Raw genomic sequence first — 102,946 nt, 5'->3', positions numbered from 1 at the left:
TAAAAAATTTAACACCCCCCTCCCTCTAACCCCATCACCATTTCCACCCCAACCCTATTCCTACCTTCATCCCTAACCCCATTCCCACCCAACTCTCATCTTTATTTCCCATGTCCTCTTTTAAATATTTTTTCTCAGACCAAAATATCATCCCAATTCTTCCCTATGAGATTGTGCTTGGCTTAGACTGTTGTAGTTTGTTTTCATCATAGATACTCACAATTATTTTTTTTTTAATAAAGTTTAAAATTAACTTTTAAGAAAGCAGTTATAATACAAGTGATCCATCTGATGTCAGACACTCAACTTCTCAGAAAATATCAATATTTTGAATACAATTTTCTTCCTATACCTTTAGGTACAAATTTTTGCTATCATCGCTTAAACGTAAGAGAAGTATAGACTTGGGGAAGTATGGAATTGAAACATATATTTTGAATTCCATGTATATGTAGACAAAAAATGTTAATAATAGTTTGAATTTTAGCTTCGATGCAGAGCGGTGAAGGTATTGGTTTTACTCTGATGTGGGCTTTTTCGTTTATCTGTATACTGGACCAATTACAAACATGGTGTACCAGATGTGAGAAACGAACAGACGCTAATAACTGTCGGTTGGTAACATCGATCTGTGTTAGGTTAGGTTAGGACCCAACGGTCAGTATCATAATATTGAGTTTACTAGTAGGGAAGTTGTAAACGAGTTGGTTCGGATGACCATTGAGTTTAAAGTGAAACATTGCATAGTAGATTATGGCAGTTTAGTGAACTGTTTTGGCTTTTAAGTCTGGACAATTACTTAGATTAGTGCAAACGCGACTATTTATGTATTATAAAAATAAAAATAATAATAATCCAACTTATTAAAAGACTACGGCTCTTTTAAATTATATTATAAACTTCAAAGTTTAATCAAATTCTATTTTACTAAAAAACAAACAAATAGATTCACTTAAATTGTTTTTTTTTTATTATTATTCTAGAAAATCGTCAATAAAAAGTCGGGTTAGCTATGAATTTCTTAAGACTTTGAATTTTTCGATTCGTATACTTCAATTTATGTAAACAGTGGAAATGGAAACGCACATCGAACAACCCAAGTGTTTTTCTATAGTAAAAAAATTGTGTTTTCGAGTTAATGCTTAGGCGAGAATTCGATAAATAATATTTTCATAGAAAATCTTACATATAAATCTTTATTTACTTTTGAACTCCGCGTAACTTTGCGAAACACATGCGCCAACGTGCGAAATTATACAAAAGCCTCACTCTCTATCAATTATTAAAATAATTTATACACCGATGTGATTGCTTTAACATTAATGACTTATTGGTTCGTATTGGCCTAAAACAGAACCCCTAATTTGTTGAAAATTGTCCACCATCTTTTATGGTCTCTGCCGCATATTTTCTTGTGGGAATATATTAATAATCTAAAAAGAAATACAAAATTGCCACATTTCTCATTACGGCTTATGAAATATTTAAAATAGTAAACTGGCACAACAAACAGATTTGGCAGTTTGGTTTGTTAAAACCTGCTGCTAATGCCATAACCTCAAATTGTGGTGTGTGGCTGAGATTTAACTAAGTAGCTTGAAATTAAAATAACAAGCACCGGGTAACAAAAATATAATTGAAAAGTATTAAAATTAAAGCTTTCAAAGTTAAAATTAACCATTTGAGAGCACGTTTAATCTTTATGTTGTATTTCCTCAGAACTTGAGTTGTGGCAGGCTTGCTCCAAGGGTGCGACATGATTCCTACTAATTATATGCATTAGTTATAGGTTAATTTTAAGTGCATTGTCTTTGCAGTGCTTTTATCAATACCTATTTATATTTTAAGTATATATAAAATGAACTATCGGCGGTAATATCACATTAACAATTTTATGCATTTTTCCCAAAGTGATTTTATCCCGTACCTAACCTAACCTCCCGTTTTTCCAGAAACCTACAGAAAATAATTACAGTGATAAATATCCAGTTATTGTCTGATAAATATGAATATAATTTTTAGACCTGTTCAAAAAATTTGTTTTGTTTTGCCTGCACAAGAAAAGGTGTGACTCTCGGTGAAACAAGTATTTTTTGGCTAGTCGCAATTGTATACTTCATTATCTATTTAAATAACACTACAAGATGGACTATTTTTTTAAAACTAAGCATCACTTAGTACATTTTTAAGACACGTGGTTCTAACTACTGGCAATTAGAAGCATATGAAAATACTTTCGAGATTATAGCTATAGTCAAGTTTTGACTAATTAAAAAAAAAGTTGTCTTTCCTTAGAATTTATGGGGGAATTTAGTTTTTATGGTTGTATGTTTGTACATTGCAATGAGTAAGGGTCAACAGCTGGTATCTGAAAAATATTTGCATTATGATGTAGGTTTTTTTTTGTGTCTGTATATGCATTGTAACTTTCTTAATACTGGATACATTCCTTCAATTAGCAACTCTATAAATCGCAAATGTTATAATGTTGGCAACTTTATGGGAGTAAAAATTGAAAAAGTTAACTTCTTCACGATCGAAATTTAAAAAAACAACTGGCCATAATTTCGATAAAAAAGTCTGATCGAGTTGAATTTATAAGGAATATTTATTTGGTATGCCCGCACACGTCAGTTGTATCAAATTTAAATTAAACCCATTTCCCACCTCCCTAGAGGAGGTACAATTTTTTTGGTATTTTAACCGTAATTTTAGGACCTTTAAATTGAAAATTTATCAGTAGTTAGAACTCATATGTATTCATAACGTATTAAACGGAAAACAAATTCGGCACTACAGTTTTTTTTTAATTTCCGGAAAACTGTGTTTTCGCAGATTGCGTATGTTTTAACAAAAACACCTAAAATCTTAAAAAAAAATTTAACAAATCATTAAAATAATTTTATGTAGATCAATGCAGAATGATACTATTAAGTTTTGGGCTCAAGTACCACTTTGGACTTTAAGTTTACACAAACTCAATTTTTTTTTTTTTACTTAAGTTTTTTCTGGCTGATTAAAATTGAGAACTGATATTAAATTCGTCATCCGACCCCAAAAACATATAATTTGACCACTTTTGATGTCTTTTACACAAAAATCCAGAATCTTACAAACGCGGTGTACCAGATGTGATAAATGAAAAAAATAGTGTTAATTTTTATTCAATTGGCATCATCTTGTGTACGAACGCCATATTGTTGCGCGCTCTTATCTGCAGTGAGTTTATTCACTTTTATTTATAACAATTCCTGTAGAGTGTAGACCTGTGACCTCTCCGTCACCTCGTTGCTTTGATTCCATTATGCTTGTATTCTACTGTACTAGGCCTCTCGGATTAAATCATTTTGAAATTACGCTTTGACACTTCTGTTTTGTAATTTTATCGGTCATTTCAAAAAGTGACAAATTTGAAATTTTACACTACCCACAAGACATTTCATAAATCGTTTTTGTAGTGGTTCTAATTTCTTGTACTCAACATTTGTAGTAAATATGAGTCTGACAAATTTAGTTTTCACACAGAATACGTAACTAAGTATATAATTATCTGACAAAAAGACATTTTTGAAAAATCAGTGACCTAAGTCGTTTTTGAAATGACCGATTCAATTTAATACATTCTAATGTTGCTGGCCCACACTGTGCTTGGTTTAGACTGGACTGGCTTGAAAATACTAATTACCGATTTGCATTGAAGCGTTTTTTCGAAAGTGATTTTATCACTTTCACATTTAAAAATTCCTGTAAACCTGTGACCTCCCCGTTCCCACTATGCCCCGCCCAACTATACTGTTTTTTTATTTTCCATTTATCTCTACGTTTGCCATGGCATTGTAAAGATTTGAATTTGAGAGCAATATTCGTTTGGTTTTTGCAATAGTAGCAAAACCGTTTCCTACTTAATAATAAAATTGACCCCCGCCGTCGATACTGTCACAGTTACTGTGATTGAATGGGTATACGTTGTGTCTGGTTATTGGTGTTTTCACTTATCGAGCAATGCAAATAAGAAGTCATAGCAAACGAACAGATAGTTGAAATTTAAAAACCAAAACGCTAAAATTGTTTATACATTTTTTGCTACATATTAATGGTATAAAAAATATATATTCCCATTTAAAAAAAAAAAAACGAGATCCGTCCTTGTTTTTCGAATAATGGATGAAGGTAAAAATGTTCAACGTATTAAAAATATAGTGAAATGTATAACTATATTTTGAGAAACTGAGTGTCTTACATAATATGGATCACCCCATGTATACTACATTTTAATTTAGACCATTTTTACACGCTTTTTTAAAACTTTTGAATATTTTCAAAACTATTATGCATAAAAAACCAGTTTTCGTTAATTGTTTAAAAATTTGATTTTTAAAATAAACATTTAGCTCATACAGAGAAACAATGGTTAATCGATATTTAGGCAATTTCCTTAAAATGAACTGAAAAAGTTGCATGTGAAAAAGTGTAACCCTAATTACACGCCAACTATATTTCAGTTGAAAAATAAAATTAATATAAAAAAGGTGTTAATTTTATGTTTAATACTTTGTTTTTAAGAGGGAGGAGTGTGAGCGCCAGAATAAGGTAATCTATATTTATAATTTTGTATTTAACAGTTGTAAAAGTAGCGCAACTCATGTAATAATATATTTTTATGAAAAAAAAATAAATTAATTAAAAAAATAATATGTTAAAAATTAAGTCGGATTTAAAACAAGTGTTAATTTTGTGTTTAATGTATTGCTTTTTAGGGAAATACTATTGTGTGCATCCAAATGGTAATCCATATTTAGTATTTTATCGCAAATATATGTTAAAGTAGAGCAACTCGCATAAAACTGTATTGTTATTACCCAGGGATGCAAATCGATGCATATTTTTGGCTTTTGGTTATGGTACTTGAAACAGTTTTTTAATAGGTTTTGTTTTATTAACCAATTTTAAAAACCTCTTTTAATTTTAGGCAAACTGTGAAGGTTATTTAACCACTAACTTATTACCAAACCTAAGCTTGCCTTTAACGTTACTAATAATGGGAGGGTCGAAAATTTAATGAACATTTTACAAACATTATATTAATAATAGCTTATTGCCCAAACTATAGCTGTAGACTTAATTGGAATCTCAAATTATGGTTAAACATAAAAAGATGACCTAATAAACACAGCTTAATACAATTTTAAACAATTGTCAATAAAATAAATTTTAAAAAAAAATGTTTTAATAATTTAAATTTTAAATAAATAAATATTAAATCCAATGGTTATTTTAAATAATAAACAATTGTGTTTCATAAAATAGTTTCTGTAATAAGTAATAAACAATTTATTATTTTAAACAAATTTATATAAATCAAAAATGTGTGTAATGAGGTTAGCCAATATGTGTTTTAAACCTTCCGGACTAGACTTATTTAGTGTAGGCAATACATTTTAGTCATCATTTTTATATATTGAGCAATAAAAACTAGCACATTGGCTGTAGATAAATAACTATATACATAATTAGTTGGCATAAAAGTAATTACTTGTATTATAATGTAATAGTGTACAATTTTTGAATCTTATAACTCTACTGATGGTGTATTAAAATAAGGCACAACAAAAATGATACTTTTAAATACTTATACATTTTTAATAATAATTTTAGGCAGGAGACAATATAGCGAAGTTGATCCGAGTTGACAAACGCGAAAAAGGTATGTAACCAATGACTGATGTCCATGTTAAGTAACAAGTTGAGACAATAATTTCGAAAAAATAATATTTTCTTTATTAATATTGATTTATTGTGGGACCTAAAACAATTAAAAACATCAAAAGAAAAAACCGCATTTACTCAACGAACGATACATGATTTTGTTGTATTCATTAAATCTGTTTAGCTGTATTTCGGCACTAATATTCAAACATTTTACAGGTATTCCGATAGACGGAGATAATCCAAAGTTAATGGCAGCAGATGATGCGTACGTGAAAAAGGTAATTCATATTTAGTATTTTATCTTAAACAGATGTAAAAGTAGCACAACTCACAAAACTATGTGTTGTATTAACTCAGGGATGCAATTTGATAAACATTTTTGGCTTTTAGTTATAATTCTTGAAACAGATTTTGAAATATTTTCTTTTTTAGTCACCTACTGTAAAGAACTTTTATTAATTAGGGCCTGACAGTAAAGGATACTTAAGCTGGTTTCCTACAAAACAAAACAGTAACACTAACTTTTTACTAAACCTAAACTTACCTATAACCTAACTAATATTTGGATGCTCGAATTATTGTTATAAATAAAAATGGACTGAAATTTGATCTGATAAAATAAATCCATTGTTAAATAAATGTAATATTTAATTAAACAAATAACAACAAATATTGTTTTTAGCTCGCTGACCAAGTATCGAGGTTAATGCCCGACAACATAATAGTAGTACCAACGAAAACGTTACAGGTTATTTGAAATAATACAAACCATTATTTTAATTTTTTTTTTTTTTTTTCTTTATTTGAGATAAACAATCTATACCTTAGGGGCACAATATGTTTATATGGTTAGAGTAATTTACAACATGATACGCTTGACGTGAGAAGTCATCCACTAATGACACTCAATATTGATTTTTTTTTTTTTTTATTATAAAATTGTTAAGCAGCTGATGCTCTGACTTGAATTAGTTGATGGGAGGGGGTTGAACAAGTAGGTCACGACACCATTTTCGTTTTAAGCGTCTGGGTGGGTTTCCAGGATTAGAAATGACTGCAAGATTTCGTATTAGCGGGTTGTTATTAGAGGAAAGACGATTGTGGAAGCGTTGGTAATGAGCTATAGCTTCTTCGTGTACCAATTTCATTTTTAGATTAGTGTGGATTGTGTGGTTTGAGACGTAAGGAGGAGCATTTAAAAGTTTCCTGAGTGCTAAATTTTGAAATGTTTGTATTTTATTTAAATTTGATTTTTTTACATTACCCCATAACTGTATGCCATAAGTCCAGACTTATGTTGATGGGAGGGGGTTGAACAAGTAGGTCACGACACCATTTCTTATTTTAATTTAATATAATAGTATAATATATAATTATTGTTTAATATATATTTTAAACAATTATTACTAATTTATAAAAATTAAATGCTGCTTTAATGTACAAAGTTTATTGTGTAAAAAATAAATGGATATATGTTAATAGTGTTAATTTTATGTTTGATACTTTGTTTTTAACATGGAGAGAACTAAACACCTGGAAATGGTAATCCATATTTAAAAATACACTTAATTTGAAACAATTTTTTTAAATTAAAAAAAAAAATGTATATGCTTAAAATTAGAATGGATTTAAAACATATGTTTGTTTTATGTTTCACACATATTATTTTTAAGGATGATGAAGACATGTACGTTATAAAGGTAATTCATAAACAGTATTTTATCTTAAGCATATTGCCCTAGGATTAAATAATAAGGGTTTTTCGTTTAAGTTCTTGAAACAGATTATTTGAAAAATTTTTCGTTTTCATAACTAACTCTAAAGGCTTCTTATTAATTTATGGCTGACAATAACGGCCATTAAGACCATTCTGCCAAATAACCAATCCTCCAAGTCGTTCTGTTAGCTGATTTTGTTTTCCAATCTGGACCACCATTCAGTGATTCTACTTCCCCATTAACCACGTCTTCCCATCTTAAACGGGATCATCCAAGAGGTCTTTTCCCTTCTGGATTCTCAGCTAATACCATGTGCAATAAAGGGTCCTGACTACGCCAGGTTAGGTTAGGTTGTAGTGGCCAGCCCTCTGTAATCTCTCAATCTTTATAAATTTTTCAGACTCGACCTTTATTTAGGAAGGCAATATATTTTAGACAAGATAATTTTTTAATTATGAGCGATAAAAACTGGCAACGCTGGCTGTAGATTAATAACTATATACACTATTAGTTTGCTTTTAAGTCATTGACTAGTATTATTATCTAATAGGGTAAAATTCTTGAAACTAATGTAGGTCTAAATTATGTCATGAGAAAAAAAAAATATTTTTTTTTATACTTCTTAATATTAATTTAATAACATTTTAGAAAGATGAAAATGTTAAGAGTGACGATCTAATCCACGAACCCGTAACAAATAATCCCCCACAGGCTGATCTCCTAAGTAAGTAATAAAATACGATAAACGTGAATTTTGAAAGAATTGTTTTTTATACCATATTTATATTGATTTGTGATAATTAATAAAATTGAAAACATCAAAACGAAAAACCGCACATGTATGCAACGGTTGGTACACGATTTTGTTGTATTCATTAAAATTGTTTAACTGTATTTCGAAACTAATATTGAAACATTTTACAGGTGCTGAGATAGAGGGAGATACTGCAAAGTTAGTTTCAGCAGATGATAATGCAAAGATAAATAATTCCGAAGACGATGCGAACCAGAATGAGGTAATTCAACTTTAGTATTTTATAAGAACTATATGTATAGGTAGCGCAAATAACATAATTTTTGTAGGCAATAATACTTATAGTACATCATTTTTAAATAATAAGCGATAGTAACTGGCAACGCTGGCTGTAGATTGATAACTGTAAACACTATTAGTTGGCTTTAAATTCATTGACTAGTATTGTAATCGAATAGGGTAAAATACTTGAATTTTGAAACGTTACTGGTATAGGTATAAATTATGTCTTAAGAGAAATATATTTTTTTAAACAATATATTTTAATATAATTTTAGAATGACGAAAATGATAAGAGTGACGACCGAATCCACTTTACCATAACAGATGATAATGCGAAGGTTAACATTTCCGAAAACGATGCGAGCCAGAATGAGGTAATTTAACTTGTAAAAGTAGCCCAACTCACATAATAATATATTGCTTTAACCTAGGGATGTAAATCGATGCATAATTTTGGCTTTATTTGGGTGGTTACTGGGCGATACATTTTAGGGCTGATAATTTTTATTAAAAAAATAATTTTCTAGCCTGTTGCCGCAAGGAATGATCAACTCAATGCACCAGAGAAAAAGCGAAAACAAAAGTATCTTTCAAAACTATTGCGTTTCTGCAATAAGGCCCACAATAAGAAATGATCGGATACAAACATACACATAATAATTTTTTTATTTAATAAATATTTACCTATATGATAACCGGTTTAAGCTTGTATGAAAAGCTAATCGTAAATTAAAAAATGTGAAAATTGTATAATATTCAAATTTTTTTTTTTTTTTCTTTATTTGAGATAAACAATCTATACCTTAGGGGCACAATAGGTTTATATGGTTAGAGTAATTTACAACATGATACGCTTGACGTGAGAAGTCATCCACTAATGACACTCAATATTGATTTTTTTTTTTTTTTTTTATTATAAAATTGTTAAGCAGCTGATGCTCTGACTTGAATTAGTTGATGGGAGGGGGTTGAACAAGTAGGTCACGACACCATTTTCGTTTTAAGCGTCTGGGTGGGTTTCCAGGAATAGAAAGGACTGCAAGATTTCGTATTAGCGGGTTGTTATTAGAGGAAAGACGATTGTGGAAGCGTTGGTAATGAGCTATAGCTTCTTCGTGTACCAATTTCATTTTTAGATCAGTGTGGATTGTGTGGTTTGAGACGTAAGGAGGAGCATTTAAGAGTTTCCTGAGTGCTAAATTTTGAAATGTTTGTATTTTATTTAAATTTGATTTTTTTGCATTACCCCATAACTGTATGCCATAAGTCCAGACTGGTTTGGTTAAAGATTTATATATGAGCAGTTTTGTGTTGATATTAGTGTATTTGTTATTGTTAATAAATGTTTTAAGAAGGCGTAATCGAGAGTTTAAGTTTACTCGCTTAGACTTTATATGGTGGGCCCAGGTTAATCTACGATCTAGAGTTAGTCCAAGATATTTAACTGTTTGATGGTTTGGAATAGAGATACCATGAATGGAGACAGCTGGGCAGAGAGTAGGTCTAAGGGTAAAAGTGCAATGCACGGATTTTGACTGGTTTATTTTCAACCGCCAGTTGGTGTACCATTCTTCCATGAGGGAGAGGTGATTTTGAAGATGGCGGGAAGCAATAACCGGGTCATTATTTACTGAGATTATAGCTTTGTCGTCGGCATAGTCGGCGACTAGCGTATTCGGGGAGGTTGGTTGATCAGAGGCGTAGATGTTGTAGAGCACAGGCGAAAGAATTCCACCTTGCGGAACACCTGCCGAGATTTTAGCTATACTGGAGAGGGTTTCACCGAAACGAGTACTGAAATATCTGTCAGAGAGATATGATTTAATGATCAGGAAGTATACTGGATGTAAACATTTTTTCAATTTGAAAAGGAGCCCGTGGTGCCAGACCCTATCAAATGCTTGAGAAATATCTAGAAAAACGCAAGTGCAATATAATTTTTTTTCTAATGCATAAGAAATTGCATCTACAACTCTATGAACTTGATGGATTGTTGAGTGAGTAGATCGAAATCCAAACTGGGAGTTGGGAAGAATGGAATTTATAGTTAGGCATGGTAGAATTCGTTTAAGTAAAAGTCTTTCGAGGATTTTGGCGAAAAAAGGTAACAGACTAATGGGTCGGTAAGAGGAGATGGAGTCAGGAGGTTTATTGGGCTTTGGAACAAGAATAATAATCGAGAATTTCCAGAGGGTAGGAAAATATGAGAGCCTGAGAACAGAGTTAAATAAATGCGTGAGGTGGATGATCGCTTTTTTTGGCAGGCATCTGGCAACTTCAGCAGTAATATGATCAAACCCGGGAGATTTTTTGAGAGGGTATTTATCAATAGCATATTTAACTTCATTCGGAGTGAAGTGTTTGACAGGGTGAGCTACTGGTAGTGGGGAGTTTAGAAACTCTTCCACAGAATTGATGTTATTAGGAGAGGCAATATCAGGGTGAGGCTGAAAAATTTCAGATAGATGGAGTTTGAACAGTTCGGCTTTATCTGTATCAGATATAGCAAAGCTACCATCGTTTTTTTTTATTGGGACGTTTGGGGTTTTAGTTTTGCACGCATTTTTTGTTGCTTTCCAAAGACTACCATCATTTGAGAGATTAGTTAGAAAGCTTTCAAGAGATTTTGTTTTGAATTTAGCTAACAATTTTTTTAGATGGTTGGCAAGTTTATTGTATTTTTGCTTGTGTGAAGGCAGACGGGTTCGTTGGTAAAGAGCCCTTGACCTACGTTTTTCAACAATGATTTCGCGAATGTGGACTGGTATAGCAGGAGTCTTAGAAGGGTTGAGAGAGGTGACTGTAGATGACCAAGCTGCAGTTTGAATGAGGTTTGTGAGATTGTTAACAGCTAGATCCAGGTCGTCATAGGATTTTAATTTAATGTTTAATTTAATTTGTTGGTCGACAATGTCATGAAATTTGATTTTATTAGTGGTATGATTAAATAATTTCGGGGATTCCTGTCGAAGAGGAGGAGAGACATTAAGAGTTAGCAGTACTGAGGAATGGTCAGAATTTAAGTCGAGTATATTCTCCGTAGTGCAGTGAATGTTGTTTGGGATTTTTGTAATGAAAATATCTAGAATATCTGGGTTTTTACGAGCTGAGGTCGGCCAATAAGTTGGACCTGGTGGAGCAAGAACTTTTAGATTTCCTCTAGTTACAAAATTGTGAAGAACCTGACCACGCGGGTTGTTTGCACGGCAATCCCAGGAATGGTGTTTTGCATTGAAGTCACCACCTATAATGCAATTGTTATGAATTGAGTTAAAGTAATTAGTATAATTTTGAATTGTTATCTTATGTTTTGGAGGATAATATTCAAATGATTAATAAAGTTATGGTTATTAAACAATGATTAAAATGTAATAGAATTAAAAAAAAGAAATTATTTTCTTTAAAAGCAATATTTTTATTGTTTCATATATTTAATTTCCTTAATATTATTGTTATTATAATTATTTAAATATTATATATTACTTCTTTGCATATTCATCTTTTATGTCTACATTTGGGTTTTGTACATTGTACATTTATTACAATTTGTACATTTGAGTTAAATTATGTAAAAATTCACAAAAATTAAATAACAAAAGTATTCCAAAAAATGTTTTTGTTTCCTAAATATGACAACTGTAATCCTTTTTTAACAAATGACAAATCTTTAGAGCCAATATCAGATACAGAATATTATGAAAGTCTCTTTAATGAGTAGGAGGACTTAGAACACGTTTGTTATATATACTCGATTATAAAATAAATAAGTTGTTTAATGTGTACCAGTGTTTTTTTCAAAATTATTTATTTAGGAAAATTACACACTAAAAATTAAAATTAAATTATTAAATTTGGACATAGTGACATAAGTGATGACATAAAAACTTTAACTGAGAATTATACGGAAAAAGCACAAATTGTAACACATCAAATGTTCATAATTTTCAAATGAATATAACTTTTTTACGTATGAACAAAAATACAATTTGCTTACACTAATTATTTATTAAAAACTATACTAAATAATATGGCTTCTTCTTCTTTAAAAAAAACAAGGTTAACAAAAAAAATGACTTAAAAAGTAAAGCAAGTAATTTTAAAAGAAATCTTAAAAATATTCACTAAAACAAAAGTTATTTCATTAGTCAAATCATTATGAGCCACTCAGTATATTGTAGTATGTATCTGTGGTACCGAAAGCAACCATATACTGATATTGTTTAGATAGACAAAGGTTGTTTGCTTATGCAAAAATGATTTTGCATTAATATAAATACCGAACATTACAAACTGCTGGAAAAGCAGTTTACTGATGAGAGCCAACATTTTCCTTAAACAGTTAACAGTTTTGACATTAAAACATCGCAAAAACGGTTATCAGCAATCGGTATGCCTTCGTTACCTTTGTAAAAATACGCTCATTGTATTGTCACTGATAAGACACTCTTATCAGTACATTCGTTATCACTACCACCGAAAGTTATCACTGAAAAACCTTCCTTATCAATACTATAAGGTTAGCAGTAATAAACATATAATATTAATCGTTTTTTGAATAAAAACCAATAGTGTACATATTATAAACACAACGGATTTCATACAAGTTATTTTAATATTAAAGTTAGAAACAATTCTACATTATTTAAGGAAAATACTAAATTATTATAATCAAATCGATAAAAAATGTTTACTAAATTATTTCCACTTGGCTTAAAGATTTTTAATTTGAACATTTAATTGTGGTACTATACCGGGCACCCTTTTTTCGATTTTTATTTTTTTAAATCGATAGTATGGGTGAAACGAAATTTCACCACCTTAATAATTGACTTGGTTGGGATTTTGCTATAGCGAACAATGAACACTTTTTGGCTCGCCTGATACACATTGTTGAGACTTGAGGATGACTTAGTAGTACATATTAATGTTTTATCGCGCCCCACTAATATTATAAAGTATTACGGGCCAATACATGTTAATAATTTTTTATAATTTGGATATACATTTATATTTTATGATTCTACCTAATACATATTGATACAAAATAAATATATAATGCTGTTTTTCTACAAACTCTGATGAAAATTGTGAGGGACACACACACATACATTCATTTATATATATATATATATAGGTAATAAAAATAGAAATAACTAATCAGATAAAAAATCCAATTTATATAGGTGGCTTATGGGATATGGCATAAGCTAAATGGGTCGAAAATATACACATTCGCCAATTACCTAAAAATATACTTTTTTTTGGACTTTTATATCGGTATTTATCTAACTCTAACCCTCTGCTTCTGAGTTTTTAATAATTAGTTCTAAGTCAATAAAAAGTAAAAACCTTTATCAAATACTTTTTAGTTTTATATATAATTTATACATAGATCTTTCATTCCGATACTCATGAAAATGCATACTAATTAAACAATGTTTAATAACTTCGTGTTTTTTATATATAAAATATATTTGTAATTTAATTGGAATACATGAAAGCAAGTTATATTATTAAATTATGGTTAAACATAAAAATATGACGTAATAAATACAGCTTAATACATTTTTAAACAAATGTCAATAAAATAAATTTAAAAAAAAAATGTTTTAAAAAGTAAATCAATTAAGTGAAATAACAAACTTGATGATTATAGCGCAAATGAATATGAATCAATTTAAAAAAAAAATCTTAAAAATATTCACTAAAACTAAAGTTATTTAATTTGTCAAATCATTGTGGGCCACTCAGTATATTGTAATATATATCTGTGGTTTCAAAGGCAAACATTTTAACTGATATGTACTCATACTTTAGATTGATAAAGATTGTTTGTTTACCGCAAAACAGATTTTACATAAATATAAGTATCAAACATTACAAAATGCTGGAGCCTGGAAATGTAGTTTACTGATGAGAGCAAACATTTTATTAAACAGTTAACAGTTTTAACATTAAAACATCGCCAAAACAGTTATCAGCAAACGGTATGCTTTCGTTACCTTCGTGAAAATACGCTCATTGTATTGTCAGTACATTCGTTATCACTATCACCGAAGGTTATCACTAATAAACTTTCCTCATCAATACCACAGGTAAGCCTCTCTTATCAATAAATTCTTATCAGTACTGCCACACGTATAACTGATAATCTGTGGACAAAACACCCTACTAATAATCTAAGATGAAAATGTTGTTAACGCAAAACATTTGTGTGATTAAAAAATGGAAAGAATACTTGAAATAAAGTAATAATAAAAAGTATTATTAATTTTTATGTGGGAAATTCTTGTAGGATTCATTTTGTTTTTGAGTCAATATTTTATTATAGTTTTTTGTAAACGTTACTCGATTGCCCTAACCAAATATTTTTTAAAACTTTAGATATTTTAAATTTTATACACAACATACACATTTTACAACTACATCATGTTTAACTGTGACCTTATTTTAATATTTGTACTAATTTAATAAGAAACATTACAATACAAACCTTTCGGTATCCATGAAGTAAATACAGAATCTAAAATATATGCTTTAAGACAACAAAAACAAAATGTTTTTACCTAACCCAACCGTTTTGTTATTAACATTTTATACGTTATTTTATTTCGAACACTTTTAAAATTGGTGTTATAAAGTCAGTCTTTGTATACTATATTTAAATGAAATAATTTTTAAGACATTTTAAAAACTTTTTAATAAATTAAAAATGATAACAATGCATGCAAAACGAGTTTTTGTGTTATATTTAGTAATTTGTTTTTTAAAACTAACAGTTTCTAAAATTAAGCCAAAGTACAATAAGGTAATCTTATATATACTTATAATTACTTATTTAAGTAATTTTTTAAAATTTACTAAAAGACGTGTATTAAAAACCAGTACAGTGGGGTCGGGGCATAGTGGGGACGGAGCATAGTTGGGTCGGGGCATATTGGGGACGGGGAGGTCACAGGTTTACAGGAATTTTTAAATCTGAAAGTGATAAAATCACTTTCGAAAAAAAGCTTCGATGCAAGTCGGTAGTTAGTATTTTCAAGCCAGTACAGTCCAAACCAAGCACAGTATAAACCAGCAAAGTTAGAAAGTTTTAAATGAAGGTTCTGTATTTACAAATGAGCATCAAAGCGTTTATTTAAAAGCGATTTTATCCGAGAGGACTAGTACAGTAGAGTATTGGCATAATGTAATCAAAGCAATGAGGAAACGGAGTGGTCACAGGTCTACAAGAATAATTATAAATAAAAGTGATAAAATTGAATAAAATCGCTTTCAAATAAACGCTTTGATGCTCATTTGTAAATACAGAACCTTCATTTAAAACTTTCTAACTTTGCTGGTTTATACTGTGCTTGGTTTGGACTGTACTGGCTTGAAAATACTAACTACCGATTTGCATCGAAGCGTTTTTTCGAAAGTGATTTTATCACTTTCAGATTTAAAAATTCCTGTAAACCTGTGACCTCCCCGTCCCCAATATGCCCCGACCCAACTATGCTCCGTCCCCACTATGCCCCGACCCCACTGTACTGGTTTTTTTTTTTTTGCAAAAACTTAGTGGACCAAATAACACATATACAATGTCTTGTTATATATTGTTGGAATGGTCGACGATTCATGTTTCAATCGTTTGTACTCCATAGTTTAAATTATAATCGCTTATTCTCAATAAATTAATATTTATGTATTATATACTTCCATTAAAGCAATCTCAAACCAACTATTTATACTTCACAGATTATATTATTTCAAAGCTATATTATACTTCTATTTTACTAGATTGACAATGTACAAAATAAAATGCAACTAAAAAACCTTTTCATAGATCCTTAAAATGTAAAGGGTGGGATAGTGAAACGGGTTTTTACCATTTCATAAAATTAGAAAATCGCCGTTTTACTGCCTCATCCTGTATATTAATATCTTGTTATTTTCTAAAGAAAAATCGATTTTCTTACATTTAAATTAAAATAAATCGTATACTGGTACTGTGATGGAGAAAACAATAAATTTTACCTACATTTATTACTTATTAGTTAAATATTACTAACATGTATAGCCACTAGCGGTCGGCTGTTGCCAGTTATTTAACAATAACCTATTATGGAGTTTTTAAAAATTGTGTTTTTTTAATAATAGCATAGGAGCAGTATCATGATGTTAAATGTTCACGAGATTTGATCTAGTCACAAAATAAAGTATTATCTTGATAAACTAAAAAAATAAAATTAGCACGAAGCAGATTATCTAATATTAGACAATTTAAACAATCAAGCGTGAATCTCTTTAAATGAATAACAGTATAACAATATACAAAACATAAGTTTTCCTTTAAAAAAATTGTGTAATAAAAAAAACATTTTGAGGCGGTATACTGCATAAAAACCAACACTTAATCTGAATCCAAAAAACAACAGTCCTCTTCATTATTTGCAGGTAGTTGGACATTAAATACTCATAGTTAACCTTCGGTAAGGTTATATAACGCAGGCTATAAAATAACGAGATAACGACAGTGGTTTTGTCGTATCAGAATCATTAAATGTCTTAATAAGTACACGGATAGGTTTTTTTCCCAATAAATCGAGTGTCTACTATAATCAGTTACACGATTTAGTCGCCTATGATATCATGTAATAAACACAATATTATGATACCGATCATGGACCCTAACCTAATCTAACACGGATAGACGTTACCAACTGGTAGTTTTTAGTGTCTGTTCGTTTCTCACATCTGGTACACTGGGTTTTTAGTTAAAAAAAAAAAAAAAAAAAGTTGAATTTGTGTAAACTTTAAGTCAAGAGTGGTACTTGAGCACAAAACCTAATAGTATCATTCTGCATAGATATAAATAAAATTGTTTTAATGATTTGATCAATTTTTTTTAAAGATTTTAAGTGTTTTTGTTAAAATATACATAATCTGCGAAAACACAGTTTCCCGGCAATTAAAAAAAAACTGTAGTGCCGAATTTTTTTCCCGTTTAATATGTTATGGGTACATATGAGTTCCGACTACTGGCAAATTTTCAACCCAAAAGTTTTAAAATTACGGCTAAAAACCCCGAAAAACAAAAAAACTTGTACCCCCCCTAGGGGGGCGGGAAATGGGTATATTTTGAATTTGACAAAACTGACGTGCGCGGGCTTACCAAATAAATATTTTTTAAACATTTCAACTCGATCCGACTCTTTTTCTTGATACTATAGCCAGTAAAAGTTCTAACTTAAAAACTCGTACGGTTTTTTTTTTTGTTTTTTCAACTTTCGTCCGTGAAGACTTAAATTTTTTCAACTTTTACCCCCCCAAAGTACAAACTAGACAAAATTTGTGATTTATAGAGTTGCTATTCGAAGGAATTGGTCTAGTATTAAAAAAGTTACAGTGTATACAGCGAAAAAAAAAGCCCACATCAGAGTAAAACCAATACCTTCTCGCTTTACATCGAAGCTAAAAGTGTAACAGTAAAAAAATACTTAACACATTTTAGTTGTAGTAGTATATATGTTTAATAATTTAAAAAAAAATGTATATGGCTTTAAAATGTACTACGCTTAATACTTTCTTTTTAAGGAAACGTTTTTCAAAGATTTCGCGGAAGAGGTAAATCATACTTACTAGTAGAATATATGTTTAATAATTTTAAAAAAATGTACATGATACGTTAAATACTTTTTTTTAAAGGTAGCTTTAGGAAAAGTACTCGCGGAAGTGGTAATTCATACTTTGTATTTTTTCTTAATCAAATGTAAAAGTAGTGCAACTTTTATGATAGTGTATTGTTTTAACACAAAAATACAAATTGATGCACATTTTTAGCCTTTAATTATGGTTTTTGAAAGAGAATTTAAATTTTATTTCTGTTTAATTAAACAACTTTAAGTATTTTTCATTAATTAAGGGCTGGCAGAAATTGTTATTTAATTGGTGCACGAATTTTTAAACAGTTATTACAAATTTATCAAAATTAAAATGTGTTTAATGCTTAATAATTTTGAAATAAACAATAAATTAATAACTATATGATATTGGATTTTGTAAGATATTTTGGGTTAAGAAACTTAAAATGTTGTATATGGACTATTATGTACAAATTAAAAATAAAAGCAATCCATTTTTTAAAATAAATTTATAATATTGTAAGCATTTAAATAAAATTTCTATTTAAATGAGTGTTTTATTTTTTAAGTACATGTATCCCTTTGTTGTTTTCAAAAAACATTGTAATTTGCGTCATACTTTAATAAGGCTGATTCTACACAGCCTAAATAACACTTGCTAAATTGCGTACCTATACTTACGTGATCGGTTATTTTTGCTTTAGTCATAAGTTAAATAAAAGATAAAAAAAACAGTACAGTGGGGCCGGGGCATAGAGGGGACAAAGCATAGTTGGGTCGGGGAATAGTGGAGACGGGGAGGTTACAGGTTTACAGGAATTTCTAAATCTGAAAGTGATAAAACCACATTCGAAAAAACGCTTAGATGCAAATCAGTAGTTAGTATTTTCAAGCCAGTACAGTCCAAACCAAGCAAGTCTAAACCAGCAAAGATAGAAAGTTTTAACTGAGGTTCTGTATTTACAAATAAGCATCAAAGCGTTTATTTGAAAGTTAATTTATTTAATTTTATCACTTATGCATAGGCATAATGAGAAATATAGTAAAATATAGATTCAACTGTACTAGGCCTCTCGGATAAAATCAATTTCAAATTAAAAATACCGTTGGATTGCCTTTACATGATCAGCAAGTCCGTCAATCTATAATAAATGTGTCTGGTTGTTGATATTTTCTGTTTTTATTCAATAAGGGTTATTTGTAACCCTGGCAGTAATAGCTATTGAATTGATGCTCGAATTTTTAAACAGTATTTACAAATTTATAAAAGTTAAAGTTTGTTTAATGCTTAATAATTTTGAAATAATAAGCAATAAATGAATAAAACTATTTTTCAGCCGAGTCTGCCACTATGAAAGAGCTTTTTCATGTCTCGTTGAAGTGCCGAATAAATATAGAGTAGTAGTGGAGTTATAGTTATTAAATAGTATATAAACAAGTAGTAACAAGCTAGTATCTAAGGTGGCTAATAAACATATCAAGTTTCTTGATAATATTTTAGTTTTTACATAATATCTGGCCTAAAATAATTCATAGGGAATGAATATGAACTGTAATATTATTTAATTTATTTTTCAGTTATAGTTTGACCGTTGTAAATACAACACATAATTTAAAAAATTTAACATCCCCACCACTAACCACATCCCCATTCCTACCCCCAACCCTATCTCCATCCACATTTTTAATGCCAACCCTATTTCCTTACACATTTTATAAAATTTTGAATAGTTTCAAAACTATTATGCATAAAAAAACAGTTTTCGTTTAATTTTTAAAAGTTTGGTTTTTAAAACAAACGTTTTGCCTACACTGAGAAGCAATGGTTAATCGATATTTAAGTAATTTTCTTAAAATGTACTGAAATAATTGCATGTGAAAAAGTGTAACCCTAATTACATGCCTACTATATTTCAGTTGAATAAATTATTAATAATTAAAATATATATATATATATTTACTAATATGTTAAAAAATAAAATGGTTATAAAAAAAAGTATTCATTTTATGTTTAATACTTTGTTTTTAAGAGGAAGGAGTGTGAGCACCGGAATAAGGTAATCTATATTTATAATTTTGTATTTAACAGTTGTAAAAGTAGCGCAACTCACGTAATAATATATTTTTTTATTAAAAAATTTTTTTAATAAATTAGGATAAAATTAAAATAGATTTAACAAGTGTTAATTTTGTGTTTTAAACATTGTTTTTTAGGGCAATTGTGGTGTGTGCACAGAAAAGGTAAACCATGTTTAGTATTTTATCGCAAACATATGTTAAAAGACCTTTTATAATTTGCGGCTAACTGTAACGGTTATTTAAGCCGGATTCCTACAAAACAAAACAAAAAATTGAACCACTAATTTTTTACCAAACCTAAGCTTCCCTATAACGTTACTAATACTTAAATGCTCGAAAATTTAATAAACACTTTAAAAACGTTATATTAACTTATGGCTTATACCCAAACTAATCAAAAATGAATGTAATGTTTTTTTTGGGTAGGCAATACATTTTAGACATCATTTTTATATATTGAGCAATAACAACTGGCAACACTGGCTGTAGATAAATATCTATATACACAATTAGTTAGCATAAAAGTAATTAGGTACTTGTATCATAATGTAATAGTGCACAATATTTAAAACTTAAAACTCTACTGATGATGTATTACATTTTTTAATTAATTGTACATTTTTAATAATAACTTAGGCAAAGGACAATTTAGCAAAGATGGAGCGAGTCCAGAAACGCGAAAAAGGTATGTAACCAATGATTAAAATCCGTAGTAAGTAACAAGTTTAAACAATAATTTCGAGAAAAACAATTGTTTATACTATATTTATATTGATTAGTGGTATCTTAAACTATAAAAAATATCAAAACGAAAAACCGCACTTACTCAACGAACGATACATGATTTTGTTGTATTCATTAAAATTGTTTAACTGTACTTCGGAACTAATATTGAATCATTTTACAGGTATTCAGATAGAAGGAGATAATCCAATTTTAAAGGCCGAAGATTATTTGTACGTGAAAAAGGTAATTCATATTTAGTATTTAATCTTAAACAGATGTAAAAATAGCACAACTCACAAAATGACGTGTTGTTTTAAATCATAGATGCAATTTGATGGACATTTTTGGCTTTTAGTTATAATTCTTGGAACAGATTTTGAAATATTTTCTTTTTTAGTCACCTACTGTAAAGAATTTATATTAATAAAGGTCTGGCAGTAAAGTATATATAAGCTGTTTTCCTACAAAACAAAACAGTAACACTAACTTTTTACTAATCCTAAACTTACATATAACCTAACGAATATTTGGATGCTCGAATTATTGTTATAAATAAATATGGACTGAAATTTGATCTGATATAATAAATGCATAATCAAAAAAATGTAGTATTTAATTAATTACATATTGTTTTTAGCTCGCTGCCAAAGTATCGTGGATAATGGCCGACAACAAAAAAGTAGAACCAACGGAAATGTTACAGGTTATTTGAAAGAATACAAACCATTATTTTAATTTAATATAATAATATAAAATACAATTTATCAATCATTATTAATTAATATATATTTTAAACAATAATTACTAAGTAATATAAATTAAATGTTGCTTTAATGTATAAAGTTTATTGTGTTAAAAAGAAATGGATATGTGTCAGTAGTGTTAATTTTATATTTAATGCTTTGTTTTAAAGGATGATGAAGGTATGTACGTTAAAAAGGTAATTTATAAACAGTATTTTATCTTAAGTAGATTGCCCTAGGACTAAAAAACAATGCACTTGTTTGGCTTTCGTTAAAGTTTTTTATACAGATTTTTTGAAATATTTTTCGTTTTCATAACTAACTCTAAAGGCTCTTTTTATTAACTTATGGCTGACAGTAATGATTAGTAAAGCTGATTTTAACATTATATGTCAATATGTGTTTTAAATCTTTCTCTTTCTTCTTCTTGAGTATAACCGGCCATTAAGCCCATTTCGTCAATCAACCGATCCTCCAAGTTTATCTGTTAGCTGATTTTGTTTTCCAATCTGGACCATCATTCAGTGATTCTAAGTCTTCCCATCTTAAACGGGGTAATCCAAGAGGTCTTTTCCCTTCTGAGTTTTCTGCCAATACCATGTACAATAACGGGTTCTAACTACGCTAGGTTAGGTTATAGTGACCAGCCCACTGGAATCTCCTAATCTTTTTAAATCTTTCAGACTCGACTTTTTTTTGGGAAGGCGATATATTTTAGACAAGATAATTTTTAAATTATGAGCGATAAAAACTGGCAACGCTGGCTGTAGATTAATAACTATATACACTATTAGTTGGCTTTTAAGTTTTTTATTTTAAAAGTCATGAACTAGTATAATAGGGTAAAATTCTTGAAACTAATATAGGTGTAAATTATGTTATGAGAAAAAGTATTTTTTTTTTATACTTCCTAATATTACTTTAATATCGTTTTAGAAAGATGAAAATGTTAAGAGTGTCGACCGTATCCACGAATCCTTAAGATATGATAATGCGAAGGTAAATATTTCCGAAAACGATGCAAACCAGAATGAGGTAATTCTACTTTAGTGTTTTATCAAAACCACATGTAATGGTAGCGCAAATAACATAATTTATGTAGGCAATACATATTATAGTGCATCGTTTTTTAATAATAAACTATAACATGTGGCAACGCTGGCTGTAGATTGATAACTATAAATACTATTAGTTAGTTGGCTTGTAAGTCATTGACTAGTGTTATAATCTAATAGGGTAAAATTCTTGAAATTTAAAACGTTACTGATATAGGTATAAATTCTGTCGTAAAAAAAGTATTTTTATTTAAATACGTCTAAATGTTTTTTTATTTTCGTCTGTCATTTTAGAAAGACGTACATGTTAACAGCCAAGATCTTATCCACGAATCCGTAACAGATGATCTTTCACAGACAAGTAAGTTATAAGTTACATTTAAACTTATATTTCAGAAAAAACTGTTATACATATAACATATTTATATTGATTTGTGATACTTAACACAATTGAAAATATCAAAATGAAAATCCATATTTACACTCTATAAATGGTACAAGCTTTTGTTGTATTCATTACAATTGTTTTAACTGTAATTCGGATCTAATTAAAACCGTTATACAGGTCAACCATTGGCCCCAGTCTCAGCTGACACCACTGCTACAAATGAAGCCAACCTGAAAAAGGTAACTCATATATTTTAGTATATTATTATAATCAGATCTAAAATAAGCGAAATTTAAATAACAATTTATTGTATTAACCCAGCGATGCATTTTTAATAATTACAAAAAAAGTATATGTCTAAAGCTAAAACGGATTTAAGGAAAGTGTTAATTTTATGTTTAATACTTGATTTTTAAGAAAGATAATGATGCGTGCCAGGAAAAGGTAATCCATTTATTTTACTATCACAATCAAATGTAAAAATAGCGCAACTGGCTTAACAATGTATAGTTTTTACCCAGGGATACAATCGATGCTATCTTTTGGTTATGGTCATTGTAACAAATTTTGAAATATTTTTCAGTTTTATTAGCCATTTTTACAGAGCTTTTATTATTATATAATAAACACAATTTTTATATTTTATTTAACCACAACAGATAATACAAAAATATTAATGTTAATATGTGTTTTAAAAATTCCAGACTTGTCTTTTATTTGGGTAGGCTATACTTTAAAGACTAATCATTTTTATTAAAAATATATTTTTGCAGCCTGTTGCTGCAAAAAATGAACAACTCAATGCACCAGTGAAAAAAAAAATAAGAAATACGATTTCGAGCCTATTTCATGTGCACAAGAAGGACCACAATAAGGAGTGATCGGATACAGGCATACACAACTTTGTTTTGTTAATTAAATATACACCTATCTGATAACTGTTTTAAGATTATATGAAAAGCTACCAAAACACAAATTAATAAATGTGAAAATTGTATAACATATTAATTACTAATAAAGATATGGTTATTAAATAATGATTAAAATTATTTTCTTTCAAGCAATATTTTTATTGTATCTTATATTTAATTTCCTTCATATCATTGCTATTATATTGTTATTTAAATATTTTATATCTTACTTCTTTACATATTTATCTTTTATTTTTACATTTGAGTTTTGAGTCACATTACCCATGTAAAATTTCCCAAAAATAAAAAATTTAATAAAATATACCAAAAAGAGTTTTTTTTTTATTATGACACCTGTAATTCCTTTTTGACGTTGTTTTTTTATAATATAAACGCTTTTTACTAATGACATAGGATATATGTATATGCCTTAGGAATGGAACCATTGTACTAGTCTATCAGTGTATTAGTGGCACACCGAGAAAACCTCGAGTAAAACCTGTAAACAATATCAAACGCTAATCTCAATGAATAGTGCTTCTAAATTACTATTGAAAATATTAAAAGAGAGAATGTGAGAGAAAAAAGTACAACACTACCATATAACATGTAATATGTCTGGCAGTTATTTATATGACTCACAATCAGTCATAATCAATGTCCCCAAGCATAAGTTAATCATGAATAATATTTTGTATTCTATTTATGTATCGTTTGGATTACTAGCAGAATATACGTGGAATAATTGGTTTCTATAGGGTTTTAACTCAAAAGATTAAACAATCGCCTATGGTGTACTAGATAGGCAGAACAAAAAGCCAGTGTCCATTAGCAGCCTTGTCATATTGACAATAAACCATATAAAATTGTATTATGTTATTTATCATTTAATTACATTGCAACAATAATAATAGTGAAAAACAACTTTTACTCGATAATAAACCTTAATAAAGCTATTCTAGGTGCTATTGTAAAATATGGCGGGTGTTATAATATCAATTTTAAATTCAATTTGTCCCAAAAAGTATGTGTAAGACTGTAGATATTTGAATTTTATACACAACATACACATTTTAGAACAACATGTGTGTAAAGCGGTGATCTCATTTTGATTTCTGTACAAATTTAATATGGTAACGGACGAATTCTCGAATAATTTTCGTAGCTAAAACGATAGGTTTGGTAAAACACATATTTGCTTTTGTTGGTCTTAGAGCGTATTATAGATTGATTGTGTTTTTACTAAATAAAAATAAAAATTATGTTAAAAATTTAAATGTATTTAAAACAAATGTTAATTTGTGATGATATTTTAAAATATGGCGGGTGTTATTATATCAATTTCAAATGTAATTTGCCCAAAAAAATTTGTGTAAATCGGTAGACATTTGAATTTTATACACTATATACACATTTTAGACCAACATGTGTGTACAGAGGTGACCTCATTTTGTTTTTGTACAAATTAAAAGAACGGACGAATTTTCGTAACTAAAACGTTAGATCTGGCAAAACACATTTTGTTTGTCTTAGAGCGTATTTTATTGGTTGTGTTTTTACTTCGTGGGTACAAGTTAATTCCTTTTTATGCACTTTTAAATTGGCGTTAATAACACCAGTCATTATATACTAAATTCAATTATAATAATTTTGAAGGCTTTTTAAACACTTTTGTATAATTTTAAAATTACTACGATGCATGCAAAAGCAATATTTGTGTTATGTTTAATAATTTGTTGTTTAAAACTAACACATTCTGAATTAAAAGACTCACAGAAGGTAATCGAGATTTAATGCATTTTTAAGAATTTAAAAATTAATGCTTATGTTCAAAATTAAAATCGATTTAAAGCAAGTGTTAATTTTGTATTTATTACTTTTTTAAGGCAGCGTTATATGAAGTATTCGTGAACGAGGTAAGTAATATTTCAAATGTAATCTTAAACTGATATAAAATGGCACTATTTCGTACGGTATGTTGGGTTTAGGAATGTAAAACTGTGTATAAGAACTATTATATGAGTACAATATAACTATACGAATTAAAAAAAAATTCAATACCTTTTTTTAAAAAATTCACAATATTGTGAACATATGAAATAAAGTCTCTATTTACACGAGTCTTATTTTTTAAAAATATGTGTCGTTTTTTTTGGTTTTTAAAAAACGTCTTTTGCGTCATACTTTAATACAACTGTTTCTACGCAGCCTAAGTAACACAAAATAAACTTTAAACAGTCATAAACATTTTGACTTTATTGACTGAAAAAATTATTCAGGCGAGTCTGCAACCACGAAAGAGCATTTTCATGTCTCGTTGAAGTACCGAATAAATTTAGAGTAGTGGTGGAATTATAGATAATGATATAGTATATTAAGAAGCAGTAACAAGCTAGTATATTAAAACATCAAGTTTCTAGCTGATATTGTAGTGTTTAATATCTGGCTGAAAACAATTCATAAAGAGTTTGGGCCCTTAAACTATTTTGAATTTTCATCAGTTTCATACCAAACCTAGAAATTGTTATTATACTATTGATGGATCATCTACCAGGGTTTATACTACATTTTACTTAAAATTTAGTTAAAACAATTTAGTTTTAGAAATTTTAACACTTTTTAAACTTTTGAATAATATAAAAACGATTATGCATGCAAAACCAGTTTTTATGTAATGTTTAAAAGTTTATTTTTATAATAAACACTTTCTTAAAAAGTGTAACGTAGTTGCATGCTTACTACAATTTAGCTGTAAACATTTATACTATGTAAAATAAAAATTATAATTATGTTTAAAATTTAAACGGATTTAAAACAAATGTTAATTTTATGTTAAATACTTTGTTTTCAAGTTTAAGGAACTCGAAGAACTGGAAAAAGTAATATATATTTCGATTTTGATCTTCAACAAATGTAAAAATAGTGCAACTCACATAATACTACATTTTATTTTAAAACATTTATAAATTAGAAAAAAAAACTGTTAAAATTTTAATGAACTAAATATAATTTTAAATTTATGTTTAATACTTTGTTTTTAAGGTCAATTCAAAATTGTACATTGAAAAGGTAATCCATATTTAGTATTTTATCGTAATAGATGTACTATTACAATAGTAACACTACATTTTTGAGTAGACCATTCTTAAACGATAAAAACTGACAGCGCCGACTGTAGAAAAAAAAATACATACCTACTATTAGTTGGTTTATAACAAATATTAATTACTAAAAATTCTAAAAACTTAAATCACCACTAATATAGGTAATAAAATATTTCACTAGGAAAATGTTTTTATTTGAATACTTATAAATAGCTTAATATTATTTTAGACTGGAGAAATTAGTAATAAGCGTTTACGAATATGGGATCACTTACAAGGTTTTGACCCAAAGACTGAAGTCCATGGTAAGAAATAAGCTTAAGCACTAATTTCTAAAAAAACCTTTTTTTTTATACCATATTTATATTGATTTGTGATACCTAAAACAATTCAAAATATCGCTATGAAAAACCGCACTAGAACGCAACGATTGGTACACGATTTTGATGTATTCATTTAACTGTTTCAGTAAAATATGACGCAAAGACAATTGCCGAAGATAATGCGTACTTGAAAGAGGTAATCCAACACAAAAACTTACAAATGCATTTTAAAGTAGATAATTTTTCAAAAATGAGCAAAAAAAAAATTGGCAACGCTGACTGTAGAAAAATACTTATTATACTATTAGTTGGTTTGTAAGATATTAACTAGTATTATTATCAAATAAAAAAATACCGTATGATTCTTAAAACTTAAAACACACTAATATGGGTAATAAAATATATCATAAGAAAAATATTTTTATTTAAATAAGTACTTATAAATATTTTTTAATTATTTTAGATGGCGAAAAAAGCAAATAAGATATTGCGAGAAAACAATCCCCAATTACGTTACGAAGATGAGATTAGTTGTAAGTAGTTAGTTACTTTTAAACATAAAATTCGAAAACCTGTATCTTATACCATATTTGTAATGATTTTTGGTACCTTATAAAATTGAAAAAATCAAAAATAAAAGCCACCCTTGTACGATTTAGTTGTATTCATTTAAATTGTTTCAACTGGAATTCGGAACTAATTTTAAAACTTTTTGCAGTTCCTTTGTTGGTCCCAAACTTAGCTAAGAACGTTACCGAAGAAATCGCGAACTTGAAACAGGTAATTCATACTTAGTTTTCAATCTAAACCAGATGTAAAAGTAGCCCAAGTCACATGATAATGTTTTAACTCAGAGACGCACTAATAAAATTTGAATACTTTAATTTAAACTTACACGATAAATAACAATTTATATTTGTTTAAGCAAATGCCAAATAAAAAAAAATGTTTTTAACATATAATGATTATTGAATTTCAAAAATGGTATCAATAGTTTAAATTTTAAATGAAATAAATACTAAGTCGAGAAGCCAAAGGATATTACGAAATATTTTTTGAAATATGAAATTTATAGTTCATCATATCAAAAGAACCTAACAATAAATTTATATTCATTAAAAATGTAGTTGATGCACTAAGTCAAAATGTGTTTGAAACCTATCAGACTAGACTTTTATTTGGGCAGGCAATATATTTTAGTGTAGATAATTTTTATACGATAAAACTGGCAATGCTGGCTGTAGATTCATAACTTTATACACTATTAGGTGGCTTATAAGTTATTAACTAGTAATGTAATCTAAAAAAGTTAAAAATTGTTGAATCTTAAAACTTCACTAATATAGTTATTAATATATGTCTTGCAAAGAGAATACAAATGCTCGAAGACCGTTTAGATAACCAACCAAAAACTGAAGTCCACGGTAAGAAAAAATAAATGTCTTTCAAAACTTCTTTGTGGCCGCCATAAAGAGTGATGGGATACAAGCATACACATAATAAGTTGTTTAATAAATAAATATATACCTATCTAATAACCGGTTTAAGATTGCATTAAAACCTACCTAAACACAAATTAAGAAATATGAACATTTTGTAACTTTTAAATTACTAACAAAGATATGGTTATTAAATAATGATTAAAATGTACTACAATATTGTATCATATATTTAATTTCCTTTACATTATTGTTATTATATAATTTTTTTAAAATTATTTCTCACTCCTTTACATTTATTTATCTTTTATGTTAACATGGGTTCTGACTTATATAATACTTGTTTACTATTAATTCCTGTTTAGTACTGTTGTAGTTACTTTATACATTTTTTCTTTTTTCTTTATGAGACATATTTATCTTTTATGTTTACGTGGGTTTTGAGTTACATTATGTAAAATTTCACAAAAATAAAAAATTTAACAAAAATATTCCAAAAAGAGTTTTTTTTATTATTATAACACCTGTAATCCCTTTTTGACGGTTTTTTTAATGAACAGCTTTATTAATTAAAGAGTTTACTTTTACCGATTAATTATAATATTATTTTTTTGTTTTATGATTTTTGTATTTTTATAATAATTTCTGTATTTTGTCAAATCTAATATAATTTGGGTATTATCAAACAAACCAGAGAATAGGTTAAGTAATCTAATTAACGAGTAGCAATAAACATGTAAAGTATATTTAACCAAATAATTTGGTATCTCTGTTACAAAACGTGTAAAATACTATCTGTTGCTTTTTGTTTTTTTCAAAACGATAAATCCGTATATAGGTTACATTTACATGTATTAAGTGTTTAGACATTGCATTTTTTATAATAGACTTTTCATCTCCTAAAACGAGTTTAAATCAACATATATTCAAACCAGATAATAAGGTATGGCTTTTTTTAAAATTGTAGCCAATATAAAAACATGTTGTTTTTTTCTAGCCGATATATTTGTACATGAGTAACCTTTTTGCATTTTGTACAAAAACGTGTTGTTACATTTTTATCTTCGATGCAAAGCGAGAAGGTATTGGTTTTACTCTGATGTGTGTTTTTTTTTTATCTGTATACACTGTAACTTCTTTAATACTGGACCAATTCTTTCGAATAGCAACTCTATAAATCGCATTTTTCATCTAGTTGGTATTTTGGGGGAGTAAAAGTTGAAAAAGTTTAATTCTTCACAGACGAAAGTTGAAAAAACAAAAAAAAAACCGTACGAGTTTTTAAGTTAGAACTTTTACTGGCTATAATTTCGAGAAAAAGAGTCGGATCGAGTTGAAATGTATAAGAAATAATTATTTGGTATGCCCGCACACGTCAGTTGTGTCAAACTTAAACTATACCCATTTCCCACCCCCCTAGAGGGGGTACAATTTTTTTTGTTTTTCCGGGTTTTTAGCGGTAATTTTAAAAATTTTGGGTTGAAAATTTGGCAGTAGTTGGAACTCATATGTGCTCATAACATATTAAACGGGAAAAATATTCGGCACTACAGTTTTTTTTTAACTGCCGGGAAACTGTGTTTTCGCAGATTTCGTATATTTTAACAAAAACACCTAAAATCTTTAAAAAAAATTGATCAAATCATTAAAACAATTTTATTTATATCTATGCAGAATGATACTATTAGGTTTTGTGCTCAAGTACCACTCTTGACTTAAAGTTTACACAAAGTTCATTTTTTTTTTTTTTTTTTACTTAAGTTCTTTCTGGCTGATTAAAATTGAGAACTGATAACAAATTCGTAATCACCGACCCCAAAAACATATAATTTGACCACTTTTAATGCCTTTTTCACAAAAATCCAGATAAATGTTTTAGCTTCGATGCAAAGCGAGAAGGTATTGGTTTTACTCTGATGTGTGTTTTTTTTTTATCTGTATACACTGTAACTTTTTTAATACTGGACCAATTCCTTCGAGTAGCAACTCCATGAATCGCAAATTTCATCTAGTTGGTACTTTAGGGGGGGGGGGAAATTGAAAAAGTTTAATTCTTAGAAACTCGATTTATTGGGAAAAAAACCTATCCGTGTACTTATTAAGACACTTAATGATTCTGATACGACAAAACCACTGTCGTTATCTCGTTATTTTATAGCCTGCGTTATATAACCTTACCGAAGTGTAACTATGAGTGTATAATGTCCAACTACCTGCAAATAATGAAGAGGACTGTTGTTTTTTGGATTCAGATTAAGTGTTGGTTTTTATGCAGTATACCGCCTCAAAATGTTTTTTTTATTACACAATTTTTTTAAAGGAAAACTAATGTTTTGTATATTGTTATACTGTTATTCATTTAAAGAAATTCACGCTCGATTGTTTAAATTGTCTAATATTAGATAATCTGCTTCGTGCTAATTTTAATTTTTTAGTTAATCAACTTGTAGCTCTAATTTTGTATAAAATATTTCATTATTTTATTACTATGTACAGATTAAGATAAATTTTAATAATAATTAAGTCATAAATGATAATACTTTATTTTATGACTAGATCAAATCTCGTGAACATTTAACATCATGATACTGCTCCTATGCTATTATTAAAAAAACACAATTTTTAAAATCTCCATAAAAGGTTATTGTTAAATAACAGGCAATAGCCGACTGCTAGTGGCTATACACGTTAGTAATATTTAACTAATAAGTAATATATGTAGGTAAAATGTATTGTTTTCTCCATCACGGTACCAGTATACGATTTATTTTAATTTAAATGTAAGAAAATCGATTTTTCTTTAGAAAATAACAAGAAATTAATATACAGGATGAGGCAGTATTATGAGGCGGTTTTCTAATGTATTTAAATGGTAAAACCCGTTTCACTAACCCACCCTTTATATTTTAAGGATCTATGAAAAGGTTTTTTTAGTTGCATTTTATTTTGTACATTGTCAATCTAGTAAAATAGAAGTATAATATAGCTTTGAAATAATATAATCTAGGAAGTATAAATAATTTGTGTGAGATTGCTCTAATAGAAGTATATAATACATAAATATTAATTTTATTGAGAATACGCGTTTATAATTTAAACTATGGAGTACAAACGATTGAAACATGAATCGTCGACCATTCCAACAAAATATAACAAGACATTGTATTTGTGTTTTTTGGTCCACTAAGTTTTTGCAAAAAAAAAAAAAAACCAGTACAGTGGGGTCGGTGCATAGTGGGGACGGAGCATAGTTGGGTCGGGGCATAGTGGTGACGGGGAGGTCACAGGTTTACAGGAATTTTTAAATCTGAAAGTGATAAAATCACTTTCGAAAAAACGCTTCGATGCAAATCGGTAGTTAGTATTTTCAAGCCAGTACAGTCCAAATCAAGCACAGTATAAACCAGCAAAGTTAGAAAGTTTTAAATGAAGGTTCTGTATTTACAAATGAGCATCAAAGCGTTTATTTGAAAGCGATTTTATTCAATTTTATCACTTTTATTTATAATAATTCTTGTAGACCTGTGACCTCTCCGTTTCCTCATTGCTTTGATTACATTATGCCAATACTCTACTGTACTAGTCCTCTCGGATAAAATCACTTTCAAATTAACGCTTTGATGCTCATTTGTAAATACAGAACCTTCATTTAAAACTTGCTAACTTTGCTGGTTTATACTGTGCTTGATTTGGACTGTACTGGCTTGAAAATACTAACTACCGATTTGCATCGAAGCGTTTTTTCGAAAGTGATTTTATCACTTTCAGATTTAAAAATTCCTGTAAACCTGTGACCTCCCCGTCACAGGTAAGTCATATTTCAAATGTAATCTTAAGCGATATAAAATGGCACTATTTCGTACTGTATGTTGGGTTTAGGAATGTAAAACTGTGTATAAGAACTATTACATGAGTACTATATAATTATACGAATTAAAAAAAAAATCAATCCCTTTTTTTAATAAATTTACAATATTGTGAACATATGAAATAAAGTTCCTATTTACACGAGTGTTATTTTTTAAAAATATGTGTCGTTTTATTGTTTTTAAAAAACGTTGTCTTTTGCGTCATACTTTAATACAACTGTTTCTACGCAGCCTAACTAACACAAAATAAACATTAAACAGTCATAAACATTTTGACTTTATTGATTGAAAAAGTTATTCAGCCGAGTCTGCAACCACGCATTTTCATGTCTCGTTGAAGTACTGAATAAATTTAGAGTAGTGGTGGAATTATAGATAACGATATAGTATATTAAGAAGCAGTAACAAGCTAGTATATGAAAACATCAAGTTTCTAGCTAATATTGTAGTGTTTAATATTTGGCTGAAAACAATTTATAAAGAATTTGGGCCCTTAAACTGTTTTGAATTTTTATTAAGGGAGATAGGGGTGGGAGCTAGTGAGTAGGGGATAGGGAAAGATATAGGAGATAAGAGGTAGGGGTGGAAGCTAGGGGTGGGAGATGTATCGTTTTGTTGTTTTCAAAAAACATTATGCCATAGCTATTATTTGAAATAAAAAAAAATTAGTCATACCAAACCTAGAAATTATTATTATACTGTTGATGGATCATCTACCACGGTTTATACTACATTTTACTTAAAATTTAGTTAGAACAATTTAGTTTTAGAAATTTTAACACTTTTAAAACTTTTGAATAATTTAAAAACGATTATGCATGCAAAACCAGTTTTTATATAATGTTTAAAAGTTTATTTTTATAATAAACACTTTCTTATAAAGTGTAATGTAGTTGCATGCTCACTACAATTTAGTTGTAAACATTTATACTATGTAAAATAAAAATTATAATTATGTAAAAATTTAAATGGATTTAAAACAAATGTTAATTTTATGTTCAATACTTTGTTTTCAAGTTTAAGGAACTCGAAGAACTGGAAAAAGTAATATTTATTTCGATTTTGATCTTAAACAAATGTAAAAATAGTGCAACTCACATAATACTACATTTTATTTTAAAACATTTATAAATTAGAAAAAAAACTGTTAAAATTTTAATGAACTAAATATAATTTTAAATTTATGTTTAATACTTTGTTTTTAAGGTCAATTTAGAATTGTATGATGAAAAGGTAATCCATATTTAGTATTTTATCATTAACAGATGTACTATTACAATAGTAACACTACATTTTTGAGTAGACTATTCTTAAACGACAAAAACTGACAGCGCCGACTGTAGAAAAAAAATACATACCTACTATTAGTTGGTTTACAACAAATATTTTTTACTAAAAATTCTAAAAACTTAAATCACCACTAATATAGGTAATAAAATATTTCACTAGGAAAATGTTTTTATTTGAATACTATTGCGATATACGCCTGTATATCTTGGTGGAAGTTAGTATTTAAGTAGAAAATAAAACACAACAATAATATGTTTAACACAATACTATTAAATATAAAAAACACACACAGTATAGAGAATAATATATATATATACAACGTACGTTTCAATTATAACAGCAGCCGTAATAGAATGGTAAATCCAACACCTTAAATCTATGTCTTATATACTATACAATCTAGGTTACAGTCGTAATTGGTCCTTGTATAAACAACTTAAATATTACTCATGGTTTCTTCAGTGTACACTTATAATACCATATAAGGTTATATAATATTTATTACTTATATTCCATGACCCAGATAAACAATATTAATTATATTCAATAAATACTTATAATTAGCTTAATATTATTTTAGAGAGGAGAAATTAGTAACAAGCGTTTACGAATATGGGATCACTTACAAGGTTTTGACCCAAAGACTGAAGTCCGTGGTAAGAAATAAGCTTAAGCACTAATTTCTAAAAAAACCTTTTTTTTATACCATATTTATATTGATTTGTGATACCTAAAACAATTCAAAATATCGCTATGAAAAACCGCACTGGAACGCAACGATTGGTACACGATTTTGTTGTATTCATTTAACTGTTTCAGTAAAATATGACGCAAAGACAATTGCCGAAGATAATGCGTACTTGAAAGAGGTAATCCATAATCAACATTTTATCGTTTACAGATGCAGTTCAATGCACATTTTTGGTTGTGATTCTTGAAAGAGATTTTGAAATAATTTCACTTTTGTTAAATAATTTTAAAGAAGTTCTTTTTAATTTAAGGCTTACAGTTATGGTAACTATGGCTGCTTTTCACTAAACCTATAACATGACTAATATTTGGATGTTTAAATTGTTGTTGAAAATAACAATGAACTTGAATTTATGTTACAAATATCCAATTAAGAAATGTACAAAAGTATACACACAAACACAACCTATAGAACATATTTTCACATGAAGAAACCTATTTTCTTTTTAGGAGAGATCTACACACACAAAAACTTACAAATGCATTTTAAAGTAGATAATTTTTAAAAAATGAGCAAAAAAAAAATTGGCAACGCTGACTGTAGAAAAAATACTTATTGTACTATTAGTTGGTTTGTAAGATATTAACTAGTATTATCATCAAATAAAAAAATACCGTATGATTCTTAAAACTTAAAACACACTAATATGGATAATAAAATATATCATAAGAAAAATATTTTTATTTAAATAGGTACTTATAAATATTTTTTAATTATTTTAGATTGCGAAAAAAGCTAATAAGATATTGCGAGAAAACAATCCCCAATTACGTTACGAAGATAAGATGAGTTGTAAGTAGTTAGTTACTTTTAAACATAAAATTCGAAAACCTGTATCTTATACCATATTTGTAATGATTTTTGGTACCTTATAAAATTGAAAAAATCAAAAATAAAAGCCACCCTTGTACGATTTAGTTGTATTCATTTAAATTGTTTCAACTGGAATTCGGAACTAATTTTAAAACTTTTTGCAGTTCCTTTGTTGGTCCCAAACTTAGCTAAGAACGGTACCGAAGAAGTCGCGAACCTGAAGGAGGTAATTCATACTTAGTTTTCTATCTAAACCAGATGTAAAAGTAGCCCAAGTCACATGATAATGTCTTAACTCAGAGACGCACTAATATAGTTATTAATTTATGTCTTGCAAAGAGATTACAAATTCTCGAAGACCGATTACATAACCAACCAAAAACTGATGTCCATGGTAAGTTATAAGTTACGTTTAAACACAAATTTCGACTGTTACATATACCATATTTATATTATTTTGTGGTATCTAATACAATTAAAAACATCGATAAGAAAAGCCTGCCTTGTAAGAAAATATATGATACACGATTTTGTGGTATACATTAACATTGTTTTAACTGTAATTCGGAACTAATATTCAAACATTTTACAGGTATTGAGATAGAAGGAGATAATGCGAAGTTAAATTCAACAGATGGTAATGCAAAGATAAATAATTCCGAAAACGATGCGAGCCAGAATGAGGTAATTCAACTTGTAAAAGTTGCTCAACTCACATAACAATATATTGCTTTAACCTAGGGATGTAAATCGATGCATAATTTTGTCTTTATTTGGGTGGTTACTGGGCGATACATTTTAGGGCTGATCATTTTTATTAAAAAAATAATTTTCTAGCCTGTTGCCGCAAGGAATGATCAACTCAATGCACCAGAGAAAAAGCAAAAACAGAAGTATCTTGCAAAACTATTGCGTTTCTGCAATAAGGCCCACAATAAGGAATGATCGGATACAAGCATACACAAAATAATTTTTTTATTAAATAAATATTTACCTATATGATAACCGGTTTAAGCTTGTATGAAAAGCTAATCGTAAATTAAAAAATGTGAAAATTGTATAATATTCGATTTTTTTTTTTTTCTTTATTTGAGATAAACAATCTATACCTTAGGGGCACAATAGGTTTATATGGTTGTATAGAGTAATTTACGACATGATACGCTTGACGTGAGAAGTCATCCACTAATGACACTCAATATTAATTTTTTTTTTTTTTTATTATTATAAAATTGTTAAGCAGCTGATGCTCTGACTTGAATTAGTTGATGGGAGGGGGTTGAACAAGTAGGTCACGACACCATTTTCGTTTTAAGCGTCTGGGTGGGTTTCCAGGAATAGAAAAGACTGCAAGATTTCGTATTAGCGGGTTGTTATTAGAGGAAAGAAGATTGTGGAAGCGTTGGTAATGAGCTATAGCTTCTTCGTGTACCAATTTCATTTTTAGATCAGTGTGGATTGTGTGGTTTGAGACGTAAGGAGGAGCATTTAAAAGTTTCCTGAGTGCTAAATTTTGAAATGTTTGTATTTTATTTAAATTTGATTTTTTTGCATTACCCCATAACTGTATGCCATAAGTCCAGACTGGTTTGGTTAAAGATTTATATATGAGCAGTTTTGTGTTGATATTAGTGTATTTGTTATTGTTAATAAATGTTTTAAGAAGGCGTAATCGAGAGTTTAAGTTTACTCGTTTAGACTTTATATGGTGGGCCCAGGTTAATCTACGATCTAGAGTTAGTCCAAGATATTTAACTGTTTGATGGTTTGGAATAGAGATACCATGAATGGAGACAGCTGGGCAGAGAGTAGGTCTAAGGGTAAAAGTGCAATGCACGGATTTTGACTGGTTTATTTTCAACCGCCAGTTGGTGTACCATTCTTCCATGAGGGAGAGGTGATTTTGAAGATGGCGGGAAGCAATAACCGGGTCATTATTTACTGAGATTATAGCTTTGTCGTCGGCATAGTCGGCGACTAGCGTATTCGGGGAGGTTGGTTGATCAGAGGCGTAGATGTTGTAGAGCACAGGCGAAAGAATTCCACCTTGCGGAACACCTGCCGAGATTTTAGCTATACTGGAGAGGGTTTCACCGAAACGAGTACTGAAATATCTGTCAGAGAGATATGATTTAATGATCAGGAAGTATACTGGATGTAAAAATTTTTTCAATTTGAAAAGGAGCCCGTGGTGCCAGACCCTATCAAATGCTTGAGAAATATCTAGAAAAACGCAAGTGCAATATAATTTTTTTTCTAATGCATAAGAAATTGCATCTACAACTCTATGAACTTGATGGATTGTTGAGTGAGTAGATCGAAATCCAAACTGCGAGTTGGGAAGAATGGAATTTATAGTTAGGCATGGTAGAATTCGTTTAAGTAAAAGTCTTTCGAGGATTTTGGCGAAAAAAGGTAACAGACTAATGGGTCTGTAAGAGGAGATGGAGTCAGGAAGTTTATTGGGCTTTGGAACAAGAATAATAATCGAGAATTTCCAGAGGGTAGGAAAATATGAGAGCCTGAGAACAGAGTTAAATAAATGCGTGAGGTGGATGATCGCTTTTTTTGGCAGGCATCTGGCAACTTCAGCAGTAATATGATCAAACCCGGGAGATTTTTTGAGAGGGTATTTATCAATAGCATATTTAACTTCATTCGGAGTGAAGTGTTTGACAGGGTGAGCTACTGGTAGTGGGAGTTTAGAAACTCTTCCACAGAATTGATGTTATTAGGAGAGGCAATATCAGGGTGAGGCTGAAAAATTTCAGATAGATGGAGTTTGAACAGTTCGGCTTTATCTGTATCAGATATAGCAAAGCTACCATCGTTTTTTTTTATTGGGACGTTTGGGGTTTTAGTTTTGCACGCATTTTTTGTTGCTTTCCAAAGACTACCATCATTTGAGAGATTAGTTAGAAAGCTTTCAAGAGATTTTGTTTTGAATTTAGCTAACAATTTTTTTAGATGGTTGGCAAGTTTATTGTATTTTTGCTTGTGTGAAGGCAGACGGGTTCGTTGGTAAAGAGCCCTTAAGAGTTAGCAGTACTGAGGAATGGTCAGAATTTAACTCGAGTATATTCTCCGTAGTGCAGTGAATGTTGTTTGGGATTTTTGTAATGAAAATATCTAGAATATCTGGGTTTTTACGAGATGAGGTCGGCCAATAAGTTGGACCTGGTGGAGCAAGAACTTTTAGATTTCCTCTAGTTACAAAATTGTGAAGAACCTGACCACGCGGGTTGTTTGCACGGCAACCCCAGGAATGGTGTTTTGCATTGAAGTCACCGCCTATAATGCAATTGTTATGAATTGAGTTAAACTAATTAGTATAATTTTGAATTGTTATCTTATGTTTTGGAGGATAATATTCAAATGATTAATAAAGTTATGGTTATTAAACAATGATTAAAATGTAATAGAATTAAAAAAAAGAAATTATTTTCTTTTAAGCAATATTTTTATTGTTTCATATATTTAATTTCCTTAATATTATTGTTATTATAATTATTTAAATATTATATATTACTTCTTTGCATATTCATCTTTTATGTCTACATTTGGGTTTTGTACATTGTACATTTATTACAATTTGTACATTTGAGTTAAATTATGTAAAAATTCACAAAAATTAAATAACAAAAGTATTCCAAAAAATGTTTTTGTTTCCTAAATATGACAACTGTAATCCTTTTTTAACAAATAACAAATCTTTAGAGCCAATATCAGATACAGAATATTATGAAAGTCTCTTTAATGAGTAGGAGGACTTAGAACACGTTTGTTATATATACTCGTTTATAAAATAAATAAGTTGTTTAATGTGTACCAGTGTTTTTTTCATAAATTATTTATTTAGGAAAATTACACACTAAAAATTAAAATTAAATTATTAAATTTGGACATAGTGACATAAGTGATGACATAAAAACTTTAACTGAGAATTATACGGAAAAAGCACAAATTGTAACACATCAAATGTTCATAATTTTCAAATGAATATAACTTTTTTACGTATGAACAAAAATACAATTTGCTTACACTAATTATTTATTAAAAACTATACTAAATAATATGGCTTCTTCTTCTTTAAAAAAAACAAGGTTAACAAAAAAAATGACTTAAAAAGTAAAGCAAGTAATTTTAAAAGAAATCTTAAAAATATTCACTAAAACAAAAGTTATTTCATTAGTCAAATCATTATGAGCCACTCAGTATATTGTAGTATGTATCTGTGGTACCGAAAGCAACCATATACTGATATTGTTTAGATAGACAAAGGTTGTTTGCTTATGCAAAAATGATTTTGCGTAAATATAAGTACCGAACATTACAAACTGCTGGAAAAGCAGTTTACTGATGAGAGCCAACATTTTCCTTAAACAGTTAACAGTTTTGACATTAAAACATCGCAAAAACGGTTATCAGCAATCGGTATGCCTTCGTTACCTTTGTAAAAATACGCTCATTGTATTGTCACTGATAAGACACTCTTATCAGTACATTCGTTATCACTACCACCGAAGGTTATCACTGAAAAACCTTCCTTATCAATACTATTAGGTTAGCAGTAATAAACATATAATATTAATCGTTTTTTGAATAAAAACCAATAGTGTACATACTATAAACACAACGGATTTTATATAAGTTATTTTAATATTAAAGTTAGAAACAATTCTACATTATTTAAGGAAAATACTAAATTATTATAATCAAATCGATAAAAAATGTTTACTAAATTATTTCCACTTGGCTTAAAGATTTTTAATTTGAACATTTAATTGTGGTACTTTACCGGGCACCCTTTTTTCGATTTTTATTTTTTTAAATCGATAGTATGGGTGAAACGAAATTTCACCACCTTAATAATTGACTTGGTTGGGATTTTGCTATAGCGAACAATGAACACTTTTTGGCTCGCCTGATACACATTGTTGAGACTTGAGGATGACTTAGTAGTACATATTAATGTTTTATCGCGCCCCACTAATATTATAAAGTATTACGGGCCAATACATGCTAATAATTTTTTATAATTTGGATATACATTTATATTTTATGATTCTACCTAATACATATTGATACAAAATAAATATATAATGCTGTTTTTCTACAAACTCTGATGAAAATTGTGAGGGACACACACACATACATTCATTTATATATATATATATATAGGTAATAAAAATAGAAATAACTAATCAGATAAAAAATTCAATTTATATAGGTGGCTTATGGGATATGGCATAAGCTAAATGGGTCGAAAATATACACATTCGCCAATTACCTAAAAATATACTTTTTTTTGGACTTTTATATCGGTATTTATCTAACTCTAACCCTCTGCTTCTGAGTTTTTAATAATTAGTTCTAAGTCAATAAAAAGTAAAAACCTTTATCAAATACTTTTTAGTTTTATATATAATTTATACATAGATCTTTCATTCCGATACTCATGAAAATGCATACTAATTAAACAATGTTTAATAACTTCGTGTTTTTTATATATAAAATATATTTGTAATTTAATTGGAATACATGAAAGCAAGTTATATTATTAAATTATGGTTAAACATAAAAATATGACGTAATAAATACAGCTTAATACATTTTTAAACAAATGTCAATAAAATAAATTTAAAAAAAAAATGTTTTAAAAAGTAAATCACTTAAGTGAAATAACAAACTTGATGATTATAGCGCAAATGAATATGAATCAATTTAAAAAAAAAATCTTAAAAATATTCACTAAAATTAAAGTTATTTAATTTGTCAAATCATTATGGGCCACTCAGTATATTGTAATATATATCTGTGGTTTCAAAGGCAAACATTTTAACTGATATGTACTCATACTTTAAATTGATAAAGATTGTTTGTTTACCGCAAAACAGATTTTACATAAATATAAGTATCAAACATTAAAAATGCTGGAGCCTGGAAATGTAGTTTACTGATGAGAGCAAACATTTTATTAAACAGTTAACAGTTTTAACATTAAAACATCGCCAAAACAGTTATCAGCAAACGGTATGCTTTCGTTACCTTCGTGAAAATACGCTCATTGTATTGTCAGTACATTCGTTATCACTATCACCGAAGGTTATCACTAATAAACTTTCCTCATCAATACCACAGGTAAGCCTCTCTTATCAATAAATTCTTATCAGTACTGCCACACGTATAACTGATAATCTGTGGACAAAACACCCTGTGGCGGCCCACATACAGCACTGTAGCGGATGTATGGCCACGAGGCGCCACAGCTAGCGCAACCTAGCTGTCGGCATCGATACCGCCTCAACACATGGTCAGATCGCCAGATCTCGGTAGTTGTGACGAACCGTAGCGAACTTCTCGCATGTGATCAAAGTCACCCAGAGCGCACATATAAATACGCACACGACAACTACCGACCAACGTCTTCGGACACCGGCCGGGCAACCTTTTGCCTGCATCCGCCACAACCCTACTAATAATCTAAGATGAAAATGTTGTAACGCAAAACATTTGTGTGATTAAAAAATGGAAAGAATACTTGAAGTAAAATAATTACTTTTTATGTGGGAAATTCTTGTAGGATTCATTATGTTTTTGAGTCAATATTTTATTATAGTTTTTTGTAAATGTTTCTCGATTGCCCATACCAAATATTTTTTAAAATTTTAGATATTTAAAATTTTATACACAACATACACATTTTAGAACTACATCATGTTTAACTGTGACCTTATTTTGATATTTGTACTAATTTAATAAGAAGCATTACAATACTAACCTTTCGGTATCCATGAAGTAAATACAGAATCTAAAAAATATGCTTTAAGACAACAAAAACAAAATGTGTTTACCTAACCCAACCGTTTTGTTTTGAACATTTCATACGTTATTTTATTTCGAACACTTTTAAAATTAGTGTTATAAAGTCAGTATTTGTATACTATATTTAATTGAAATAATTTTTAAGACTTTTTAATAAATTAAAAATGATTACAATGCATGCAAAACGAGTTTTTGTGTTATATTTAGTAATTTGTTTTTTAAAACTAACAGTTTCTGATATTATGTCAAAGCTTAGTCAGGTAATCTAAATTTAAGTAATTTTTTAAAATTTACTAAAATACTCGTATTAATAAAAAGTGTGTCGCTAAAAAAATACTTAACACATTTTAGTTGTAGTAGAATATATGTTTAATAATTTAAAAAAAAATGTACATGATACGTTAAATACTTTTTTTTAAAGGTAGCTTTAGGAGAAGTACTCGCGGAAGAGGTAATTCATTCTTTGTATTTTTTCTTAATTAAATGTAAAAGTAGTGCAAATTTTATGATAGTGTATTGTTTTAACACAAAACTACAAGTTGATGCACATTTTTAGCTTTTAATTATGGTTTTTGAAAGAGATTTTGAAATATTTTCTTTTTTATTAAACAACTTTAAGTATTTTTCATTAATTAAGGGCTAATAGCAATTGTTATTTAATTGATGCTCAAATTATTAAACAGTAATAACAAATTTATGAAAATTTAAATGTGTTTAATGCTTAATAGTTTTGAAATAAACAATAGTTGAATAACTATATGATGTTGGATTTTGTAAGATATTTTGGGTTAAGAAACTTAAAATTTTGTATACGGATTATTATATACAAATTTCAAAAAAAAATCATTCCATTTTTTCAATAAATTCACAATATTGTAAGCATATGAAATAAAATTCCTATTTAGATGAGTGTTTTATTTTTTAAGTACATGTATCCCTTTGTTGTTTTCAAAAAACATTGTAATTTTCGTCATACTTTAATAAAACTGATTCTACACAGCCTAATTAACACTTGCTAAATTGCGTATATTTTACGTGATCGGTTATATTTGCTTTAGTCATAAGTTAAATAAAAGATAAAGAAAAATATGGTCTCGATAAAAGATGCCTATATGTGTATTTCTAAATACCAAATTAAGTATGTCCAATGTACATTGTTCTTTACCACGAAATAGTTTTAAATATTTAAAAACATAAAATAAACAACACACAGTAAAATAACTATTTAACTTATTTATTGAAAAATAACAACGCGTGTGCATACCGGTTCTTTGTGTGCTTAACATGGATACAATGTAGAGTTAGAAAAAATGTGGTTACCTGTACAAACATGTTGTTTCGTTAAAGACTACACATTACTAGATAGAGGCATATATTTTTTTCCGTCTTTATCAAAATTTAATACCGTTGGATTGCCTTTACATGATCGGCAAGTCCGTTAATCATTAATAAATGTGTCTGGTCTGCGATTTAGGAAAGGAGGAGGGGGTTAGGTTAGGTTGTACAGTTGTAGGTATATAGTGTACTCACTTTTGGAACAAAGCAAATATGAAGTTATAGCAAACGAACAGATTGTTGACATTTAAAAATCGAAATGCTAAAATAGTTTTTACATTTTTTTCTACATATTAATGAAATAATAAAGATATATTCCCATTAAAAAAAAAAAAGGTTAAAATATTCAACGTATTGAAAAATATAGTAAAATGTATAACTATTAGGGTGGTCCTTAAAATAGCACATTTTTAGCCTTTAACTATGGTTTTTGAAAGAGAATTTAAATTTTATTTCTGTTTAATTAAACAACTTTAAGTATTTTTCATTAATTAAGGGCTGGCAAAAATTGTTATTTAATTGGTGCACGAATTTTTAAACAGTTATTACAAATTTATGAAAATTAAAATGTGTTTAATGCTTAATAATTTTGAAATAAACAATAAATTAATAACTATATGATATTGGATTTTGTAAGATATTTTAAATTTAGAAACTTAAAATGTTGTATATGGACTATTATGTACAAATTAAAAATAAAATCGATCCATTTTTTTTTAATAAATTCATAATATTGTAAGCATATAAATAAAATTCCTATTTAGATGAGTGTTTTATTTTTTAAGTACATGTATCCCTTTGTTGTTTTCAAAAAACATTGTAATTTGCGTCATACTTTAATAAGGCTGATTCTACACAGCCTAAATAACACTTGCTAAATTGCGTACCTATACTTTACGTGATCGGTTATTTTTGCTTTAGTCATAAGTTAAATAAAAGATAAAAAAAAACAGTACAGTGGGGCCGGGGCATAGAGGGGACAGAGCATAGTTGGGTCGGGGCATAGTGGGGACGGGAAGGTCACAGGTTTACAGGAATTTTTAAATCTGAAAGTGATAAAATCACTTTCGAAAAAACGCTTAGATGCAAATCAGTAGTTAGTATTTTCAAGCCAGTACAGTCCAAACCAAGCAAGTATAAACCAGCAAAGTTAGAAAGTTTTAACTGAGGTTTTGTATTTACAAATAAGCATCAAAGCGTTTATTTGAAAGTTATTTTATTAAATTTTATCACTTGTGCATAGGCATGATGAAAAATATAGTAGAATATAGATTCTACTGTACTAGGCCTCTCGGATAAAATCAATTTCAAATTAAAAATACCGTTGGATTGCCTTTATATGATCAGCAAGTCTGTCAATCTATAATAAATGTATCTGGTTGTTGATATTTTCTGTTTTTATTCATTAAGAGGATGTCGCAGTCAAATATTTCGAGTACTAAAACACCGCTTCGGACTTCAAATAGTACTCAGAAACTATTAATCGTAGAATAAATCTAAGGATACCTAAAGAAAGCCTGGAATGTCTACTATGTGCGTATAGAGCCATATTTCCAAAAACAAATTGTTTACTTATAGTTATTTCAATAAGAATTTTTACTTTTTTCAAACGTTCATAAAACCATTGTAAATAAAGTTATCGAAAAAAACTCTCTATAGGCACATAGAAAAAGTTCTGATCTTTCATATGGTACTGTAAACAATTTTCTACCGCCAAAAGCGTATGAGTACTATTTGAAGTGCGAAGGGATGTTTTTTGAATTTTCATAATAATTATTACGTCGAGAGCTGGCGCGCCTAGCGGCCACTTTACTACATATCTTTATACATTCGGAAAACCGGTTTTGGGCCGACTGCCGTAGCGCGCGACAGCGATAACGTCAGTCGTCAACGGTGACACCGCAATTATATTATTACCTGAAGTAAAAACAGATGACCCAATTTTTAACAATCAATTCTCAATAACAAACAAATATTATATTTTACTTGCACAGCGATACTGTTATTTAATATTTGCTATTTTATGTTCATTATTTTATAGAGAATTAGCTGAATAAGCTAAGCCAGTCGCTAAGTCGCTTGTATGAAAAAGGTAGCAGGTGTAGTAATTTATAATTTGTAAAAATTGTGATTTAAAAAATGGTTTAGGGAACGGGGGGAGGGGGGGTTTATTGCACACTGTAAAAAAAATCGGAAAAATATTCAAATACCTCTCCGAAAAACCGAAACGTTTTAATACAATGTTTACACCCCAGACCAAAATTAGTGTGGGGCCCCCTCCCCTCCTCAGACCAAAATTGGAAATTTTTAAGTTGCTATGTGTAAATTAATCAACAGTCAATTATTAGTTGCAGCAAAACCTAAAAATCAGTAGCGTATTTTAAACAACATTTTGATTTTTGGGGGGGTCTCCATTTCTTTTGGTGTCCGTAATTTCTATATTCTTATTTTTCATATAGACGGTTTATCACTCTCAATCTAAGTCATCCCCCCTCATTCAATGCCGACCACTAAAAACGTATTTATCTAACATAAATATTTGAAAAATGAAGTTGTCAAACGTTCTAAGTGCCAAAGTATAAAAATTGAACTTTATAATTTAAATTGTATTTTATCCATTACCGGAAAGAATTATGTATATTTTCAAGTAAGGAATAGTTATTTATTAAAAAAAACAATTATATTTAAAATTCAAAAATATGTAATGTATCCGCTAGTGAATAAAACACAAATCAAATTATAAAGTTCAATTTTTATACTTTAGCACTTGGAAAATTTGACAAATTAACTCTTCATTTATACTATAATTTTTTTTCTATATAATTACAATTTATAAATTAAAGAGTTTTACTCACAATATATTTCAATTATGATATATTCTTCGTATTCTATTTTTTTTTTTATATCAAAGCTAAATTCCGCAATAATGTCGGCGGTGACCACCATAATTTTCGGCATAACAACAGATAAACTAAGTTAACCTAATTATATTATTTGTAAATATTGTAGAAATATGACTTTACTTGGGAAATACTGTATTTTTGTTGCACAGAGAAGCCACATTTTTATTTTTCCTATTGTGTTGTGTGTTCTATAGATAAAAATTATAATACAAAATTGACATATGTACACATTGTTTTTTTATGAAATAGTATTAGATTTATGTATAATTATTATTTAATGAAATAAATCATAGAATATTATATATGACCCGTCCAGCACTTAAAGTTTATAACGGATACTCGTACCATTATACAATTATTATTCTAATGATGAATTTTTATAAACATGTTTTCAATTATTAATTTTGGATTTATAAATAAATTATCAGAAAGCTGAAATGTTTTACATAAAATACTGATTTTGTTTGGTGACCTATAATACTATAAAAAAAAAAAAAACAGTAAAAAAGAAAAAAAACCGAAATATTCATTACGACCATGGCTAATATAGGCTAAGCAAATTTGGAAACACGTATTTTATTGTAACAGACATGCAAAATAAGTATGCTCCAATATAAATGTTAATAAGTAAGTACGCTATACGAGGTACCAAGTTTATTCTGATATCTGAGAAAATTATTTATACGCTAAAAAAAAGTAATTGGGTTATCAGAATAATTCAAACTATGATGGGTACTGTATTTTCTACTCTGTCCATTGTTATATAAATGTTAATGAACAGTAGCTATGAAAAAGATTTACTCGAGATTGTAACACGCGCGGCGAGCAAATACGTTGCCAGCATAATATTAGTTTTTACTAGATCAGCAGTCGGTGATAGAATAATGTGCCGCTCTGATAATACTACAACGCGCCGCCGCAGCACTCGTATGGGCGTGACTATAAACCGTCGCCGCCCCGCCGAGACGGACAATAACGCCATCTCTCGGAAGTTGAATACGTGTAACACTTTACCTGCGACGTCCTCTTAAGGGTTATTTGTAACCCTGGCAGTAATGGTTATTGAATTGATGCTCGAATTTTTAAACAGTATTTACAAATTTATAAAAGTTAAAATTTGTTTAATGCTTAATAATTTTGAAATAATAAGCATTAAATGAATAAAAACATTTTTCAGCCGAGTCTGCCACTACGAAAGAGCTTTTTCATGTCTCGTTGAAGTGCCGAATAAATATAGAGTAGTAGTGGAGTTATAGTTATTAAATAGTATATAAACAAGTAGTAACAAGATAGTATCTAAGGTGGATAATAAAAATATCAAATTTCTTGATAATATTTTAGTGTTTACATAATATCTGGCCTAAAATAATTCATAGGGAATGAATATGAACTGAAAAATTATTTAATTTATTTTTCAATTATAGTTTGACCGTTGTAAATACAACACAAAATTTAAAAAATTGAACATCCCCACCACTTACCACATCACCATTCCTACCCCCAACCCTATCACTATCCACATTTTTAATCCCAACCCTATTTCCTTACACTTTTTATACAATTTTGAATAGTTTCAAAACTATTATGCTTAAAAAACCAGTTTTTGTTTAATTTTTGAAAGTTTGGTTTTTAAAACAAACTATTTCAGTTGAAAAAATTATTAATAATTAAAAATATATATATATATACTAATATGTTAAAAAATAAAATGGTTATAAAAAAAAGTATTAATTTTATGTTTAATACTTTGTTTTTAAGAGGAAGGAGTGTGAGCACCGGAATAAGGTAATCTATATTTATAATTTTGTATTTAACAGTTGTAAAAGTAGCGCAACTCACGTAATAATATATTTTTTTAATAAAAAATTGTTTTAATAAATTAGGATAAAATTAAAATAGATTTAACAAGTGTTAATTTTGTGTTTTAAACATTGTTTTTTAGGGCAATTGTGGTGTGTGCACAGAAAAGGTAAACCATGTTTAGTATTTTATCGCAAACATATGTTAAAAGACCTTTTATAATTTGCGGCTAACTGTAACGGTTATTTAAGCCGGATTCCTACAAAACAAAACAAAAAATTGAACTACTAATTTTTTACCAAACCTAAGCTTCGCTATAACGTTACTAATACTTAAATGCTCGAAAATTTAATGAACACTTTAAAAACGTTATATTAACTTATGACTTGTACCCAAACTAATCAAAAATGATTGTAATGTTTTTTTTGGGTAGGCAATACATTTTAGACATCATTTTTATATATTGAGCAATAACAACTGGCAACACTGGCTGTAGATAAATATCTATATACACAATTAGTTAGCATAAAAACAATTAGGTACTTGTATCATAATGTAATAGTGCACAATATTTAAAACTTAAAACTCTACTGATGATGTATTACATTTTTTAATTAATTGTACATTTTTAATAATAACTTAGGCAAAGGACAATTTGGCAAAGATGGAGCGAGTCCAGAAACGCGAAAAAGGTATGTAACCAATGATTAAAATCCGTAGTAAGTAACAAGTTTAAACAATAATTTCGAGAAAAAACAATTGTTTATACCATATTTATATTGATTTGTGTTACCTAAAACAATTAAAAATATCAAAAAGAAAAACTGCACTTACCCAACGACTAATACAAGATTTTTTTGTATTCATTAAAATTGTTTAACTGTATTTCGGAACTAATATTGAAACATTTCACAGGTATTCCGATAGAAGGCGATAATGCGAAATTAAAGGCAGAAGATGAATTGTACGTAATAAAGGTAATTCATATTTAGTATTTAATCTTAAACAGATGTAAAAATAGCACAACTCACAAAATTACGTGTTGTTTTAAATCATAGATGCAATTTGATGAACATTTTTGGCTTTTAGTTATAATTCTTGGAACAGATTTTGAAATATTTTCTTTTTTAGTCACCTACTGTAAAGAATTTATATCAATAAAGGTCTGGTCGTAAAGTATATATAAGCTGTTTTCCTACAAAACAAAACAGTAACACTAACTTTTTACTAATCCTAAACTTACATATAACCTAACGAGTATTTGGATGCTCGAGTTATTGTTATAAATAAATATGGACTGAAATTTGATGTGATATAATAAATGCATTATCAAAAAAATGTAGTATTTAATTAAACACATATTGTTTTTAGTTTGCTGCCAAAGTATCGTGGATAATGGCCGACAACAAAAAAGTAGAACCAACGGAAATGTTACAGGTTATTTGAAAGAATACAAACCATTATTTTAATTTAATATAATAATATAAAATACAATTTATCAATCATTATTAATTAATATATATTTTAAACAATAATTACTAATTGATATAAATTAAATGTTGCTTTAATGTATAAAGTTTATTGTGTTAAAAATAAATGGATATATGTCAATAGTGTTAATTTTATGTTTAATACTATGTTTTAAAGTATTATGAAGGTATGGACGTTAAAAAGGTAATTTATAAACAGTATTTTATCTTAAGTAGATTGCCCTAGGACTAAAAAACAATGCACTTGTTTGGCTTTCGTTAAAGTTTTTTATACAGATTTTTTGAAATATTTTTCGTTTTCATAACTAACTCTAAAGGCTCTTTTTATTAACTTATGGCTGACAGTAATGATTAGTAAAGCTGATTTTAACATTATATGTCAATATGTGTTTTAAATCTTTCTCTTTCTTCTTCTTGAGTATTAACGGCCATTAAGCCCATTTCGTCAATCAACCGATCCTCCAAGTTTTTCTGTTAGCTGATTTTGTTTTCCAATCTGGACCATCATTCAGTGATTCTAAGTCTTCCCATCTTAAACGGGGTAATCCAAGAGGTCTTTTCCCTTCTGAGTTCTCTGCCAATACCATGTGCAATAATGGGTTCTAACTACGCTAGGTTAGGTTATAGTGACCAGCCCACTGGAATCTCCTAATCTTTTTAAATCTTTCAGACTCGACTTTTTTTTGGGAAGGCGATATATTTTAGACAAGATAATTTTTAAATTATGAGCGATAAAAACTGGCAACGCTGGCTGTAGATTAATAACTATATACACTATTAGTTGGCTTTTAAGTTTTTTATTTTAAAAGTCATGAACTAGTATAATAGGGTAAAATTCTTGAAACTAATATAGGTATAAATTATGTTATGAGAAAAAGTATTTTTTTTTTATACTTCCTAATATTACTTTAATATCGTTTTAGAAAGATGAAAATGTTAAGAGTGTCGACCGTATCCACGAATCCTTAAGATATGATAATGCGAAGGTAAATATTTCCGAAAACGATGCAAACCAGAATGAGGTAATTCTACTTTAGTGTTTTATCAAAACCACATGTAATGGTAGCGCAAATAACATAATTTATGTAGGCAATACATATTATAGTGCATCGTTTTTAAATAATAAACTATAATATCTGGCAACGCTGGCTGTAGATTGATAACTATAAACACTATTAGTTAGTTGGCTTATAAGTCATTGACTAGTGTTATAATCTAATAGGGTAAAATTCTTGAAATTTAAAACGTTACTGATATAGGTATAAATTCTGTCGTAAAAAAAGTATTTTTATTTAAATACGTCTAAATGTTTTTTTATTTTCGTCTGTCATTTTAGAAAGACGTACATGTTAACGGCCAAGATCTTATCCACAAATCCGTAACAGATGATCTTTCACAGACAAGTAAGTTATAAGTTACATTTAAACTTATATTTCAAAAAAAACTGTTATACATATAACATATTTATATTGATTTGTGATACTTAACACAATTGAAAATATCAAAATGAAAATCCATATTTACACTCTACAAATGGTACAAGCTTTTGTTGTATTCATTACAATTGTTTTAACTGTAATTCGGATCTAATTAAAACCGTTATACAGGTCAACCATTGGCCCCAGTCTCAGCTGACACCACTGCTACAAATGAAGCCAACCTGAAAAAGGTAACTCATATATTTTAGTATATTATTATAATCAGATCTAAAATAAGCGAAATTTAAATAACAATTTATTGTATTAACCCAGCGATGCATTTTTAATAATTACAAAAAAAGTATATGTCTAAAGCTAAAACGGATTTAAGGAAAGTGTTAATTTTATGTTTAATACTTGATTTTTAAGAAAGATAATGATGCGTGCCAGGAAAAGGTAATCCATTTATTTTACTATCACAATCAAATGTAAAAATAGCGCAACTGGCTTAACAATGTATAGTTTTTACCCAGGGATACAATCGATGCTATCTTTTGGTTATGGTCATTGTAACAAATTTTGAAATATTTTTCAGTTTTATTAGCCATTTTTACAGAGCTTTTATTATTATATAATAAACACAATTTTATATATTTTATTTAACCACAACAGATAATACAAAAATATTAATGTTAATATGTGTTATAAAAATTCCAGACTTGTCTTTTATTTGGGTAGGCTATACATTTAAAGACTAATCATTTTTATTAAAAATATATTTGTCCAGCCTGTTGCTGCAAAAAATGAACAACTCAATGCACCAGTGAAAAAAAAAATAAGAAATAAAATTTCGAGCCTATTTCATGTGCACAAGAAGGACCACAATAAGGAGTGATCGGATACAGGCATACACAACTTTGTTTTGTTAATTAAATATACACCTATCTGATAACTGTTTTAAGATTGTATGAAAAGCTACCAAAACACAAATTAAGAAATGTGAAAATTGTATAACATATTAATTACTAATAAAGATATGGTTATTAAATAATGATTAAAATGTAATAGAATTTAAAAAAAATTATTTTCTTTCAAGCAATATTTTTATTGTATCTTATATTTAATTTCCTTCATATCATTGCTATTATATTATTATTTAAATATTTTATATCTTACTTCTTTACATATTTATCTTTTATTTTTACATTTGAGTTTTGAGTCACATTACCCATGTAAAATTTCCCAAAAATAAAAAATTTAATAAAATATACCAAAAAGAGTTTTTTTTTTATTATGACACCTGTAATTCCTTTTTGACGTTGTTTTTTTATAGTATAAACGCTTTTTACTAATGACATAGGATATATGTATATGCCTTAGGAATGGAACCATTGTACTAGTCTATCAGTGTATTAGTGGCACACCGAGAAAACCTCGAGTAAAACCTGTAAACAATATCAAACGCTAATCTCAATGAATAGTGCTTCTAAATTACTATTGAAAATATTAAAAGAGAGAATGTGAGAGAAAAAAGTACAACACTACCATATAACATGTAATATGTCTGGCAGTTATTTATATGACTCACAATCAGTCATAATCAATGTCCCCAAGCATAAGTTAATCATGAATAATATTTTGTATTCTTTTTATGTATCGTTTGGATTACTAGCAGAATATACGTGGAATAATTGGTTTCTATAGGGTTTTAACTCAAAAGATTAAACAATCGCCTATGGTGTACTAGATAGGCAGAACAAAAAGCCAATGTCAATAAGCAGCCTTGCCATATTGACAATAAACCATATAAAATTGTATTATGTTATTTATCATTTAATTACATTGCAACAATAATAATTGTAAAAAACAACTTTTACTCGGTAATAAACCGTAATAAAGCTATACTAGATGTTATTCTAAAATATGGCGGGTGTTATAATATCAATTTCAAATTCAATTTGTCCCAAAAAGTATGTGTAAGACTGTAGATATTTGAATTTTATACACAACATACACATTTTAGAACAACATGTGTGTACAGCGGTGACCTCATTTTGATTTCTTTACAAATTTAATATGGTAACGGACGAATTCTCGAACAATTTTCGTACCTAAAACGATAGGTTTGGTAAAACACATTTTTGCTTTTGTTAGTCTTAGAGCGTATCTTAGATTGATTGTGTTTTTACTTCGTGGGTAGATTTTAATTCCTTTTTATGCACTTTTAAATTGGCCGTAATAAAACCAGTCTTCATATACTACATTTAATTGAAATAATTTCGAAGACTGTTTTAAACACTTTTGAGTAATTTAAAAATTATTACGATGCACGCAAAAGCAATATTTGTGTTATGTTTAATAATTTGTTGTTTAAAACAAACACATTCTGAATTAAAAGTCTCACAGCAGGTAATCGAGATTAAATGCATTTTTAAGAATTTAAAAATTAATGCTTATGTTCAAAATTAAAATCGATTTAAAGCATGTGCTAATTTTGTATTTATTTCTTTTTTAAGACAGCGTTACATAAAGTATTCATGGACGAGGTAAGTAATATTTCAAATGTAATCTTAAACTGATATAAAATGGCACTATTTCGTACGGTTTGTTGGGCTTAGGAATGTAAAACTGTGTATAAGAACTATTATATGAGTACAATATAACTATACGAATTAAAAAAAAATTCAATCCCTTTTTTTAATAAATTCACAATATTGTGAACATATGAAATAAAATTCCTATTTACACGAGTGTTATTTTTTAAAAATATGTGTCGTTTTATTTTTTTTAAAAAACGTTGTCTTTCGCGTCATACTTTAATACAACTGTTTCTACGCAGCCTAAATAACACAAAATAAACATTAAACAGTCATAAACATTTTGACTTTATTGATTGAAAAAGTTATTCAGCCGAGTCTGCAACCACGAAAGAGCATTTTTATGTCACGTTGAAGTACTGAATAAATTTAGAGTAGTGGTGGAATTATAGATAACGATATAGTATATTAAGAAGCAGTAACAAGCTAGTATATTAAAACATCAATATTATAGCTAATATTGTAGTGTTTAATATCTGGCTGAAAACAATTTATAAAGAATTTGGGCCCTTAAACTATTTTTAATTTTCATTAGGGGAGATAGGGGTGGGAGCTAGTGGGTAGGGGATAGGGAATGATATAGGAGATAAGAGGTAGGGGTGGAAGCTAGGGGTGGGAGATGTATCATTTTGTTGTTTTCAAAAAACATTATGCCATAGCTATTATTAGAAATAAAAAAAAATTAGTCATACCAAACCTAGAAATTGTACCTATTGATGGATCATCTACCAGGGTTTATACTACATTTTACTTAAAATTTAGTTAGAACAATTTAGTTTTAGAAATTTTAATACTTTTAAAACTTTTGAATAATTTAAAAACGATTATTCATGCAAAACCAGTTTTTATGTAATGTTTAAAAGTTTATTTTTATAATAAACACTTTCTTAAAAAGTGTAACGTAGTTGCATGCTCACTACAATTTAGTTGTAAACATTTATACTATGTAAAATAAAAATTATAATTATGTTAAAAATTTAAATGGATTTAAAACAAATGTTAATTTTATGTTAAATACTTTGTTTTCAAGTTAAAGGAACTCGACGAACTGAAAAAAGTAATATATATTTTGATCTTAAACAGATGAAAAAATAGTGCAACTCACATTTTATTTTAAAACATTTATAAATTAGAAAAAAAAACTGTTAAAATTTTAATGAACTTAATATAATTTTAAATTTATGTTTAATACTTTGTTTTAAGGTCAATTCAAAATTGTACATTGAAAAGGTAATCCATATTTAGTATTTTATCGTAACAGATGTACTATTACAATAGTAACACTACATTTTTGAGTTGACCATTCTTAAACGATAAAAACTGACAGCGCCGACTGTAGAAAAAAAAATACATACCTACTATTAGTTGGTTTATAACAAATATTATTTACTAAAAATTCTAAAAACTTAAATCACCACTAATATAGGTAATAAAATATTTCACTAGGAAAATGTTTTTATTTGAATACTTATAAATAGCTTAATATTATTTTAGACTGGAGAAATTAGTAATAGGCGTTTACGAATGTGGAATCGCAGACGAGGTTTTGACCCGAAGACTGATGTCCGTGGTAAGTAATAAGCTTAAGCACTAATTTCTAAAAAAACCTTTTTTTTATACCATATTTATATTGATTTGTGATACCTAAAACAAATCAAAATATCGCTATGAAAAACCGCACTAGAACGCAACGATTGGTACACGATTTTGTTGTATTCATTTAACTGTTTCAGTAAAATATGACGCAAAGACAATTGCCGAAGATCATGCGTACTTGAAAGAGGTAATCCATAATCAACATTTTATCGTTTACAGATGCAGTTCAATGCACATTTTTAGTTGTGGTTCTTGAAAGAGATTTTGAAATAATTTCACTTTTGTTAAATAATTTTAAAGAACTTCTTTTTAATTTAAGGCTTACAGTTATGGTAACTATGGCTGCTTTTCACCAAACCTATAACATGACTAATATTTGGATGTTTAAATTGTTGTTGAAAATAGCAATGAACTTGAATTTATGTTACAAATATCCAATTAAGAAATGTACAAAAGTATACACACAAACACAACCTATAGAACATATTTTCACATGAAGAAACCTATTTTCTTTTTAGGAGAGATCTACACACACAAAAACTTACGAATGCATTTTAAAGTAGATAATTTTTAAAAAATGAGCGAAAAAAAAATTGGCAACGCTGACTGTAGAAAAAATACTTATTATACTATTAGTTGGTTTATAAGATATTAACTAGTATTATTATCAAATAAAAAAATACCGTATAATTCTTAAAACTTAAAACACACTAATATGGGTAATAAAATATATCATAAGAAAAATATTTTTATTTAAATAGGTACTTATAAATATTTTTTAATTATTTTAGATTGCGAAAAAAGCTAATAAGATATTGCGAGAAAACAATCCCCAATTACGTTACGAAGATGAGATTAGTCGTAAGTAGTTAGTTACTTTTAAACATAAAATTCGAAAACCTGTATTTTATACCATATTTGTAATGATTTTTGGTACCTTATACAATTGAAAATATCAAAAATAAAAGCCACCCTTGTACGATTTAGTTGTATTCATTTAAATTGTTTCAACTGGAATTGGGAACTAATTTAAAAATGTTTTGCAGTTCCTTTGTTGGTTCCAACCTCAGCTAAGAACGTTACCGAAGAAATTGCGAACCTGAAGGAGGTAATTCATACTTAGTTTTCTATCTAAACCAGATGTAATAGTAGCCCAAGTCACATTATAATGTTTTAACTCAGAGACGCACTAATAAAATTTGAATACTTTAATTTAAACTTACACGATCAATAACAATTTATATTTGTTTAAACAAATGCCAAATAAATAAAATTGTTTTTAACATATAATGATTATTGAATTTCAAAAATGGTATCAATAGTTTAAATTTTAAATGAAATAAATACTAATTCGAGAAGCCAAAAGATATTAAGAAATATTTTTTGAAATATGAAATTTATAGTTCATCATATCAAAAGAACCTAACAATAAATTTATATTCATTAAACATGTAGTTGATGCACTAAGTCAAAATGTGTTTGAAACCTATCAGACTAGACTTTTATTTGGGCAGGCAATATATTTTAGTGTATATAGTTTTTATACGATAAAACTGGCAATGCTGGCTGTAGATTCATAACTTTATACACTATTAGGTGGCTTATAAGTTATTAACTAGTAATATAATCTAAAAAAGTTAAAAATTTTTGAAACTTAAAACTTTACTAATATAGTTATTAATATATGTCTTGCAAAGAGAAAACAAATGCTCGAAGAACGATTAGATAACCAACCAAAAACTGAAGTCCATAGTAAGAAATAATAAATGTCTTTCAAAACTTCTTTGTGGCCGCCATAAAGAGTGATGGGATACAAGCATACACATAATAAGTTGTTTAATAAATAAATATATACCTATCTAATAACCGGTTTAAGATTGCATTAAAACCTACCTAAACACAAATTAAGAAATATGAACATTTTGTAACTTTTAAATTACTAACAAAGATATGGTTATTAAATAATGATTAAAATGTACTACAATATTGTATCATATATTTAATTTCCTTTACATTATTGTTATTATATAATTTTTTTTAAATTATTTCTCACTCCTTTACATTTATTTATCTTTTATGTTAACATTTTTTACACACCGTCGTCTTAATGAAAATGCGTGTACCAAAACTGGGTTGTAATATAAATAATATATTTTTTGGCTCTATCATACTTTAAAACTACTGGATTGATTTATATCAACCATTAATAATTGTGTTTTTGCGCTTTGTGGAAGGAGGATTCAAATTTGGAAAAGTTCTCTTCTATATAATTAAAAATAGAAACCACCCCCCCCAAAAAAAAAAAAATATGACTGCAAATTTTCAAATAATAAATTGTAATATTTTTTTCTAACTCACTTTTGACTTAATCAATTATATTACAACTGAAGTTGAACAATATTTAACTTATTCTTTAGACTCTTAGTATATTATTTAGATTCGGGTTTTTCTACATAGATACACGTTATTTTTTTTTCTTAATGCAATTTTCAAGTTGACTTTTAAAATAACAGTTCTAATACATAATGTTCCACCGATGTAAGAGACTCATTTTCTCGGAAAATATAAATATTTTGAAAACAATTTTTTTCCTATACTTTTAGGTACATATTTTTACCTTCATATCTCAAACGTTAGAGAAGTATAGACTTGAAGAAGAGCGACATGCGAAAATAAGTTTTTAATTCCATAAAAAATTAGACAAAAAATGTTAAATAATAGTTTGGGTTGGAATTTTTGTTTACTATTTATCTCTACGTTAGCTATGACAATGTAAAGATTTAAATTTAAGAGCAATATTCGTTTAGTTATCCCAATAGTGGCAAAACAGTATCCCATTAAATAATAATAATATTCAACCCATCAATAACACTGTCACATGTATTGTGTTTGAATAAGTAGAAGTTGTGTCAGGCTATTAGTGTAGGTACCGGTTTATCAGACAGTGCGAACATAAAGTGATAGCAAACGATCAGATTGATGAAAAAAATTCAAAATTCAAACGCTAACATTTAAAAAAAAAAAGTTATCTACATAACAATATAATAATTAGAGACATGTTTTTCCATTTTTAAAAAACGAGATCAATACTTGGTTTATGTCTTTATCCCTTAAAATAACAAAAAATGTTCAACGTATTGAAAAACAAATAATTTTTAATAAGATTATACTTTCTGAGAAACTGAAGTGCCATACATCAAATGTTAATTTTATGTTTAATACTTTGTTTTCAAGGTTGAGGAAATTGACCAACCGATGAATTATGAAAAGGTAAGCAGAAGTACTGTTACAATAGTAACACTACATTTTAGAGTAGATCATTCTTAAACGATGAGTTTTTTACCCAGGGACACAAATCGATGCTATCTTTTGGTTATGGTCCTTGAAACAGATTTTGAAATATTTTTCTGTTTTATTAACCAACTTTAAAGAGTTTTTATTATTATATAATAAACACAATTTAATATATTTCTTTTAATCAAAACAGCAACCTGACACCGATGCCTCAGAAGGTGCTAATGTGAAAAAAGTAACTCATATTTAGTATTTTATCTTAATCAGATCTAAAAAAAGCTCAACTCACATAACAATGTATTTTTTTAGCCCAGAAATGCCTTTTAATAATAAAAATAAATGTATATTATGTTTAAATTGAAATTTATTTAAAACAAATGTAAATTTTATGTTAAATACTTGGTTTTTAAGGAAGATGATGTTGCGCAAGATAAGGTAATCTATTTTACTATTTTATCGCAAACAGATGTAAAAATAGTGCAACTCGCATAAAATTCTATTGTTATTACCCATGGATGTAAATTGATGCCCACTTTTGGGTTTTGATTATGGTTCTTGAAAAAGATTTTGAAATATTTTCTGGTTAATTAACCAGTTATAAAAACCTTTTATTATTCAAACAAATAGCAAATAAATAAATTTTAAATTAAAAAAATATTAAGGTCAATATGTGTTTTAAAAATTCCAGACTTTACTTTTATTTGGGTAGGCAATACATTTTAAGGCTGAGCATTGTTATTAAAAAAAAATTTGTCTATCATGTTCCCGCACAGAATGAACAACCCAATGCACCAGAGAAAAAACGAAAAAGTAACTGTCTTTCAAAACTACTTTGTGGCCGCCATAAGGAGTAATCGGATACAAGCATACACATAATAAGTTGTTTAATTAATAAATATATACCTATCTGATAACCGGTTTAAGAATGCATTAAAACCTACCTAAACAAAAATTAAAAATTGTGAAAATTGTATAACATTTAAATTACTAATAAAGATATGGTTATTAAATAATTGTTAAAATGTACTACAATATTGTATCATATATTTAATTTCCTTTACATTATTGTTATTATATAATTTTTTTTAAATTATTTCTCACTCCTTTACATTTATTTATCTTTTATGTTAACATGGGTTCTGAGTTATATAATACTTGTTTACTATTAATTCCTGTTTAGTACTGTTGTAGTTACTTTATACATTTTTTCTTTTTTGTTTTATGAGACATATTTATCTTTTATATTTACGTGGGTTTTGAGTTACATTATGTAAAAATTCACAAAAATAAAAAATTTGACAAAAATATTCCAAAAAGAGTTTTTTTTATTATTATGACACCTGTAATCCCTTTTTGACGTTTTTTTTTAATGAACAGCTTTATCAATTAAAGAGTTTACTTATACCGACTAATTATAATATTATTTTTTTGTTTTATGATTTTTGTATTTTTATAATAATTTCTGTATTTTGTAAAGTCTAATATAATTTGGGTATTAACAAACAAACCAGCGAATAGTAATCTAATTAACGAGCAACAATAAACATGTAAAGTTTATTTAACCAAATAATTTGGTATCTCTGTTACAAAATGTGTAAAATAATATCTGTTGCTTATTGGTTTTTTCAAAACGATAAATTCGTATATAGGTTACATTTACATTTATTTAGTGTTTAGACATTGCAATTTTTATAATAGACTTATCATCTCCTAAACCGAGTTTTAATCAACGTATATTCAAATCAAATAATATGGTATGGCTTTTTTTAAAACTGTAGCCAATATAAAAACATGTTGTTTTTTTCTAGCCAATATATTTGTACATGAGTAACCTTTTTGCATTTTGTACAAAAACGTGTTGTTACATTATTTTAACTATACACATAGACTATGAAAATGCTTTATACTATTAACATAGGATATATGTATATGCCCTAGGCATGGAACCATTGTACTAGTCTATCAGTGTATTAGTGGCACACCGAGAAAACCTCGAGTAAAACCTGTCAACAATATCAAACGCTAAGCTCAATGACTCATGCTCCTAAAATACTATTGAAAATATTAAAAGAGAGAATGTGAGAGAAAAAAGTACAACACTACCATATAAATTAGTAGCATGTCTGGCAGTTATTTATATGACTCAGTCATCATCAATGCCACCAAGCATAACTTAATCATGAATAATATTTTGTATTCTATTTATGTATCGTTTGGATTACTAGCAGAATATACGTGGAATAATTGGTTTCTATGGGGTTTTAACTCAAAAGATTAAACAATCGCCTATGGTGTACTAGATAGACAGAACAAAAAGCCAATGTCAATTAGCAGCCTTGTCACATTGACAATAAACCATATAAAATGTTATTATGTTATTTATCATTTAATTACAATGCAACAATAATAATTGTAAAAAACAACTTTTACTCGTTAATAAACCGTAATAAAGCTATACTAGATGTTATTGTAAAATATGGCGGGTGTTATAATATCAATTTCAAATTCAATTTGTCCCAAAAAGTATGTGTAAGACTGTAGATATTTGAATTTTATACACAACATACACATTTTAGAACAACATGTGTGTACAGCGGTGACCTCATTTTGATTTCTGTACAAATTTAATATGGTAACGGACGAATTCTCGAATAATTTTCGTAGCTAAAACGATAGGTTTGGTAAAACACATTTTTGCTTTTGTTGGTCTTAGAGCGTATTTTAGATTGATTGTGTTTTTACTAAATAAAAATAAAAATTATGTTAAAAATTTAAATGTATTTAAAACAAATGTTAATTTGTGATGGTATTTTAAAATATGGCGGGTGTTATAATATCAATTTCAAATGTAATTTGTTTAAAAAAATTTGTGTAAATCGGTAGATATTTGAATTTTATACACAACATACACATTTTAGACCAACATGTGTGTACAGCCGTGACCTCATTTTGTTTTTGTACAAATTAAAAGAACGGACGAATTTTCGTAACTAAAACGTTAGGTTTGGTAAAACACATTTTATTTTTGTTGGTCAAAATGTGTTTTACCAAACCTGGCAAAACACATTTTGTTTGTCTTAGAGCGTACTTATTGGTTGTGTTTTTACTTCGTGGGTACAAGTTAATTCCTTTTTATGCACTTTTAAATTGGCGTTAGCAAAACCAGTCTTTATATACTACATTTGATTGAAGTAATTTCGAAGACTTTTTAAACACTTTTGTATAATTTTAAAATTATTACGATGCATGCAAAAGCAATATTTGTGTTATGTTTAATAATTTGTTGTTTAAAACTAACTTATTCTGGCCCTCCAGAGGAACGACAGGTAACAACTATAGTACATTACACACCTACTATATTTAAGTTGAAAATATTTTTAAGAATTTTAAAAGTATTGTTTAGGTTCAAAATTAAAATCGATTTAAAGCATGTGCTAATTTTGTATTTATTTCTTTTTTAAGACAGAGTTATATAACTTATACATGAGCAGCAACGTAAGTCATATTTCAAATTTAATCTTAAACTGATATAAAGGAGCACTATTTCGTACGGTATGTTGGGTTTAGGAATGTAAAATTGTGTATAAGAACTATTATATAAGTACTATATAATTATACAAATTTAAAAAAAATTCAATCCATTTTGTTCATAAATTCGCAAATTGTAAGCATATGAAATAAAGTCTCTATTTACACGAGTGTTATTTTTTAAAAATATGTGTCGTTTTATTGTTTTTAAAAAACATTGTCTTTTGCGTCATACTTTAATACAGCTGTTTCTACGCAGCCTAAATAACACAAAATAAACAATACACAGTAATAAACATTTTGACTTTATTGATTGAAAAAGTTATTCAGGCGAGTCTGCAACTACGAAAGAGCATTTTCATGTCTCGTTGAAGTCCCGAATAAATTTGGAGTAGTGGTGGAATTATAGATAATGGTATAGTATATTAAGAAGCAGTAACAAGCTAGTATATTAAAACATCAAGTTTCTAGCTGATATTGTAGTGTTTAATATCTGGCTGAAAACAATTCATAAAGAATTTGGGCCCTTAAATTTTTTTGAATTTTCATTAGGGGAGATAGGGGTGGGAGCTAGTGGGTAGGGGATAGGGAAAGATATAGGAGATAAGAGATAGGGGTGGAAGCTAGAGATGGAAGATAGGGGTTGATGATAGAGGTAGAAGATATGGGTGGGATATAGGGGTGGGAGATAGTGGTAGGGGGTAGGTGTTGGGAGATAAGGGTAAGAGATAAGAGATATGTTGTACGATCAACGTTCAGATTAGAACTAAACGATAAATTCAAAACAGTTTAAGGGCTCAAATATTCTATGAATTGTATTAAGCCAGATATTAAACACTACAATATTAGCCAGAAACTTGATGTCTTAATATACTAGCTTGTTACTGTTTCTTCATATAGCATATCATTATCTATAATTCCACCACTACTCTTAATTTATTTAACGAGACATGAAAATGCTCTTTTGTGGTTGCAGACTCGGCTGAAAAATGGCTGATTTTTTTTACACACCGTCGTCTTAATGAAAATGTGTATACCAAAACTGGGTTGTAATATAAATAATATATTTTTTGGCTCTATCATACTTTAAAACTACTGGATTGATTTATATCAACCATTATTAATTGTGTTTTTGCGCTTTGTGGAAGGAGGAGTCAAATTTGGAAAAGTTCTCTTCTATATAATTAAAAATAGAAACCACCCCCCTCCCAAAAAAAAAAAATATGACTGCAAATTTTCAAATAATAAATTGTAATATTTTTTTCTAACTCACTTTTGACTTAATCAATTATATTACAACTGAAGTTGAACAATATTTAACTTATTCTTTAGACTCTTAGTATATTATTTAGATTCGGGTTTTTCTACATAGATACACGTTATTTTTTTTTCTTAATGCAATTTTCAAGTTGACTTTTAAAATAACAGTTCTAATACATAATGTTCCACCGATGTAAGAGACTCATTTTCTCGGAAAATATAAATATTTTGAAAACAATTTTTTTCCTATACTTTTAGGTACATATTTTTACCTTCATATCTCAAACGTTAGAGAAGTATAGACTTGAAGAAGAGCGACATGCAAAAATAAGTTTTTAATTCCATAAAAAATTAGACAAAAAATGTTAAATAATAGTTTGGGTTGGAATTTTTGTTTACTATTTATCTCTACGTTAGCTATGACAATGTAAAGATTTAAATTTAAGAGCAATATTCGTTTAGTTATCACAATAGTGGCAAAACAGTATCCCATTAAATAATAATAATATTCAACCCATCAATAACACTGTCACATGTATTGTGTTTGAATAAGTAGAAGTTGTGTCAGGCTATTAGTGTAGGTACCGGTTTATCAGACAGTGCGAACATAAAGTGATAGCAAACGATCAGATTGATGAAAAAAATTCAAAATTCAAACGCTAACATTTAAAAAAAAAAAGTTATTTACATAACAATATAATAATTAGAGACATGTTTTTCCATTTTTAAAAAACGAGATCAATACTTGGTTTATGTCTTTATCCCTTAAAATAACAAAAAATGTTCAACGTATTGAAAAACAAATAATTTTTAATAAGATTATACTTTCTGAGAAACTGAAGTGCCATACATCAAATGTTAATTTTATGTTTAATACTTTGTTTTCAAGGTTGAGGAAATTGACCAACCGATGAACTATGAAAAGGTAAGCAGAAGTACTGTTACAATAGTTTCACTACATTTTAGAGTAGATCATTCTTAAACGATGAGTTTTTTACCCAGGGACACAAATCGATGCTATCTTTTGGTTATGGTCCTTGAAACAGATTTTGAAATATTTTTCTGTTTTATTAACCAACTTTAAAGAGTTTTTATTATTATATAATAAACACAATTTAATATATTTCTTTTAATCAAAACAGCAACCTGACACCGATGCCTCAGAAGGTGCTAATGTGAAAAAAGTAACTCATATTTAGTATTTTATCTTAATTAGATCTAAAAAAAGCTCAACTCACATAACAATGTATTTTTTTAACCCAGAAATGCCTTTTTAATAATAAAAATAAATGTATAATATGTTTAAATTGAAATTGATTTAAAACAAATGTAAATTTTATGTTAAATACTTGGTTTTTAAGGAAGATGATGTTGCGCAGGATAAGGTAATCTATTTTACTATTTTATCGCAAACAGATGTAAAAATAGTGCAACTTGCATAAAATTCTATTGTTATTACCCATGGATGTAAATTGATGCCCACTTTTGGGTTTTGATTATGGTTCTTGAAAAAGATTTTGAAACATTTTCTGGTTAATTAACCAGTTATAAAGACCTTTTATTATTCAAACAAATAGCAAATAAATAAATTTTAAATTAAAAAAATATTAAGGTCAATATGTGTTTGAAAAATTCCAGACTTTACTTTTATTTGGGTAGGCAATACATTTTAAGGCTGAGCATTGTTATTAAAAAAAATTTGTCTATCATGTTCCCGCACAGAATGAACAACCCAATGCACCAGAGAAAAAACGAAAAAGTAACTGTCTTTCAAAACTACTTTGTGGCCGCCATAAGGAGTAATCGGATACAAGCATACACATAATAAGTTGTTTAATTAATAAATATATACCTATCTGATAACCGGTTTAAGAATGCATTAAACCTACCTAAACAAAAATAAAAAATTGTGAAAATTGTATAACATTTAAATTACTAATAAAGATATGGTTATTAAATAATTGTTAAAATGTACTACAGTATTGTATCATACATTCAATTTCCTTTATATTATTGTTATTATATAGTTATTTAAAAATTATTTCTCACTCCTTTACATTTATTTATCTTTTATGTTAACATGGGTTCTGAGTTATATAATACTTGTTTACTATTATTTCCTGTTTAATACTGTTGTAGTTACTTTATACATTATTTCCTTTTTTTCTTTACAGACATATTTATCTTTTATGTTTACGTGGGTTTTGAGTTACATTATGTAAAATTTCACAATAATAAAACACTTAACAAAAATATTCCAAAAAGGGTTTTTTTATTATTATGGCACATGTAATCCCTTTTTGACTGTTTTTTTTAATGAACAGCTTTTTTAATTAAAGAGTTTACTTTTACCGATTAATTATAATATTATTTTTTTGTTTTAAGAAAATTGTATTTTTATAATAATTTTTGTGTTTTAGCCAAATCTAATATGATTTAAGTATTAACAAACAAACCAGCGAATAGTAATCTAATTAACGAGCAACAATAAACATAAACAGTAAAATAATATCTGTTGCTTTTTGTTTTTTTCAAAACGATAAATTCGTATATAGGTTACATTTACATGTATTAAGTGTTTAGACATTGCATTTTTTATAATAGACTTATCATCTCCTAAAACGAGTTTAAATCAACGTATATTCAAATCAGATAATATGGTATGGCATAGGAATGGAACCATTGTACTAGTGTATCGGTGTATTAGTGGCAAACCGAAAAAAACTCAAGCAAAACCTGTAAACAATATCGAACGCTAAGCTCCATGACTAAAACACTATTGAAAATATTAAAAGAGAGAATGTGAGAGAAAAAAGTACAACACTACCATATAAATTAGTAGCATGTCTGGCAGTTATTTATATGACTCAGTCATCATCAATGTCCCCTAGCATAAGTTAATCATGAATAATATTTTGTATTCTATTTATGTATCGTTTGGATTACTAGCAGAATATACGTGGAATAATTGGTTTCTATAGGGTTTTAACTCAAAAGATTAAACAATCGCCTATGGTGTACTAGATAGGCAGAACAAAAAGCCAATGTCAATAAGCAGCCTTGCCATATTGACAATAAACCATATAAAATTGTATTATGTTATTTATCATTTAATTGCATTGCAGCAATAATAATTGTGAAAAACAACTTTTACTCGGTAATAAACCGTAATAAAGCTATACTAGATGTTATTGTAAAATATGGCGGGTGTTATAATATCAATTTCAAATTCAATTTGTCCCAAAAAGTATGTGTAAGACTGTAGATATTTGAATTTTATACACAACATACACATTTTAAAACAACATGTGTGTACAGCGGTGACCTCATTTTGATTTCTATACAAATTTAATATGGTAACGGACGAATTCTCGAACAATTTTCGTACCTAAAACGATAGGTTTGGTAAAACACATTTTTGCTTTTGTTGGTCTTAGAGCGTATCTTAGATTGATTGTGTTTTTACTTCGTGGGTACAAGTTAATTCCTTTTTATGCACTTTTAAATTGGCCGTAATAGAACCAGTCTTTATATACTACATTTAATTGAAATAATTTCCAAAACTGTTTTAAACACTTTTGTGTAATTTAAAAGTTATTACGATGCATGCAAAAGCAATATTTGTGTCATGTTTAATAATTTGTTGTTTAAAACAAACACATTCTGAATTCACAGACTCACAGAAGGTAATCGATGTTTAATGCATTTTTAAGAATTTAAAAATTAATGCTTATGTTCAAAATTAAAATCGATTTAAAGCAAGTGTTAATTTTGTATTTATTACTTTTTTAAGGCAGCGTTATATGAAGTATTCATGAACGAGGTAAGTCATATTTCAAACATAATCTTAAACTGTTATAAAATGGCACTATTTCGTACGGTATGTAAGGTTTAGGAATGTAAAACTGTGTATAAGAACTATTATATGAGTACTATATAATTATATGAATTAAAAAAAAATTCAATCCCTTTTTTTAATAAATTTACAATATTGTGAACATATGAAATAAAGTTCCTATTTACACGAGTGTTGTTTTTTAAAAATATGTGTCGTTTTATTGTTTTTAAAAAACGTTGTCTTTTGCGTCATACTGTAATACAACTATTTCTACGCAGCTTAAATAACACAAAATAAACATTACACAGTAATAAACATTTTGACTTTATTAATTGAAAAAGTTATTCAGCCGAGTCTGCAACCACGAAAGAGCATTTTCATGTCACGTTGAAGTACTAAATAAATTTAGAGTAGTGGTGGAATTATAGATAACGATATAGTATATTAAGAAGCAGTAACAAGCTAGTATATGAAAACATCAAGTTTCTAGCTAATATTGTAGTGTTTAATATCTGGCTGAAAACAATTTATAAAGAATTTGGGCCCTTAAACTGTTTTGAATTTTCATTAGGGGAGATAGTGGTGGGAGCTATGGTAACTATGGCTGCTTTTCACCAAACCTATAACATGACTAATGTTTATATGTTTAAATTGTTGTTGAAAATAACAATGAACTTAAATTTATGTTACAAATATCCAATTAAGAAATGTACAAAAGCATACACACAAACACAACCTATAGAACATATTTTCACATTAAGAATCCTATTTTCTTTTTAGGAGAGATCTACACACACAAAAACTTACGAATGCATTTTAAAGTAGATAATTTTTAAAAAATGAGCGAAAAAAAAATTGGCAACGCTGACTGTAGAAAAAATACTTATTATACTATTAGTTGGTTTATAAGATATTAACTAGTATTATTATCAAATAAAAAAATACCGTATAATTCTTAAAACTTGAAACACACTAATATAGGTAATAAAATATATCATAAGAAAAATATTTTTATTTAAATAGGTACTTATAAATATTTTTTAATTATTTTAGATTGCGAAAAATTCTAATAAGATATTGCGAGAAAACAATCCCCAATTACGTTACGAAGATGAGATTAGTTGTAAGTAGTTAGTTACTTTTAAACATAAAATTCGAAAACCTGTATTTTATACCATATTTGTAATGAATTTTGGTACTTTATACAATTAAAAATATCAAAAATATAAGCCACCTTTGTACGATTTAGTTGTATTCATTTAAATTGTTTCAACTGGAATTCGGAACTAATTTTAAAACTTTATGCAATTCCTTTGTTGGTCTCAACCTCAGCTAAGAACGATACCGAAGAAATAGCGAACCTGAAAGAGGTAAATCATACTTAGTTTTCTATCTAAACCTGATGTAAAAGTAGCCCAAGTCATATTATAATGTTTTAACTCAGAGACGCACTAATAAAAGTCGATTACTTTAATTTAAACTTACACGATCGATAACAATTTATATTTATTTAAACAAATGCCAAATAAATAAAATTGTTTTTAACATATAATGATTATTGAATTTCAAAAATAGTATCAATAGTTTAAATTTTAAATTAAATAAATACTAAGCCGAGAAGCCAAAGGATATTACGAAATATTTTTTGAAATATGAAATTTATAGTTCATCATATCAAAAGAACCTAACAATAAATTTATATTCATTAAAAATGTAGTTGATGCACTAAGTCAAAATGTGTTTGAAACCTATCAGACTCGACTTTTATTTGGGCAGGCAATACATTTTAGTGTAGATCATTTTTAACTCCTTGTTGACCGAGCATCGAAATAAAATTATTTTTAAACTTTTTTTGCATAACCGTGTTATATTTAACCTAAATAAGGATAAACAAAAAATTTATTTTTTTTTTTTACCCAAATTTGAGTTTTGATTGTGGTACTTGGAAGTACCGATGGTCTTTAAATAATTATTCTGGTGGTACTTAAGTGTACCGACAGTCATTTAGCTGAACTTTTTTTAACATTAACATTAACATTTTTAACAACATTATAAATAAATAAATTTAATAACTATAATGTGTAATAAATATATTTTACTCTGTAAAATGTAAATTATTAGACCAAGTCTTCCCTACAAATGAATTATTTTATTAAAAAACGTATTTTCTGTGTTTGTAAATTGCTGTTGGATAGGTTTTGATTATTATGTGTTGCTTAAATTAACTGAATAATTATAAGACCACACTTATCATTAAAACGTATTAATATTTAATATACAACATAATACTACATACTTTGATTATTAATTATAAAAATTATTAAATTTTTTAAATTATTGAATCACGAACAACCTGCATCATGGTAGTCAGAAAAACAATTTTTCTTATCATTGCAACATAAAAATACATTGCAATGAGAACATTTGGAATATGGTCTCGACTGAATTCCATTGATAGCGCAAACTTCACAACGTCCTCGGTTAGAAACAAATTTCGGTCAATGTATTCCGCGATTGGTCAATCGGATGTCTTTTGACACAGACCATTCCTTCCCTCTTCTTTTTTTTTTATCGCCGGAACCTTATTTTTTGATTTTTTCCTTATATTTGACGAAGGGAGTTCTCGTTAAGTTATAAGCCCTTGTACGACTGAACGTCGAAAATCCAGTAAGGAAATATTTCCATGTATTTGTTTGTATATTATGCATGAGTTCACAAACATAATGTCTAACAAACCCCAAAAAATTCGGTGCCACCACTTCTTTGATTTTCTATCAACGCCGTAAGTCATTCTAAGTTGGTCAGCATGGTCTACACCACCCATATAACAATTATAATCACGTACGACTTGTGGGCATTGCATATCTTTTTTACGACCAAATTTATCCTTTCTAGTAACTGTTGTTAATTCTGAACCGTGATAGTTTGATGCCAACATGACATATTTAGTATCTTTCCATTTGTAAATACCACTGTTAGTTATTCGATAATCCGATGAACCTCTAGGCGCTTTCGAGTCTTCATCCAAAACCGGAACATCTTTGCGATTTGACCGGATGGTTCCACATGCCAATGAATTTTCAGCTTTTAATTTTTCTATCAATGGTAATGAAGTAAAATAGTTGTCAAAAAATGTTTTTATATTTTTATTACACTCATCTTTTGTTAAATGTAGAACAACACGCTCACCCAAACCAAACGACTGAAATTCATCGGATAATTGTTCATATTTTCCCCGATAAATGCAAAAGTTTTTCATATATCCCCTTTGATCAGATAAACACTATACTTTGTAGCCACGTTTTATGAGTTTTAGAGGATTATATTGTTTCATACTATTGCGACCTTTAAAAATAATCATTGATTCATCAATACTAAGTTCTCTAGTTCCGTGATAATATGAAGCAAATACTTTGTTGCAGTGCTTAATAAGTGGTCCAAGTTTATACAATTTATCTGTATTATTAATTGGTATTTATGAGTTATCTTGAACATGGAGATTCGACAAGATATTGTCGAATCGATTACGACTCATTGTATTAGCTACACAAGAAACATTTAGATCACTAGATGTTGCCCAATAATGTTTCCAACTTGGAAGTTTGTGGTAACCCATCAAAAAATTTATTCCTATGAAGTTCAGTATCTCATGACGTTTAACATTCAAAATACGCCCTCTTTGAGTACTGTATAAATTTGATTCGTACACAATTTGATCTAGAATACCATCAATAAATTCCAAAAAAAATGAGGTTGCAGTTTCCCCCGTGAATTTTCCATCAACAGGACCATCCGGGAGAGAATAATATGGATCTAATGTTTTTGCAGTAATCTTTTTCTATTTACGACGAATCTCAGGGGAGATATTTCCTTTTTTTCTCTTTGAATTATTTGTACGTTTTTTAGGGAGAGGCGAACCGACCTAATTTGAAGGGCCAGGAATATTTTCTAAGTTTAGAGCTGGAGTAGAAGTAGGCACAGCTATTACCACAGGTTCTACTGGCTGTATTACATTTGCAAAATTAATATCAGTATTATTCAAAATAAATTCAAAACTGTCTTTTACATTTTGAATTTCTAATTCACTAGGTACTATATTATTATCTTCAATAAAAATATTACTGTCCAGAAAAAGAAAATCTTTACCTCCCGCAATAATATTCGTATCTTCATCTTCTGATAATTCTTCGTCTGTAACTTCGTTACTATCCAATGGAAGATATTCATTTATCCACTGTAATAGCAAGTTATTATTTGATATTTTTGAAAAAAAATTAGTTAACTGTTTAAACGAATAGACGCACACGACACGACAGTCGACGAGAAATTGAACACAGTCAACAAAAAAATTTCGCCGTGAAAGACCAACGGTACTTATAAGTCCAAATATTAAATTATCAGTACTTCACTACATTAAACTCGACAATATAAAATTAGATAGTATATCTAAACATATATTCGAATATAACCAGCACTTTTCATTATATATATAGTGGCCTGGAAAGACCGTATTAATAACAAAACAAAACACCAACTCATGTGTATGTATTGAATGCAACCGTTGCCGACTATTATCGCCGATAAAATGTTTAATAATAGCACTACATACTAAACAATAATTTTTTGTCATAGCTAAAATGGTACTTGTGAGTACCGACCAACCAGAAACGAGAAAAAAATATCATATGGTTTTATAGGATATTTTTTTTTCGGTGGACTCATAAGTACCGTTGGTCGACAAAGGGTATAAGAATGCTGGCTGTAGATTCATAACTATATACAATATTAGATAGCTTGTAAATTATTAACTAGTAATATTATCTAAAAAAGTAAAAAATTGTTGAAACTTAAAACTTTACTAATATAGTTATTAAAATATATTATATGAAATATGACTTTTTTTAAATATTTATAAATATGTTAATATTATTATAGACCAAGAAAACAAATGATATGCTATGGAGACACATCGAATACCTATTCGGAAACCTAAAAGAGACTATGGCTCGTGGTTAGTAATAAGTTTGAACACAAATTTCGTAAAAACTCTATTTATTACCATATTTATATTGATATGTGGTATCAAATACAATTAAAAACATCAATAAGAAAAGCCGCCCTTGGACGCAATGAATGATACACGATTTTGTTGTGTTCATTAAAATTGTTTTAACTGTATATTGGAACTAATTTAAAAACGTTAAACAGGTCATCCAGAGGCCACCGTTTCAGCTGACACCGCTGCTACAAATGAAGCCAACCTGAAAAAAGTAACTCATAATTAGTATTTTATCTTAACCATATCTAAAAATAGCTCAACTCACATAACAATGTATTTTCTTAGCCCAGCGATGCATTTTTAATTGTAAAAATAAATGTGTATTATGTTTAAATTAAAATAGATTTTAAAAAAATGTAAATTTTATGTTAAATACTTGGTTTTAAAGGAAGATGATGTTGCGTACCAGGATAAGGTAATCTATTTTACTATTTTATCGCAAACAGATATACAAATAGTGCAACTAGCATAAAACTATATTGTTTTTACCCAGGGATGTAAATTGATGCGCACTTTTGGGTTTTGGTTATGGTTCTTGAAACAGGTTTTGAAATATTTTCTGGTTAATTAACCAATTATAAAGACCTTTTATTATTCAAACAAAAAGCAAATGTAGAAATTTTAAATTAAGATATATTAAGGTCAATATCTGTTTTAAAAATTTCAGATTAATTTATATTTGGGTAGGCAATCGATTTTATAGCAGATCGATTTTAATAAAAAAAATTGTTTTTAGCCTGTTGCCATAAAGAATGAACAACTCAATGCACCAGAGGAAAAACCAAAAACAAGGCTCAATCTGTTATCGAGAGAACTTTCTTACCGCACTGGGGAGTGATCGGACACAGGCATACAACATTTGTTTTTATTAATTAAATATACACCTATCTGATAACTGTTTTAAGATTGTAGGAAAAGCTACTTAATAGAAAATTAAAAAAATTGAAAATATTATAACTTTAAAACTACTAATAAATTTATGATTATTTAACAGCGATTAAAATGTATTAGAATTTTAAAAAAAGACATATTTTTCTTACAAGCAATATTTGTTTTAATGTATCATATATTTATTATTGTTATTATATAATTATTTAAATATTATATCTTACTCCTTTACATATCTATATTTTCTATGTACATGGGTTCTAAGTTTAATTATGTATGTTTACTATTACATACCGTAGATAACCAAAACATTTTTAAAAATAAAAAAATTAACAACAAATACCTAACAATGGTATTATTTCTAATTATATAAAAAAATCACCCTGTATATTAGACTGATGTCGGTTTCAAACCTTCTGGGCATTAGTCAAACATTAGTCAAAATACAGCAATAACAACTTTATGTACCTACACAAAAAAATCGATCACAAATCATGAAAATCACAAAGTATGGACAAATATGTTATGCTACTATGGTATAAGTATATTTTTCATTGGGCTTTCAAACACACATGACCATTTTCTTTATAGTGTTTTTATATAGTGTTCAACGATTGATATTGTATTCCCACATAATTTAAGATGAAGATGATTTATTTTTTAGTCATTATTATTTTATGGACAACTCCAAGTACATAATATATTTTACAAATGAATTAATAATTTTGTTTCTTCATAAATTGATCGCAGCAATCTCCAAATGTAAAATCAGAATGCTTGATGGTACACCGTATCATTAATATACAGGGTGCCTACAAAAATTTGACAAATTAAATAACTTTTCTTCTAGTGAATATTTTTAAAAATTGTTTTTAAATAAGTTATTTTTATCTACGGCACTCCACCTCCCGTCATCAGTCATCCTCACTTTTAAATGAATATAACTTTTGAACGGATGAATAAAAATACAAATTTTTTCACCAATTATTTTCAATCTTGAAAAAAAATTATTAAAAAAAGTAAAACAGGTAAGTGCAATAAAAACCGTGGTGCGTATAGTGCAAATGAGTATAAATTATTTAAGTATAAAAAAAATTTTAAAAATATTCACTATAACAAAAGTTATTTAATTTGTCAAACTTTGTGGGCCACCCTGTATAAACCATACTTACTCTACAGCAAAATCAGTTTTTTTTTTTAATTTCTATTAGCGTGTTATGGCCCTGTTGAGTGTACACTAAACAGCAAAACAAAGAACCAATCGATCACAGTCAGTTATTGGTCAAAGACATTAGCGCTCTGTATCTAGATAACAGGTATGTCGGTTAGGTTAGGTCTTTGCACCAATAACATTATAACTATTATACCAATTATTTTCGTTATTGGTTTAATTTCTGTAACATAAGGAATTCATTATTTCAAGTACTTCCAATAATAATAAAGGCCTGTTGACCTTGAAAAAAATTATTAAAGAAAAGTCGTTTACTATTATATTTATCTTGATCAGTGTGTCAGTTTTTAACTACATAAAAAATGAATCATAATAATTATTATCTTTTTGATAACTCGTATCTGTATAATAGTAAATTATAATGTTTATTTCAGGTTTCCTGATCTAGATTTAATTGTCGATGAGGTACACTTGCCAGTCCACCGTGCGGTTTTAGCTTGGCGCAGTGAATATTTTAGGTACCTATTAAGTTTTTGTAATTAAGCAAATCGCCTTAGTATTAATTCATTTTGAGTGGTTTCTAGAGTGCTTAGAAAGTTGCTATTAGCAAATAAGTACTTATCGATAAACGTATGGAAAACTTATTATTGTTTGTCAGTGGCGGCGGTCATAAACTATCATATTAAATTTATTTATATTAAGATTTTAAAACCATTACAAAATGTAGATATTGACTAAACCTAATGTTCCATAATTAGCATGGAACATTTTATATGGCTAAGGACCTTGATTTTGTTTACATTGTAAATTCGTTTTGGCAATAAATGAGACATTATAGGTATTAAAACTTAATTTAACATAACTGTTAGAAACGTGTGTATAACTGATTCAATGTTATTTAACTTCCTAAACCATACCAGAGTTTACGGTAAGTTTTAGACAGATAGTCTGGGAAGTCATACTACAAAGGCCTTAGCCTTACTGATTGTGCCACATATTTTTCGACGCTCTGAAAACGGTTTTAACTCACTTTATCCTTAACTGGTTACACAGATTATTTCTTTGGCCCATTTATTGTGATACGACCATCTATTTCGGTTAAACAAAAGACATGACATGTTTTCAGGTCAAAACTAAACTTAGTTTAAAAAATGATTTACGACTTTTTCCGTTGGGGTCGTTGAAATAATAGTTTGTATTGTTATCATGTATAATTTCTAGAAGGTTATTGTTCGGAGGTTTTCAAGAGACCGATAAGATTAAAGTCGACATTAATGATACACCATTAGCGTCATTAAAAATAATTCTCGAGTATATTTATACTGGCCATTTGAATTCAAGTGATCTAAAGGTGACGTATATTCTTAACGTTATTCAAATAGCATATACCCAACTTTTTAAAAACCGTGCGATCGTTTAGGTCGATCAGTTGTGTTTTATTAGTTAATTTGGGAAAGATGTTAAATTAGAAAACGATTAATGAAAGATGTATTTTTAGGATAATGTCATTGTGGAATTATTGAATCTCTCGAATTTATATGAACTCTCAAGCTTACAGTACACACTGTCCCAGTATTTAAGCGATAACGTTAATGTGCATAATGTATGTTCTTTGTTTGCTATGTCACGACTTTGTCAGCCCGAAACGTCCGTAGTAAAATCACCCGAATATCTGCTCGACTTTATCGATACTCACGCTTTGGATGTATTTCAACCAGAAAATTTTCGAAATTTGTCAGCCGTAATAATATTTAAATAAAAAAATCTCACATTACTCGTATTTGTTCGCAAGTTGAGGAACAAATTTTATTTTCAGGGTGCTCTTCGAGAAATTCTTACTCGTGACTCGTTTTATGCTAACGAATTGGATATATTCCGTGTGGTTTATCGCTGGATCACAGAGAGCCAAGACTGCTTAGATTCTGATGCCATCGACCAGGTTTTATCTGCTGTTAGATATTCGTTGATGAGTGATGAAGAACTCAGCGAGGTCAGCGTAACATCACAGCAGATACAATATCGAATATAATATCGGATGCCAGGTTGTTACGAAACACGGTGTCACCACATGACCAGCGGCTTCGAGTACAGCACAGTATGCTTGTTGCACACATACTTTATTATTCATCAAACTATTTTGGTTTTAAAAGTTTTAATTTTTAGACGTGAATCTTATTTATGGTTCTCAAGGTGTTCTGGATATCAATGAATTCGACGGCAGTGCTATGATAACTTTGTGTCATTTAACAATTATAAACAAAATTACAATTATGTTCGGGGATAATGATTCAAGGTATGTTTATCAATGCTTTTAATCATGAATGGAAATTTTTGTATGCGTCCAACATAAGAGTTTTGATTTAAATTTCCCTTGATTTATCCCAAATAAGTTTATTCTTATATTTTGTCAATAACTTTTATTTATAAAAAGACACGTTTGTTAGTAGTCATAAATAATTTATATAATGATTTATTAAATAATTCAGCAATAATTAACTTTTTTTATTTTATTAGTAATAAAAAAATATACAACGGTTCGTTCGATTTGTTTGAATTTTTAGGGATTACAGTTATTACATTGATGTTTCAATTGATGACAACCATTGGGTGCGTGTTGTAGATTATTCAGATTACATTTGTCGTTGTATTCAAGATTTGTGGATTCCTAAGCAGATAGTTAGGTATATTCGAATAGTTGGTACAAAAAATACTGTTAATAAGAAATTCCAATTATTAGAACTATCGTACAATACTGAAAGATTGGACTCAGTGAAAATCAAAAATGGAATCGTGGGTAAGATTGCAAAATAATAATATCCAAAAAATTTAATTTTTATTTATCTAGTTGACTTATTTTTATTTCTTAGCTCCCAAGTACAATGTTGCTATAGAATCTATGAATGCAACTGTCATTGAAGGTGAACCACATATATCAAGAAATTTCTTAATTCATTCCTACTATATTGGCAGTAAAGACTTTCGGAATAACAAATATACATGGCATCCTATAGGATTGGGTTGTATTCGGATTCAACTCGCACAACCTTATATACTTAGTTCAATGAGGTAATGGTTTAAAGAACTTGCTTTTCTAAATAACTATTTTGTTTTATATCATCATATTTGTCGAAAAAATTGTGATGTCTTCTTGATAGATTGCCTAAGATACCATTTATATCTGGCCAATTTGTATGCGTTCAGCTGCATAGACTCCTAACTTAAATGTTCATCAGCTCTTTCGTTATTGGCTTTCATATCAGCAACTTTTGTTTTAATATTTTGCTTATATTGATAATAATATTGATATTATTGTCATAATTGATAGAATGCTACTTTGGGACCAGAGTAACCTATTCAACAGTTACACCGTAGAAGTTTCTGCCAATAATCAGGAATGGGTAATGATCATAAACAATTCTAAAAAATGGACACACGGTTGGCAGGTGTTGCATTTTAAACCCAGGCCGATAGCGTTCATTCGTATTACTGGCGTGCGCAATTCAATAGGCTCAGTGAGTAAAAATTAATTTTAAATTGTAATAACTTTTAATATATTGCATTTATATTGCAGTTTTTTCGTTGTGTATATTTTGAGTCTCCCGCTCAAAAACCATTGCGTTTCCCCTACCCAGTCCTTCATGATGTAACAAATTATTGGGTAAGTACATCAAAGTCAATGCATACTATTGTTGGTTTATTAAAACAATTATGGTTTTTACTATCATAAAGACAAAAATGTAACGAAAATTTCTGTTTTCAAGAGGACAACTAAACAGTTATTATCATGTCAGAAGCATCGGGACAAGTTCCAGTCCTTAACCAAATTTCAACTATTAAGATTGTTTTTTTTCCTTCTGCGCTTACTAAAAATGACAGATAATAAATATCTATTTTATTCTACATTCTATACTGTTATACTGTTTGTATTCTCTTAAAATAAACACATGTTGTATTATTTTATGGTTGAAATAAAATTTTAGTGTTTCGCAATGCACTTAACACCGTATAGCTTTTAAGCCATAATAGTTTGGGGAGATAACAGACAAACGGGTCAATCTTCGGACCATGACCTAATTTATTTTAAGCCATAACTTCTTTAGAGGTACGATCGCCTGTTAAGCACTTCAGATTGTATAGTAAATATATTATGTAAAAGACTTGAGGGATATTTATGTTTAAATACGGCTTGGCCATCCATCCTGTCTTTGGGCCCACTAAATTATTTATTGATGATGAGAACGAACTTTGTGTACTGCAGAGGAAAGTTTTTAGAAAAATCTATGGGCCCATAATTCACAATACGGATTTAGAAAATGGCTCATAAAGCCGGAAAAAATATATATATTTTTAATAATAATTTATGTTGCTCATAGTAAATTCATATATTATGCTAGATAAATGTATAGAAAGGATGCGGGGATGCAATAAAGGTTTTACATATTTGTACTGCTCGCTTTGGGTAAAATATTTATTTGTTTTAACCTAAAGACTAAAGAATTATAAAATAAAGTGCTAGACTTGTCGAATAACGATCGTGAAGGGGTAGTTAGATTAAGGATGGGATTAAAAGATTGCATTGTGTTATTGATAAGTTTTAGTAAATTTTACTTGATTGAAAATAAATATTTATAAAACTGTTGATATTTGAATTATATACACAACGTACATATCTTAGAACAACTTCTACGCACAACTGTGACCTCATTTTAAAATCTGTACAAGTTTAAAACAACAAATTATTGCATACATTTTGGTAGCCGTTTCGGTTAGGTTTAGTAAAACACATTTTGTTTTGAATTGTCTTTATGCAAACTTTGGAGATTCTGGTTTTACTTAATAGATCTACGTTATTTCTTTTAAATCCAATTTTAAATTGAAGTTAAAAAAAATATAGTCTTTATGTACTACATTTTAGTTGAAATAATTTCTAAGACTTTTTAAATACTATTCAATAATTTTAAAACGTTCATTATGCATGCAAAACAAGTTTTTGCGTTATGTTTAATCATTTGTTTTTTAATACAAACCGTTTCTACAGGCAAAGACCATCTCACACTCACAAGGAAGCAGTTGGTAATGGATATTTAAGTTACTTTTTTAAATGTATTATTAAAACTCGTATTAAAAAACGGAACTGTAATTATACGCCTACTATATTTTAGTTGAAAACATTATTAATTATAAAAAAATGTATAAAATAATAACAATAAAAAATAATAATAATACAAATTAAAATAGATTTAAAACAAATGTAAATTTTAATGTTTAATACTTTGATTTTAAGGAAATTTGGAACGAAGTATACCATGATGAGGTAATTCATGCTTAATATTTTATCTTGAACAGATCTTAAAGTAGCGCTATTTTGGGTTTAGGAACTTAAAATGTTGTATAAGGACTATTATACTTTAATATAAGATAAAAAATAATTTCCACGGTAAACGATGCCAGATCAATATAAAAACATATCACAATATTGTAACTCATTAATATACTTTTTCACGGCTGTGTCCCACTACATAATACACTAGATGATAATTTAAATTGCAAAGCGAAGCTGATGTTTTTTATTGTCTTTATCTAACTTTAATACCGCTGGACTGGTTTACTTGATCAGCAAGTCCATCAATCAGTAATTACTGTGTCTAGTTTTCGCTTTGGGGAGGGGGTGTACAATTTGGAAATAAATATCACAATATATTGTAAAAATATGAATAGCAATGATCTAATTTACACTAGTGGTTTATTTAATAAAAACATGTATCGTTTTGTTGTTTTGCAAATAGCATTGTTTTTTGCGTCATACTCCAATACAACTGTTTCTAAATAGTTAGAATAACATTTGCAAGACAACGCGCATTGTACGTTATCTGTTATTTTTGCTTTAGTATGAGTTTTAATATGAAAAAAAAAATATTATTTTTCCTTAGTCAACGATGTACATGTTTTTTGGTGTTTTCGAATAAAATAATCTATAGTGTGTTGATCATTTTTGTTGTCATACACATCGAATAGATGTTTAAAAAATCCTTTGTATATTCGAACCTATTAATTATGCCTTTTGGGGTCCAACGCTGCTATTATGAGACAGTGACCAAGTTTGAATTTAAGGTCGATATTCGTTCGGGTTTTACAACAGTACCAACACTTTTTCCTATTAAACAATACTATTGACCCTGTCGTTATCACTGTCACAGTTACTGTGTTTGAATAGGTAGGCCTTGTGTCAAGTTATTAGGGCACTCGCTTGACGGACAGTGCGAACAGTTTTTCGTACCACATGTATCACTCTACATTTAAGTGTAAGGATTTAAAAAATGAAGAAAAAAAATGTATCACGTTAAAAATTAAAATTAATTTAAAACAAGAGTTAATTGTATGTGTACCATTTGGTTTTTAAGATGGACAAACTTAAGGAACTCTGCAAGGTAATCTATATTTAGAATTTGATCTTAAACAGAATATGTAAAAATAGTGCAACTCACATAATAATACATTTTATTTGAAAACATTTTTTTTAAATTAAAATGGATTTAAAACAAATATTATTATTATATTTAATACTTTTTGTTTAAGGATGATGAAGATAAGTTCTTAGCCATGGTAATTCATACAGTATTTTATTTTATGCAGATGTTAAAGAAGCTCAACTGACATAATAATGTATTGTTTTGACCTAGGACTAAAAATCGACGCACATTTGTAGCTTTTCGTTATAGTTCTTGAAACCGGTTTTAAAATATTTTTTTTATTTTTAACCAACTGTAAAGGCCTTTTATATTAATTAAGGGCTGACATTAATAGTTATTTAATCCGGGTTCCTAAATTAAAAATTAATAATATAAATTTACCTAATTTAAAACTGATATAAGAAATACAATTTTTTATATATAAATATACATAAAATTAAATAAATACATTTAAACAAAATTGTTTTAGGTCATAATAATTATTGAGTTTCAAAAATGGCATTAGTAATTTAAATATAATATGATTTAATTTAAATATTTTAAAATATTTAAAAATACTTGTAGAGAGATGAACTATCATCCAAGATAGCTTCCGAAGATCCTGCGGTTATTAGTGAGGTAATTCATTTACAGTATTTTAAATAAAGCAGATGTAAACGTAGCGCAACCCACACAAAAATTGAAAACACTAAGTTTATATCAAAACAATAACTTAACTAATAATTGGATATTGAAATTATATTTATAAATAAGAATTTACTTAAATTTAAACTGACAGGTAACATAAACACAATATTATATTTATTTAAGCAAATATTAAATAAATATATTAAAAAAAAATTGTTTGTAGCTCATAACAATTATTTTAAAAAGGGCATTGATAATTAAAATTTTAAATAAAATAAATATAAAATTCGAGAAGCCTAAATTATGAAATGTATGTGTCACACACTTAAGTTGAACTAAATTTAAATTACAAAAAAAACTTACATTATAAAACATTATCTGGTAAATTTAATAGGGACTTTGTTGAATAGGGCCCACGATTTTCTTTTAAGTCAAAATTTAAAGATGTTTAACATTATTTTAAATTGTTGTAAATTATCGGTTGTTTTTAAAGTAATTGCCTTAAAAAAAATGTGCTACAATTGATTGGTAAATTGTTATACTAGTAAAATTATTTTTTACTTTTTAGTTCACTTTTTTTCATTTTTTTTAGAAATACATGTTTTTAAAAATAATTTTGGGTAGGCATTACACATTTTAAAGTAGATCATTTTCTCAACTAATGAGTAATAAAAAATGGCAACGCTGACTGTAGAATAATAACTGCATACACTATTAGTTGGCTTAATAATTATTAACTTGTTTCATTACACAATAGTGTATAATTCTTAAAACATTTAACACTGCTAATATATAGAGTAATTCCTATATCGTGGGCCACTCAATATGTCATAGGATTTAATAAGAAATTAAATTTGTTTTTTTCATATTGGTTTTATATAATGTGATCTCATTTTTTCACAATTTTCTTTGTTTTTACCCGTCCCGACTATTTTAAAAGTTATAAGAGTGTAAAAGTTAGAATAGGAGGGGAAGTGCGGTTGTAAAGCACGTACAGATAAAAATAATACTACATTACACCTTTCTTCCTGCCCCAAACTTGAAACCTCAATAACTTAAAAAATAGATATCCGAAAATGGTTATCGTTATTACCTAGTCTAGATGTTTTGTACATTTCTCTAAATTTAAAAAGTTAATGAAATTGATATGGGTTAAAATTTTAAATTCAATAGTTGCCATAAAAAAAACTAAGTTTGGAGGAGGGTAAAAACCAAAAAGATTGCGCGAAACTGAGATTACATTGTATAAATCTTATGAGATATTGAATGGTCCATATAGGATAAAAGGATCATCCTGTATGTATTTAAATAAATCGTTAGGGAAAATGTTATATTTAAATAATTAAAAATATATGAATATCATTTTAGATAATGAATAATGTTAATATGCGATTGCGGAATTACAATGACCAGTTAGGTTACGAATCCGAGGGTGAAATCGTATGTAAGTAAAAAGTTACGTTAAAACACAAATTTAGAAAAAAAAAAATTTTTACCATACTTATATTGATTTGTGGTAACTAACACGATTGAAAATATCATAAAGAAAAGCCGCCCTTTGTACGCAACAAACGGTACACGATTTTGTTGTAACCATTATAATTGATTCAACTGTATTTCGGAACTAATCTTAAAACTTTATGCAGTTCGTGGTATGAACCCAGTCTCACCTCAAAAAGATGATCCGTACAAGAAAGAGGTAATTTATATTTAGTATTATACCTTAAACAGATGTGAAAGTAGCCAAACTCACATAATTAAGATGCAAATCAATGTAATTCACTTTAATAATTTCTTACTGTGCTGGTTTGTACTTTGTTTGTTTTGGACTGTACTGGTTTGAACATATAGGTGACATTATAGGTGATTAACTAGTATAATTATTATTTAATAGTATTGAGCTCTTGAAACTATACTGATATAGGTATAAATTATTTCATAAGAAAAATACACTTTTTTAAATACTTCTTAATATTTTAATATCATTTTAGAAAGTAAGTGTTGCGAGCGTCATAGCTGAACTGGAAAAAAATCCGTCCGAGGATGAGGTAATTTATTTTTAGTATTATACCTTAAAAAGATGTAAAAGTAGCCAAACTCACATAATAATGATGCAAACCTATGCACATTATTGGCTTTTGGTCATTGTTCTTGAAACACATTTTGAAATATTTTCTGTTTTATTAACCAATATTAACCCCTACCTTGGCGTTATACCTTTAAAGATACGCAATATTGAAATAAATATAACAGTGAAAATATAAAAGATATCTAGATCATCGCTAGATCTATGCTTCGTATAGCAGAATTATTGTTTGTATCAATGTAAAATTAGCTCCACATGGCAGTGTATCTTTAAAGATACTCCAACCTCACTGTACTGGCTATTTAATTGTTAAATTTGAATGCAATTTATTGTCACAAATATTAAAAATATAGAACTAAATTAAATATTTAAAATATTATAAAAAAATTAAAAAAGTTTACGTTTTATTGAATACATAATTTGTTTTTAAAGATTATATTAATAAGTCAAGTGTGAAATTGTATTAAAAAGCAAAACGTTAAAATTAATAACATAATGATCTTTTTTAACATTTACCATTTGTTATTATTTAACTAGTTTAAATAACGAATACAATTTGCTATTATTTATTCAATTACTCTAAACACTATTAGCTGGCTTATTGACTAGTATTATTATTGTTTAATAGTATTTAACTCTTGAAACTCAAAACTATAATATATAGGTATAAAAAATGTCATTTAAAATATGATTTTTTTTAAATATTTATAAATATGTTAATACCATTATAGTTGGATAAAATAAATGAGAAGCTAGTGCAATACATCAACGACCTACTCCATAAGATAGAAAAGACTGAAGTTCATGGTTAGTCTAAAAACATATTTCGAAAAAAACTCTTTTTATTACTGTATTTATGTTTATATGTGGTACCAAATACAATTAAAAATATAAATATAAAAAGCGCAGTTTTACGCCATGAATAGTACACGATTTTGTTGTATTTATTAACTGTATTTCGGAACTAATTCAAAACTTTATATAGATAATCCGACTGCCTCAGTCTCAGCTGACACGGCTGCCACAGATGATGACAACCTGGATAAGGTAACTCTTATTTAGTATTTTATCTTAATCAGTTATAAAAATAGCTCAACTCAAATAATTATGTATTTTTTGCCTATGCCTATGAGTTATTAACTAGTATTATTATCATATAGAGTATAATTCTTAAAACTTACAAATATACTGATAATAATAAATATATAAATTATGTCATAAGAAAAATATTTTTATTTAAATACTTCTAAACATTTTAGAAAGGCGTAAATGTTAACAGCCAAGATCTTATCCACGAACCCGTAACAGAAGATAACCCACAGACCAGTAAGTAATTAGTTACGTTCAAAAATAAATTTCGAAAAAACTGTTACCTACTTATACTGTATTTATATTGATTTGTGATACTTAATACAATTGAAAATATCAAAATAAAAAACCGTACTTTGTGGAATTCATCAATATTCGAAACTAATCCAAAACGTTATACAGATCAACAAATGGCCCCAGTCTCAGCTGTTACCGCTGCTATAGATAATACAAACCTGGAAAAGGTAAATTCATGTTTAGTATATTATCATAATCAGATCTAAACTTATCGCGATTTACATGGTAATATGCTGTATTAACCCAGCGATACATTTTTAATAATTAAAAAAAAAAAGTATATGTTCAAAGTTAAAATGGATTTAAAACAAGTGTTACCCAGGGATACAACTTGAAACAGATTTAGAAATATTTTTCTGTTTTATTAACCATTTTCAAAGAGCTTTTATTATTATATAATAAATACAATTTTTTATATTTTATTTAATAAAAACAGCAAATAAACAAATAATAATGTCAATATGTGTTTTCAAAATTCCAAACTTGGCTTTTAGATGGGTAGGCAATACATAATAGGGCTGATTTTTTTTATTAAAAAAATATTTTTCTAGCCTGTTGCTGCAAAAAATGAACAACTCAATGCCCCAGTGAAAAAAAAAATAAGAAATAAAATTTCGAGCCTATTTCATGTGCACAAGAAGGACCACAATAAGGAGTGATCGGATACAGGCATACACAACATTGTTTTGTTAAATCACAAATTAAGAAATGTTGTAACATTTAAATTTCTAATAAAGATATGGTTATTAAGCAATGTAATAGAATTTAAAAAAAATTAATCATTTTCTTTCAAGCAATATTTTTATAATTATTTTTGTTATATAATTATTGAAATATAATTTCTTCTCCTTCACGTAAATTAATAATCTATAATATTATTGAATTTAATCATATGCAAAATAAAAAATTCACACTAAAATTTCAAACCATGTTTTTTTTTTTACTAACTTAGACATGTTTAATTTCATAATTAACGGTTTTTTTAATAAACCGCTTATTAACACGGATATGTTTTTAGGCTGGGGTCATTTTGAAATTCCTGTTACGATTTCGTTTTATTTAATCCTTATTTTGTGTTGGGTTTATATGGGATGTAATGATGAGTTGACCAAATAAAGTACAAATTAAAATTAAATATTTTTTTAAATAAAAACCCAATGAAACAGTTATTAGATTAAAAATGGGATTTAATTATATTGTTGATAAGTTTAAGTAAATGTAACATGTTGAAAAAAATGTATAAATTTATAAAACTGTTGACATTTAAACATACATATTTTAGAACAACTTTTATGCACAACTGTGACCTCAATTTAAAATCTGTACAAATTTAATATAATACGTTTTAGGACGAACATTTTGGTCACAAAACGTCTAGGTTTAATAAGCACATTTTGTTTTAGATTGTCTTTAAGCAAACTTTGTAGATGCTGGTTTTATTTAATAGATCTACGTTATTTCATTTAAATCCAATTTTAAATTGAAGTTAAAAAAAATAGTCTCTATATACATTATTTTAGTTGAAATAATTTTTATGACTTTTTAAATACCATTCAACAGTTTCAAAATGTTCATTATGCATGCAAAACAAGTTTTTGCGTTCTTTTTAATCATTTGTTTTTCAAAACAAACAGTTTCTACTCAATTAAAGGATTTCACGCTAACAAATAAGCAGAAGGTAATCGGTATTCAAGTTATTTAAGCGTACTTTTTAGTTTTTTTAAACTATATTTATTTTCCACTTTTTAGTTCGATGTGCTTTAAAATCGTGTTTTTTAATTCTAGTACATACGTGTCTCTATTACTCGAAAACTTCAGGTAAACCACAATGAATACACGCATGTACGTTCGGTTGCCTATCTCGTTTAGTTACATAGTTACATACAAACATACAAACAGTGTTGGGAATTATCTAGATAATTTTATCTAGATAAATTATCTAGATAAAAAATTGTAATTAACATCTTATCTAGATAAAAAAAAGTAAATCATCTTATTATCTTATTTAGATAAACAAATCGGTTATCTGAGGTAATTAATCTAGATAGAAATTGTAACTATTTTTTAAGGTATTTATTCGTGGGTTTTACAAAAACAGGTTTCGGGATCCGACGAAACGCATAATGTAGTCCTAGCCTAAAAATATTAATATACCTAGGTCCTAATGAATAGTGATTAGTGATATAAGAATATATTATTAATACATTGGGGTTGGCTTGTTAGACAAGTCCAATATTCCATTTTAATCCAATGTATTTTAGTCGATTATACAAAACGTCTTTTACCTATTTTTAATAGGTAGAAGTAGATAAGAGTTATATATGTATTATCGTATAATTTATTATTTATATTCGTAGTTCTCGACTACAGTCCTCAGTTTTTATTTAATGTTGATAATTTTTTCCCAGTACTCTCGAAATAATTACTAGTGCTATATAAAACGTGTTTATAAGAATTTTTACGATAATAATTTCAAGATATTGGTTTAACATTAACCAAAATCCCAACAAAAAAAATGGTCGAAAGTGCAGGTGTTTATTTGAACAGAATGGTTATAAATTATATTTTACAAATATATATACATATCAGGCGAGTCCTGTATCAGTAACTACATATAGGGTAAAGAGTAAAGACTATAAAAGTAAAATAGTAAATAGTAATATAAGTCCAATAAACAATGAGCCGTTTCCAAAAAGTTATTTGTATTTTCAATCAAAATAAAATAACAAAACCTTGTAATAAACATTTTAAACATAATGTGGGCTCTCCGTAGTCCGTAGACCGTATGTGGCCAAAACGATAGTTAAGCCTAAAAAAAGAACAATATGTTTATAGTTTCAACCGATAATGAAATGTCCCGTCATCGATTATCGAGTTTAATAAACTCGTATTTACTTTTTATACCTATTTATACTATTACTGTTGCCTACATAAAAGATGACATAAACAGAGTACATGAAAATAATAAATGACAAATGAACAGAGTAGCCATAAATCACGAAATCTAATATAAGGAAAATTTGCTCTTTGACGTAACTGTCCATTTCTTAGTACCTACGTCTCATTGGTTATTAAATTATTCTGTAATCTGTGAAAATACTTTGTTTCACTCATACATTTTCGTATAACATTTTATGAAGGTTAAAATTTAATTTATCTATTTTTCATCTAGATAAAATTGTATTTATCTTTATCTTTTAGCTAAATAAATGTTAAATGAATAATTTAATATCTTATCTAGATGATATATTACTCAATTGTCCGTTATCTTATCTAGATAACTTTATAGTTATCTTTTCCCAACACTGCATACAAACATACATACAAGTGAAGCTAATATAAGCGAGTTAAAAACATTAGTACATTGGGGACGGAGAGGTCACAGGTTTACAGGAAATTTTAATCTGAAAGTGATAAAATCAATTTCGAATAAACGCTTCGATGCAATTTCGAGCCAGAGATCTAAGTACTGACAAATTTTCAACTTAAAAGTCTTAAAATGACGTAAAAAAAAACTTAAAAATAAAAAACTTGCATTCCCCCCCCCCTCATTTTTAGGGGAATGGAAAATGGGTATAATAAGGATATGGTTATTAAACAACGATTTAAATGTATTAAAATGTTAAAAGAAGACAATATTTTCAAGCAATAATTTTGTTGTATCATTTATTTCATTTCCTTAATATAATTATTGTTATTATAACTTATTTAAATATTATATCTCACTTCTTTACATATTTATCTTTAATGTTAACATGGGTTTTTATAATAATGAATAATTGCATTATGCTTGTTTAGTATTGTGCTAGTTACTTTGTACATTTTTTGATCAGTGACTGGGGAAAAAAACAATAGTGGGATTTATGATTTGTATATTAACTTCCCAAATAACTGACAAGATACATAATTGTTATTGTTTGTAGAATATCTCTTTATCGAATTAGAAAAGTTTTATTTTGTCAAATTGTACAAGATAGGAATAATAATAATAGGTTATATTTTATACAACCAAATTTATTTCAATATTATTTAATAGTTTTAAAATGCTTGATTTATTGCGATTCATTAGAGTAGGTAAATTTTAATGTGAATGTACCAAATAGATTTTTGTTATATTTATTGTTAAAATATTGTTCATACGTTTTAATAATAACACAAACGTCAAAACAATTGCTAAACATGTGCAATAAAGATCATGAAGGGGTAGATAGATTAAAGATAGGATTTAGAGGCTACTACATGTTATTGATGGGTTTTAGTAAATGTTAAAAAATATTTATAATAGTGTAGATATTTGAAATTTGTACACAACATAAGTAAACATTTTAGAACAACATCTAAGTACAATTGCTACCTCATTTGATATACCCACTCGAAGCATTTACGTAGCAAAGATGTTATGTTTGGTAAAACACATTTTGTTTTGGTTTGTCTTAAGCATATTTTGTGTATTTAGGTTTTACTTCACTCGTTCAATACACGTTATTTATTTTCAACGCTTAAACGTGCATTGAGGGTTTAAAAAAATATTTACTACATTTCAGTTAAAATCATTTTTTAAAAAGTTTTGAATAATTAAAAAATGTTTATTATGCATGCAAAACAAGTTTTTGCATTGTGTTTAATAATTTGTTTTTTAAAACAAACAGTTTCTACACTCACAGAGGAGCAGAAGGTAAGCGATATTGTATAATATTATATAATTAATAGTATTATTAAAACATGTAGCCATAACTAAAATTAGAATTATAAACATTTTGTATTTTTTTTTTAAAACTAAAATGGACTTAACACAAGTGTTAATTTTATGTTTCATACTTTGTGTTTAAGAGGTTACAAGCGAGAGAAAATGCAATCAGAGAAGAGGTAATTCATATTTAATAATTGATCTTAAGCAGTTGTAAAATTATCGGTATTTTGTAAGCTAGTTTAGGTTTAAACTAACTTAAGACGTTGTATAAGGAATTTCATATGAGTATTTTATAATTATAAAATTATTTGAATTCATTTTTAATTGTAAGAACATGAACATATGCATATTATGATTAAGTTCCAATTTACATGAGTGTTTTTTTTAATAAACAAGTATCGTTTTGTTGATTTACAAATAACATTATCTTTTGCGTCATACTTTAATACAACTGTTTCTACATAGTCCGTATAACACTTGGTTTAAACGTATATTGTACGTGATAATTTTTTTTTGCTTGTGTCTAAAACTTTAATATGAGATAAAAAAAAAAATTCTTGGTAAACGATATACATATCGTTTGAGGTTTTCGAATAAGTACATTATTCGAGTAAAATTTCCTACGGGGTGTTTTTTTATTGCGGGCCACTGATTTGTTACTTTATCAGTAATAGTTATGTCTAGTTCGCGTATTGGGGGCGATGTAAAATTTGGAAAAATAAAAAGAAACCAACCTTCCAATTAATAAGGACCGCAATTTTTTCATATTTAAAAGTTATGTGCTATAAATTCATGAAAAATGTTTAAGTGATCGAGTTGACATTTTAATCAAAAATATATGACTTAAGTCATACAGAAAAATTTTTCAGCCGAGTCTGCAACCAAGAAAGAGTATTTTCATGCCTCGTTGAAGTACCGAATAAATTTAGAGTAGTGGTGGAATTAACAAGCAGTAACAAGCTAGTATATTAAAACATTAAGTTTCTGGCTAATATTGTAGTGTTTAATATTTGGCTTAAAACAATTCATAGAGAATTTGGGCCCTTAAACTATTTTGAATTTATCATTTAGTTCTAATTGATAGTTGAACATACAACATATCTTTTATCTCCTATATCTTACCCTTAAAAATTTTGGACAACAGTTTTTTTTGAATTGCCAGAAAACTGTTTTTTGAAGATTTTCTATAATTAAACATAAACATAAAATAAATAAACATATCTATAAAAAAAAACTATCAAATCATACCAAAATTTTTATGGAACTTTGTTTACAGTGTTATAGTTTTATAGTTGATTAATAATGTTAACAAAAGTCAGTACAGTGGGATCAGGGCATATTGGAATCAAAGCAAAGTAGGGACGGCATAGGCATAGGCCTATAGGAATTATTATAAATAAAAATGATAAAACCACATTCAAAGAAACGTTTTGATGGTAATTTGTAAACAATGCATCTCATTTTAATACTGTTTTACTGTGTTGGTTTATACTGAGCTTGGTTTGGTCTGTAACTGTTTGAACATACAACCACTAACCATTATTTTAGAAAAAAGTAAGTGTTACTAAGAGCGTTTTGGCTGAACTGAAAGATGATCCGACCAAGGATGAGGTTATTTTATAATTAGTCTTATACCTTAAACAGATGGAAAAGTAGCCAAAATCACATAATCTATGCATATTATTGACTTTTGGTCATGGGTCTTGAAACAAATTTTGAAATATTTTCTGTTTTGTTAACCAATTTTAACCCTTACCTTGGCGTAATATATTTAAAGATACACAAAATTTAAATCAATATTCCAGTGAAAATATAAAAGATATAGACTGTTTTTTTTATGTTCTCTGGAGAGATCATTTTCATTTATCCTAAAAGATACTATGCTTCGTATACCAGAATTATTGTTTGTATCAATGTCAAATTAGCTCCACGTGGCAGTGTATATACAACTATTAAACTAGTCAAATGAGAAGGTGTAACTTTAAAAATACACGCAAAAATTCAAAAAATATTCATTAAAAAAAAAATTGTCAAAAATAAATTCTACAGGTCTTAATTTATAAAAATATTGTTTTTATTTCTATCAAGTTTAGGGTTAAAGATATATTAATAATTTAGGGCTTACAGTAATGGTTATATAAGCCGATTTCCTATAAAAAAAAAAGTATAAAACCTACTACATTTTGGTTAAAAAATATTTAACAGTATAAAAATTAAAATTGTTTAAAACAAGAGTTTATTTGTATTTAAGATAGACGAATTTAAGTAACGCTGCAGTTATAATAATTCCTGTTAACCTGTGATCTCCCCGTCCTCACTATGCTCCGCCTTACCATACTGGTTATTTAATTGTTAAATTTTAATACATTTTATTGGCACAAATATGAAAAATATAGAATTAAATTATATATTTAAAATATTATAAAAAAATTTAAAAAGTTTACGTTTTATTGAACACATAATTTGTTTTTAAAGATTATAATAATAAGATAAGTTTGAAATTGTATTAAAAAGCAAAACATTAAAATTAATAACATACTATTCTTGTTTTAACATTTACCATTTGTTATTATTCAACTAGTTTATATAACAACTACAATTTGCTATTATTGAATTAGTTACATTATTCACTATTAGTTGGCTTATAGGTTATTAACTAGTATTTTTATTATTTAATAGTATTTAAATCTTTAAACTCAAAACTATACTAATGTAGGTATAAAATATGTCATATGAAATATAATAATTTTAAATATTTATAAATATGTTAATATAATTATAGATCATGAAAAGAAATAATCAAGGAAATCTACCCCTCAAAGACAAAATCGAATACATAACAGAGACTATAAATCGTAGCCTTGTCGTCGATAAGGTAACTCGTATATATTATTTTATCTTAATCAGATGTAAAAAAAGCTATACTCAAATAACTATGTGTTTTATAGCCCAATTTAATAAATAGAGAAAATGTATATGATTTAAATTAAAATTTATTTAAAACAAGTGTTAATTTTATGTTTACTTATGATGCTGCGTTCCAGGAAAAAGTAATCCATTAAAAATAGCACAATTCACATAATAATGTATTGTTATGACTAAGGGGTGCAGACCGATGCACATTTTTGGCTTTTGTTCATAGTTCTAGAGAAAGATTTTGAAATATTTGATGTTTTATTAACCAATTTTAAAGTCATTTTATTAATTTAGGGCTGACAGTAATCCGGTTTCCTTCGAAACAAAATTGTAACGCTAACTTTTCCCCAAATTAAAATCATTTTAAAATAATGAGCTATAAAAACTGGCAACGCTGACTGTAAATTAATAGCTGTATGGACTATTAGTTGGCCTATGAGTTATTAACTATTATTATTATCATATAGAGTATAATTCTTTAAACTTAAAACTGTACTGATATTAATAGATATAAATTATGTCATAAGAAAAATATTTTTAATTAAATACTTCTAAACATTTTAGAAAGACGTAACAGATGATAAACCACAGACCAGTAAGTAATTAGCTACGTTCAAAAATAAATTTCGAAAAAACTGTTACCTACTTATACTGTATTTATATTGATTTGTGATACTTAATACAATTGAAAATATCAAAATAAAAAACCGTACTTTGTTGAATTCATTAATATTTGAAACTAATCCAAAACGTAATACAGATCAACCAATGGCCCCAGTCTCAGCTGTTAACGCTGCTACGTACAATACAAACCTGGAAAAGGTAAATTCATGTTTAGTATATTATTATCATAATCAGATCTAAATATAGCGCGATTTACTTGATAATGTGTTGTATTAACCCAGTGATGCATTTTAAATAATAAAGTAAAAACCATGCTTACCTCTGATTTGCGTTGAAGTGTTTCTTTGAAAGTGTTTTTATCACTTTCAATTATAATTATTCCTGTAAAACTGTAACCTCTCCGTCCCCACTTTGCCACTTTACTGTTTTTTTTAAATTAAATAATGGTTTTAACTTAATAGTAGTGTATTAGTAATTACAGTTACATTCAATTAGGTACGCGTTTTAATAATACATTTACAAAAATAACTTGAATACCGATTACCTTCTGCTTTTTTGTAAGCATGAAACTCTTGGTTAGTGTAGAAACTGTCTGTTTTAAGGAGGACGGCTCAATATGCTCCGACCTCACTGTACTGGCTTTTTAATTGTTAAATTTTAAGTCACAAAAAATTACTCGATACACTATTAGGTGGCTTATAGGTGATTAACTAGTAATATTATTATTTAATAGTGTTTAACTCTTGAAACATAAAGCTATACTGATATAGGTATAAACTATTTTTATAAGAAAAATTATATTTTTTAAATAATTCTTAATATTTTAATATCATTTTAGAAAGAAGTAAGTATTAAGAGCCTTTTGGCTGAATTGGAAAAAATCAAAACATTAAAATTAATAACATACTATTCTTGTTTTAACATTTACCATTTGTTATTATTCAACTAGTTTATATAACAACTACAATTTGCTATTATTGAATTAGTTACATTATTCACTATTAGTTGGCTTATAGGTTATTAACTAGTATTATTATTATTTAATAGTATTTAAATCTTTAAACTCAAAACTATACTAATGTAGGTATAAAATATGTCATATGAAATATAATAATTTTAAATATTTATAAATATGTTAATATAATTATAGATCATGAAAAGAAATAATCAGGGAAATCTACCCCTCAAAGACAAAATCGAATACATAATAGAGACTATAAATCGTGGTTAGTAATAAGTTTAAACACAAATTTCGAAAAAACTTTTTATTACCATATTTATATTAATATGTGGTACCAAATACAATTAAAAATATATAAAAAAAAACGCTATTTTACGCCACGAATGGTACACGATTTTGTTGTATTGATTAACTATACTATATTTCGGAACTAATTCAAAACTTTATACAGATTTATTAGGTAACCAATCAAAAACTGATGTCCATGGTAAGTAATAAGTTACGTTTAAACACAAATTTCGACAGATACTTATACCATATTTATATTAATTTGTGGTATCTAGTACAATTGTGCCCTTGTACGCAATTAATGATACACGATTTTGTTGTGTTCATTAAAATTGTTTTAACTGTCATTGGAACTAATTCAAAACTTTATATAGATCATGCGACTGCCTCAGTCTCAGCTGACACCGCTGCCACAGATGATGCCAAGAAGGACCACAATAAGGAGTGATCGGATACAGGCATACACAACATTGTTTTGTTAAATCACAAATTAAGAAATGTTGTAACATTTAAATTACTAATAAAGATATGGTTATTAAGCAATGTAATAGAATTAAAAAAAAATTAATCATTTTCTTTCAAGCAATATTTTTATAATTATTTTTGTTATATAATTATTGAAATATAATTTCTTCTCCTTCACGTAAATTAATAATCTATAATATTATTGAATTTATTCATATGCAAAATAAAAAATTCACACTAAAATTGCAAACCATGTTTTTTTTTTTTACTAACTTAGACATGTTTAATTTCATAATTAACGGTTTTTTTAATAAACCGCTTATTAACACGGATATGTTATTAGGCTGGGGTCATTTTGAAATTCCTGTTACGATTTCGTTATATTTAATCCTTATTTTGTGTTGGGTTTATATGGGATGTAATGATGAGTTGACCAAATAAAGTACAAATTAAAATTAAATATTTTTTTAAATAAAAACCCAATGAAACAGTTATTAGATTAAAAATGGGATTTAATTATATTGTTGATAAGTTTGAGTAAATGTAACTTGTTGAAAAAAATGTATAAATTTATAAAACTGTTGACATTTAAACATACATATTTTAGAACAACTTTTATGCACAACTGTGACCTCAATTTAAAATCTGTACAAATTTAATATAATACGTTTTAGGACGAACATTTTGGTCACAAAACGTTTAGGTTTAGTAAAACACATTTTGTTTTGAATTGTCTTTATGCATTCTTTGGAGATTCTGGTTTTACTTAATAGATCTACGTTATTTCATTTAAATCCAATTTTAAATTGAAGTTAAAAAAAATAGCCTATATATACATTATTTTAGTTGAAATAATTTTTATGACTTTTTAAATACCATTCAACAGTTTCAAAATGTTTATTATGCATGCAAAACAAGTTTTTGCGTTCTTTTTAATCATTTGTTTTTCAAAACAAACAGTTTCTACTCAATCAAAGGATTTCACGCTAACAAATAAGCAGAAGGTAATCGGTATTCAAGTTATTTTCTAAAATGTATTATTAAAATGCGTACCAATTGAATAATGTAACTGTAATTACTAACCTACTACTATTTAGTTAAAACCATTTGTCATTACAAAAACACCAGTACAGTGGGCACGGAGAGGTCACAGGTTTACAGGAAATTTTAAATCTGAAAGTGATAAAATCAATTTCGAATAAACGCTTCGATGCAAATCAGTTTTTAGTAATTTCGAGCCAGAGTTCTAACTACTGACAAATTTGTTGAAAATTTAGGTTAAAGGTCTTAAAATGACGTAAAAAAAAACTTAAAAATAAAAAACTTGCATTCCCCCCCCCTCATTTTTAGGGGAATGGAAAATGGGTATAATTAAAAAATGATACAACTGACGTGTGCGGGCATATCAAATAAAGCTGATGTTTTTTATTGTCTTTATCTAACTTTACAACCGCTGGATTGGTTTACTTGATCACCAAGACCATCGTTCTGTAATTACCGTGTCTAGTTTGTGCTTTGGGAAGGGGGTGTAAAATTTGGAAATTAAATCACAATAAATTGTAAAAACATGAAGCATTGTTCTAATTTACACTAGTGTTTTATTTATTAAAAAACACGAATCGTTTTGTTGTTTTGCAAATAAGTTTGTTTTTTGCGTCATACAAACGTTTGCAAAATAACATACATTGTACGTTATTGGTTATTTTTGCTTCAGTCATAAGATTTAAAATATGAGCAAAAAAAAAAAAAAATAGTTTCCTTTGTCAACTAATAAATAACTACAGTTATTTATATACAATATTAGTTGGCTTATGAGTTAATTACTGTCATTATTACCTAATAGAGTATTATTCTTGAAACTTTAAACACTTTTAATTAGAGTATGCAATTTTCATATGAAAATATAATATTTTCATTTGAATACTTCCGATTGTTTTGATACCATTTTAGAAAGAAGATAATGACCGAACCAACGAAAGCGTATCAGGTGACCACACAAAGACTGATGCGTATGTGGAAGAGGTAATCCATACTTAGTATTTTATCGCAAACAGATGTAAAAGTAGCGCAACTCGCATAATAACACATTTTGTTTGAAATCATTTTTTAAAATTAAAAAAAATGTACCTATATGTTTGAAATTCAAATAATAGTTTTATTTCAGTACTTTGTGTTCAAGAATGATGAAGATGAGCTCGACGAAATGGTAATTCATGTACAGTATTTTATCTTAAGCAGATGTAAAAAAAGCGCAACTGACATAATAATGTTTTGATTTGAACCCAGCGATGCAAATCTATGAACATTTTTGTCTTTTGATTATAGCTCTTGAAACAGACATTGATATAGTTTTTGGTTTACTTACTACCTCTTAACTAAACCTAAGCATACCTATAATCTAAATTTTATTTTGATTCCTAAATTATTATAAAAAAAAAAAACAAATTACTTGCCTTTTAAACTGGTGTGATAAATTGTATTATGTAATTATTTAAGCAAATATTTAAAAAAATGGTTTTAGAGCGATGCCATCTTATTGCATTAAAGAAAAAAAACAAAAAGGCTGTTTCTTTCCGCTGTCCTAGCATCGATTTCAATTACATAATAAGAAATGACCGGATACAAGCATTGTACTACAATTATATATAGTTCTATATATGTATTATGTAGACATATATTTCTTTTATGTTTATTAATACATGCGGGCTGTGATGGTATGTCACCACCGTTTCATTACACCTCACTAAAAAAGATTCTTTTTATTATAAGATTTATACAGATATCTGTTAACTGGTTTAAGACTGTATAATAAAAACTCCCTCCTAATCAAATTTTTATAGCTTTTAAATTACCAATAAATATATGGTTATTAAACAACGATTTAAATGTATTAGAATTTAAAAATAATAACAACATTTTCTTTCAATAGCAATATTTTATCATATATTTAATTTCCTTAACATTATTATTGTTATCATATAGGATTTTGTCCTTAGCGATAGACGGTGCAGCGTAAATTAATAAGTTGTAATATGTTGACTCGACGAAACCAAAATACTAACAAACAAACTCAATCCCACCGTTTTTGGTGTACAAGAAATTAGTTTCACTAAAAAGTTTAGCTTATACAAGATATCATGAGCCAACTTCCAGCTCTATTTTTATTACTTGGCGATTTCAATGGCCACAGTATATTTTGGGACTTACAATACACTGACTCCACTGAGGTGGAATAATTAATTCCATCATGATCTTAATATTATGTTATTGAGTGATGGTCATGTCACATACACTTCACACTACATTCTCATGCAATACACCGGCCAATCGATTCAAGTTTGTTGTTTATATTTCAATAGGAACTCACTAAGAATGGAATATTATCACTACCTACCCGCACTATTTACAGCAGTGATCATTAGGCCTGTATATAGGTACTACATACTACCAATATCAAATATCGAAATACCTCTTAATATTATTATGAAATTCCCCACTGATGGAATGTTAAAAATTCCAAATGGAACGTCCACACACGTTTATTAACCATCTATGAAATAGGAAAAATGAACATAAAAAAAAAAACAAACAAATCGAATTAAAACTTGATGCGTTGGAAAACATTAATTTAAACACAGCCTCTTAAAACATATAAAATATATATAAAAATGATGCTCGTGAGGGGTTTTTTTCAGATGTATAAATTAAATATAATATGGTTTTGCTAGACGGCTGCGGCTGTTGTATATGGTCATAAATATAGTATTTGCTCTCTTTTCATGGTAACTTAAAAATGTTAACTTAAATATATGACCTACGGCAATGCTGTAGTAAATCATAAATCTTTCTACCGGCGCGTTTATGTAAAAACTCCGCCGCAATGACATTTTTTTTCAGTGTAAAATCCGCCAGAAAAAAAAACAGGTAAATTTTTAATATAATAATAAAAAATTTCGCCGAAAATTTAATACCAAATTGGTGTTAATTGTAATAATAATTTATAAAGTATAGTACTGCTCACTGGTATTTATCATCTGTTTACACATTGTGAAAAATAACTTGTTTTCGATAATAAAAAAAACCCTTATAGGTAGGTACCTATAGTTTTATACCTTTTTTTTGCAGTAAGTTACATCATATTATAAAATGTTTTATCTTGCACTTTTTACAAAAACATTACTCCTGTATTTTTAACTCAATATAAATGCTTTATGATTAAAATGTTAAAAACTATATACGGTTTGTTGGGTAACCGAAAACAAGTATGTACTTGATATTAATTTTAATTACAATCCATCGCAGTATAATAATATCGAAACACTAAGTTGGTGACCTCGACGACAAACAAAAAAGACAAACGGACACTAAGTATTTTCAATCGTTATTTATATTTTATAATAATCACATCTGTAATTTTAACTGTCAAATAATGCGAAATTATCATCCGTATGCTCTTCTGTATCTTCGGCAGTGACCGGCCACTTTACTGCCTTATAATCTTGATAAGTAATTACTTGTGTATTTCCTAAAAAAAAAAAAAACGTTTAATACACTATATATGTTAATGATTACAGCGCAAAATGTCCAACCATTCATTGCTTTATGATTCTAAATAATTTTAAATAAAACCGGTTCCGTATAACTCACCGCAAAACTTAGATAAAACTTTAAATAACCTTAATTTACTTCTAAAACAAAAAGATTCTATCCAAGTCAAAAAGTATTTTTTTATGAACAAAAAGTTCTGTGGGTATTAAACAAAAAAATACAATTAGTCGGTGTTATTAAAAAAAAAATAATTGCAGTGTTTTTATGTGCGGTCGATATACCTACATTATTATTTTTAGAACTATTTTATGGTATCCATATTATTATTTAACTACCAAATTCTTAAACGACTGTTGTTGATATATAACTCACGGTATAATTTTAAATTGTATCTTATCCAAATAGCACATATCCAAAGACGTACTATAAACTATAATAATATTATATTGACCGATACAACTTTTAAATTAACAAAATAAACATTGATACATTTTTCATAAAATAATATAAATATCACAAAAAGAATTTTAATTAGGTGAAATCATAACCCTCTTTTGTGCTTGTAGCCAGACAATAAACGTAGGTATTGTGTTATACTTACCAGGGAATTCATAACCTGTTAATTTTTTAAACTGTTTCCGGGTCATTGTATTTGTAGTAGAACGGACAGCAAACAGATCCGACCTCCACCTACTTTGTTTCTAAAATGTAATAATAATTTTTTTTGATATTTAAATTAAAACAATTTTGTTTATACAATATTTATTATATTAGTATTGTTGTAGGTCAACAACCGTGCAGGCAATAACAATTTACTTTTGACTCAATTCACATAATGTATGCAAGTTTTTATATTGGTTTTTAGTTTTTATTTAAAAACGCTTTGCTCAGATTTCATTGTTTAAATATAAAACGAAAATCAAATATTATTATTAACTTGTTGTTTTTATTTTAAACAATTTAAGACAAAACACTTATCTGCGCTTGTATTTCCATTTTTTATTTAAATTAACAATGTTTTTTGTGTTAAAATTAAATGTTTATATATCATATTGAATATCTTGATCAAATTATTATTATGATAACCTTTAATAAAATTATCTCCAAAGGTATCAAATTTCAAGTGTTTAAATTTTAAAATATAATATAAAACAGTATATTTATAATATAAATATGTAAATCATACATTATAATTTACTGTGTTACGGTTACATTTTTTCAGTTTTTTTTTGTTTACATTTATATTTTAAGGATATTGTATTTATAATGTAAAATTTAATACACAACTAAGGTAGTAATATAAATGGACTTGGGCATACTCATAAAACAAATTAAATTAAAAAATATTGTATATTTTGTAATAATTATTTACTAAAAAAAAAAAAAACGATTATCAATTACGGTTAGGTTTGTTTTTTACTACCTGAATTTTGTTAGATTTGATTTAATAAATTATTTAAGATGCGTATAATTACAACCAGTAATTATATACATCAAATTTATCATTATACTTTTGCTACAAAATATTTGTTGTATCCTTTTATACCAATTTTTTTTTAATTGTTTACAGGCAATAAAATATATTATAATATACGATTGTACTTATTTATTGATTACCTCTGCATTAGTGATACCAAAAACTTGTGTCGAAAAACTGAGTATTAAACACAATACTAGAACTTGCTTTAAATCCATTTTAAAAATGTTCTCAACCAAATTGTAACACTTAATGAATTAATACGCTATTTGATAGGCCATTTTATAGTGAATTTTTTTAAGATTAATCCTTTTTTATGCATTATTGAATAAATATTAAATATGTACCAAGACGAACAAGTAGACAAATGTCTTTCACTGTTCCGCAATGAAAAATTTATTGACCTAGGTATTGATTTATTTCTTCTATTTATTCGGTTCATGTTGTTTCGTACCTACTTACATTACATAATATTTGTACAATAAGAATAATAAATATTATGTTGAATTTAAATTTATAATATACACTTTTATCGAAAATAAAAACAAATTAATCACAAACGCCTGTAGGAGTTACCTATCATTTTAACATTCAAATTATTCAACCAAATTTATTGTGACTTTGGGTAATCATAATAAAAAAAAACAAAAAACTGATTCTAAAAACTCGAATGGACTATAAAATCGTCTAATGTCTGTTGCAATGTAAATAAATACAACATATTATATAATATTGTAATCTGTTGATAGTAGTAGACAAGTCATTGTAAACAAGTTGTTATTTCAAAAGTATTTTGTTTTGTCGTTTGTGTATTTAAGTGTCTGGACGATTTATTTTCTTGCACGGAAGAACCCTGAAAACAATAGTTTATTCTCTGAACTGTCCTAATTTAAATATCTATGATTTTTTACTCGATTATAGAGATATAGATAATTAGAGATTGTATAGAAAACATGTGATAATAGTTTGAGACGATAAATGATCTAAAATAATATGTAATTACACCCATTAAGACATGCAGGGTTTAATCAGTAGATATATATTTTCATAGCACATAAGTCTACAATACATGTATACACTGTACTGGCTTTTTTTTTTTCATGCGACACTAAAAAATCACTATATTAAATAATATTGTCCACAAATGATTATAACATTTATAATTATTACTACTTATTAGTATTTGATTGCGTAGAATATGTTTAATAATAATGTTGCCTATTCATTGAGTGGTAAAGAATGAAGATGTATATTATAATAATAGGTTTCCATTTTTCATAATATAGACATAATGAACCCGACTGTCGCATTTGCATAGACATTTTAGATGGGCATCTAGAAGTGGATTTCCTTAATAGTCCAATGTTCCTTAATACACTGTGTGGTATATAATGCTAGTCAACGTCGTTTTCTGAGCACCATATACATTACGATATTAACATTCATAATGCAAAGTCGTTTCTCGTGCATATTTGAGTGGGGAAACTCCTAAACATAAGAAACCGCTAGGTGTATAAGAAATGACCGATATCAATTGCCTTTACAATTTATTACAGTGTTATGAGCAAAAATAACATAATAAAATATCATGGCACAATCCATTATTAAAATTAGTAACAATCTAGAAAAATCGTCAAAAAATAAAAAGCACCCCCACAAATGGGTACTCTGATGGGTCTAATGAAATTCAGTGTAGCTGTTTACACATAGGTAGTTAAACATGTTGCATTCAACAGAAAGCCATATTAAAATCAGACCTGTTCCCCACGGCTACTACTCCATTATCCAATTTTTATTTTTAACGGACAAAAATATTAAATTTTAAA

General features: G+C 27.8%; 7 protein-coding genes across 17 annotated transcripts; 6 read left to right on the top strand and 1 right to left on the bottom strand.

Annotated features, from left to right (window-relative positions):
- The first annotated feature begins 21,083 nt into the window (after window positions 1-21,083).
- On the top strand, window positions 21,084-23,961 carry LOC126836933 (uncharacterized). The gene is made up of 7 exons (XM_050570653.1): window positions 21,084-21,137; window positions 21,250-21,323; window positions 21,532-21,597; window positions 22,574-22,672; window positions 22,987-23,053; window positions 23,258-23,319; window positions 23,854-23,961. The coding sequence occupies exons 3-7, from the start codon at window positions 21,556-21,558 to the stop codon at window positions 23,959-23,961; spliced, it is 378 nt and encodes a 125-aa protein (XP_050426610.1). The 5' UTR covers window positions 21,084-21,137; window positions 21,250-21,323; window positions 21,532-21,555.
- Window positions 23,962-25,549: 1,588 nt separating this feature from the next.
- On the top strand, window positions 25,550-65,700 carry LOC126836884 (uncharacterized). 10 transcript variants are annotated; one of them, XM_050570559.1, is made up of 12 exons: window positions 25,550-25,770; window positions 25,878-25,907; window positions 26,844-26,870; window positions 27,034-27,060; window positions 27,325-27,400; window positions 34,836-34,885; window positions 56,336-56,405; window positions 56,591-56,652; window positions 58,779-58,814; window positions 59,032-59,073; window positions 64,988-65,011; window positions 65,349-65,700. In XM_050570559.1, exons 1-12 carry the CDS (start codon window positions 25,687-25,689, stop codon window positions 65,427-65,429), a joined length of 609 nt encoding a protein of 202 aa, XP_050426516.1. In that variant the 5' UTR covers window positions 25,550-25,686; the 3' UTR covers window positions 65,430-65,700. The 10 variants fall into 10 exon arrangements, with proteins under 10 accessions (XP_050426516.1, XP_050426515.1, XP_050426518.1 ...); XM_050570558.1 differs by lacking the exon at window positions 64,988-65,011 and adding an exon at window positions 59,250-59,273; XM_050570561.1 differs by lacking the exons at window positions 26,844-26,870; window positions 27,034-27,060; window positions 27,325-27,400; ... (1 more) ...; window positions 64,988-65,011; window positions 65,349-65,700 and adding exons at window positions 33,744-33,770; window positions 55,152-55,178; window positions 55,443-55,518; ... (1 more) ...; window positions 59,250-59,273; window positions 59,612-59,829.
- Window positions 42,597-52,319, top strand: LOC126836883 (uncharacterized). Of its 2 annotated transcripts, XM_050570555.1 has the most exons (12): window positions 42,597-42,665; window positions 42,827-42,856; window positions 48,402-48,428; window positions 48,586-48,612; window positions 49,087-49,135; window positions 49,359-49,420; window positions 49,815-49,880; window positions 50,857-50,955; window positions 51,270-51,336; window positions 51,541-51,602; window positions 51,781-51,807; window positions 52,139-52,319. In XM_050570555.1, the coding sequence occupies exons 1-12, from the start codon at window positions 42,648-42,650 to the stop codon at window positions 52,244-52,246; spliced, it is 642 nt and encodes a 213-aa protein (XP_050426512.1). In that variant the 5' UTR covers window positions 42,597-42,647; the 3' UTR covers window positions 52,247-52,319. The 2 variants fall into 2 exon arrangements, with proteins under 2 accessions (XP_050426512.1, XP_050426513.1); XM_050570556.1 differs by lacking the exon at window positions 51,781-51,807.
- A 3,064-nt stretch (window positions 65,701-68,764) lies between the features above and the next one.
- Window positions 68,765-72,821, bottom strand: LOC126836932 (piggyBac transposable element-derived protein 3-like). Its single transcript, XM_050570652.1, has 5 exons — window positions 72,789-72,821; window positions 71,611-71,698; window positions 70,754-70,920; window positions 70,185-70,666; window positions 68,765-68,825 (listed from the first exon to the last, which is right to left on the bottom strand). Exons 1-5 carry the CDS (start codon window positions 72,819-72,821, stop codon window positions 68,765-68,767), a joined length of 831 nt encoding a protein of 276 aa, XP_050426609.1.
- Window positions 72,822-76,203: 3,382 nt separating this feature from the next.
- Window positions 76,204-78,349, top strand: LOC126836930 (BTB/POZ domain-containing protein 9-like). Its single transcript, XM_050570649.1, has 8 exons — window positions 76,204-76,323; window positions 76,399-76,567; window positions 76,746-76,875; window positions 77,144-77,376; window positions 77,450-77,648; window positions 77,908-78,094; window positions 78,154-78,240; window positions 78,312-78,349. The coding sequence occupies exons 1-8, from the start codon at window positions 76,204-76,206 to the stop codon at window positions 78,321-78,323; spliced, it is 1,137 nt and encodes a 378-aa protein (XP_050426606.1). The 3' UTR covers window positions 78,324-78,349.
- A 1,522-nt stretch (window positions 78,350-79,871) lies between these two features.
- On the top strand, window positions 79,872-85,896 carry LOC126836879 (uncharacterized). The gene is made up of 10 exons (XM_050570552.1): window positions 79,872-79,896; window positions 80,984-81,010; window positions 81,159-81,185; window positions 81,617-81,670; window positions 83,048-83,123; window positions 83,326-83,378; window positions 83,671-83,727; window positions 84,497-84,572; window positions 84,751-84,812; window positions 85,703-85,896. Exons 2-10 carry the CDS (start codon window positions 80,984-80,986, stop codon window positions 85,808-85,810), a joined length of 540 nt encoding a protein of 179 aa, XP_050426509.1. The 5' UTR covers window positions 79,872-79,896; the 3' UTR covers window positions 85,811-85,896.
- Window positions 85,897-89,654: 3,758 nt separating this feature from the next.
- LOC126836859 (uncharacterized) lies at window positions 89,655-95,262 on the top strand. Its single transcript, XM_050570517.1, has 8 exons — window positions 89,655-89,826; window positions 89,982-90,017; window positions 92,624-92,716; window positions 93,322-93,352; window positions 93,518-93,579; window positions 94,532-94,607; window positions 94,794-94,829; window positions 95,005-95,262. The coding sequence occupies exons 1-8, from the start codon at window positions 89,734-89,736 to the stop codon at window positions 95,076-95,078; spliced, it is 501 nt and encodes a 166-aa protein (XP_050426474.1). The 5' UTR covers window positions 89,655-89,733; the 3' UTR covers window positions 95,079-95,262.
- The last annotated feature ends 7,684 nt before the right edge of the window (window positions 95,263-102,946 follow it).

The sequence above is a fragment of the Adelges cooleyi genome, unplaced genomic scaffold (genome assembly GCF_023614345.1).
Source record: "Adelges cooleyi isolate 19-005CV unplaced genomic scaffold, UGA_ACOO_1.1 ACOO_flye_CR_arks_rails_tigmint_CR_PRNA_247, whole genome shotgun sequence".
In the NCBI taxonomy this organism is placed as follows: domain Eukaryota; kingdom Metazoa; phylum Arthropoda; class Insecta; order Hemiptera; family Adelgidae; genus Adelges; species Adelges cooleyi.
The sequence above is the reverse complement of the archived record's forward strand: the minus strand, read 5'-3'. Positions and strand labels throughout refer to the sequence as shown.

Excerpts from the sequence above, each read along its gene's own strand:
- LOC126836933 (XM_050570653.1), top strand. The coding sequence starts at position 21,556 with ATGGCCGACAACAAAAAAGTAGAACCAACGGAAATGTTACAG. Across the intron at positions 23,054-23,257 it reads AGATGATCTTTCACAGACAA|GTCAACCATTGGCCCCAGTC; the intron begins GTAAGTTATAAG and ends ACCGTTATACAG. Across the intron at positions 23,320-23,853 it reads ATGAAGCCAACCTGAAAAAG|CCTGTTGCTGCAAAAAATGA; the intron begins GTAACTCATATA and ends ATATTTTTGCAG.
- LOC126836884 (XM_050570559.1), top strand. The coding sequence starts at position 25,687 with ATGCATGCAAAAGCAATATTTGTGTTATGTTTAATAATTTGTTGTTTA. Across the intron at positions 27,401-34,835 it reads CCCAAAGACTGAAGTCCATG|TAAAATATGACGCAAAGACA; the intron begins GTAAGAAATAAG and ends TAACTGTTTCAG. Across the intron at positions 56,406-56,590 it reads TTACGAAGATGAGATTAGTC|TTCCTTTGTTGGTTCCAACC; the intron begins GTAAGTAGTTAG and ends AATGTTTTGCAG.
- LOC126836883 (XM_050570555.1), top strand. Across the intron at positions 48,613-49,086 it reads GTGGTGTGTGCACAGAAAAG|GCAAAGGACAATTTGGCAAA; the intron begins GTAAACCATGTT and ends ATAATAACTTAG. Across the intron at positions 50,956-51,269 it reads ACGATGCAAACCAGAATGAG|AAAGACGTACATGTTAACGG; the intron begins GTAATTCTACTT and ends CTGTCATTTTAG.
- LOC126836932 (XM_050570652.1), bottom strand. The coding sequence starts at position 72,821 with ATGCATCGCTGGGCTAAGAAAATACATTGTTAT. Across the intron at positions 71,699-72,788 it reads CTAAGAAAATACATTGTTAT|TGGATAAATGAATATCTTCC; the intron begins GTGAGTTGAGCT and ends TTGCTATTACAG. Across the intron at positions 70,667-70,753 it reads TCATAAAACGTGGCTACAAA|TCGTTTGGTTTGGGTGAGCG; the intron begins GTATAGTGTTTA and ends GATGAATTTCAG.
- LOC126836930 (XM_050570649.1), top strand. The coding sequence starts at position 76,204 with ATGTCACGACTTTGTCAGCCCGAAACGTCCGTAGTAAAATCACCCGAA. Across the intron at positions 76,324-76,398 it reads ATTTTCGAAATTTGTCAGCC|GGTGCTCTTCGAGAAATTCT; the intron begins GTAATAATATTT and ends TTTTATTTTCAG. Across the intron at positions 77,649-77,907 it reads TATATACTTAGTTCAATGAG|AATGCTACTTTGGGACCAGA; the intron begins GTAATGGTTTAA and ends CATAATTGATAG.
- LOC126836879 (XM_050570552.1), top strand. The coding sequence starts at position 80,984 with ATGGACAAACTTAAGGAACTCTGCAAG. Across the intron at positions 83,379-83,670 it reads ATGATCCGTACAAGAAAGAG|AAAGTAAGTGTTGCGAGCGT; the intron begins GTAATTTATATT and ends ATATCATTTTAG. Across the intron at positions 84,813-85,702 it reads ATGATGACAACCTGGATAAG|CCTGTTGCTGCAAAAAATGA; the intron begins GTAACTCTTATT and ends ATATTTTTCTAG.
- LOC126836859 (XM_050570517.1), top strand. The coding sequence starts at position 89,734 with ATGTTTATTATGCATGCAAAACAAGTTTTTGCATTGTGTTTAATAATT. Across the intron at positions 89,827-89,981 it reads CACTCACAGAGGAGCAGAAG|AGGTTACAAGCGAGAGAAAA; the intron begins GTAAGCGATATT and ends TTTGTGTTTAAG. Across the intron at positions 94,608-94,793 it reads AATAGAGACTATAAATCGTG|ATTTATTAGGTAACCAATCA; the intron begins GTTAGTAATAAG and ends AACTTTATACAG.